The 121896-nt window shown below is 48.8% G+C and overlaps 2 protein-coding genes across 3 annotated transcripts; one reads left to right on the plus strand and one right to left on the minus strand.

Moving 5' to 3' along the window:
- Positions 1 to 70813: 70813 nt before the first annotated feature.
- On the plus strand, positions 70814 to 98938 carry MRPS18A (mitochondrial ribosomal protein S18A). Of its 2 annotated transcripts, XM_054023023.1 has the most exons (6): positions 70816 to 70956; positions 72148 to 72179; positions 75301 to 75405; positions 84380 to 84503; positions 87146 to 87212; positions 98198 to 98938. In XM_054023023.1, the coding sequence occupies exons 1-6, from the start codon at positions 70851 to 70853 to the stop codon at positions 98340 to 98342; spliced, it is 579 nt and encodes a 192-aa protein (XP_053878998.1). In that variant the 5' UTR covers positions 70816 to 70850; the 3' UTR covers positions 98343 to 98938. The 2 variants fall into 2 exon arrangements, with proteins under 2 accessions (XP_053878999.1, XP_053878998.1); XM_054023024.1 differs by lacking the exon at positions 87146 to 87212 and having other exon boundaries at positions 70814 to 70956.
- Positions 98939 to 100068: 1130 nt separating this feature from the next.
- RSPH9 (radial spoke head component 9) lies at positions 100069 to 121013 on the minus strand. The gene is made up of 5 exons (XM_054021442.1): positions 120755 to 121013; positions 119330 to 119492; positions 118283 to 118412; positions 117157 to 117303; positions 100069 to 100333 (listed from the first exon to the last, which is right to left on the minus strand). Exons 1-5 carry the CDS (start codon positions 120979 to 120981, stop codon positions 100173 to 100175), a joined length of 828 nt encoding a protein of 275 aa, XP_053877417.1. The 5' UTR covers positions 120982 to 121013; the 3' UTR covers positions 100069 to 100172.
- Between the last annotated feature and the right edge of the window lie 883 nt (positions 121014 to 121896).

The following is a 121896-nucleotide window of genomic DNA, read 5'->3' on the forward strand; positions in this document are numbered from 1 at the left end:
CAGCTGGTTCAGGTTCTCAAGCTTTTCTTCACAACCAAAAGGGCTAGCAACTTACTTTATTAAAAAATGAAAGCTGAGATTCTGATTTAATCTCATGACTCCAGGAGCCCAGGCCCTAAGCATGGGCCTGTAGTTCCTATATCTTTATCTGGTCTTGGTTGTGCACTGTTTTAAAGAGCTGCTGTGTTTTGCTCCCGAGGTAGTCGCATTTTGGTGCAGGGCAAATGTTTGTTTCCATTGCGTTGTACAATGTTGTAGGATGCATTTGGATGAAAAGCACTATACAAAGGCAGAATCATTGGTATAACATTAAGGTGACTCACCATATTTTCAAAATCAAAACCAGAATCATTTGTGATGACAAAAGACTTGTGATATTTTTTATTAGGTGTTAATGTCACTACCGGCAGCTTCCAACTCCACAGCAAGACATGAGTGTTTCTTGGAGCAGTGGATTTTTTTCCAGTAATGTTGTGTTCTAAATAGATTTAACATGAAACACTGAAAGCTAACACAGCTTTAATGGTGTCCTCCCACATCTGACTTGTCTCTTAGTCCAAATGCTGTTCATCACACTGAACAAACCTTCCAATGGGCTGTTAGTTCATGAGAGACACTGGACAAATGCCTCAGTGCAGCATTACATGCTGATTAAACATTCAGCAGTTATTTAAAAAGCAAACATTTTGACCAATGAAATGAAAAACTAGGACATTTCACATATACTGGTTCCTGGGACACTGGGACATCATATGAAAAGCTGGGACATATGGTCACTTTACACACAGACACACACTTATCAAGGGGGCATCTGCACTGAGTTCTCAGGTTACTTTATATCACATGAAGGGAGTACTCACCTGACCTGATCTTGATGTGATGCTATATCAAGAAATGTGCCTTACTTTTATATAGGTACAGGGATGTGTACAGGAGACAATGGTCACACACACCTGCTATCCCCAAGCCAGCAGATGCCTGGTTGATGAGGCCATAAGAGAAAGAGAGAGTATTAATGGTAACCCAGAAAAAGAAGGTGAAAACCATGACACAGAAGGACACCGTTGATTATTATTATTATATTCATGTTGCAATCGAACCTAGAGGCCCCCATCTCTGATCTCAGCCTCAGTCACTATTGTGCCAGGGACTGTACACACATATAATGAAAAGCTGGATCTGCCCAGAAGAGCTCGCAATCCAAGGACAGACAGGCACATAGAGGTCAAAGAAATGGAACCAATAAAGAGATTTTGATACCAGGCAACTAGGTTGAAATGAAAGAGAGAGAACCTGCAGTTCTGAGAGAGAGATGATGATTGATTATGACATTGAAAAAGCAAACCAGTGTAGGCCTTGATATCATCAATGGAAAACCTTAGAGTGGGGTGGGGGTCAGCGGGGAGGAGATGACTTTAGGAGAGAGAGAATCAATGACACCCTGGAAACAGGAGAGTCAATGACTTGCTTAATAGTAAGAGAGCAGACAAGCAGCTCTGGCCTTTACAGAGGACTGTATGTTAGATCCCCAAAGCCTGTGACCTGTGCAGGCAAGTTCCCTTTGGAGCACAACTAACTATTTCTGTAAGTTATTTTTAAGTATGTGTTTTCAAGCTGGAATATATTTAGACTAGTTAAATGAAAATGTGGTTTACAGCAAACTGCATCTTTGGAATTTCCCACGCTGGGGAGTCTACTGTGCCTGCTACATCCAAACACATTATGGCTTGGAGCATACATGACAGGGGGAAGGCATTATACACGCTCCTATACACTAAAAGATGGTAGCACAATACATCAATGGGCCGGGGTCCCTTCATTACTTGGATGGGTGAATTCAAAGGAAATCCCCTGTGGTGCAGAAAATGCTCTTCCTCTTTCTTCTGAGCCTGTGCTAAACTACTACTCCAGGTTGCGGCACAGGGGCACCGTGATGGTGAAGGTGCTGTGTAAAGCTGACAGTCTGTGCACTTGTGGGCCAATCTCATGGCACTTCTCACAAGAGTCAGGACGTTCATTCTGGTGTCCTGGCCTGATTCGAGTTTGATTTGAGTAGCTAATATAGAATCATAAAGGCTAGGGGTGAAAATGTCTTGTCAAGTAATCCAGTCCATCTCCTTGAAATGTAGTATTGTAGCATGAGCACATTCTGTCTCCCCAAATCCCTAAGGCAGTTTAAAATGGTTACAAGATTCTTTCTCCCTTCCTGTCTTAAATAATTGTTCAGTGCTGCTGTGCGATACTGACCAGCTGCCATGTCCCACCCCAGAAGTGGCTGCATTTCAGTGGCGGGTGAAGTTCTCCTAGCAGTGTTTTGGGATGAAAAAGAATTGCAATATGTTATTATTTTTGTTCTAGTTTATGATGCATGAACCTAGGAATGATGCTGTGCAGAATAATGACTAGCATTATTTATTGATTTCTCTTGCAAAGCTCTCACTTTCCCACTGGATTTTAGCCTGCCCTGTTGATTTACAGAAGGCTTTTTGAAGTCCCTCCACTACCGCCTGCACAGCTGGATTGATTTTTTTTATTATTATTATTTTTTGTGCAGTTCTCGGAAGAGCACATCCAACAGAATCCCTTTCCAAGGCTCTGAATTGCTTTTCCAGCTTTTACAGATATTCCAGCTGGAGCAGCACAACCGTGTGTGTTATAGTTTAGAAATATGACCTAGTTCCTTAATCCACACTATCCACTGCAGCTCTCGAAGGGTTTGGAGTCAGCGCAGAGCCTCTCTGGGTCACCTAAAACAGAGCTTTAAAGAGGTGCTTTTCTACTAGAGAAAATATTTTGGGCCATTATTAAATTAACCAATGTGAAAAAATAATAGAGCTTAAATGACAACAAACTTTGAACGCCCCCAGTTTCTCATGAGCACAAATGGGAACTATAGCCCCTGTGACCCAGTCTGTATCATCCATCTCAGCCTCCTGCAGGAGAAATCCAAAAACTGCTTGGGAGAACCATTTGGTAAATACTAATATAGAATTAAGTGCAATAGACCCTATGGCAGAGCAACATTCAGGTTGCTGTAATGAAATACAAAGGTGAAGGCCCTAAATGCAGTGTTAACTCCACTGCATTGCACACGCTCTATGTTTTAGTGCAATGTTTCTCAGTTGGTGACTCGTGACCCTTGGGAGGCCAGGGGAGGTTCACAAAAAAGCAGTCCAGATGCCGGGCATTGAAAATTTTATTACAAGCTAAAGCAAAGAAAATCTCGCTTGCCCCTTACCCTTCACGGTCCAGTGTTCTCTGTCAACCTCTCACAGCACACCCACAAATAAATTATACAGGTTTAGGATTGTTAGCATTAATACTTTTTTTTACTCTTACTTTTATGGTAATTGGGATGGAGTCATGAACATTTTTGACTTCAGATAAGGGGTTGTCAGCCTGAAAAGGGTGTGAGACACTGTTCTAGCACATAAATTTCACAGCACAAGCAGCAATGTTTTAAACTATATTTGTAGCCTCTGTTGGTGGTGATCTCTTTGTAGGGCTCTCAGATTCTATAGGAACAGGGATGGTATGAAAATCTAAATGGACAGATGAGTACAGGATTCATTCCTGGTCCAAATGAAGCCAATGGCAACACTTTTAATCATAAATAACCCCTGTCTTTTTAATCTGTCTTTATGTGAGAGCTTTTTCCAAGCTCATAAACATTCTCATTGCCAGTACAAAACCCCCTCCACTATCTTTTTGAGATAGTATGACCAGAACTGCACAGCAAATGTCAGATGAGGCCCCACCATTGCTTTATATAATGGCATTATGGGGTCGTCCATTTTAGTCTCCATCCCATTTCTTATGCATGCGAAGATTTTCTTTGCTTTTTAGACCGCAGCTGCACATTGAACAGAGGTTTCTATTGAGCTGTCCACATTGATGCCCAGGTCTTTTCCCTAAGTAATCACAGTTAATTTAGAACCTAGTAATGTATATGAATAGTTCAAATTGTTCCTTCCAATGTACATTCCCCTGCATTTGGTAACACTGAATTTCACCTGCCCATTCACCTAGCTTGGTTAGGTCCCACTGAAGTTCCTCACAGTCTTTATTGGGCTCGACTAACCTACATAATTTGGTGTCATCTGCATGTGTTGCCACCTCTCTGCTCAGTTTCTTCTCCCTTAAATATATTAAACTCCAATTGTAAGATGGAACCTCTGGGCATTTGAAAATTGCCCATTGATTCCTATGCTTGGTTGCAGTCTCCCTCTTGCAAACTATCCCTGTAATAGCCCATCTCCTTGCCTAACCCTCTTGATCAAGCCCAGCAAGAAGAGTGTTGATGGCATGACGAGGTCCAGGCTTCATTTAGCCAGGCTATAGAAATGTAGGCGGCTTGGCATGCTCAGTTTTTCTCCACCCCCTCCCTCAGTGACTTTTCTTTCCCAAGCTTCTTCTCCGGCCAGGGCTGTCACTCGCAGAAAAATGTGCTTGGGGTTGTTGGGGTTTTTTATATATACTGTACAATACAAATTTATTTTCATTTTCCCAGACCTCACAATCAGAAAAGGGATTTTCCAAAACAAAATCCATCCTCAGGCCAAGCCAGAGAGTGGAAAATTTCATCCCAAACAGTGACTGTTTCAGAGCATTCCTGTAAGGGACTGGGGTGTAGGCGGTCTTGCCTAGCGGTCGCAGCTGGGCTGAGGTCTGCCCACCAGGGATGGAATTTGCCAGGCCAGAGTTAGAGGAATCACAAGGCCAGGTTCCACAAACAAGTGTCAAGGCCAGAGTCAGGCTGGGTCAGAGACCGGAAAGCAGAGGCAGTACCAGGTTAGACTCGAGAGGCAATAATCTGGGTCAAAGTCAGGCTGGAGTCAGAGACTGGTGATCAGAGGCAGTTCCAGGTTAGGGTCAGGCCAGAGTCAGAGACCAGAAGACTAGGCAAAGTCCAGCATAGTAACAAGCCAAGGTCTGTATGGTTGCCCAGACAACTTCTTGGGAGCAACCCCTGGGATTAAGTAGGAGCACTGGGCCAGTCAGAGGACTGCAGGGTACTGTCAATCAGGGTCTTGTGGGTGGTACTTCCTGCAGCACTCATTCTCCACAGTGCTCCCCAGGTGTGCTTCTGCAGGGCCTTCTGATGGTACTATGGGACTATCAGCCACTCCAGGCTCTACAGACCATGGTTCTAGTCACTGGGTCCTTACAATTCCAAGCACATGAGAGCAGGGGAGAAGAATGAAAAATCAGTGGAGATAACAGGAACATACAGAGTTTAAACAGTAAGAAATAAATAAGAGTTTGAGGAAAGGATATAAAGCCTCTTGCTTAAGCCAACCTCTAACTATTGGGTCAGGAGGAAATTTTCCCTAGGATCAGGTGCTCCCAAGTTCTCTTCCCTACCTACTGCAGGGTTTTTTGCACTTTCCCCTGAAGCAGCTGTTGCTTGCCGTTGTCAGAAGCAGGATTTTAGGGTAGATGGCCCCTGGGCTGATCCAGTCTGGCAATCCCTATGTTCCTATGAAAACTGTCTGGTGGCTACAGTGGTCGTTCCCAGCACCCATGGCAACACAGAAGCATCTTTTTATTCTGTGTTTGTACATAGCACGTAGCACAATGGGGACAAGGCCCATGACCGGGACTCCTAAGGCCTATCTCAATGCAAATAATAATAAATAGTAAATATTTAGGCCAAAATTCTCCAGAGTGGTCCCTGATTTTGGTGGCCTCCAGTCTGGGGGGGTTGGGCACCCAAAAGTGGAGGCAGCCAAAATCTGGGATGCCCAGCAGTAGAAGCATATAGTCAGCAGCCACTTTTGACATTTTCAGCCCTAATGAGTTATCGTTCTAGCCCCCAGAATGAATCCCAGCAATGTTCATTCAACAAGACAACCCTGTTCTAGGTAAGTGACCTATTCAACCTGCCTCAACACCTGAATGCCTGAACCCACTCACTAACTCAGGGACACCCAGGCGCTTAGCAGCTCCCATGGGCGTGTGAAGAATGCAGCAGCCAGCAAGACGCGCACTGGGCCTCAAGATCCCCCACCCCACCACACTCCCAGAGACGCCCCCCACTTTGCAGGCCCTTGTCTTCCGTGACCTTTCGTACATCACATGCCTCCCATAGGGGCACTTTGCAGGAGAAGTGAAAAAGGGGGATGGGGCTGCATTCCCAATCCCCCTGCTGCACTATCACCCACAGATTAGGCTGTTCAGTGTACCAGGCCCCTCTTTGCTGGCTCTCTGGGAGTTCGGTGGCAGACGCCGGCTCAGTGTCACTCACGGCCACAGGGGGAGGGATGGGGGAACAACTCAGTACAAAAGAGGACTGTTCATTTCAAACCACTTTTTCAAACCCAGACAGAAAAGGGGACAGGGCACTGGATGGAGCAGGGCTGGGGCAGGACACAAAGCTTTTCACTTCTGAGTCATTGGGGCCAGTTTGATCAGAGTCACTGGGGAGGAGACCAGCTGACTCAAAGGGATTAAGAATACGTGACAGAGCTGTTCACCTGTCTGATTCCAGCTCTGGTCAACCTTGGGGCAAGTGGGTGCAGCCTCATTGATGGTTAGAGCTGCTGGATCAGGGCCTCTGGATTTGAAAGCTAATACAGCCATGCGCCCAGCTGGACGCCCATGGAGGGAGGCTGCTTTTGAAGCCAAACTCCCATAGGGGGGCGCACTTGTGGCCTGACTCCCCCAGCGCCATCCCCCCTTAACCTCCCCCCATCACCCTCTTTCAAAGGGCTCTTTCTTATTTTCTCCATCTCTAAAAGTCACTTCCATTCAAGGCAAATATTTCTCCCAGCCCCTGTGAGCTTCCCCCCTTTGGGGCCCTTTCTCGCCGCAAGCCAGGCAAACATTGCCTCAGGGACACTTTGAATTAGGACTGGGGGTGTGAATAGGTCCCACACATTCTCCCCAGCCTCCACTCTTTCCTATAGCAACCCCGTTGGGAGCGAGCGGGCCACACAGACCCTCTGTTGTGTGACAAACCCTGTCACCCCTCTCAATTCAGGATGGGGGAGGGTGGTCATTTCTTTGCTGTGTCTCAGGGCCTGGGCTGGTTGCGTAGGACAGGGGGCTGAGAGCACTGAGGAATGGGGCACAGTAACCTGAGGCATGGAGCTGGCTAGACAGAGCCCCCTGGAATGGAGCAAAGAGGGGACTCCGCTCACACACAGCTCCATCTGCTGCTGCTGCTTTCATCAAGTGACTCTGGTGCTGGACTGACAGCTCTGGAGACTGATGGGCCCTGTGTATCCTCAGGGCAGGTATAGTCCAGGCCTCAGGAGAACAAGCTTCCTCTATCCCCGTGCCATTCTCCCTACCACCATCCCCTGGTCTTGATGCTTAGGAGTAAGAGGAATTCAGTCCGCATTAACAATGGGCCCAGATTGGAACCATTTATCCAAGTCTCTCTTCCAGTTCTCTCCCCCCCCCCCCCCCCGCCCAGCATTATTAACATTCATTATCTGTGCTGTTATTTGTGCCTGAGCTATGATGGAGGCGCTCAGATACCTATGGGAATAGGGGCAATACAGAATGAAAGCCCCTTCCAGGAAGACCCATCAGAAGCTTTCCCTGCTCTTGGTTGCTTAGCTATTTGATCTCTCCCAGCACATGCACACAAATGCAAAAGCCACAGAACCCCAGACAAAAGGGTACAAAAGGAACCAGACCCTACATTGTCTAGCAGTTGAGATTTTAAACAAGGCACTTTCAGAAAAATTACAGTTAGTGTGAGAGCTAACTCGGGAACAGGCAGTGCAACTGACAGGGGAGAATTAAAGTCACCCGCCGGAACATAGTGTGGAAGCAGGGTACATGGAGAAACAAAGACAAAAATTGCATAGGGAGAAGGGAAGCAACATAAAAAATGCCCCTTAAGAAGACTGTGTTCCGTGGGCAGAAATGTGACAAAGGAGAACACGGGGCAGACGGCGCTTCCAGCCCATGGAAGCTTCTGCAGGAAGTCTTAGAAGAAAGTGACTCTTTCCGTGATCCTTCACCCAAGTTCCAGAGGGAGTCCCTGCCTCTTCTGGCCTCCCCAGCACACATTGTAGAATGGGAGCCATTCCAGCAATTGGGAGGGTTTGATCAGCATCTTCATGACATGCCCGGGCTCCCAATATTAACACAGCCATAAAATCTCCCTGCGGGGTCCAGATCCTTTACACCTGGTGCTTCTGCCAATAGGAAATTCTGTCCAGACTTTCTGGAGTACAAGGCTGCCACACCCTCTCTGGATGTAGATCTTGGCTGTTTCTGTAACCCAGCACTCAGCAGTGTGGTTTGAAACAGATTCTTTAGAAGGGTTTAAAGCATAATATGGAGCCACTCATTTTTGAATGCCTCCACTGATCCTGCAAGACTCCTCTCCAGCCCCTAGCCAGGGAGGAGTGCATGTGACTCCCCTTAGACTAACTGGATCGGTCACCAGGTCTGAGAAAGGAGCACCCTTCACCCCTCCCAGTGGACGCTGTACCACCTTTTCTCCTGGGCCCCACTCTGGGATTTGTTACCTTTTATGATGCACAGATCATACAGTGTTTAGCTCCAGATGGCAAGTGGGTAGTTTGAATTTTTACCTCTGACCTTATGCACGGTCACCTCCCTCCTTGCTTGTGTTGAGGTTCTCTCACGGGGTGGGACCTCCATGTTAAAAGTGCATGGCTGAGAGGACAGGGTGTTTGGCTGTTCCCTGCAAGAGGTGCTCCCTCCTAGCATCAGTAGCTTTCACTGGGACCTCGAGAACCCGAGGATCCAGGTGACTGTCCCGGATTTTAAACAGTGTGAGGTACAGCTGAAGGGGCTGGCACCAGAACCATGAAGAGCAATGTCAGTTAGTCACATCCCTGCATCCACAGGGCCTTTGGTGGCATTAGAGTGTCACAGGAGTAACTGGGGCCGGGATTCGTCTCTTTGCAGCTTTCTCCTGCTTGAGGTGTATGACCCTAAGTGACACGGCCAGTCAGGGCTGGATTAAGGCAACACCACAACATGCTCCCACCATTTGCACCGTAGCCCCAACTCCCCACCTAGAATGGCAGTGGCAGAGGGGCACCTTCTTTGCCCAAAGAGACCGGGGCAGCAGCAGCATGGGACCCCCTGTTCTCTCCAGGACTGGCAGCGGAAGCCCTCCATTCCCTCAAGAGCAATAGGGGTGGCAGCGGAGGTCTTCTTTCCCCCACCCCCTAGAGAGGCAGGGAAGCTGAGGGGGCCCTAAGTACTTACCACATAGATGGGTGGGCTGAGCCCATTGCACCATTCTTCTGCCACACACAGAGATCTCTGCTGGGGTGGTGTTGGCTGGGCTCCCCAGAGCAGTTGGTCTTGGAGTTAACACCCCATTAAGATGCATGGGATAGTTCATACCTCTTAGGAGTATTGATCTAGGCTCTGTGCAGACTCAGGCAGGTGTGACAGGATCAGCTATACTTGGTTCATGCTTTCAAGCTTTTCTATGGCACTTTTCCTGCTCCTGTGTAAGCTCTGTCTCCCACACTCACCAGCCTCCCCTATCAGCCAGCTGATTCATTGTTCTGAGGGAACACTGCTGCCATAGCAGGTCCTGGTCATGCACTGAGACACAACCTGTGAGGTAGTTAGGGCCAGTCTCATGGAGGGCTTTGAATATCGAAACCAAGACCTTGAACTGGACTCTGTATTCAATGGGGAAACAATTACAAGAATGGAGCACTGTGGGGATGTAGTCATGAAGACTCGTGTTGCTAAGCAGATGGTTTCCTACCAGCTGTAGTTTTTTCAGGGTCTGTGGCTTCCGTCCTAAATGTGAAGGGAAACCATCAATTTGAACTCTAGTCAGTTTCCAAAATGAGTATATTATGGTTATTTTATGTATAATTCTTTGTTACAGTGGCAATCACAGCACACTAAGCATTGTACAGACATACAGCAGGCAGGGTTCTTGCCCCAAAGACGCTATAATCTATAAAGACAAATAACAGATAAAGAATGGGAAATAGGGGTACACCAGGCCTGCAAAGTGATCAGGACAGCTGGAAGTCATTTCGAGTCTTACACATTACCCTGAGACCCCAAGTTAATCACATATATTTTTTAAAGGTTTTCTCTCCCCTGAAGGTGTATGAAAGACCCCCACAAACAACAGAGGAAAGTGACTACATGCAGAGTGCTGATAAATACACAGAGGGAACAAACTGGGAAAATAGTGTAAACGTTTTTCTCTAATCTCTGGAATTCTTGGGAGCATCTCAGATCAGTAGCAGGGGATGAGCTGTCAGACAGAAGGTTGAGGTTTAAGTGGTCTATGTCCCTTTAAGGAGTTCCCATCTCCTTTCTCATCTGGAGGAGAGGTTGTTGCTGCTCTACCATAATCCCTCAGGATGAGGCTGAGGTGTCGTTCCCCCAATGTGGTACCACATTGCCACCCGCAAGTGAAACCTTCAGATGTGAAGTTCAGTGTGAGGGATGGGGATGGGGAGAGAGGTAGATTGTCCTAACACTCATCAACTCACAAATGCCATGGGTTTCTTTACCCCACCCCAGGCTATCCAGAGAGTCTCTCTCTCTGCCCAGCTCAGATGGAGACCTTCTCAAGAGTCTGAGATTTATTGCCCTGGGCTGCCCAGCCAAAGACTTCCTGCCCCTTCTGGGAAGAGGCCATTAACACAAAGACAAGAAGAATCCAAGCCCCCATGCTGCCCGGCTGCCCGCAGCTTCTGGGCCAGGCTGAGTTTCAGTGGGGATGAGGGGGCAGACCTTCACAACATCAGTAGCCTCACCACACAGAGCCAGCTGCATTCCTTCCCTTTGACTCCAGGATAGAAAACCAGGCACTGCCTGGCAACTGGCTCTGTTATTTGGGGTTAGGCTGTTGGCCAAGATGGCTGACTCGGCATGCCTGTTCACTGCAGGCTGAGCTGTCTGTGTTCATAGCACATAGCATGCTGCTGACAGGTTCTCAGCCTCTGCCCCAGACCTCTCTCTCTGCTCTGCTTTCACCCAGGATCGAGACACCTGAGACGTACACAGCGCCTCAGAAGGCAACTGGGCACTCAGTGAACAATGGGAGCTCCCAATCCTTGCCACTGGGAGTGTGGTCTTGGCCCAATCTCTGCACCCACACAGAGCTCAGCTCATCACTGCTACCCATCATGCCTGCAGAATTCATCCTCCTTTCCTCGTCCTCAGCTAACTGATGTCCCAGTGCACTGCCTGATGAGGAGCCGGAGAGAGATGCTGGGAGGTGGAATGCACAGGGCCAAGAGGGGGAGGGAGGCAGAGTCAATGAGAACAGCCACAGCCCACTCTGAGGGACGCACGACTGTAAGTCAGGCCCAGGTGGGACAGCATTTGCTACTGGGGTCTGTGCTCAGGTCGGGTGAGGAGAGGGTTCCCCAGGCCTGTCCCTAGTGCAGTCTGCTCTAGCGTCAGACAGGGCAGAGAGGGGTGCAGCCTCAGTCTGATCATTCTCTTGGTGCGGGACCAGCTCTACCTACCCACCCTAGACATGCGCGGGTGGATGCCTCTAATGAGGATGATGCGGATACTGCAGGAGCTCAGTGCTCTCACTGGCTGCCTCCGTTGGCCTCACCTGTGCTATATTCCCTGCTGAATACTCCACCCCACTTCAACCGGGAGCTCCCAGCCCAGATTCCTCTTCCAAGAGCCTTCCAAAGCCCTCACTCACGGATCCTATAAGCCTTTGGTGCCCCTGGGACAATGGGGGCATGACGTATGTATGTAACACCCCCAGCCCTTACCTGTGCATCTGGTATCTCTCAGCAACTGCAGGCTTTGTGGTTAAGGGACTGGACTCCGGAGACCTGGGTTCAAACTCACTGTGCGCCTTGGGGCAAGTGCCTCAGTTCCCCCTCTGTGAAATAGGGATGATAAATAATGGCCCAACTCACAGGGGTGTTGTGAGGACAAGTCTCTTATGGTCTGTGTGGGGCTCAGACAGTATGGAGATGGGGGCCACAGAAATATCTAGAGCCACACATATAGTTTAATTACATTGAACACCAAGCAGGACACTGACAGGGGCACCGGGCTAACATGCCACTTCCCGTGCAGCCACATGTGCCACGTTGCAGCTTTGGACAGCCCTGTCTCTTCAAAGAGCCGTGGCCTGCTGTGGGCAGCCCCCTGTCATTTCGAAGACCTCCTGGCCCCAGTCTCATTAGCACTTGTGAAACACAAATTGCTTCTTCTCTTTCTACTTATCACCATCTCTGGGGACCCAAGAGTTTCCAGAAAAGGCATTTCCCTTCCGAAAGAGTAGAGGAGCCTTCTGGGGGGAGTCATGCCCATCTGCACCTGCATACTGGGGGTCCGTCCGTCCGTCCCACCTTATCTTCCGTCCTTGTCATGCCCCAGCTTTGGCAGCAGGACTTGTTTACAGAACATCTCCCTGCCAGAAAGAAGGAGGGCTAGGAAGGTGGCCTAGCTAACGAAGCTTCCATCTGAGCTGGCAGGGCAGTTGGAGTGTGAATGCTTGGCTCGATTAGAAGTGGTTTATTTCTGGTAACCGCTCCAGCAGATTCCAGTAACAATCATGAAACTCCTTTCCCCTAAGAGGACAGTGGGTTCCAAGGTCCATCAGGGTTATTCTTTCCCATTCAGTTTCTTTTATGGCTAACTGGCGAAGGAATGAAGTCACAGAGGGAACGTGATGGAGAGGCCAAGGCTGCCCAAGATCCCAGAGAGAGGACGCTGTCGAATTCTTACTAGATCCCAACGCTACACTATGACTGGCGGTGAGACAACCTCACATGCCTGGACAGTGTCCAAAAGTCTGGCATGTTGAGGGAATGAGAGGGGTTATGATGACAGGGAAACTGCTCTCCTGCCACCTCCTCAGGCCCCTGGGATCTGTCTTATTTGGGGGGAATCCCATAATGCAGCCCACAGCCCTGCTCAGAATAGGCCACTCTTCTCGCCTCACTCTGCTCGAGCCAGAAATGGGGCACTCACCATTGGAAGCAGCTGGCTCTGTCTCATATCTGCTCCTGACCCAGCGGTGGCCAGTGCCTGTAAAGCCTGGGAGGCTGCCCAAAGAAGGGCTTTCCCCTGGAAGCTGCATGAACAAAACCACGACACCCCAAAGCTTAGCCGCCACCACCGCTGTTGGGGAACCAGAGCCACGGGCTCTGCACTGTCAGAAGTGAAGCCAACACTGTATTGAGAGCAAGTGAGAAAAGCTAACACTGGCATTGGCCACCTAGCCACCAGTAACCTCCCTCCTGCCATACCAGATCAGATCATTGATTTAGCTAGCCTAGAACCCCGGCTTTCCACAAACCACAAACAATTGGTTCTTCTAGTATGGTATCCTGCCCCCGTTAGGAATAGACCATTACTTGGTCTAGTTGAGAACACACCCTCCAGCAGGGACCAGTTATTGTTGTTATTATTTGTATTCCCATACTGCTGACGAGCGCTAGTCATGGACCACGAACCTGCTGTGCTACGCACTGCACAAACATGGAACAAAAAGACGGTCCCTGCCCCAAAGAGCTGACAATCTATGTTGCCACATGTTTCAGAGGAAGTATAATCCCTCCTCCACACTCCGGTAACACTCCTAACTGTGCAATATAGAATGCGGAGGACATGTTTTCTTCCACGCCCCAGCTTCCAAGCTGTTTATCAGTATATACCTTGAAGCATGAGTCTAATAACTCTGGCAATTTTATCCTGGCCAATCTCACTGCAGATGCTGGATACAGCCGCTAAATATAACAGCTTTATAAAAATATAACTATTGAATCCTTGCTGAACCTTATTGTTTGGCAGAGTTCCACTGTTGCATGACAATTCCTTTTATCTGGTTACAACTTGTTGCCTTTTGATTTCATCCCACGCCCCATTCCCCCTGTATTGTGGGACGTGGTGAACTGTGCCTGACTGGTCCTCTCTAGACCACTAATTATTTTATACCCAAGCATGCTGTCTCCCCTTACCTCATCTCCACACTTCCCAGCCCCTATCTCCCCCATGTTCTTGGATTAAAGCCCTACATGCTTCTCGGTGTTTCCATTGCCTTTCTTGGGCTGTTTTCTATTTCTGCTCTGCCCTTTTGGGGCTGAAATGATCAAAACTGAACACAGGATTTCTAGAAGGATTATCCCTTCAGAAAACACATAGCTCCCTCCACATGAAAAGTACACGCAGGCACACACAAAGCAGTAGACGCCCCAATGAACAAACATGTACACTCAGGTACACCCAGGTGGCACATGTGAGTGCATGCATGCACACACACACACCTGCATGCACCAAACATTTCCGGCCTGCTAGTTTCAGAGGGCAATGCAGATTGTCTCCCCAAAGGCCTGTTCATCTTCCCTCTGCAGCGTCCCATTTATTCTCTCACAGACTCCACCCTTTGGCAGTGTCACAATGTGAAGCATCTGGACAGCACTTTGATGAAACCAGTTGCCCATACCCATCTTCCATGCCCCGCCATCTCCAGCCTGTCCTCCAATCCCAGAGGCAATGACAGGGGGCTTGATTCCTCTGTCTCAATGGAAAACTCACCTCTCGCTCGGATATGCTTTCTTTTATCCCTGCTAGCTAGTTTGTCTTGGCACAGGGCCAGATGTTAATGAGGAGAGAAGGAATCTCACTCCCTGCCTACTTGGAACTCACAAGGATCAGCTGATAGCAGATCCCCACCCTCCTCCATTAAAGCTGTGCTCTGGCCTTTCCTTGGGTTGGTCATTTTAATGACTGAACATGTCTGTGAAAGTCCTGCAAAGTTTCAGTCTCACAGATGGAGGGAGAGAAACATACAGCGTGGAGGGAAAGGAGGAGAGAGGCAGAGAAGACGGGGTGGGAGGGAGGTCTTATCCTCAGCACATTACTTGGAAGAGAGAGGGAGAATGAAAGCTGAAGGCAACTCAAAGCTGTGAGAGGAGAGAGTGTGAGGCGAAGAAGAAGAGAGGGTGGTTCTCCGGACTATAACAGGGACACACAAGTGACCCTGCTTTCCTTGTGTGGATTGGCTCCTCCCTTCCCATCAGGCTGTGATCTGATGGTCTCTACACATCCTCCCAGGCATGGGCATCAGAGATGCTCCCATCACCAGGGCTGGCTCCAGGCATCAGCGCAGCAAGCAGGTGCCTGGGGCGGCCAACGGAAAGGGGCGGCACATCCAGCTCTTCGGCGGCAATTCCACGGCGGGTCCCTCAGTCCCTCTCGGAGGGAAGGACCTGCCGCCGAATTATGAAGCGGTGGCAGTAGAGCTGCGGCTGACCACGGCTTTTTTTTTTTTTTTTTTTTTTTTCGCTTGGGCGGCAAAAACACTAGAGCTGGCCCTGCCCATCACCATCAGACACTTCCCTCTGGTGCATCCCAAGGGCAGACGCGGTGAGGAGGTGGTGGGAGCAGGGAAGCAGCAAGCAAGAGGCACAGCCCAGAGTGTGAACAGCCCAAATGGAAAGAGCAGAGAGGAAAAAGAAACGCTGGTGAAGGGGATGCTCTGAGCACCCTCTCCCACCCCCCACAGCCCCAACAAACCAGAAGCTCTCGGAAGCCTCAGATTCTGTAGTAAGGGCATCAGGGATGTTCATATGAGCCATTGGCCCAAGGCAACACTGAGGAGTGTTTCTCCAGCCTTGAACATGTGAATGAAGATTTGCTCTTCACAGACCTTCCCCGGCTCATAAACTCACACAGGATCCAAGGGCAATTACCAAACAGCCTCCCTGGCCTCGTCTCTGGAGGGCCCTGTGCTCTGACACACAGGGTGCGCTGGCGGCTGTGCCCACTACTGCCAGGTATCATCTCATCACCTCCCTGGCTCTGCATGGCGTCTCTGAATGGTGTGAAACAAAACAATCGTAGGCCACGGCCAAGTCCCAGCTCCCATACATGCTCTTCTGTTTGGATCACGGCGAGGCAGACGAGCTCTCCCTCAGCTTATTACAGACCAGGGATAGTTTTTCTTTCTCTGCCCTCTGTACTTTATTTAATCCCTGGCTCTGAGTCCATTGCAGAAATCTGCCCATGCCCCTCACCCCTCACCTGCAGCCCCCCTGCTATCCCAGCCTGGGTTCCCCACACAGCTCTGCCAGTGCCCCTCACCCCTGATCTGCAGCCCCCCCTACTATCCTAGCCCTGAGCTCCCCACACAGCTCTGACCATGCCCCTCACCCCGACCTGCAGCCCCCCTGCTATCCCAGCCCTGGGCTCCCCTCACACAGCTCTGCCAGTGCCCCTCACCCCTGACCTGCAGCCCCCCCTACTATCCTAGCCCTGAGCTCCCCACACAGCTCTGACCATGCCCCTCACCCCGACCTGCAGCCCCCCGGCTATCCCAGCCCTGGGCTCCCCTCACATAGCTCTGCCAGTGCCCCTCACCCCTGACCTGCAGCCCCCCTGCTATCCCAGCCCTGGGCTCCCCACACACAGCTCTGCCAGTGCCCCTCATCCTGACCTGCAGCCCCCCTGCTATCCCAGCCCTGGGCTCCCCACACACAGCTCTGCCAGTGCCCCTCATCCTGACCTGCAGCCCCCCTGCTATCCCAGCCCTGGGCTCCCCACACACAGCTCTGCCGATGCCCCTTATTCCTTTTCAGAATAGCTCTGTAGCTTTGCCAGTCCAACCCTAGCCCTCTCTGAACAATCCTAAAAAGTGTAGTGATTTTATGATGGAGACGAACATCTCCTGAGGTGAAATGCTGGTGTCCTGACCCTAACCCCCTCCTCAGAGATGTGGTGCTCAGTTCCCCTCTCTTCCTGTAGCTCTGAGCTGGCCTGGAATTCACTCTGAGTGGCGGACAGGAGGAAGTGGATTCCCAGGCCCCTCAGCCACAAGCCTTGGAAGCTAATCGGGGAACTTTATTAAAAAACAATCATGATGTTAAAAAAGGAGCCTTGGAACCTGTTCAAACTGTGAGTGCAATGGTCACAGGAGGCCCTTTCCGATGAAAATGAGAGCAAGCCTCCTCCAGTTCCAGAGACGCTTCAGGCAGAGATACCAGTTACCGTTAGTACAGAGATCCAGGTGCAGATCACTTCTGAACAAAGCCAGCCCCTGGTACCCCATCCATCACCCTGCTGGGAATGAAAAACTCTCCCCTTCTCTCCTTCCCAGGATCAGTTCCTGTCTGGATCGCAATGAATGAAGCATTTCATGTAAGCTGGCTGTGCCCTTTCCCAGAAGTTTTCGTCTCACCAGCTCAGAGGATTCCCCTGCTCTGCAGTTTTCTCCTTATCCCATGGGGCTTGCTCTGGGACGATCCAGGCTCAATAAAAAAAAGCCCCATGAAGTAAAATGCCCTTTCCCACACCATCACCAGGATAATATCAGAGAAGGAAAAGCCCCACGAGGTCCCGTCTAGTCCAGTCCCTGTTCTGGAAGTGAGGACAGGATTGTTCCCTACAGTCTATTCTCCCATACTTTATACAGTCCAATTTTCAACACCTCAGGTTATGTGGGTTCCAGCCCTTGCTTGGGTGATAGTCCCATAGCCTCATAGATCCCTCACCCATTAGGGAACATTTCCTGACGTCCAGGTTAAATGTTTTTTGTGTAATTTCACCTCACTTCCCTAGCTCCATCCCCTTAGTTCACCCATAGGCCGCCTCTGCACCCTTGGCAGACTAGTAGTCATGTCTCTGCCCTTAGTCATGGTTAAACCAGGCTTGTCCGAATTATTCCCACCCATCCGATCATTAGCCCCTTTGGTTGCCCTTTTCTCAACTCCCTGAAGTTTCTTGCCCTCTTTCTGGTGAAGAGGAGGCCAAATGGGAGTGCCATGTTGTAGGTGAGGATTCCTTAGGACTATCCTTCCCAGCTCGGACAGGAAGCCCCTGTCAGACCAGCCCCAGGTCACATTAGAAGGAGCTGGCCTCTCTTTCCATCTGATGCTTCATTCTTCACCCTTCCAGGGCCTATGGTTACTTCTCATTAAGGAGCTCCATTGTCTCAGCTAAGCAGGACACCTCGTTCCTCCTAGGTACCTGGACTACAGGTCCCCACCTGGCAGTAAGTAGCCCAGAGGGAACAGTGATTCAACATGCTCTGGTGTTTGCTCTGACAGTGCCTTGAGTTTCCATTCTGCAGACTAGATCTGCCATCCCCAGTCCAGATGCAACCTGCCCATCCTTTGCCTCAGGCATTCCACAGAAGAGGTGCCAAGTCCAACCCATCCCAAGTGCCTGGGAGATTCCCCCTCAGGAGATGACTTGGCCTAGCTTGCTCTTCCCCAGCGGAGTTTCCCATCCCTGCTGGGTTGGGATTCTGCTGCACAGCTGAGAAGTATCAAAACAGTGACATGAATTGAGGTGTGCAGGATGCGGGGCAGGAGCGGGAAGGCAGCTGCAGGGAGTGGAGTTATTGTAGTGTGTGTAACCCTGGGAAACTGATCTAAACATCTTGCAAAAGAGAAGCTCAGACAACCTCAGGGATGGCTGGAATTTCAGGGGCCTTTATGGCTCCCCACAACCTCTGGTGTCCCAGCGCTGTGAATGGGGCTGGAGTCCCATTGATGTCAGCGTGGCTTCCCCCTGGTTGGAGCGGGTGCATGCGGAACACTACTCGGCCTTATCTACCCTAGATTTGTTTGTGCCAGATTTCCCAGCATTGTTACTATGGGTGAGAGTGCTAGTGTAGGTAGACCACCAGCATTTTAGGCACCATGTTTTGTAAGCCTGCTCTGAGACGTTAAAAACAGGAACTCTGCCCCCTCTCACCAACCAAAGGTAGCAAAGGTGGGAACTTTGGAGTGGGGGTGGGAATCCCTTGTATAAAGACCTCCATAAAAATTAGAGCCTGACCAGGCCCAGTGCCAGGCTGCTTCTAAGGCTTATTCCAGTCCCTAGAAGAGAAGGGGGGAGGTTGTTCTTCACGGACCATTTTCAGTCCTTGACCTCCCTGCTGAAGCTGCCAGTTGGTGTCGTTCATAATGGAAACTTTTCCTTTTGTGTTTGGTTCGACTGGTTGGTTACCCCACCCCAGTGCACGCTGGGAGCTCGTTTGTGGTTCTCCTCTTCCCTGCCTCTCAGCTGAAGAGGACTGAGCTTGTCGACACCATGCTGGCCCAACCGGGGTGAGGCTGCTCTGTCTGCCACCTTCCTTCACTCTCTCTTCTCTCTCTCTCTCTTCCAGCTCGGCATGAACAGCCCCAGGGAGGGAGGAAGCTTAGACCTCCCAGAATTCCTGGCTAGTTGGTGACACCACAGACAGAGTCCAGAACAACTTGCTCTGCTTGTGAGAGCTCCAGGATTTTCTGAGGTCAGTCAGCGTGCATGCTGCAGGGCTGCTTTGTGTCACTCTCACACCCTCACACTGGCTCTGGGCCTACCATATCTGCCTCCATGACACTGCATTGTCCCTGGCTGCTCCAACCCACCCAGACCCTCTTGGCCTAGATTGCATTTTTCTCCCAATTGTCTCCAATTATTTCTGTCTGTCCCTTTCTCCATATAGCCATCTGTCTGTCTGTCTACCTGGGTTTTCACACTGCGCCCATCACCGGGGGATCTTAGCACTTTTGAAACAGTCCCATGCCCGCTGCAGCCTGTTTCATCATATCACCTGAGAGGATCAGGTCAATCAGTGGCTCCTCCCCAGGGAGGGAACAGGGTGGAGAACGGAAACCCCAGCACCCCAGTCCCACCTCCCTGACTGGTGATCCCAGCAGGAGGGCTCTGATTCGCTGGCAGACGCAGGTGATGATGATGCTGCCTTTGTGTTAGTCAACCTGGGCAGGCTGGTGGGCATCTGGGACTAGAAACCAAAGGGCATGTACTGGCTGGACACTCCTGCTCAGGGCTCTGAGCTGGGATGTGTCAGCCTGAGTCACATCCTAGACCAATAGAGCAGCGTCCTGTCTCTCTCGGAACAGATCAGCCACAAGGGCTGCTGAGTCAAAGGCAACATGCAAAGTGTACATGGTGTCACCTCTATGTGTGTGATAGAGAAAGGAAGGCAGATTATCCAGGGAAGAAGCACAACACCCCACCTCCTCCACTCCCTCCATTCACATCCCAGTCTCGGCGCTCTCCTGATTGATACACCTGAATCAAAACATCTGGCACACGCATAGTGCATCACATGGCCCGGATGTGACTGTATCAGCCCTCTCTTTCTTCTGTGCCTGTTTGTTCTTCCCCTGTCCAGGCATCACCCTGTACTGACATCACGTGGCTCAGCCCTTCCCCAGCTCAGATGTGACGGGAGACTGTGTAAACAAACTGCCAGCTCACGCTGCGCTGCTTGTTCTGGATGGTCCTCAGACAGCTTCTGCGGTTGAGCAGGGGGGCTCCCTCCCTGCCAGCACCAGGGAGGATGGAGTTAGCTTCACCCTCTTCTGCTTGGGGCACGGTAAAGGCAGGGGAAAGGGCTGTTCTGAAATAAATCTGGTAATGCTCTGTGTGCAGCTGACTCCAGCACAATGCTGACATCCCCCCTGCAAGGGACTGGGTTTGTCAAGAGAACACACACAGGCCACTGACCCTCAGTTCCAACCAGTTTACTGGCATGACAGGCTACCACGTGTTGCTCAGGTGACTCCATTCAGTCTCTGGGCCTGATTCTCCTCTTAGGCCTTATAATATGGAGATATACCTATCTCATAGAGCTAGAAGGGACCCTGAAAGGTCATCAAATCCAGCCCCCTACCTTCACTAGCAGGACCAAGAACTGATTTTGCCCCAGATGGCCCTCTCAAGGATTGAACTCACAACCCTGGGTTTAGCAGGCCAATGCTCAAACCACTGAGCTATCCCTCCCCCTGCCTTGTCTACACAGTGTGGCAAAGCATGCCAGAGGAGTATAGAAATCACACACGTGGTGCTCTGACTGCCCTGTCTAGACCCTGCTGGCACACTAAAAGGTACCTCATTTGCATTAACTTAGTCCTATTTCAAACATTAACAGAATGCAACACATTAGAGCACTTTACCAATCACACCCTTCTGATGCACTTTGCCAGCAACATGTGGACAAGCCCTTAGACACACTGGTGAAAATCAGGCGAGACTCCACAGAAGTCAATGGACTCACCCTGGAGCGAGTGGCGAATCAGGCCCTCTGTGGTAGGCTGAAGGGTTTAACAGGGGGCATGGGAGTTTTATACTGTGTGAGTCAGATCCCCAGCTGGGGTCACTCAGCGCCATTCCACTATAGTCAATGGGACAGATCCTCAGCGCGCGTAAATCAGAACAGCTCCCTCGGTGTCAGCATCTGCCTTCTATTTCAAACCCCCCCCAGGGGGCCTTTCTTTGCAAGGCTGCTCCTGCATCTCTTCCTTTTCTCCGTGGAGTACACACTGCCTGGAGGCCTTGTTCATCACGGGGAGACATCTCTTCCAGTCTCTTTTAATTTGTACTAATCCCCATGCCTTAATGCTACAAGCACAGCATGCCCATGTCATGATTTCTGTTATTCCCACGTCAGCTATTACCCAGCTGGACATGGGGGAGCTAAACGCTGCTCCTGTGGAGAAATGGACCCTACCGTCACACTCTTCATCAGGCCTCGAATGTTCATGTTAAGGGTAGGGTTGCTAACCCTCCAGGATTGTCCTGGAGTCTCCAGGAATTAAAGATCAACCTTTAATTAAAGATTATGTCATGAGACGAAATCTCCAGGAATATGTCCAACCAAAATAGGTGTAACCCTTCTGCCTCTCTGAGTTGGCAGCAACAAGGGCCGGGTTCAGTATCTAGGGGTTCCGTTTCAATAATGTAATGCAAAACCGGCTCGAGCCCCCACCCAGTCCAATCACCCCAAAGTCCAACAACCCAAAAGTCTCTGTCCCTGGTCAGTGCCACCCCAGAGTTCAAAAGTTTATCTGCAGAATTTTACCCCCCCAACCTGGGTGGAAATGGGGGGGGGGACACGGGGTGTTAAGGGGCACCTTACATGATCCGAGGCCGACTGCCCCGCCTCTCCGTGTAGTTCTGCTGCCTTTACCACAAATAGCTCCGCTCTACCAGCCGCACCGCTCCGCTCCAGCCGTTCCCGCAAACTGCTCTGCTCACTCGCTGTTCCGTGGACTGCTCCAACCGTCCCACAAACTGCTCGGCTCTGCCAGCCGCTCCACTCCACCAGCCGTCCCATGAACCGCTCCAGCTGCCCCCGCAAACTGCTCAGCTCTGCTCTGTTCCGCTCCACTCACTGTTCCGTGGGCTGCGCCAACCGTCCCGCAAACTGCTCCACTCTGCCAGCTGCTTAGCAATATATCTTCAGGCTCCCCCACTAGTTAACACAGCACTCAGTGATCTCAGCTCAGCAATTTTAGCTCTTTTAGCGATTTCAGCTTGTAGTAGGGGAGCCCCAGCTCAGCAACCTCTAGCTAGACTCCTAATGGATGCAAAATTAGCTCTGCTATTCAACAATGGAGAGAGGGGGTAGTGCAATTGGTGTTCCAGGCCCTCAAAAGGGGTCCATACTATCAGGTACATATACCTGTCCCCAACCTCTCTCAATTCACATAATCAGGGTAACACTTTATTTTTCCTGCCCCAATAACAGAGAAACTAGGGATCCCACACCAGCCAAACTAACCACTTCCGGTTGCTGTGGGCTCATGCCAGGCGGGTGGGTGTGCCTATGCAAACAAGATCAGCCTCTGAAGTTCTTTTCCACACTCGCCATAATTCACCACCAGATGTCAGGGTAGAGCTCATCCTGACTCTGCTTATATAGGCAACCCTAGTTAAGGGAGCAAAGAAATGACAAAGGCCATTCCTACCTCCGTTAGGTTAAATGTGAATTGGTTTTGGTTGTTTGGGGCTTTTCTGGAAAATCCTAATCTGGGTCTTTGGGGCTGTGACAGGGTAGTCTATCCCTGAAAGGTAGTGGTTCCTAATGGTCAGTCCATCTTTTCATGTGGCATGGCCCTTTAAGAGTTTAAAGGGTCTGATTATATAGGGCCCAGAGAGACACCGGGGGAGAGGAAGTGGTCCCCAGACTAAGTAGTGTTTGGGAGGAAATCTTGTTACTGTTTCTTTAAGCGCCTGGGGCCAGGAGCTGTGTAGAGAGGGCATGGCAAGGTTCCCCTCTCACCCAACCAATTGGGGATGAGCTGGGAGAAGGCGACCAGTATAAAGGCTGACTCCTCTCATAGCAAAGTAGATGGCAGGAGATACTAGCAGTGAGGAAAGGCTGGCCTGCTCAGAAGCCTCAATAAGGGAAGGGGTCAGTTGGGCAAAAAGGCCTCCAGGCTGGCTAATCCCCAGCTCTGTTCTAGAGAGGAGGGCTCCTGCGTAGGAAGGACTAGCCAATCTGTCTGACAGAATCCAGCTCCAGGGAGGAGAGCTGGCTAAGCAGAAAGTGTGGCAATAACTCCTGTAGCCCACCTCCAAGGAGAAAAGCTGGGGATCCTGCTAAGAAGGACTGAAAAGGGGGTAACCCTGACAAGGAGCTAGGAAGGGTTCCCAGATCAGAGTTTGTTTTCAGGCACAGGAAAGAAGAGTCTTCTGAAGGAAGGAGCCAGAGCCTGCTAGTGGAACTAGTCCAGACAGATATCCCTGGGTGTATCTGAGTGCGCTTCTGCCTGTGCCTATGGCTGTCACTAATAAATGAGGCCCCTGAAGGGGGGGGGAAGTGTGTCTTAATATTTTTTTTAAGCTCTGTCTGGGCTTGTCTATAACCTAGATGAATGGAAGTGAGGCAGGGCTCACCTGCAGCACCATGCCTGACTGGTCAGGGTGACCTTCACACCATCAGAGGGGCCTGTGAGAGTTGCTCCAGCCACTCTAGGAGAGACTAGAGAAAGGTTTATGTGGCAAACAGAGAGACTGAAGCCCTCTCCCTTCCAGCGTGGGGTCCCTCTGGGGCAAGTGGGGGAAGCTCAGGAGTCGGGACTCAGCAAGCATGGAGATTACATGCCCCTTTGCCTCAACTCCAGCGATGCTCAGGTCATAAAGGAGAGGCTAATCCTACAGGCATCAGCCTTAACCTGCAGGCAAAGCAGAGATTTGCAGTGGCCAGTAGGAGTCTGAGCAGAGCTGCCAGGCTTCCCCTTGCCCTTCCCACACACCCTGCTCTGTAAAGGGATGTGGTTTACCTTTCCCATGCACTAGGTGGGGATAGGTTTCAGAGTAGCAGCCGTGTTAGTCTGTATCGCAAAAAGAACAGGAATGCTTGTGGCACCTTGGAGACTACAGAGGCTGCCAGAGTAGCTCTAGGCACAAGAGGTCATGAGGGCTACCTCCCTTGGGCAGCGTGGTGGTCTGCTGAGCTCCTTCTGTGCTCTGGGAGATGATTATCAGGGGCATATGACTCAAGGATTAGCTCTCTGGTTACTGCTACCCAGCAGGGGCTCTCTAAGATTCCTGCCATCCCCCATCCACTACAAATCTCCTGCCTCATCTGGTGGGGCATGGCTTTCCAGACCCCCCAGCAAGTTTGTCAGGGATTCTGGGATAGAACAGGGGGTGGTGAGAACTTTATCAGATAGCCTGTGATATGGCTAATCTTAGGATCAGCAAGAGTTCAGTGTTAACATCTCCAGGAGGTAGATACAGAAGGTGTGTGGGGAGGAGCAGATAGGATGGGAACTACAGCAAGACCCCAAATTACTCACCCAACTACTAGGCAAGCACAGCTTCAGTGTGGCCATGTTTCTTAAAGCAGGTATCGTCCAGCAACTCGGGCACTAACCTGGGGTGTGAGACCCCCAATGTTCAACTCCTTTGTCTACCACAGACTTCCTGTGTGACCTTGGGAAAGGGCTTTGGTTTTTCTGTGCTTCAATTCCCTATCTGTAAAAAGGGGGTGATAGCACCGCCCGCCTCACAGGGAAGTTGCGACAATAGATACTTAGAAGAGTCTGAGGTGCTCAGATACCATAGCGATAGAGGCTACATAAGTACCTAAGAGAGAGAGAGAGAGGGATGCACTGGGAAGATGCAACTGGTTTGGGAGCTGATGAAGACTTATGGAGAAGAAGATCCTAAAACAGTTCCATTCAGATCGTAAGCAGGCAAGTCCTGGGATGTATCTGAACCTCTCTGGTCCCAAAATGTAGCTGGAAATTCTTGCAAGTACAAATGTTAGCCTGCTGTTTAGTTCTGTCGGGAAATCCCAGGGTGCGGCTCCACCTCTGGTCCAGCGCACACAAGTTTTACCCGAACTTGTTCAGGCCTTCCTGGGGTTCCTGTTGCGTTCGGACAAGTGAATCTGAGGGGGAGGCTCAGGACCTTTTATTTGTGATGTTTACACACACTCGCTCTTGCTTGCTTTGCTCAAGGGTCAGGGTCAGACTCTCCAAAACCAACCACACCCTGTTGGTCTCAGAGGAGCTACAGGGATCAAGTGGAGGTCCTGCCACTGTCTGGGCATTCACTGGGTGATATTGGCAGCAGCCTCCGGACAGTGGGTGTCAACTGCCCTTTGCAGGTCCCCCTCCCCCTTCCCTGTCACCAGAGAATCCTGAGGGATTTCCTCCAAGATGTCATTAATTAGAATCTGTAACATGTGACTCCACATCTGGACTGAGTTAAATGGCAAGAGCCTTGCCAGCTGTGCTCTGTTAGGTTTATTCATTTGTGAAAGGGCTGTGTAGAATAAGCTGTAAAATAAAAAGTTCCATTGATTGACATTTCCCTCTGGGACTTTCCCTGCCCCGCAGGCTACAACTGGGCAATCAGCACTGGTACTCACGACTGTATGATAATGCCAGGTAATGACGGTGGACGGCTGAGGATGCCGTGTAGGAAATTACTGGGCAGGAGTTAATGATCAACTTTCTTCCTACCAGAACACAGCAAACTGTGCTGGGACAGTGTGAGGGAAGTGAATTAATAAGACTATTTAGCAAGTGAGAACAGCAGCCCTGGAGACTGATGGCCTGGCCTCCATTATTTATCCTCAGAGGAAGTCCAGCAACACCAACAACTTCCTACGCAAGACCAATCACTGATGCTTCTCAACTCTGACCTGGAGGAACTCCCTCTGGGATTGAGGGGAGTTGAGTCTCCATGGCTCATTCCGTCCTCGGCCTGTGCTTAGAATGACAACACGGGGGTCAAACAGAGACATATGGGAACAACCTTCAGTCACACACAGCTAAATGATGGAGGCAGATGAGAGGCCTGGGGCACTGGAGAAATAAATCATTCCCTGATTCCCTCTCCTCCCTAGTCTGGGATCCCACCTGCTGCCACGCTGACCCATTTAATCTGGCACCCAATCCTGGTACTTCAGAGGAAGGTGTAAAACTCCCCACACACACACACTATTCCCACAAATAGGGTTACCATATTTCAGCAAGCAAAAAAGAGGACGGGAGGAGCCCCGCCCTAGCCCCGCCCCTGCCCCTCCCACTTCCCGCCCCCCCAGAACCCCCAACCCTCCCCCCGTTCCTTGTCCCCTGACTGCCCCCTCCTGGGACCCCTGCCCCTAACTGCCCCCCAGGACTCCACTCCCTATCTAAGCCTCCCTGCCTCTTGTCCCCTGACTGCCCCAACCCTTATCCACCCCCCCACCCCCAGACAGACCCCTGGGACTCCCACGCCCCATCCAACCACTCCCCACCCCCTGACAGCCCCCCCCGAACTCCCAACCCATCTAAACCCCTCTGCTCCCTGTCCCCTGACTGCTCCGATCCCTCTCCGCACTCCTGCCCCCTGACAGCCCCCCCCAGAACTCCCAACCCATCTAAACCTCTCTGCTCCCTGTCCCCTGACTGCTCCGATCCCTCTCCCCACTCCTGCCCCCTGACAGCCCCCCCCCGAACTCCCAACCCATCTAAACCTCTCTGCTCCCTGTCCCCTGACTGCTCCGATCCCTCTCCCCACTCCTGCCCCCTGACAGCCCCCCCCCCGAACTCCCAACCCATCTAAACCTCTCTGCTCCCTGTCCCCTGACTGCTCCGATCCCTCTCCCCACTCCTGCCCCCTGACAGCTCCCCCCCAGAACTCCCAGCTCCCCACCCCCCTGCTCCTTGTCCCCTGACTGCCCCTTCCTGGGACCCCTGCTCCTAACTGCCCTCCAGAACCCCACCCCCTACCTAAGGCTCCCTGTTCCTTGTCCCCTAACTGCCCCCTCCTAAGACCCCCCCAACTGCCCCCCAGGACCCTACCCCCTACCTGTACCCTGACTGCCCAAAACTTTCTCCACCCCCCCCAAAAGCCCCCCCCCCGTTTCTTGACTGTCCCCTCCAGAACCTTCCTGCCCCCAGTCCCCCTTACCCTGCTGCTCAGAACAGGGTGTTGGGCTCTGTGCGAGCCGAGCCAGACACGTGGCTGAGCTCCCCAGCACAACAAAACCCGGTCCCTGGCCCTGCACAACAAAACCCGGTCCCTGGCCCTGCACAGTGCTGCCGGACCGGGTTGCAGGAGAGGCCAACTCAGAATGCAGGGCGGCTCCGGCTCCTCTACAGCTGCTCAGGAGTCCAGCCCGGGACTTTCCTGCAGCCCTCCCAGCCGCTCACTCTGCCGGGGGAGGGGGAAATCCCGGACATTGTGAGTGCTTTACAAATTCCCCCCGACGCTATTTTTAGCGCGAAAAGGAGGACATGTCCGGGTAAATCCGGACGAATGGTAACCCTACCACAAAGCCCCCCTTATTGGGCAATGCTGTCCTAGACAGACAGACACACAATTCAGAAGGCTCCTGCTCGCCACACTAAACCCCTTTAGTTTCCACAGGGCATTTTGACTTCCCATCTGAAGCTATCTTCAGTTGCTGCCATAGCTTTGCATCTGGATCCAGCAGGGATTAAGGAGGCCCATGATCAGCCAGAGGATGATGGGAAAATGCATCAAGGGAGCTATTTCCCAGCCTCATGGAACTTTACTGGATGTGTCCACAGCTCCTGGACACAGTTGAGGACTCTCAGTCCCACACATTGAGCCAGCTGCTGCCCAGAACTGTAACCTGCAGCTTTTTAGGATTGGCAGGCTGGATCCCTGACAGTAGAGCTTAGCTAGGGCCCAGACTGATTGCTGTCAGCTGGGGAGAAAGATGCTTCTTTTAGGGTACCCAGAACCAGCCACTGTTGCTCCTCTCAGCCTCAGCAAGTGAGAGCTTCACTGACATACCAGCTTGCCTGCCTCGCCAGCAAACTCTACAGGGCTCTGCCAGGCCAAACCTTGCCTTGCAGGTAACAAACGGTGAACCTCTGCTCCTGAGTTCCCTAGTTCTCTCTCTGCAGTGTCCAGTCCCTCTTGCTGGACACTCTCGGCAGTTCTTACGTTTGCTGCCTCCAAAGAGACAGTATATGCATCAGCCTGTTCGGTTAGCTGAGAACTCACTGTCCAGTTCCATAGACAGCACTGGGAAGGTTTTGTAATAAAACAAGGCTCCGTTTATTAACAAAGAGCTGAGATTTAAGTGAGAATAGATAACAGAGACGGGTTTGGTTACAAGAAAACCCAAACAAAACACACTTTCTAATGACTAAAACTTAATGTTAGCAAACTACAATCTTTGTCGCAGCAGGTTTCTCACCTATAGGCCAGTGTCCAGCTACTCTTGCCTCCCAGGTCAAGAGGATCCATCCTTCATGGACTCAAAGGATGCTGCTCTCCTTTGTCCCTATCTGCTGGATGCCTCGAATGTCTCTGCCCCCTTTATATTAGCCCGAAGTTCATTGTCTCTGTTTCAAGAGCCAAGAAGGTGTCCTGGGGTGCGGACTCCATCCCTTGGTGTGACGTTAAGCAGTCATCTCCCCTTACTTGTTAGCTTGTTGGCTTTGTTTCCCTTATACATCCGTGTACTTGTCACCGTCCTCGGTGATCAGGCTGGTCAGACAGGTAAATAAATTTACCTTTGTCTAGGGCAGGCCTGGCTTCATGCCAGCAAACATTTATAACTCTTTGTACACACCCCGTACATACATCAAGCGATGATTATAGGTACCGTCTGCTACCAGTTTGCGCAGGATACTTTACACAACACCTTTGGGATACAGATTCTGACAGCACTGAGTTGGGGAAATGAGTGTGTCAGGCCTGATGTGACACTGAGAGGCTCCCAGGGTCACACCATCTCAGGCAGCACACGCAAATGGACAGAGGCTCACTGACGGATGCTACCAAATGTCAGCCAGAGTGACCAGGAGACCAGAGATTATACTGCTCGCCTGAGATCTCATACAGGCTGCTAGTGTCCTTCCCCGTACGCCAGCTCCAGAGTTTGTCACAGCACTCAGCTTTCCTGCTGTGTACATGACCTGCAGGGAATCAACTCAGAGAGAGTGGAATTGCTACCTAGCCAGGGCAATAACGTGATCCATGTGACAAGTGATCTCGCAGCAAGGCCCTGAAATGGGGATCACGTTCACGCTGACACGTGTTCAGCTAAAGCTCTTCGCCAAGGTTATTTTATTATTACTTTTCCATTTTGTTTAAAATCAGGGCTGAGCCGTTTGTAAACAGACATGCCACAGGCACAAGAAACATTGGCTTTCCCCGATAATCACTTGTTTGGCTTCTGTGCGCTGCTTGGGCCAAAGTACCCCTTCCCCCTCCCCTGCTTCCCTGTGGTTTGGTCCCTGCACTGGAGCGGAGGGAGGGGAGGGGAATCCATGTGAGGATCACGAAGATCAGCAGCTTAGATAGGACATTACATCCTTCTGTAGCTGGGAACTGAGCTCAGCCAGGTGTCCCCAGTCCCCAGGCCTGGGCAGCACAACGAAGCAGTAACCATGCCAGCCGTATGCTGGGGACTCTGGAGCCCAGGACATGCTGCGAATGAGATGAGTTCCTTCTATGTCCAATGCATTCCCTGGAGGTAGTTCCAGTGCTGGGCAGAATCCACATGGGGTGAGGCTAGCCTGCACCCTGGGTGATGGAGCAGAGACTGGAAGGAAATGGAGAGCTCAGGAACGAACCCTCAGCCTGTATCTCACACACACAGAGGACAACATCCACATCTACCATTAAAACCGGTTGCTTCCATTCCCTCCTCCCCTTTTGGCAGTCATCTGCAGTGTTTTGGAAAGTAAAGGGTGACAGATGCTGGCTGGCGCTAAGTGCAGTGTGTGTTGGTGCTGTGCAAGCTTCTCCCACCCATCCCACTCCATCAGTGACCTATAGTCAGGGGTGAAAGTAACTTAAAGGACTTACCAGTACACAGGGCAGCTGGGCTCCTGGGCAAGATTGGGAGGCATGGCTCTGGGGCCCCTGAAGGGGCGGGGCCTCAGGTGGAAGGGGCCAGACTCCCACAGCCAGACCTTTAGCACTGCCCGGCCTGTGCCGCCCAGGGCTCTGGTGGTGATTTAAAGGGCCAGGGGCTCCAGCCGCTGCCGGGAGCCCCGGGCCCTTTTAAATTGCCAGACCCCTGGGCAGCTGCCCCTTTTGCTCCTCCACCCCCCCCCCCCAGTTACTATCTTGGCAACAAGAAGCAAAGCTCCATGCGCTCCTTCGGATGGCAGCACTCCCTCAGCACCCCTCCAGGTCCCAGCTGAAGCCAGCAAACACCTCCGGAACCAGAAAATCAGGGACCATCTGAGAAGCTGAGCTAGGGTTGCCAGTTTTGGTTGGACGTATTCCTGGAGGTTCCATCACATGACATAATCTTTAATTAAAGAGTAATTCAATTTGAGCTGAGACTCCTTGCCATTCCTTCATGATTCAGGCAGTGGAGCCACTGCCTGGCAGGAAGAACAGGAGTACTTGTGGCACCTTAGAGACTAACAAATTTATTAGAGCATGAGCTTTCGTGGACTACAGCCCACTTCTTCGGATGCGTGGCACTGGGGCTTCCACCACTCCCTTTGGGGAGGCCTTTTTCCCAGCCACATAGGCCCCTCATTATTAGGAAGTTCTAGACTATGCTTGATCTCAACCAACATAGAGCGAGGACTCAAGGGATGTGATTCAAGTCAGTGCCTCACCCCAGCGGACAGAACGGGAGATGGAAAGGTCTTTCCAAGGAGCCAAAACTCCATAGCTTGTCTGATCTCTCTCTCTCTCTCTCTCTCTCTCTCCATGTGTTCCTTTCTGTCCATCTATCTCTCTGGGTTGGCACCCATCTGTCCTGATGGTTACACACTGAGTGCCCATGGCATGTCCAGCTCTTTCCCCACGGGACAAATGGTTGCTGCAATGTCCAGGACTGACATACAGGACAGATCATGTCTAGTGGTGCTTAGAGCTGACAGGCACTAACAGGCACTGTCTCACTACAGAGCCAGATTCCCCTTGCCCATTATTTCTAGGGCCCAGGAACGTGCCGAGCGACTGAACTCCAGCAGAATAATATGGGACAAGCAGCTCTTTGCTGGAAGCAACAGAAATTCCCTCCACTTCCAACAGACCCAGCCCAGACAAGCCCCAACCCCTTCCCCTTGCATACCTACAGAGGCCCCACCTGAGCCAGCCGAGGAGTGGAAATCTGATCAAAGGGTTTGGAGCAGCTCGCAGGGGAGCATAGCCAGGGTTACTCATTGCTGCCTGCTGTTGCCACACACCTTTGAGGCATGAATTTAACCCTGTCCCACTCTCCCGGGGATAATGAGTGCTGCAGGCAGGAAATAAACTCCCCTCAAGTGTAGACAGTCGGGGGGGCGGGGAGGCAATGGTTGGCGTCTGCAGGGGAGAAGTCGGGACGGGAGGACTCAGATTTTTCATTTGTGACCATTTCACTGGAGGGTAGATATTGACATGCTTGGATGAGGGGGATCCAGCTCAGCACCCTTGGCTAATAGGCTGGCGGGTTGGGCTGTGATTTAACAGTCTCAGGGGAAGGCATTAAGGATGGGGAATTAGATGAAGCGGGAGGGGTCCCTGAGCATCCTCTCTCCTTCCCTTCCCTCCCCTCTCCTCCCTCCCCTCCAAGGCTAGATATAGGCAATTTGGGACCCTAAGCACCCCAGGACACAGGGCCCCTCTCACCCCACACTCCCTCCCCATTTGGAGTAGAGGTGACAGCGGGGCTGCTTTCTCCCAGAAAGGCAGGGGCAAAAAAAAAAAAATGGAGATATCCCATCTCCTAGAACTGGAAGGGACCTTGAAAGGTCATTGAGTCCAGCCCCCTTCCTTCATTAGCAGGACCAAGTACTGATTTTGCCCCAATCCCTAAGTGGTTCCCTCAGGGGCTGAACTCACAACCTGGGTTTAACAGGCCAATGCTCAAACCACTGAGCTATCCCTCCCCCCATGAGTCACCCTCCTTCTGATTCAATCCCATGACTCCAGGAGTTAGAGCCATAGCCATAGGCTTCTCTGCCTATATCTTAATCCTTCCCTCCCTGGGGATTGCTTGCCATAGTCTCCCAATAATGGTATTATTATCATTACAGATCTGCCAACGCCCCCATTTGGTGTGGGACTAACCCAGATTTTGCACACCAGGGTCAGGGGCCCACAGCCGCGGGGACTGCAGCAGCCATAACCTGAAGATTATAGATTTGCAGGAAAAGGAGGTTCCTACAAAGCCAGCCTTCCTCTATTAAGGCTGTTGTGCTGAGAGACAGACTGGGGGTTGCTGTCTCCTCCCCCTGCCTCAGCGGCTGGTCTCCTCCCCTTGCAGCTGCAGTGCCTAGAATGAAGGCGGTGGGTTATTTCCCTCCCTCGGTCCCTCCAGAACCTGTGTGTGGCGGACAGAGTCAGTTGCAGGGGTAGAGGGAGCGGTGGAGCAGGGAAGAATCTAGACTGGTGTCATAGGGACCCAGCCCAGGGTAGAGAGAAAGTGGGGAAGATGCCTCCTGAAATTACCATGAGGGGTGGGAAGAAGCCTGCTGTCTTCTAAAGATGCCCGAGAGGTTGGGGTACAGACCTGCCATCTGTTCCTGGAGCACACCAGAGTGGGAGCAGGCCACTGGGCCCCCGCCTCCTCCAAACAGACAAATACAGGAGTAGAGCCCTGTTGGGAGAGGGCAAAGGTCCACCTGGACCTCCATTGGCTCAGAGCAGCACTCAGGTGCTTTACAAAACCCAGGAACTGGGGGGTCCCCTTCTCCCCCCCTCCCCCAGCTTATAATATTTTTACAGTATTGCAAAGAGGCTGAGCTATTGGGGGGGGCGTGGAGGGGATCAGCATCAAGGCCCTGATCATTTCAACTCGTTATTTAAAATAACCTACAATTCCCCTGGATGCTCCCATGTCCCTGCCTCCCATCCCAGGGGTTCCCAGGGCCCCCGCTTATTGGGAGACGTGCCCCATGGATTCATGTCCAACCATTGGCAGCCAGGCTGTTCATGTCTGCCAGGGTGCATGGTGCTGCACAGAGCAGAGAGGAGGAAGTCACAGCCTCTGCGCTCCCCCCCAGGACTCAACCTCTATGATTCAGACACAGAAGGCAGCAGGTGGGTGGCCAGACGGCTGCTTTACATGCGGAGTTGGACGGAGGTTTCCCAGACTCAACAGGACTCTGCAGTGGAACGTCTGTTCACATACCATTTGAAATCGCCTGGCTGTACGTTTCTGGACATTCCCTGACTCAGCTCAGCCTCACCAGCGAATGCAACGTCAGAGCTGCTACAGCAGCCAATAAGAAAGCAAGCCTGTGTCACAGCAGCTGGAGAAAACTTCAGAGTGATTGGCCAAGTCTGCCCATGGGACCACAAAACCATGAGCTCCATGGAAATCCTCTGGAAAAAAAAACCCATGTGGGATTAGTTCATGCAGCCCCTTCTGGGGCACTGTAGAATTCAAAAAGCAAACATTTCACACTCCTTAGAGCTGTAAAGGCAGCGTCAGCAACTCATTAATGTAAGCTCAGGTGTGTGGTCTAGAGGTGGGAGCAGGGGCATGAGCATCAGGACCCCAGGTTTAGTCCCAGTTCTGCATTTACTGAGCTTGGCTAAATCACATGGGGGTGGAAGCGTCATTACTAATTCCATCAGTCTGGGTCACTGTTTTCCAGAATCTCCTGGCATAAATCCCTGACTTCCTTCTCTGTGCTCTATGTGACCAGGGTGGGTGTCAGTCTGGGGCAAACTGAGTTTTGGCAATCCAAGGGCTTCAGCATGTCATTGTTTCACTCAACGCTCTCTCAGACTGTACAGGGCCATCTCTTTTTTTCTGGGACAGATAGGATCTTGCATACAGTATCTGTAGACCATTTTGTGTATCTAGATGTATCCCAGGAGCAAAGAGGTGGTTCTGCACCCTCTCCTCATTGCTGCTAATTGAAACCATAAAAAAAGTTGACAAACTGGAACATCCCATCGCTGTGGGAGAGCAAGGGAATACCACGCACACACATTCAGGTGGTAAACTGCAGCCAGCTCTGGGGTGGAACATGGCAGCACTTCAACACAAGAGCTCTCACCTCAACCTAGGAGGGTGGCTATAACCTATAGGGACTGTGGCGCTGACAGTGAAGCTTGTGGGGCTATAGGCAGGGCTTTTTCAGCAGCAGCCCCTCAACAGCTGAGCTTCCTTCCAGCAGAAATCCAGATGAGTGCAGATCTTGCCACCTGCTGAGTTAAAAGCCTCATTCCTGTGCAAAACTCTCCCAGAAAAATTTCCCTGAGAATGGCACAGCCACTCACCCCTGAAACAGGCTAATGACCGATGAGAGGGCATTAAATCATCCAGGTTTAGTCACAGCCCAGCCCCCACTCTCAATCACACACACCATCCAGTCTCTCCTGGCGCAGAGCGACTCTTTGCACTGAGGCCTTTGGGCTGTGAATGCCCCCATCACTCCCTGCCAGTTATGGGTAATTGCTCCTTGACCTCCAAACTCTTAGCCTGAGATTCCATGCTAGGAATCCAAAATTTCAACGCAGCAGGCTCCTGGCCCACCTTTGCTAAGCCACACCAGAGCTGAGAACGGAATTGGCGTCAGTGCACCACCTGCCCCAACTTTAGCCTATCTCTCCCTTCTCCTCACCTTCTTTCTCCTTCCCAATATCTAGTGCCCTCTTCCAGCCACCCCTCCCCTCGCCTGTCACAAAGGCAGACTGGGCCTGGAGGCATGGAGTGGGATCTGGTTCTTTGAAGTCCATGGCACATCATTCAGGTGAGACCTGAAACCACAGCAGCAGCCAGCACAAGGGGCCTGAGTCTCCCTTGCCCCTTGTGGAGTCACATCTGTGCAAAAGTGGATGGGAACCCCTCAGGCCCGTTACCCCTCCCCCACACACACTGTGATGTGGGGTCAGGATCTTGAGGAAGGTGGTCTGGGATAGGTGGGATGGTGCATTTATGTTGCCTGCCAAGCAGGAGGGGGTGGGAGCATCTGTAGCAGGTGACAGGCTGTTCTGAAGTGAAGCAGAACTCTGCCCTGAGTCATCCCCCCAGAGCTCCACACCTGTCTCCCACCTCACAGACAAGTAATGCCTTAAACAGCCCTCACCCCCAAGAGGGGAGTCAGGGGCATTATCCCCATTGCAGACGTGGGGACACAGAGGCACTGAGTGGAGAAGGAACTCATCCAAGGCCACAGAGTTAGGCTAAGAGGTCTATTCATTTTTACTCCTGTGCCCACCACCACCACCACAGTATCTGAGCCCCAAGAGACCCTGGCTTCTTGCCGTGGTCAGTTCACACTGCACAGTTATCCACCTTCATCTGAAAGCTTCTTTCCTAGGGCCCCTCTTCACCCTCCAACTGCTGCACACAGCTTCCTACAGCTCCCAGGATAATTAATCAGCCTACGGGGAGTAGAGCTGGTGGGGCTGGGACAGGGGTGTGAGTGACAGTCAGGTCAGGAGGAGGGTGGGGAGAAACACAAGAGAGGTCACGTGATGGGGCTGGGTGAAGATGGGGGTTTAGAACTGGTTGAAGACTGAGGGCTGGGGCTTTGCCTTGCACTGATCCTGAGCGCACAAAGCCAGGAGCAGGGTTAACATGGTCCATCTCAGCCAGAGCACTGCATAGCACCACACTGCCTAAGGATACAGAAAGCAGCCCACTTGCACCCAAGGATTTGAATGGCTGCCATCCTGGCTGGGCTGGTAAGTAAACAGGGCCTGGCAGCTGGGGCCTTTAATAGGACTGGCTGGGAACCCGGCATAAAGCCCAGCTGGACCATGGCTCCGGCTGCAGCTGCCAGACGCTCGGGTGTGGGGGAGGAGGAGACAGGGAAGAATGTACTGTGAGCTGGGCTCAGTCATGGCCAGAGAGGTTCCCAGCCAGCAGCTTGCGAGACAGCCTTCAGCTCCCATAGGGTTGAGGAGTCAGTGAAGGACTCATCCCTGCATCAGGAAGCTCAGGCAGCTTCCCCCTGAGGTCTTGGGCCAGCCACACAGCCCCGGCTAAAGGCAACTGGAATTGGTCAGGGAGAGGAGAAGATGGCACCATCTAGAATACATCCTCATGACCCCCTGAAAGTTCTCCAGGGCCCCAGCAATCCGCTCCTTCCGAGTTCTGCATCACAGCTTCTCCTTATGTCTGAAGGGGAGTGGATGGGATCCCCGTGGACACGCCACTGACGCTTGTTCACCAGGCAGAGGGTTCGCCTCTGCAGCACTCCCTGCCCCTTGCCACAACAGGCAAGAGGCCAGCCCCTGTGCGAAAGAAATGTCAAACGCTCCCACTCTGATATGGCAGTGGGCCAAAGCTTCGCCATTCTGTGAACTGCACAACAGAACTTAAAAGCCACAGACACAGCAGATTTCTTATCTGTGCTGTGGACTCTCTCTGGACCCTTTCTCAATCCTACCAGAAAAGGAAGGGGAATGCAGCACATGGACACAGCTGGGCACAGCTGCCAGCACTGGCAGTATCCAGACCTTGGGGAGGGAAGAAAGAATCACCACTCTTTCTAAACTCACCATATAGATTTCCCCTCGCCAACTCTTAGTATCTGATTCTCCCATACACATCACTGGGGCAGGAGCTGGATGGTCTCCTACTCTGGCAGTCCAGTGCCTTTAGACACGCTCTTTGTTTCTGTTTGTCTCCACCCCATGACTAGGGGTGTTTGTTTAGTGCAACAGAAAGAGGAAGACAGAGGCAGGGCCTTGCTGGCTGCCTATGGTTGGCAGCCCAATCACACTGTGGCGTGGCTGTGTGGAATGAGCATTGCTCAGAGTAGAGCAAAGACCGAGGTCGGAGCGGCAGTGACGTATCCCTCTAACGATGCTTCACCGACAGAGATTCTGGAACCCCAAAAGTCTGTAGGAATGAGGCTCAGCGAAGAACTCATAGTAGTACGACCTGCAGTGAAGCAAGTGGGAGCAGGCCCCATAGGTGGAGGACATGGGAGTGAGCTTCAAATATGGAGCCCATGGGACTGCTCCTGACTGTGGAGCCTATAGGAATGGATCTCACATGCAGAGCCCATGTGACTGGACTGCTTATGTGAAGCCTTTGGGAGCAAACACCATAGGCAGAATTTGTGGGACTAAGCCTCACTAAGGGTCCTATAGGAATAGGCCAGATATATGGAACCCCTGACAGCAAGCCTCACAGATGAAGCCCAAGGGAGCAGCATCATGACAGACTGTCAGCTCTTTGGGGCAGTGTCTGGAAGGTGCCTCGCACAATGGGATCCCAGTCCATGGCTGGGGCTCCTACGCACTACCGAAATACAAATACTAATCAGGATCATTAGTGACGGCAGAGCACACAAGAATGGGCCCTGAGCAGGGCCAGGTGAAACGCAAGGTTGATAGCGACGGGGGGAACTGACGACTACTGTAGTGACATCATTCTTGCAAGCGCCACCTCTGTCATGATGCTCCACGCACAGAAAGATGCCTCTAGTGACACTATGGGGGCTCAGTGGGGGCTCCCAGCAGCCTTGTCTGCAGGTCTAAGAGCAGCCTGACAAAAAAAAAGTAAGGTGTCTCCCCCCCCCCCCCCACCCCCAGCAAAGTTTAAAAAAAATGCAGTGTCTGCTTGTGATGGTTGCTGGGCTAGTTGCCCCACAGGCCTCTTCCTGGTCTCTGAGTGCACCCCTCAGGTGTCAGGCCTTCTGCCTTTACCTCTCCTAACGTAGAATCACGCAATTCTCCTACTCTTCAATTGGCCCTGGGGGCGACAGTACCCTGTGCCTCAACTGTGCTTGCCCAGCAGGTACGACTGGGTTCCTCCCTTCAGGAGTCTGTGACCAGTGGTGAATATAGAGACCAGACAGCTTTCTTAAAACCAAAGTATTGTTTAATCTTAACAGTAGGAACAAAGCATAAGAGTCTCTACATGCATGTCTCTTACCTATAGCCCTACCACCCTGTGATGGCAACCCAATGAGTCGCAGCTGCCAGCTTCAACAACTCCCAACAGTAACTACCTCTTAGATGGAGAGTCACTTTTGACCCAGCCAGAGTTCTTTGTTCTCTCAGATCCCTAGCTTTCTGGCCCTGCTGTCCTAAGCCAGTTTGGTGGGCTCAGGGGTAGGTCAAGCCAGTCTATTGGAGGCCAGCAGCTCTGCCATTGTACTGTGACAACCCTCGAGTATCTGCTGAGGGACATCTGATCTCGAGTGGTTGTTTCACCTTCCTGCTTGTTTCCCAAAAAGTGAGCCCTGTTGATTTAATCCAATAGAGTCATTCAGTGAACACTCCATGAGCGAGGTCACATACAGCATTCATAAATAACTTCAGAACAACCCCACATCCTTCACACTGCTGGAAGGGGCTGATTATTTTCCACTATCCTGTGAGTCAGTGGTGAGTAAGGCATGTGGCCTTCCTTTGGTGACTACATGTCTGTGCATACGCATGTCCGTGGAGTGATTAGACAGAGGGTCAGGCTGTAAACTCAGCGCTCTTTGTCTTCCCCAGTTCACCAGCTCAGCCTCATCGCAACCAGGAACTCAGCACCCATGAGGCAGAGTCTGGGCTCACTGGACTCAAGTGTAGGATAGGCTCTGGCTTGGGGAAATGACTGGAGGAACTCTGATATCAGTTAGACCTCTAATTACCTGGTGTCCTATAGATGGAACTAATAACGGAAGAGTGATTAGATGGGGGGAAAGAATTTTGGGTGGCACTATTGAAGCTCCGTGCCCACACTGTGCTGCTCAGAACTCCAGATCACAGAACGCCCAGCAACAACCCCAGGAGACCTGGCCATTCCCAGCTACGTGAACCCCAAGTCATTCTCACCTGGCCATCTGTAACCCCAAGCAATCTTCCGGAGACTTTGGTATTAGTGTTTCTGGAAATCCAAAGCAACCAGTAAGAGCCATGGGCATCCTCAGTTACTGATCCCCAGGAGTCTTGTGTTGGATCTCCAGGAAGACAGTGCCAGCAAAACAGCGTAGGAATGACGTGGCAATAGCCACAAAGAGCTATTGTCCTTCATTCTTCAGAACCTCTCTTCCCTTTACCTTTCCATGCCATCCTTCTCCTCTATCTCCCCTCACCAAGAAACCCTCCTGTCTGACACCCCCCGCCGCATGCTATTGGGAAGTAGGATACAGACAAGGCTGTTAACCACACAGTTGGATGATATCACTTGTTTGTTGCCCAGAAAATCTTTGATACATTTCCTAAGAACTGTCTGTGGGGTAAGCTGCAGTCTGGCATCGCTTTCCACACAGTGGAGCTTGGACACAGAGAGGTGGATCTTCCAGGATCTGCCAGGTCTCAGCACCTGGCCCTCTGCAGATAAATTCTATTGGTGAGACTGGGCATTGCTCTGCTGTGAGCTGGAGTGTAGGGAGCTGGGGGGGTTGTAAGGGGAATCTCCCCAAAAGAAGAAATACGTCTAAAAGGCCACAGCTTGCGGATGAACTGCTGAAGATGGAGACCTCCCAGCTTTAACTGTACGTGTATGTTCCACCCCACCTCAGTGATGATGCTATTCCAGATCTCTTGGAATGCCCAGTGAGCAGAACTTTAGAAGACACTGACATGGCTAACCTGGGAGATTCCAGCTGTGCACTTCCCAGTGGGGCCATTTCCAGTTGCAGACTCCCTGCAGGGGACGCTGTTGTCTGGGACCAAAGAATGGCAGGCAGCGAATCCCGTGATTGCTGCCTTCTCCCCAGAGGAAGACAAGACAGGCATTGTCTGCAGCTCAGGGAAAGTCAGATCCACAAAAAAATCTCTCTCTCCTCTCCCCCACCTTTTCTAATGCTCCTTCCCGAGTGACACAGTATGTTGGGGAAGCTTGGGTGGGAGGGCGGTCTGGGCCATAGCCCTGTTGGCAGAAAGAATGTGCTGCCTGCTCCAGATTGAGGCTGAGGGCCCTTGGGAGGGGCTGCCGCTACCCATATGGACCCTATTCTGGGAATAACTAGAGCCCTACAGTCTCCAGGGCCATCAAGCCAGGAGCGGAGTGAGGGTTTTTGCCGCCCTAGGCAGCAGCACTCCTCCACAGTAATCAACGGCAGCTCCTCCTCTGAAGCTGCGTTCTCGGAGGCGGGGGTCCTTCCGCTCCGGATCTTCGGGGCACTTCGGCGGCGGGTCCCGCAGCGAGTGAAGGACCCGCCGCCGAATTTCCTCCAAAGACCCGGAGCGGAAGAAGCCCCGCGCCGGCAAAATGCCGCCCCCCACATCCTGCCACCCTAGGCGACTGCCTAGGGTCGCCTAGTGGAAGCGCCGACCCTGCATCAAGCCAACACCTTTTGCCAGCACTGAATACACCCGAGGAAACAGAAAGCAAAAACAAACCCCACCCCTCATTCCCAGGAAATGGGGGTGAGTTTTTGCAGGCTGCTTTCAAAGAAGAGAGATCTGTTCCAGCCAGCCAGCTCTTCATGATCCTCTCCCTGTCCTTCCTCCTTACTCATAGCCAAGGAGACAGTCCTCAGAGCCAGCTGTCTCCCTGCACCAGCCACCTGGCTAGATGCAGAACATTAACAAGGACAAGCACGAATTAGGGCTGGTCTACACATAGTCTGTATCCCTTTAACTATAGATGTTTGGAAGCCCATATAGCTAAATCAGTGTGTCCCCCCACACACACCTCATAGATGGAGTTATAGGGGTACTTGTATTGGTACAGCAGCTCCTTTACATGTATCATTTGATAGTGCAATAGGTGCAAACACTGTGCGTAGACCAGGCCTTACTCATGTTTGTCTCTACGGCTGTAGTTACACATCTGCTCCTTTGTCACAGTGCCAGAAGCAGGGCCTCTTCCCCTTCACACACGCACACACTTGGGCCTTCCCACCCTCCCTGCTTTGCTATGCTGTGCAGCCTGAATTCTGTGGAAAGAGCGAACTTGAAGTTTCCCTTCTATTCATCTGGAGACTCCCTGAAACCTCTGGTTCCTGGCCACGTCTGGTACGGACTCGTTTTTCTTTGCTCCATCATCTGGACTTTTCGATTCACTTTCTCTTTTCATTTTTTCTCTCACTCCTTGTTTAGCTTGGCACTCAGCCTCTGAAAAATCCACTTTCTGATTCACCTACCACAGCCCCTGACCAATACTGAGGATGAAGTGAGAACCGTTTACTCAGGCAGGCAATGAGGTCGTTTCTTCCACTTCTATCCTTAATGGGAAATGATCTCAAAGGGGAAAGAATGGGTTCAAAATTGTCTCAGGCTAAGAATGGACTGAGTTCAGTCAGGTCAAGTCCAGGCTTCTCCTTGATGATTGCATCTTCACATCACAATATCTCTCTTTCCAAGAGTCCTGATCCCCCAGTCCTCTGCTCTAACTACCGGGCTACACTCCCTGCCAGCGGTGGGAATAGAACTGGAGTCCTGACTCCCAGTCCTCTGTTCTAGCCACTAAACCCCATTCAGAACAAGGAGTGCAGATGCTCAGTTGCCTGCTTTAACCACTAGACCACATTCCCCTCCCAGAGCTGGAAACAGAACACAGGAGTCTTGCTCTAGCCATTAGGCAACACTACTTGGAAATGCAAGAACTCTTGCTCTCACTTATTGAAACAAAAGGGAGCTGTGGAGGTTGCTGAGGGAGCCAGTATGATACAGAGCTGGCCTCATGTAAACACATTGCCCTGTAGCGAATGGGACACAGGGGCTTCCCAGGCCATGTGCCCGACCAGCTCAGCATTGGGCTGGCTTTGTACATGGTACCCTCTCAATGGAAGGATGGAGGAGCAGTGCTGAAAAAGGGCTTTGAGGTAAACTGGATCTAAGTGAGATCTGCTCCAATGCCTTTGACCTCCAGTACTTTGTCCCCTATTATTGATATTCTCCAGTGTCCCTCTGTCATTAGTCTGCTCCAGCACCCTGGTTTCTGTATGCCCTTGTACAGCCTGGACTGTGCAGGCATCTGCTCTTTGGGCTTCGGTCCCATCACAGCTGGTTCTCAACTGCCCTCTACAAACCCAGCCCTAAAACACCCCTCCTATACCTATCTTGGGGGAGGGATAGCTCAGTGGTTTGAGCATTGGGCTGCTAAACCCAGGGTTGTGAGTTCAATCCTTGAGGGGGCCACTTAGGGATCAGGGCAAAATCAGTACTTGGTCCTGCTAGTGAAGGCAGGGGGCTGGACTTGATGACCTTTCAAGGTCCCGTCTAGGAGATGGGATATCTCCATATCTGCTTAAATAGAGCTCCTCAGCATGCTATCAGAGCATGTCCCAAACAACAGCAACACTCTCTCTCCCCTTTCGCTATCTGCAGGAACAGCTGGAGAGGATGAAGGCTTTGTCCTTGTGTACCTGTGCATATGTGTGATGAGCTTACTAAGTCAGATAAGCTCAGTGAAGGCCATGGTCTCTCATCTCTTATGGGAGGGAGTTCCATTTTCTAGAGCCAAAGCTGTCTCCTGCACCCAAGAGACTATTGAGTGACAGCTTCATCTTTCCAATGTGGAATGTAGCTGTTACGGTCACAGAGGGAGAGATGGTCCTCAGGTAGCTAGGGCCAGTCTCAAGGAAGGATTTGAACATCAGGACAGAGACCCCACCTGGGCCACTGTATTCGGGAAAGGAGCCAACAGGGAGCAGAGCACGAGGATGACGTGTTCTCAGTGACCTGTGTTGCTCAGCATACAGACAAATGCAATTTGCATCACTTGATGATTTCTCAATTTCTTTGGCATCATTCCCAGCTATAATGAGTTGTAATAATCCAGCCTGGAGGTCATGATTGCATGGATCACTGTTGCCAGGTCTGCATCTAACAGGACAGGGCCATGGGGTGATCCTTGATAAGTCAGCTCCAGACAGGTCTGGAAACGTCATCACTGATTTCATCTGTGTGCGTGTCACTGCTCTCCAAAATCACGCAGAGCAATTCCCTGACATCATCCTCTCTGCCGGTCTTGGCAGAGGCCTGGAACAGCTGGTAGGCCGGGGACAGTCTGAGTTTAGAAAACACAAGGGTTTCCATATGTTGTTTGTTCACAGGACTCCATCGCCGCCGAGCAAAAGCCTCAAACTGCACCAATTTGCTCACCGGCGTAATAGCTGTTCTTGCTGCCCCATGTGCTCCATGGTCGTGTAACAAGTTCTGCAGCAGGGCACCCTAGTTCTTGCAGCGCCCTGGAACAACCAACTGGAAATTCATTGGCAGCTTCAGCTCTGTGAAAAGGTGGTGATTTTTACTGAAAGAAATGTGAAAATGAACAATACCATCACTCCCATGTCCCCATGCTGTTCTTCAGTTGGATATTAGATTCCATGTGTTTCTGCTGCCTTAAAACTTTCAATGTGCTGCAGGATGTTGGCTTGAAAATACATCATTGCTTCAGCAAAGGGACCAGGGAGGTAAGGAAGCTGGAGGTTTGGGCAGCTGATAGGGAATATTAGTGGGGAAGGAGACTGGCACCTGGGGAGGCTGGTTGGGATTGTGGCAGGAGCACAGAAGCAGGATAATGCTGCTAAAATGGCCAGCAGTGAAACAATTAATGGTGACGTTTAAATGATCCTAAGTATGTTCTGGCAGCTCTGAGCCACAGGACCCATGGCTGACAGTGACCTGTGTGGAGCCCATGGGGCTCAGAACAAGGCTTTTCAGCAGCAAAACCTCGGCTTCGCCCAACAGAAAGCCAGATGAGCCCAGATTTTACCATCTCTGGAGTGAAACACAAACCCACCTCTATGCAAAAGCCTTCCACAGAAACAGCCCAAAAGAAAGGATCTGCACCTCAGCCCTGCAGAGACAGGAATACACTGATGCTAGAACTAGCCTCAAAAGCATCTAAACTTAGCTCACTCTAATGGCAGAGAGGGAATGCCCTCCATGAGAAAAACTATGGATGTATGGACATTTTGTATGTGCCTATGTACGACAGAGAGGGATGGGTTTGAAGTGATAGATAGGTTAATTAGGTAGAACAGTTTGGAAACAGAAGTGAAGCAGAATCCTGTTGTTCAATTGAAACTGCAGGGAGTGGCACCATGGAAGCGTTGAAGGTGGAATTTGGCCAGAACGCTGCAGATAATAGGTCAACTCCAGTGAAAAATTCCCCAAGATCTTTAATAACAAGTGATCAGGCCCATGGATTTCTCTCTCATGTAAAAGATTATGTCTCCTTGCCCCTGCTAACCTCTCATGTAAAAGATGATGTCTCCTTGCCCCTGCTTACCCGAGCACCGTTTGGTGGCATTGGGTTCAGTTAGGACGGGAAAGTGTCAGTTACTGAACCATCAATATCACTCCCTGCAAAACACCTTAGTTCACCTTCACCAATTCTTGCAACATCTTGCTTTTCCCTTGGACGTCTTCCAGCCATGTAATGACCAAGTCCAGCCATGCTTATTTTATAGGATTTGATGGGATCAAGTATGCTCCCTATGCTTATTTACTGCTCACTCACTTGCACGTATCCTGCAGGGGAAACCCTTAATGCCCATCCTCAGTGACACACTTACCCCAAAGAGACTCAGCCAGTGCTGGGGAATTTCCTGCCTAGGGCAGAAACCTGAGAGGTCTGCACACCACCAGCTACACCAGAAGTGGCCAAACCTTGCTCACTTGGGGGCTGGCTGCCGACAAGGGGCTGCTGTGAAAGCTCACTGAGAGCCTGTGGACTACCCCAAGGCTGCATGAGACGGAGTGGATTGCAGCCATCCACATTCCGCACTGCGCAATTGAGTAGCTTCCACGGACTGTACTAAACAGATGAACAGCCCCAGGCCTCATCACAGAACTACCGGGGTGGGGAGGGGATAATTCCTCACTGGATTGTGGTCACTTTATGTTGGCTCCACCAACTAAAGTAGCCACAAAGCAGGCCCAGGTCCTCCTGATGAATTACCCTGGCACAGGGCAGGTGCAGAGACAACTACTCTAGTTCTGTCCCCACCAGCTGGGGATGCGTCAGGGCATGCAGGGGCTGGGCAGGAGGAGGCATGGCTGGAGCTTCTCTACGTCCCAATGGTTCCCTGCTGCCACAGTGCTCATAGGGATTACGGCATTAGGGGACAAAAGTTAAGGCAGCCCTTAGGCTTTTCTAACCTGCTCCATGAGCCAGTCTGGTGCCCACCAGCCCCAGCACATCAGAGATGTCCTCCCCTCTTTGTTCTGGCTGTGCACCAGTGCAGAGATGCATCCCCCCTACACACACATACGATCCTTGGGCCATGTTTAAACCTGCCTCTAGCATCTTCAGGGTGCTCTGTGCTGCATTACCTACAGTGCTTTGGGCTTGCCACTTTGCCCAGAACTAATGTCGCTGTGCTGCATTGACAGACCTTATTGCTAAATCCCCCGACTGATGAGGGATGAGCGATGGGTCTGGATGAAATAAGAACCCTTGTCCTATCACAAGGTGAAAACCCAAGATCTGAAGGTTTGAAACAATGGTTTACGGGCCCCGGCAAAGAGCTGCCAGGCCCCAGGGGAGGGTTGCTGGGTCTCAATGCATAAGGCCAGAGGGAAGGGCAATAGGCCGTCTGGCTGAGTCTCTCTAGAGGAGCCTTGCTGCTGAGAAAGGAGGTGCCTACATCAAAAGGACATAGGAGAGCTGTTACAGAAAGGGAGAGAGCCAGGCCTCAGAAGGAACAATTTTTGAATTCTCATCTGAGCCAAGCCATCTCTGGAAAGCACTGGGAACAATTTCTCCCTCGGGCCGCTGAGTCTGCTGCTTGCACTTCCTCGACCACCTCCCGTCACTCACCTCCAAACAAGCACATGAAGTGCTGAGCAGTTCTGTATCATTCGGGCAATTCTGTTGGACCTGTTCCTTCTGTCTCCGCACACGGAACAATGCCTGGATCTCATGACATTATGTCCCTCTCCTCCATGGAGCACTGCTTTCCAGCCCCTAGATAGCCCATGTTAGTAGCGCCCGGGCAGTATCAGTCAATGGGCTCATGCTTGAATCCCTCTCCGCTGCACCTTTCTGCTCCTGCTGGGCATGGCCAGACAAGGTTGCATTTGGGGAGTTAATATTACCTACTGTTCGGGCAGAGGTTTAAAACTTGCTCTGTGTGTGTGTCACACACCCAGCCCTGGGACCAACCTGCACCCCTCAGGCAACTGAGAAACAAGACTGAATGAATCAAAGAAGACCCACTCTACAGGGGCTTTTGTTAGGAAGAAGCACGTGGAAGAGTTGGTCCACAAGCCACATCCTGGTGTTTCACCCCTTGCAGTCTAAACACTCCTCATCAGGAGGCTGACTGCAGTGCTGCTTGCATTCCGAACCGCACTCTGTCATAATACAGTGAGCACAGTCCTGCCTCTCGACCAGCAACAGCAGCACAATTGGCCACAAGCCGAATAATCCCCTGGGACTATTGAACTGGTGGGTGGATACATCAGTGGCAAGGTAAAACCGTAACCCCTGATTCTCTGTTGCCCTGCCCCTTGTAGGGTGATGTCCACCAGGGCAAAGTGGGTATGGAAGAGGTGACTGCTCTGATCTGGGAGAATTTTACCCCCACTTCACACTGGCGCAGCTGGCTCCACAAAGTGTTGGCCAATGGAGAATCAAAGCCTTAGTATTGCCGCCTCAGTGGAGCAGCTTTGTTGTGTTTGCCATTCAGTGAGACACTCCGCTGCTCTGGGAGCTCCCAGCTGGCACTTGGCAAAGCAGTGTTCAAAGGCAGGAAGGAACTCCTCATCCTCCACCTTCCAGCTCAGTTCTCAGGAGCTGGGGATTTCCAGCCCGTCTCCTGCTGCTGCTCTAGCATCTATGCTAGCAAGAGTGTATGATTAAGTGTCTGATGGCTATGATTAAGCAGAGAGTGGAACTAGACACTCTCACATCCTAACCTGTGCACTTGGCCCTGAGCTACAGGGCTGGCTGTGTCGCCGCCCCCTAGCCTAATTGCCATTCCCCTCCATGGCCATCTGGCTCTTCTGACTTACAGAGGCAGAAGGAAAGCAGAAGACAGTAGAGCAAGGATTCAAGGGAGGAAGTTCTCCCCAGTCTGCACTTCTCAGCCAGCTCGGATCCAATTCTAAACACTCTTCCGGCAAAGTGCCTCTTGGCTCCTGGAAACTCTCCCCTTGGGAGCTGTTCCTCATCAGTGCTTTCCTCCCCTCTTCATTACATTGCTTCATCTTGCTCCCTGGCTCATGGTTTATAAGCCTGGTTTTAATGACCCCTGAGGCTGCCAGCTCTGCCCATATCTTCCAAGCGCCCGCAGTGGGGAAAGGAATGTTTCCCCTGCAACCAGGGCTTGGCAGCAGCTCAGTGGCTGGAATCAGGCCCTCTGGGTGGGAAGCAGCAACCAGATTCCAGGCATTCAAATACCATGGAGGTGTTCAGCTACCACAGCATTGGGTCGGGTTGCTAACAGTCCCTTATTAAGAGGGACAGCCATTATTTTTTCATCTCTGTACAGCAAGATCGGGAGTGGTGGAGTGCTGCAAAAAGCAGCAAGAAATACCCCCAGCAAATGTAGGTGAGTACAGCTTCTTATTAATAATAATGATGATGATATAATGATGGGAGGAGAGCAGGGGTGGGGGTGCTAAGAAAACAGTCCCTTATTTTTGAAATACAATGTTGGGAACCCTAGGGTGGTCGGCACAGTAGGTGAACAAAGAGGAAGGATGGATGTTTTAGCTCTCTCCCTCCCCTTTTCTTCCCCTGTAGGATTTTAACCCAAGGAAGGCAGCTTAGGGGATCATTTCCAGCTATCCTCCCACAAGAGCTGTGGCATACTCTATGTGAGGTGAGGGTGTATGCTATCATGTGGGACCATCAACAGCATGAACGCCCCTTCCCTTCCCATTCCCATTGCTTCCTGCTTTCCCGTCTTTCAGCTGAGAATGCCAAGTGTGCAGGGCTGGAGCAAGGCAGCGATGGGAACTGGGATGACAGAAGAACCTGAAAATAACATTGCTTAAAACACTCAACCCCCAGAACCTGAAAAACTCATGGAAACTATGTTCCGCTTCCTGTTGGGGTGCATAAGAACCTAGGGCCAGAGAGAGCTCCAGTCTTGCTTCCTTGGCTATTTGTCTGTCCTGTCCATGTCCTAGGAACCTGTCTGTCCTTCCTGTGAAAGCCCTGATGATGTCCTTGCTAAGGCTCCCTTGCCTCCTCCACACTGTCACAGGGGCTTTAGGGAAGATTTAGGATAGCAGAGCTGATAGATCCAGCTGAATTCCTATCTCACACCAGCATGAAACTGGACCCCAGTGTCAGGTCTTTGCCTTCCCTCTGAGGCTCCTGACTTTAGTGGGACAGTCACTGCTGTGAGTGCCTCACAACTCACACCCCTTCCAGGTAAGCTTCAGTGGATCTGACATGGCCAAACCCCATACCCGTAAGGCAGGGATTCAGCGCATGGCTGTGGGAGCTGATCTGGATTCCTGGTTAACCAAAGCCGCAGAGCTCTTCTGTTAGAGGAAGCACTGAATTAACTCTGCGGAGGAGGCTGCCCTCTCAGTCCCTAGCAAGATGTGGTGAGACGGAAGCTGCGGTCCCACGCAGGCTAAGGCTCCTCCGGTGCCTCCACCCTTCCAGGGGTCCTGCTCCATTACCGTCTGCTCACGTCCTCAGCTCCGAGTCCCCATCATCACCTGCAGCTGAGCAAATCAGTGAGTCATCAAAGCCACCTGTCTTTCTGTTTGGGGGTCACACCCATGAACAGATCCTGGAGTCCCCTTCCCCCACTCTAGTTTATGCCCTGCTTGAAATGCTTTGTGGCTGATTGTCCTCTATGAGGAGCCCACCTGCAGTTTGGATATTGTCACAGGTGTCATTTCTGCGCCCCATTGGAGGATTAGCAAAACTAACCAATACACACCATGAATTACGAGTGTCAGACATCACAGGCAAACTTCCATCTGGACGTTCAGTTCAATGGGACTTTATGGGCATGATAAACTACAGCAAGTGCTTCCAAAGTGTAAAAAGAGAGAGCCTCACAGGTGTCTGTCAGAGGAGGGGTATGCCCCACCCAGGCTAGAATTACATGTGGTTGTTGGGGTTGAGTTCATGTGTCCACTCCTGAGCTGGTGGCCGGTTCCTCTGAAGTGCATGGCCTGTCAGGGAATATTCAGGCTTCCTAGTTTTTACTTTTGATCCTTTGATCCTATTTGGATGCAAATGTCCCTAGAGATTAGGAACAAATGAAGGAGACAGAGGCAGGATAATTTCTGGAGAGAGCAGTTTGCTCTACATTTCCCCAGGATGAACCCGGAGCGTTAGGTCCCTTCTGAGCCACTGGACCCATTGTGTTCAGGGGCCAAGCTGCCAGGAAAGGGTTGTTAACTCAAAGCATACCTCACATCATGTGAGTGACTCTGTTAGCTGCTTCTGGGGGGCTTTGTGGAGGGGGAGAAGGTTTATGTAAGTGTCAATCATTACTATGTTTCACTATTTGTAGTACAGTAACACCTAGCGGTTCCAACCAAGATCGGGGCCCCTTTGTGGTAGGTGCTGTACAAACACATACTGAGAGGCTAGCCCCTGCCCCACAAAACTGGCAGTCTTAGGGGACGAAGGCAAAGAACTGAGTTGCTGAAGGTCACACAGTGGATCAGTGGCAGAGTTGGAAACAGAATCGATGTCTCCTGAGTCTCACTCAAGTGCCCTAGCATCTACACCCCACTGTCACTTAAATAGGTGTTCCCCAGAAAGGAGTTGGGAAAGAAACTAGCTGATTCAGGCAATGAACTGTTTGGCCAAGAATCTCATTAAAGCACAATAAATCCACAAACTCATAGGGCAAGGTCTACACTTAAATGCTGCAGCTGTGCTGCTGTAGCGCTTCAGTGAAGACACCACCTACACCAACAGGTGGACTTCTCCCATCGGCATGGGTACTCCACTTCCCCAAGATGTGGTAGTTAAGTTGACTGAAGAAGTCTCCCATTGACTTACTGCTATGTACACTGGGGGTTAGGTCAGTTTAACTGCGTCGCTTAGGGGTGTGGATTTTTCACACCCCTGAGCAACATAGTTATACAAACTTAATTTCCTAGTGGAGACCTGGCCTTAGGAAGGAGACAAATAAGAAGGGATATGATAAAGGCAGTGTGGGGTCTCTCACAGACCAATAGTCCCAGGACCCCCGCAGACCCAGTGCAGCTAATATAACAAGTGTGCCTTTCCCCCGGACACCTAGAGATCAGGCAAGACTCCGCATAGCAGAGGTTCCCCCTCATGTGCTGTAGCTCAGCATGGCCAACCTGCAATAACAGCACCTGGGGAATGGGTGCACAGTCTAATGTCATCTTATCTAAACGGTCTTAGCTAGGGGGTTCTAATGTGCCCCTCATCACAGGATGGAGGCTCTAAAGCTGCCATGGCTGCAAAGATGCGCAGGCTATGTGAGGAGTGGTGCTTTCCAGCCCTTTTCCTAGTCAGCATTACCTCCAACTGGAATGTTGCTGGGTAGCAGAGATGCACTCAGGGCTCTCACCAGTCCCTGCATCCCAAGCCCTCTGCCTTTTCTCGCTCCCTGGTTCTGCTGGATCTGGAAGAAGAGCCGTGGCAAGAACTCTGGCAGTAAAACTCCAGTCCTTTGGCCACCAGCCAGCTCCTGTGGTTATATTGTCACACACGCGGATAGTAACAGACCTGGCTCCTAGAAGACATGGGCCTTACACCAATACCAGAGGCACAACCCACTGGCACTAAATGATGTTACGGGGCACTGCAGGCATGTGGGCAAAAGGACTCTGGCCCACTCAGCACACACACAGGGATAGCAGCTCTCACCTGCACTGCTCTATGAATGATACTGCACCCTGTCAGGGTCAGGAGCTCCAGCAGCGCTTGGTTTAGACTGGTGACTATAGACAGTCGTGTGTTTGTGTGCGCGGGGGTCTGCATGTCCGTTGGGTGTGTGTGGGCCAGCAAAGAAGAGGGACGTGTGTGTTTTATGATGGTGGGTGGGAGTGGACAGGGGAGAGTGTGAAAGAGCTTTCAGCGTCTGGGTGTGTTTTCATGTTCTCCTTGGGTGTGTGAGTGCGAGAGAAATTGTGTGAGAGTTTCCATGTTGTGTCTAATAGGCTCTTTGTTTAACCAGCGCAGAAGGAAGAAGAAATCATCTGCATATAATGAATCCATTTACTGGATGGAGTTCCCAGGAGAGGGGCAGGAGAGCAGGATTTATGGAAAGCACCAGGCTGCTGCTGCCAGGAGGGGGACACCAATCTGGTTTTGATTTTCACTCATAGTGGAGGCGGCCACACAAACCAAGGCCTCATAAATGTCCCGCTGAGGAGAGTGGCCCATTGATGTGGGGCTGTCAAGCTCTATCCTGGCCATTAATACTGAGCAGCCCCACGTCTCTGACTAATTCCAGCCCTGCTGTACTGGCTTCCAGGGACGTGTTTCCCCAAGTAGTAGCTATTCAACGGGGCCTCATCTCCCAGCGGCTCTGAGAAGCTTTAAGGTGAGTGGGAGGGGAGAATGGAGAAGTGAGCAGAGCTCTCCCACCAGGAGACAGGGACCAAGCTGCAGTAGGTTGGGAACAGAAGCCCTTTAACTGAAGAGCCAAGTGCTGTCTATGGAGCATGAGCAGTGGGCAGTGAATGATGGGATTGTAGTTTTGCTTGGTGCACACATCTGCCTGACAGATCTTGCTTCATCTGGGCCACAAAGCCATGGGTGAATCACGGGACAGCAGAGTAACAGCAAATATGGACCCTAGTTACAGTGCCTTGATATGCTGAAGCAGTGAACCCCACTTCCTACCCCAGCATTTTGCGCATGGATTTTAAGTACATTTAAGTCTAATGGATTCTTCTGGGACTCAGTATCCGGTGAGCCCCGTTCCAAAACAGTTGCCACGTGGAGCTAGTTGAATGCTTTCTCTTTTAAAGCTCCATGTGGGAGAGACTTTATGGCCAGGCCCATCCCTCTACACTTCAGCCTTTGGGGTGGGAAGCTCTTTCAAAGGGTACATCTCCACAGCCTGCAGCAGCCCACGGCAGTGAGTCTCAGAGCCTGGGTCTACAGACTCCGGCTCACACTATGGTGCTAAAAATAGCTGTGTAGACGGTCGGGCTCGAACTGGAGCGTAGGCTCTGAGGCCCACCCCCTCGCCCTTCTAAGGCTTCAGAGCCCAAGCTCCAGCCTGAGCCCAAATGTCTGCACAGCAACTCTGAGTGCCGTAGGGCATTGGTATCCCCCTGTGAGCTCAAGTCTGTAGACCCAGGCTCTGAGCCTCGCTGTCATGGGCTGCTGCTTGCTGTGGAGACAAACCCCAAATCTCCTCTAAAAGGAGCAGCACCTCTTGTTGGAGGCATGCAAGCCTATTCAAGAACCTTCTGGCGCAGCAGCACCTACTGCCATGTTCTGCATCATGAGGAATGGGCCATAGTGTCCTCCCCACTGGCATCAAGGACAAACCACCCCTGTGGCATATGCCCTGTCCCCAGATTTCATATATTCTTGGCCTTTGGGCTTTCAGTATAGCCCTTTGTTCTTTCCAGCAATTCAAGAAGTGGTGCAGGGCTCCTTGGAGATGCCAGGGTAGCACAATGCTACTGGCTTTATTGCTGGCAGGGTCAGGGCCCTGCTGCCCTCTTCACTCTGGTTGCAAAAGAAGTCACTAGAGAGCTGTGTAGAGGTTGCTTGGAAGTGAACAAAGGTGGCATCTGGGAACGGACTGTTTCTCTGCTGCAGCCCAAAAAGCGGAATCCTGCTAAGCAAAAAAGACTTGAGTGGATGAAAGAGCTCGGAGTGAACCAATGACTTCCCCTCACTGCCCTACCAGTAAACCCTCCTCTTACCCTGTTAGCACTTTGCCCCCCCCTCCTGTACTCCGGAGCCAATGAAAAGTTGCAGGCTGTCAGGCAAATGGTGTCTCTCCCATAACAAACCATACGTAGCTGGGGGGGAGCAGAGAGAGAGAAAGAGAGAGAGAGAGAGAGTGTGTGTGCGCGCGCGCTACTTTAAAGCAGCCCCAAACAGGCTGAATTTTCATTCTCCCAGCCACAGGGAAGGAGAGAGAGGGAGGCACTTATATTTATCCACCAACACTGATGGGGTAGATCCCCTAGTTGCAGGTCTCAGACAGGTGGCCAGAAACTCAGTCAGGAAGTGACTCTCCAATCTGTGGGAGGGAAAATTAAGGAATCCAGAAGGGGGCTGGTCAAATTCCACCTGACCTGATCCCACAGCATCTTCCTTCTGATGGGGATGAGGTCCCTTTACATTATATCCAAGAGAATTGCACTGTTTGAAGCTCAAAAATACAGCTATTTTTACAGAGTCTCCAATGTATATAAGCTCTGCTTGGCACAGAGGAAGGCTGAGGGCATCTGGGAGCCAGTTTCAACTCCCTGATCCTATGGGCTGGTTTATGCCAGTCCGGGCTCATGCCACTGATGTATGATCTTTATAGAATCTTGCACCAGTGGAGTAACAAAGCAGAACTCTGCCATGTTCTCATCTTGCCTCTGAGATGTCCCTAGACCAGGGTGATGGGGGCAGCCTGTGCAGGAGACATTTATGCCAGCTTTATGCCAGCAGATCCCTTCCACCAGGAGAAATCCCTAGTGGCCACTTGCAGTCAGATTCCAGATAGTTTGCACTGACTGAGTGATACAAATTGGTCAGAGTGGAAACAGGACTCTGAACAACTGTCTTCTCTGAACAGGCCATGTCTTCTATTCTCCCAATCCCAGATATTTTTCCATCCATTCCCATGTATGGCCTAGGTTCTACCATATTTACAGAATAGACTGGATTGTGTGACATGCAGTCCATGCTGGTATATAGCATGCAATTTCCACTGGATTGGGACATGCAATCAGTGCTGGTTTATAGCACCACAGTTTGCGCTATGAATGGGATTTCAGTATAAGGGGAACATGAGTGCATCACATAGAGAGACCAGCTGAAGGGTTCTAACAGAGTCCACTGGAATTTCCGCTAGGACCAGGAACAAGGTCTGCTTCTTCTGGAGCCCTAATTTGATGGCATCAAAGTGCCAGAGAACCAAGAACGGGAACAACTGGTCAAGACGGTTTCCCTGTCCGAGCTGGATGAGGAGCAAAGAGTAAACAAACAGACTCAATACTCTACAGTTGTTGAGATTTTAAACTTTCTTCCATGTGCATGAGCTCACGTGTTATTAGTAACAGAGGGAAGGATATTTAAAACAACACAAATGTTATGGTGAGTGGCTAATTTAATTACTCACTTCAGCTCTCCCGCCACCCACCTCCATTCCCCTCTTCTAAAGTACTAGTACCAAATCTACTCAGAAGAGTAGTACAATGGATTGAAGGCCGGGAATGTTGAAGAAAGTTGGGTTGCACTATATTGGATCTACCTATCATCTAGATTCTTCTATGCCCCCCATCACTGTGGTATCTGAGCACCTCCCAATTTTAAATGTATTTATCCTCACAACATCCCCTGTGAAGTGGAGCCATGGTGTTATCCCCATTTTACAGATCAGCACTGAGTCCCAGACCCTCAAAGGTATTCAGGCGCCTAACTTTCATGGAAATCAGTAGACATCAGATGCCTCAATATCTTTGATGACCAGAAAGACTAATTGTCTTGTTCAAGGTCACTCAGGAAGCCTGTGGCAGAGCAGAGAACTGAACCAGGGTTTCCTGAGCCCCAAGCTAGTGTCCTAACCCCTGGGAGCATGATGCTGTATCAGATAAACAGCCTGGAAGTGTCCTGAGAAACTTTACACAATCATCAGGAGGTTAACAAGCCTAACAGAGAAGGAGCAAAGTAGCCAGGGAGAATGTGTGAGCTGTATTCACAGACTTGCACACAACTATACACAACATGACATGCTCACACACATTATTGCATGGCTGCATATATGATATACTCGCAAACCCCACATTATGTTTGTGGGTGCTATGACACACAGGCACATGCAAACATTATTAATTTATTATTTATTATTATATCTATTAGTGTTACCAAAGGATCCCAAATATCAGCTAATACCATCATCTCCTCGCCAAATAGCCCTTCTCTAATCAATCCCATGCTAGTAATTAAATCTACCTGCCTCCTTCACATCCCCCACTGGCTGTTTTCAGGACACAAACTCTTCCTGTTATGAGATGTAATTCCGTCTCCCCTGAAGTCTGGGGTTTCCAGTGTCTGTAATCAGGGAACCCATGTGCAATCCATTTAACGTCCAGGTGATGGCTGGCAGGCTGAGCCCTATTGGATTCTGTGGTTTGGCTGCAGCCTGTAGATTCCTGTCCTTCCTGTGCTCCAATTGTGAGCAACTTTATGGCCAGACCCATCCCTCTACAAACCATCCTGGAAAGGACCAGAAGGTGGAGAGGAGAAGGACTGTCTCCGAGCATTAGGACCAGGAAGCAGAGTTTCCTGGAGCAACTGTGGTGATCACGTGAACCCACCATCCAAGCTGTGGAGCTGAACGCACAAAGGATTCAGACAGAGCCTATGAGCAGAGAAAGGCCCAGCCTGGCCTTAGGTTCAGCGGCATGAACTCTGGCACTTATTATGGAAAAGCTGTCGGCTCCAGTGTTGGCCCTTTAGAAAAGGTCTTGCTAGGATGGTGTAATTTGTGAACAACTCTCAGAGGATATCAGCCCAGTATGGTGTGTCCAGGGCAAAGCAAATTCTCCTGCATGGCTCCTACCAGTTCAGTGAGGAAGTAACTTTCCTCCAAGACCAGCTCAGCATGGATTATACCAGCTTAGTGTAGTTCCGACCGTCTTGGCCAGGGGCAGGTGACTTAAAATTAAGTCCAGCTCCGTAAAGCTCCTACCATATTAGATCTGATTTGCACTGGCTCCTGTTAGTCCTAAGAGGCTCCCATTGGTTTGGCTGATAGGCTGAGCTCTGGGAAAGGAACATACGTCTCCTCTCCCCTGCAAACTAAAGCAAACCATGAGTGGGAGGTCCAAGGGACATCACCAGTAGGAAAGTTCTCCCAGGTGGCATTCCTCAGGATGACACAGAGTGGGACAAAAGGGAGAGGATGTTACAGTTAAAGCTCTGAAGAAGTTCCCCCTGCCCACAGAGGTATCCATCAAGCCATGAGCTGGTCAAGAATGGTGCTTTGACACCCACAACTATTTGCTTGTGCCAGAACGTCATGGCATTCACAGATGTGTTGGGAGTGGGGGGTGAGTGGGATTGCAGTGGTACATACACCTTGTGTTGGGCAGGACTGGATTTCCCCCAAAGGGAACACAAAAGGGGCAGCAACAAAGCCAGTGTGAATATGTGTACAAATATTTGCAGTAATGCCCCTCCCCCCGCCCCCAGCACAAACATCAGCCACCTGGCTTGGGCTACCAGGTGACTGACCTTCCAGGCCCCCTGGACATAGGCTTCCACAGCTTCTCAACCACTCCCCTCCCCACTCCCCCCGAAAATTCGCTGTCCCTTGACTGCACTGAGCCCATCTATCAGTGCCCCTTGGTGCTGGAGACGCTTGCAGAGAGAGAGAGAGCACCTTCCTCACCAAGAGAAGTTTTTCATCGCTTAACGGCTCAATAACACGCTCCCAGAAAGGGACACTCAAGAGTGCCCTGTATCCTGGAGACAAGCCCAGTCCTGCAGCACCTCTTTCAAACTTAGCAGGCACTCTCCCTAACCCCTTTATTCCCTTGACAGAACTGGGAACCAAAAGGATTGCTTTGATTAGATCGTCTGACTTGCATCCAGGGCCCCCACCTCACAAACCCTGCCACACTGCCTCCAAGCACAGACCAGTCTCCTCACATTAACTGACTGTGTGGGCTGCTTTGCCTCAGGACCAAGGAGCCTGCTGCATTCTCTTCCAGCTGTGTCGTCGTCAGCGTCATGCTGACTGATTCAAGCAGTGAAGAGAGAGATTGTTTTTCTAACCTGTCCTCCTTTAAGTAAACTTTCCCAAGTATTCCTCTCCACTGTCGTCAGGATCATCTGCTGCTCACAGATTTCGGATCCTGAAAGGAAAACTTCAGAAAAGATTTTCAAATCCTTGCATCTAAAAAAGAAAGAAAAAAATCAACTCAACACTAGCCTGCAGCATCCCCTGCTATTTCAAGTCCTGGGCTCCACACTCCCTACACAACTCTACAGACATCCCTCACTTGGACTTACAGCCCCCCTGTTATCCCAGTCCTGTCCCCGCCCCCACAGCTCTGCCCATGCCCCTCACCCCTGACCTGCAGCCCCCCTGCTATCCCAGCCCTGGGCTCCCCACACACAGCTCTGCCCATGCCTCTCACCCCTAACCTGCAGCCCCCCTGCTATCCCAGTCCTGGGCTCCCCACACACAGCTCTGCCAGTGCCCCGACCCCTGATCTGCAGCCCCTCTGCTAACCCAGCCCTGGACTCCCCACACACAGCTCTGCCAGGGCCACTCACCCCTGACCTGCAGCCCCTCCATGCTGTTCTAATCATAAGCCCAAATTCAGCTCTGCTAATGCACCTCAGTCCTGATTTATGACATTCCCTGCTATTGCAGTCCTGGGTCCCTCACCACAAGCGTTCCAATGCACCTTAGTCCTGACTTGCATCACCTCCTATTCCATGTTAGGTCTTCCGTAGACATAACTATCAGTTGTGGAACATAGGAATTGCCACACTGGTTCAGACCTGAAGTTCCTCTAGCCCAGTGTCCTATCTCTGACACTAGCCAGCACCAGGAAGAAAATGTAAGAACCCAGCAATTAGGCAGATATGGGATAATCTACCCAACACACTACATCTCACGCTAATCTCTAATAGAGATAGGGTTTAAACCCTAACGCATGAAGTTTAACATCCCTTCCAACATTTTTATTAGCATTAACTATTATAACTCTAAATATTGGTCACCCATATAAATGTCCAATCCCTTTTTGAATCTTGCTAAATTCTCGATCTCAACAAATTCCTGTGCCAATGAGTTCCACAAACTAATCACACATTTCCTTTTATCAGCTCTGAATTTGTCACTTTTTAACATCATTGAATGTCCCCTTGTTCTTGTGTTATGAAGCAAGGAGAACAGGCGCTTCCAATTTCCCTTCTCTAGACCATTCATTGTCTCCTCGTCACTTTTCAAAGACAAACAATCCCAGTTTTTTCAATCTCTCATCATATGAGAGTTTTTCCATGATCATTTCATGGTCCTTCTCTAATTGTGCAGTATCTTTTTTGAGACAGATGACCAGAACTTCACACACTATTCCAGAAGAGACTGCACCATTGATTTATATGATGGCATTATATTACTTTCTGTTTTATTCTCCATCCCATTCCTCATGCCTTCAAACATCTTGTTTGCATTTTTGACCATGGCTGCGTCATATTGAGCAAAGGTTTTTCTTGAGATGTCTGCAGTAATGCTCTGGTCCCTTTCATGCATTTAAACAGTTAATTTAGGACTTTGTAAGATGTATAAGTAGTTTAAGTTTATCCCTCCAGTGGGCACCGCTTTACATTCACCAACATTGAACATTATTTGCCCATTCACCTAGCTTGGTTAGATCCCTCTGAGCTTCCTCAAAAGACCTTCCTGGTCCTGACTAACCTAAATTTGGTTAGTTTCAGCATGCTGGTATTAAAAGCTCCTGCACTGCAAGTGAAAAAAAGTGCCATTACATAATGCCAAACACCACCATTTGTTTTGTGTTTGTAAATCATTTTTTGCTGAACTGCATGCTGTTGAATTCACAGCCCTAGAAAATGAAGGCCTTTCTGGACACAAAAGGAACAGCACTGGCTTCCCCAGGGCGTGTCAGAGGCCCCATCTCTAGGTACTCTAGGGAGCTGAAGCTTTGTGACGAGTTCAATCCATGCCTTCTCTGATGAAACTGTCAAGGAGAATGATGACAGCCAATTGCTAGGTTGTTTGGGTGATGCTAGGAATTCAACCAACCCCCCCAAATCATTTCACATATGAGCTGCCAAACAGCCATAGATGGGAACGCTTTATTGTGCAATGGGTTTGTCATGAGGCTGAATATCCACTTAAGAATAAACCACAACCATCAACCTCCTCTCCTCAGTAAAACACCTTCCAGCTGAGACTTTCCACGACATTCCCTCCCCACAGCATGGTTTCCAATTCCAGAACAGGGTTGTGGGTCCACTGAGCTCAGGAGCTACTGCGCAGTGGTGTAGGGGCTGAGGTCCCAGCCAGGTGTGGACCGAGTGTGAAGAGCAGAAGGTTAACATGCCCCATTCATCACTGGACAGCACATCTGTAAAAAAGGAAATAAATATGAACTCAAGTAAAAATTTAGTGCTGACTTGTGCTTGTGATTCTTCAAAAGAGTCGTATTCCCTCTCCACTGCATCTCCTCTTCTCTGTCCCAGAGACACAGAGTTCAAGTACTGCTCGGAATATCATTCTGCTTTTTCTTCCAGTCACAAAGAGATTTAAAGTTTTGTTGTGTTGCCAGACTCATAAAAAGAGGCCGTCACAATCTGGCCAAATTTAAAAGAACTGTGTGTTTTAGGAAAACCCAATTAAATTCTCTGGTCCTAAGTATCTCGCTTTCATCTCTACCGAGTATCAGCTTTCTCCTTTCCTACCAGCCTCATCCTCCTTTCTGATTCACTCAGTAAGATTATAGCCCAGAGCTCCCTAGGGTAGAGTACCTGACTTGCGGTGTATACCTGCAGAGCACTATGCACAACAGTGTCTCTATATAAATAATAATGATAGTGTAGTCCTATCTTGATGGCTCATGCACAAGGCAGTATCCTGAAACTCTTGTAAACTGCCCCCCCACACACACACACACACACGCACATACACACTTCATCCTACTGTCACCAATGAGGCTTTGGCAGTCATGCCTAGTGGTCATAACAGGGGTGGTCAGAGGCCAGGAACAACGCCAAAGGTCAGAGCTGGAGTCAGGAACCAGGAGTCAGAGCTGGGGTCAGGAGTCCGAGAGCAAGCCAAGAGGCAGGTCTATCACTATGACTGGCAGCAGAGTCCACTTCATTGCACTGACACTTCTTGGAATTGTTTGTGGGCTTACATAGGGCACCTGAACCAATCAGAGGCCACAAGGGAAGCTGTCAGTCCAACCTTCCAAGATGGTACTTCTTGTGGTGTTTATTTGCACAGGGTGTATGTGATAACACATATGCACTATTGTGGCTGCTGGATAGTGGCATGGAGGCCATGGCCAGCAACGTAGGTTATAGAACCTCACAGCTATTCCCAGGGAGAGGTGAGAGACAGGACAGTGGGAGAGAGGACTAAGCTGAAATGCAATGCACTCTAATGATCCTGGCCAGTGGACTGGCCCCTCAAAGGCCATAAGACTGCTCTAAATTGTGTCAAAGGCCAGTGTAGTCCCCAGTATCAGTAGAGAAGTGTCATACAGCCACCCATGATCCCGCCTCCCCAGGTGTGCCAAATGCAGCCCAATCCTTTTCTTGTGACTCTCCCACAGAGAATGAATCCACCTGCCTGGGATACACACCTAAAAGCCTTAAGAAATAAAATGGCATGTAGTGTTTTCACCTGACTGGCAAGGAGGCTCAGAGGTGCCACATTTCACCACAGCTTCCACACCTACCACAGGTCCTTAGGTAATGAAAGAATAAGCCCCCTTCTGGGTATTCTCTCAGGGAATGTTCAATGGAAAATTGGAATGCAAGAGACTGAGAAGCAGAAAGCACATATGATAATCAGGGATGGCGTACACTGATCTGAGTAGCCTAACAACCTGAATTCCAATCCAACCAACCTGAATCTTTGCCCAAAATGCCAGTCCAACCACTCATCCTTTCCAAGATTAAAAAAAAATATATTTTTTTTCCAACTTTCACAGTTGTTTGAGATTCCATCTATTACCAGAAATTTACCAAAACACAGAACAGCCTTTCTCACAGATCATTCTGAATTGAACAGTACAGGGAATTACCAAAAAGCTGGAAAGAAATCCTGTTCTCTCAGGATCTGCAAATTAACTTCTAGGTACAGATAAACATAGTCTGTCCATTCCAGACTTATCTCGGGACTCAGCTTGGTGCGTGACAGCATCAAGCCCAGGTGGCACCGATAGTGTCACGGTCTTACACTTCTAACCATCAGGAAAACACAGGAGCAAAAAGGAGCTTCCTCCTGGTAGTTATAACTTCCATGAGGTGATTGATCCTAAGTGTGCACTGCTCTGAGAAACAGCGTCGGGGCTTCGATGGCTGAACTCTCCAGAAGTGAAGGGCTTTGGGACACAGTTGGTATATTTGTTATATGGTACCAGCATAATGTTTCAATGTGGCTAAAAAGAAGTGAAGAGCATGCAAAGGGTTAGTGTGTTTGGTGGGGGAGGGCGCAGGGAAGCCAATTGGGGGCCCAAGAGAGTGGCTGCCCCCCCCCCAAACTCCAGCAGCCTTTAGGTATATGTATGGTGTCTTTTCAAGCATATTTTTCAATTGAAAAATGGCCAATGACTCACTGCTCCTCCTGTTTCCCCTTAGTTACAAAACCTGGCTCTGGTACTGGGGCAAGACCTAGGGAAAAGGCAAGACTAGCTGAGAACAGACTCCATTTAAGTTGCATACAGACCTCACACAAAGTACAGAGAATTGGTCAGTAGATTGAAGCCATCTGGCTGGAACAGCCATCGGAGGAAAACCTTGCAGGAGGTTTCTCCACCACACTTCATGATGCTCCAGTATCAGAGCGTGATATGGGTTTCCTCCATTCCAAAGAAGTGCAACTAAATGGAGGGAGAATAGGACACTCTCTGGAGTTTGTCTTTCAGATGTCCTCACAATGTATGAGTCCAGCTGGCACTCACTCTTGCAAAGGATTTCAGTCCTGACTCTATGCCTAGTTATGCAGATCCTGCTGCACTTGGAGTCTGGGAGTCTGAGTCCTGGCACTGGGCTGCAGATTCTGTGCTGTGCTCAGAGAATGGAGTGTAAACCTTGGCACTAGTGCAATGTGTGGTGTATTGCTGCTCAGAGGGAGATGGACCTTTTTGCACTCAGAGCCTGGGGCTGTGGATCCCCTCACGCTCAGAGGATGGGAATATAAAGCCTAGAGATCTCCAAATTAAATACTCAATGAAGCAGTTTCTGCAGTGGTAAAGGAGTCCACCAAAAGGAAGGTTAGGGGACCATTGGTAGGGCCCTGCCAAATTCACGGTCCATTTTGGTCATAGGATTTTAAAAATCATAAATTTCATGATTTCAGATAGTTAAATCTGAAATTTCACAGTGTTTTAACTGTAGAGGTCCTGGCCCAAAAGGGTGTTGGGGGGGGGGGGTTACAAGGTTATTGTAGGGGTGTCGTGATATTGCCACCCTTACTTCTGCACTGCTGCTGACAGCAGTGCTGCCTTCAGAGCTGGGCGGACGAAAAGCAGCGAATGCTGGCTGGGAGCCCAGCTCTGAAGGCAGTGCCGCCGCCAGCAGCACAGAATTAAGGGTGGCAATACCACGACGTCCCTACAATAACCTTGTAATTCCTCCACAACAGCCTTTTGGGTCAGGACCTCTACAGTTACAACACCGTGAAATTTCAGATTTAAATCCTATTAAAATCCTATAACCAAAACACCAGCAGCAGTGCAGAAGTAAGGATGGCACGGTATGGTATTGCCACCTTTACTTCTGCACTACTGCTGGCAGGGCGCTGCCTTCAGAGCTGGGTGCCTGGCCAGCAGCTGCCACTCTCCAACCACCCAACTCTGAAGGCAACAGCACAGAAGTAAGGATGGCACAGTGTGGTATTGCCACCCTTACTTCTGCACTACTGCTGGCAGGGCGCTGCCTTCAGAGCTGGGTGCCTGGCCAGCAGCTGCCGCTCTCCGACCACTCAACTCTGAAGGCAGTGCAAAAGTAAGGTTTGCAATACCATGACCCCCCTACAACAACCTTGTGACTCCGCCGCAACTCCCTTTTGGGTCAGAACACCCAGTTTGAGAAACGCTGGTCTCCCCCATTAAATCTGTATAGTATAGGGTAAAAGTACACAAGACCAGCTTTAATGGAGGAGACCAGATTTAATGGTCTGTGATGAGTTTTTCATGGCCATGAATTTGGTTGGGCCCTAATCATTGGCTTTGCTCACATTACCCTGAGATATTTTATATTTTAGTCATAACAGGAGAGAAGAAGAAGCAGCATCTACAGTTTATCCACTCCAGCCAATAGCATAAGAGCATTAAGGGAGACTACTGGTGTTAGACCTCCCAGACTCTCCACAGTAAAAGACACCCATTAGACTCTATCCATCCCGAAAAAGGAATTCATTGATGTATGAGTACAGGTGGAGGACTGAGGGATTCCTGCTTATTTCCCGAGCTCATCCCAACTATTCACCCCCATTGCTGAGGTACAGCTAGACATTTGTCACATCCCAGCCTCACTTTAGTTCAGAACTTCCCTGAAATAGTCATCAGCAAGTGCACTTTATCAATGCATTTTTAGGGAGTCACAGACAGGTCATGGTGAAAAAGGCAAGGGACACAGAAATGTCTTAAATCACAAGGTCACATATCACAGGCATCGTTTTATATCCCAAGTAATCTTTATGTTTGTATTTCATTGCAAATGAATGATGCTTATGCTCTGATAACAGTGACCAAAGCTGAACATACTACAGTACAGCAACTGCTGTTCTAGAGGTGGCCTTTATTAACAACTTTCTTCATTGTTTGTTTGTTAAAATTCCTTCTTCACCTAGGTTGGGGAAGGGAGAAAATTCATCAACTCTGGTGATATTAAAGATCCTGCTGGGAGTTCCTTAGTTGGTTGCCATAGTGTTGTTGCTGAGTTTCTGTTCTCTATGATCCTCCCATGCAGCCAGGGGCTTGTCTAGAAAGGGACATCCAGGAAAATTAATATGAATTAACTAAAGATATGAATTTGAAGATTAGCTAAAATGCATTAAACCTGTGTGTGAAAACCATCATTCAGAAATAAAGTGCCCTTAATTCTATTTATCTTCATTCACCTCCAAAGTGAATTAAACTAAACCAAAGTAAAGCCACTTTAATTCTGAATAATAGTGACCACACATTGATTTAATATGGTTTAACTAATCTACTTTAAAAGTTAATTTGGATTACTTTTCCTGAGTGTCCCTTTGTAGACAAGCCATAGATTTTACCTTGGCAGAACAAGATTCTCAGTGTAAGTGGTTCAACTGTAACTGTCACATTCACTTGCCCATATGCAAAATGTCAAAAGCCATGATGTATACAGAGCAATTTAAAAAAAATCCACCTGAGAAATATTTATCTGAGGCATTTCAGCTGGTGACAGCAGTGCCACAGATAGCAAGGTTATGGACAGTAGCAACTGGAATATATAGTAGGAAAAAAACCTATGAGGCTCAAGTCCTATTGCAAAAAGAAGTTGGATTGATTTCCCCTCTGGATTTTACTTGTTTACACTTTGCCTGAAATCTTGGAAGGAAATGTAATTAAATTATTACTTTGTTGTTTTAGTTTGAAAAATAACCATATCTCCTGGGAAAAACAGGAAACTTTGGAAGTATAAACAAGTTGTTTTCAAGTGAGTGGTTCAGTTTCTTATCACAGTGCCGCCTTCTACTCCCTTTCCCCTACTCTCTCCCTCCTTGTCTTTCTCCCTTCCTTCACCTTTTCTTTCCCCCATAACGTCCTTATTTCTGTCTCAGAAACCTTCTCCTCAGCTCCATTTCATGAAAGGCAAGTTACTTGCCAGTTGTGCACAAATCTGGACATTTAGGGAGGTTGTCAGTTTATGGAGTAGACCAGCCTCACCTACTAAGACGCATCCTGCTAACTGTACCTGAGGTGAGATGAGGTATGAGTGATGAGGTATAGGTGAGATGAGCTTCTCAGTAACCCATGGGTCCTAACAGATCAGGGTTACTGTACAATGCTCAGAAGGGCTTCTGAACTCCGGCTCTGGATGATTGGGCTATTTGGTGAGCTGCACTTCTGATGAACAGTAAATAACTGATAGTTACTAAGGGCCAGAGCCACAAAGGTATTTGGGTTTCTAACTTGCATTGATTTCAATGGAAGTTAGACCCAGATCCACAAAGGAATTTAGGGTCCTGAGTGACATTAGCTCATCCCCTTCTATGGATGTCCTAAAGACAGGAAATAAAACAGTGCATAATGTCCATTGCTATTTTTTTACTCTTTCCCAGGACTCCTTGCAGTGGTTGGATTGACACTGATCTGAAGCATGTAAGTGCCTTAAAAATAAATTTAAAAGATAAACACAATGCACTTTCTGTAAATGTAGATACTGATTTCTAATCATAGACAGTAGCTGGTTTGATATTCTCTGTGGCTGCTATTACTTCCTCGGAAACCTATTCACCCTGACCACACTCTCTGCGACGGCTGAACGCCATGAGATACGAACCTCCGAATAATGTAGTGGTACCTATCCCTCCAGCCATACTCATTCAAAGTACAATATAGAACAGGGAAGACGCACCAGAAAAGCTACTTTTTGTCCCTGGGGAGCTGACATCTGCTAATACTGTCTTGAGGTGGAAAATGTAAGATAAGGTATACAAACCCCATGATGAGGTATTCTAACCCCACACTGGCCAGGAAAGGGTTAACAAGCTGCTATGGGTCAATTAGTCCCACATTGCTATATCTTCAACAGGTCTCAGGCTTGGAGAGAGAGGTTAAAAGGGGAGAGCCCGACTCAGCTGGGTGGGAGAGCAGACTTCACTCTGAGAGAATAAAGTCTAGCTGAGGCCACAAAATGACTAGAGATTGCTGTCTGCCACAGCCTCCCTGAGGGAAGGTAAGCCTGACATGGGACTAGTTTTTTGATTTCCTATAGTGACTTGCTTGTTTTTCTGAGTGAAACCGTTTCACGTAGTGTCCTGCCTGAAGGGGGTGACAACCAAATAAAAACCTGTTGTCTTGTGTACCTGGCTGTGGACTAACAGTGGTTTGTTGTGAGCCCAGAAGCAATCTTATCACAGTCACTCTTTAGGGACCATGGTATTAGTAGTCATAAGAAACTTGTATTTTGTTAACATATCACTTCAATGGAAACTGAATTTCCTACTTTTAAAACCCGGAAAATCAGCTGTCAAACTTAATCACATTTCTTCTGCCCTTCAGCATCCCACACTGCAGTATCAAATTATTAGTCATGATAAACATTCTTGACAGCAGCAACACAAGATGGGTGAGTTAATACTTTTTATTGGACCAACTTTTGTTGGTCTGAGAGACAGAGCTCTTCTTCGGGTTCTGACCTCTCTAACAGCATGGGACCAACACAGCTACAATTCTTGTAATTCTTGACAGTAGTATTTTGCAACCAATTTGTTGCTGAGTTCTGAAGGTTTCCTGACTTTCGCAGGAGCTTTCTGGATACAACTCTGAATACTGACCTGCAGTGACCTCTTATGGAAAATAACAGAAAATGTCCCATAGGGAACAAACCTGTGCTGACTAGGGTTGTGTGTGGGAAACTAGATGGTCTTATAAGATTTTCTATATTAACTTCTATGATTCTTTGATCAGGGTTAGTTGGAAGTGCTTCAACCTTCCTAGGAATAGGTCCTGCCATTTACATGGAGGTATTGCTGCAGGGGAGACACATGCCATCCATTAGCACTGGCAGTCCAGGGGACCAGAACAGCTTCTCCATTACTGGAAACACAAAGCAGTAATATAGTACAATCAACACAAAAAATACAATAAATACCTCAGATGAGAACAAAGAATGGAACAGAAGCCAATAAAAAAGGGAACACAAAGCCTCACATAATATTTTACTTCTGCAAAATATAATATTTTCACCACGAAGTAGAATACGAAGAGGAACACCCTTTCCTTGAGAAAGTGTGATGAAATCTTTAATGATTACAAACAGTCAGGAACTTGGTTTTATGTCTCATACAAAAAATGTCACCTCTCTGCCTCGCCTTACCCAACCAAACACAATAGTATAATGGTTCAGTTTTAAGAAAGAAAGAGGGGCATCCCCTACTGAATTACCAGCATCACTTGCAACATCCTAGATTTTCCTTGGAGGTCTCTCATCCAAGTACTAATCAGACCTGACTCTACTTAGTGCTGACAAGGTCACAGCCCAAGACTATATGGCTGTTGGCTTTAAGAGAAGTCTGTTGGGAGAACTTCTTTCATTTCTCCTTTTGTGACACACAGACAATATCCAACATTATTTCTCTTTTCCCCTGAGTACCAGGGCTTGATGAGAGAAACAAATATGGTAACTGCTCCAAATTCAAAATTAATTGTGAGAAATCAGAAATATGTCAAATTTCCAAACTCAGAGAGATAGGATGGGCTTCTACCCAAATTGGCAGGCACTTTGTTTGTATCCTTGCGACTGTATGATCTACACTGTTAACAGTTATTGTCAAAAATGCTCTCTGATGATATAAAGTAAGCGAAAGAAAACAGTCAGACTGCCCAAAGACTTCTCTTTGTTATGAGGACAGAAAATCTTCTTTCCTGCATTAAATTATGTGACAGTTAAATTTCTCTAGAAAGATGGAGTTGGGTGGAAGGTCAAGGAGAACAAATTAAGTACTGTATCTGCACCACCATATTAGTCTCATTCTGTAGGACTTCTCCATAGTGCTGCACTAACATCCTTACCCCAGGTCAAAAGATACTGTGAAGCTCTTGAAAAGCCTTATTTGCCTCGTCTTCATTATTTGTGGACCAATTTTGTACCTCCAACTGTTGGTCTCCATCCCATTTGAAACACAGTCTGCCTTCTCTGCCCCCTGTGGCAAGCCAGTTAGGAGAAGGAAAGTTGAATATATTGGATTTAATTGAGAATTTATTCAATAACCAATCAGATTCCTGCAGCTAAGCTCCTTAATAAAGCTCACCTTATAAAGGAAAAAGTAAGAAAACCCCCATAAAAATGTAACATCACTGTGTCCAATACTGCTGAAAATATCCCTGGACTGGAAATCAGTAAATGTCTCTTATAGCTGTTGGTATAAGCTTAGAGAAGTTAAAGACCATCCTAATTCTAGAGATGGCCATATTACATAACAAAGCAAGAGGGAACAATTTAAAAGCCTTATGCTAATTAACAAGGGCTCTAAGAATCATATTAAAAAGGGAGGATGCATAAGGGGAATACTTGGAAGAGGCCTCCCAGGGTAGAGGTATATTGTTCTTCTCATGTCCTTCCAACACAACCATAGCTTTTTTTCCCCAGTGCTGGGCACACATGCCCCATCTGTAGCACTGGCAAGATATTCCACGGTGCATAGTTCCTCCAGGATCTGGCAGACCAACAGATGTTCCATGGTTTGTGTTTCACTGCAGCCACGTATGTCTGAACTGTTGGAATAGCCTCACTTCCGCATATTGACTATTGACCCACCAGCTCTTGTTTGGAAGTAATTTAAACATCTCCAGGTTGACTAATCCTTCTCTACACCCATGGGAAGGCATTCAGCAATGTCAATGTGCATTTTGACATCCTTGTGAAGTATTTCAAGCTGTCTGTGCCATATTTCCAGTCATGCAGCCATCATGGATTTTTTTTTAAGCGGTTCCGTTAAGCTTTTCCATGGTTTCAGATGGTTAACTGCTGTGGTGTGGCCATAGAGCATGTGTCTGGTATACTGAGGTATACTGGGAAAGTTTATCAGAGGTAGGGAAAGTAGTGTGGAGGGAGTCTTCTGCGGCTAGTGCTCTCTCTGGTCCATTTTGTATATAACACAAGAGACCTGGATGCAATCACTATCTTAGTTTCTTATTCTCTGGGAAGATCCTTCAGGACTTGTACACAATACCACTTATGTCGGTATAACTTATGTCACTCAGGCGTATGAATGAGTCACCTCCCTGAGCGATGGAAGTTACACCAGCCGAAGCACCGGTGTCAGTGGGAGAGCTCTCTCCTGTTGGCATAGGGCACTTCTAGTGTAGATTAGCCCTTAGCTAGTGTTCTGCATCACCATGGAAGAGCCTTGCATTCAGTTCCTGGTCTGCTCTCCTGTTCCACAAGCCAACGGGATGATTATTAGTGTTCTGGTACCACCAAACACCCTAATCAAGATTAGTGCCCTGTTGTGCTAGGCACTGTATAAAATAATATAAGATATGGTTCCCCTGCCCCAAAAAGGTTATAATCCAATTTAAGATAAGGTGCAACAAGTAAGTGTAACAAATAGGGGTGGGGAGGCAGTAATAAGAACACAGAGTTGCAGTTTAGCTAGAAACATCAACAGGGTATCCTGCATGTGCTCATGGACTCCTGACCCTCAATTCAACCGAATGGCTGGATTTTTAAGTAGTGTTTGCTCATTCCTTCAGTTTTAAGAGGACACTGCTCCCAATGAATTTTCATGCTGCTAAAACAGCCATAAGAAAGCCAGTTAAGTCTGTGGGAAAGCCTGTAAGTGAACTTATTGCTCCCCATGAATTTTCATGCTGCTAAAACAGCCATAAGAAAGCCAGTTAAGTCTGTGGGAAAGCCTGTAAGTGAACTTATTGCTCCCCAAGAGAAGATGTAGTACCCCTTAGCCATCAATCCTTAAGAAAACTACTCCGGAAGAGAATCACAGATACTGAAAATGAAAGGTGTTGATCAGCCTAGTATCTAAGGTAGTAAGGGCCTCAGAATTGTTTATCATAAAGTCCCATGATCCATGTTATATCTCCTATATCATCAGTAAGAATATGATTTGGTCATGGAGGTCACGGATTCCGTGAGTTTAACAGATGGCTGCAACTTCTTCGACTCCAGCTTCAGCCCTCCTGAAGCAGGACTTGGACTTTGGCCCCCACATGACCACATCCTGATTTTTTACATTTTTACCATGACTGTTCCATGGATTTTTCCTAATAAAACATGACAAAATCCAGAAGAAAGCAACAAAAATGACAAAAGTCTAGAAAACAAACTATAAGGAAAGACTGGAAAAATTGGGTTTGTTTAGTCTTGAGAGAAGGGGGGGGGGACATAACAGTTTTCAAGTATATAAAAAGTCATTACAAAGAGATGGGTGACAAATTAAGTAATGGGCATAAATTGCAGCAAGGGAGGTTTTCGGTGGACATTAGGAAAAACTTCTTAACTGCCAGTGTAGCTAAGCATTGGAATAAATTTCCTAGGGAGGTTGTGGCATCTCTATCATTGCAGGTTTTTAAGAACAGTTAGACAAACACCTGTCAGGGATTTTCTAGGTTTACTTAATCCTGCCCAGAGTATAGGAGACTGGACTAGATGACCTACTGAGGTCCCTGCCAGACCTACATTTCTATGTCTCTATGCCTTGGGGCTGATGAAGAAATGCAGAGATAGGTATAAGAAAAGGCTCTATTTATTATTAGATTATCATAGTTACCTAGGGAGCCGCAATCAAGCATCAGGGCTCAACTGTGCTAAGAGGGGGTCCAAGAGGGGCAGTCTAAAGAGGAGGTCCAAGCCCCAGAGAACCTCACCATTGATCTAACTGCAGCCTGGCCTCCCTCTGGCAGCCGAGGGCTCCACCTCCGAGGTATACAAACCAGGCCAGGGAGGCTGATCCTGAGCCCCAGGCGGTCCCCGACTGCTACTTCCAAGGGCGGGGCCCGGGCACAAGCAGGCTGGGGCAGCCCTGGCGCAGAGCTGGGCGGTTGTAAGGCGTTGGAGACCCAGCTCCTCCCTCCAGCTGCCCCGCGGCCTCTGCTGGCCCCGGCGAGGGCTGCCAGGGCTGATGGTGCTGCGGCCCCCGCGGCCGGGATGCGCCCCTGGCTCCAAGCTTCCCAAACGAGAGCAGCGGCTCTGAGCCCGTCGTCCCTCCCGTGGAGGCTGGGGACAGTCCCCGCGCCTGGGCCTCGCTCCAAGATGGCGGCGTCGCAGGCTGCTGCCCGGCCTCTTCCCGCCTGCCGGCCCGAGCGCCCCGGAAGCGGAAGTAGCGCGGCGGGGGGGGTCAGGGCCGATTCCCAAGATGGCGGCCCCCGGCTTGCTGCGCGGTGGCTGGAACCGGCTGGTTTCTGGTCTCCTGGGGCTGGGGGGCGGCTGGGCCCGGCCTCCGGCCCGCGCGCTCCGACAGGGTGAGTCTTGGGGGCGGGCGCTGCGCCCCTGTCGGAAGACGCGAGCCGGGGGGAGCCAGCGCTCCGCGGCCGGCCCTGGTCAGAGCGAGCGGGGCGGGTCTCGCGGCGGGTGGCGGGCGGGGAAGGGCCGCAGGCTCCTGGCTGTCAGGGTAAAATCTACCCCTGCTGCTGGCACCGCGGCTGGGCCCGGAACCAGGAGGCGCCCATCAGCCACATCGCTGGCTGGCCCGGGGCTGTGATTGGCACTTGTGGGGTGCTGTTCCCCTCCGAACTGCGTGGCAAAGGTCGGCTTGTGAGCGAGCAGCGAGGGGTGGGACTAGCGATAGGGATTCAAGAGACCTGATCTCAGGTGCTTGTTTAGACATACGCTTCCTATGTGGCTTTGGACAAGTCACATTATCTGCCTTGGTTCCCCAGATGTGTAATAGGGATAATGCTTCCCTTCCTCAAAAGGGTGGGGTGCAGATACACTCCATTAATGATTGTCCACCACTGAGTTACTGCAATGATAATGGACATATAAGTAATCTAAAACAAATAGAAATAATCGTGTTGTTGTTAAAGTTGCAATAATTAAGGTTCAGGTTTAATTTCCCATTGCTGTGACTGGGAGAATCTATGAAACTTCCAGAATCCCAGTTCTGCTCTTTTAGTTTCACAGATTCAAAGCAGGGTGTTTGTTCTCTACCTGAAGATTGTCACAACCAGAAGGGCAAGAAAGTTTCTTTCCTCTCTGCACAGGCTTTAACCATGGAGGAACTAAAAACACTGGAGGCAGCCTAAATGCTTGACATTTAAGATTGCTTTTACTTAAGAGGGTCTCTTGACTTCCTTGATCAGAATTAGCCAGAGATGATAGAAAAATCATAAAACTTTTGAACACACCACAGATCTACTCAAAACAATAACAATTAAGCGATGAGGTCCCCAGTTTGAAAAGCCTGCCCTTTGCTCTGCCTATTGGTCTCCTATGGTTACTCTGCCTGCAACTGCCCACCAGTAAAGCATTACCTTTGACAGTCTTCATACCTCGTGTTTGCTTTGTTGGGGAGTCGCTCTCTTCTCTTGCATCCCTGACTTCTGTCCACCACGTATTTTGTTTGTACATAATTTCAGTTTATTGATTAAAAGAAAGTCACTAGTTCCAGTTTGAATATGTCTGACCTTGTTTTCCATCTTTTATTTCTGCAGTTGTGGAAGTTACTGAAGGAAGTACAACTGTTGTAAGTTATTTCTTTTTTCCAAGTCACAATACACACTACTTCTAAAGCCACGTTTTTGTTTGTTTGGGTTTTTTTTTGTTTTTTGGTATGGGGAGAAATACATTTTCTTTAGCAACTTCAGGGATGAAGTTGTTGGGAGGTTTTTTTTGGTCACATTGGCTTATTTTGTCTGGAGGTGGGACATACAGTACATGTTTTCTTTCTGCTTACTGCAGTTCACTCTTAGTAAATGTTCTGTGGCTTGAATGCAATGCAAATGTAACTGTGTGTTATGAATTCAGGCAACCCAGGTGCATAGTTGGGTTGTTAAACTTCTGGGTCTTCCTCTCTCGCATGGATGAAAGCAGCATGAGATCCTAAGCTCTGATGGTCAGAATCAAATGTAGCTGCAAAAGTTCCCATGTTATGATCCAGCAATGCGATTGCTAACATTGAAAGTCCTGGCTGCAGGGGGGGCGCGGTTGGTAGATGGAAGGGGGTTGGAATCCTTCATATTCAATGCTTTTGAAAATGAGGGACAGATGGTATGGACTAAAGTCTACATCACAACTCAGCACCTGTAGTCCCCTCAGCAAGGGGAGCACTCTTGGCTTCTGGTTCCCCAGCCTCTTCTCTTGAGTGGAGGCATTCATCTCTCTCCCTTCTGACTGGGGTATTTCTAAGATGAGCAGTTTAAACTCTGATATCCCCAACAGAATACACTTTTTTTTTTTTTTTTTTTTGCATTCTCTTCAAAGAAGGTTAACTCTGTAATTACCACAGTTTAATATACTACACAGCTCTTTCTAAGCAAGCACATTTCATTCTTAAGGTAAAAGCAACACAGCAAAAACATTAAAAACCATAGAAGAACCTACATGCATATTATTAAGCTTATCAGAAATCCTCCTACTCCAAAATGGACTCTGGCAGGTGAGCAGTCCTTCAGACCCCACACAGGGGTTTTCCTTTGCTTTCAAGTTCATAACACCCTTTTCTCAGAACAAGAACACAGGCTTATGGGGTCTTAGCTGACCAAAGTCCTTCCAGAACTTCCCTAAGCATTGGGACCCTCAGTGGACTTGAGATCCTGTCCATTGTCTAGATCAGGAAGAAGGCAAACACCAAAAAGGAGAGTGATTTGTTATATTACCAGCAGGTATAAGTAGGAGTACCTGGATGAAATCAAAAGTGGCCTACAATCGTCCTTTCTTTGCTTGCTAGTGATGTGTAGACAAGATTTGGCAAGACAGCACTTACCAAAAAGTGTATTCCCTAAAAAGTTTGGGTTTTTTTTTCTGGTTATTTTTACATTAGATATCATTTATTGACAGAAATCTGAGCACCTTACTGAGTCAGAGTGTTTATATTTATTTTAGATGTGTTTCATTATATAACATAAAAGGAATCTCAGTGTCCTTGATATGAAATTGATTGTATTTTTAACATATTTGTACCAACAAGAGTAAAACCAATCAGCAGCTATGGGAATTGGGGGATGGATGACAGTCTCTCTCTTTCCTACCCTGAAGTCCATGTGCACCAGCATGCCTTTCTGCAAAAATCTGGAGAAAAAGATGAACTAGCACTATGCCCAGAAGGTCAAAGGATTGATGCTATTTCAGCCCAAATGGAGAAATGAATTCTAACGTTGGGAGAACGCCCCTACTGAAAGCGTCTCCATTCAAAAACAAGGGACTTTCATGTAAGTGGATTACGGAAATTTGCATAGTCTTCAACTTCCAAGCTCCATCCAGAGCACTTCTCAATAAACTAGACTTGAGGAAACAAAAGTGTAAATCGCAGTAGCAAGATCCTTATTTGAAAGAAATGGTCACAAACTCCTGGCCAGATGTAGATGGTGGGGGGGAAAGAAATGCTTATAATTTCTGCTACATAATCTCTTAACAGCAACTGGAGATCCATCAGTATCCACAGAGAGGAAACTCTCAACAAATGGTGGGCACGCAGCATCAATTAAGGGGCAGACATAGTCCTCCTCATATCTTCTGATTGCTCCACCCATCCTGCCAACATAACTTCAGTCTCTTCTGGATTCCGCCTCAGACAGCTAGCCTTTATTGTATTCTGATCTTTATCAAACATTGAGAAAGGTATTTACCGTGTATGGATGAGTGTGCTGGGTCTCATCAGCACGCGAAAACATAAACTCATATGTCTCTTCATTAGCCCTTCTACAGGCCCAGTACGCACAATGAACACATGGTGTGACGACACAGAAACCTACATCAGAGTAATCGGGTGAAGAGGAGCCAAAAAATACATTCTGAAATTTCTCCCAAGAGATGAGACTGAAGCCACTGTAGGGCATGTGGCTCTTTTTCTAGGGTTCACAGACAAGTCAACAACTCCCCGTGGTCAACAGCATCAAAGGCAGCTGATAGATGTAATAAATCGACATGGATGCTAGATCTTGATCTATTACCAGGATGGAATAATTTATCAAAGGAGCCAGTGCAGTGTTTAATGTCACCAGGTCTACAGCCAGACCGACAAAGAACAGAATACTAGATGCTGGCCTATGTTTGGCTAGATTGTTAATATCAAGCTGTACAACAGCTTCCTTAATAAAAGTTGTATGTTCTGAGAGATTCTGCCCCCAGTGGTTTAACAGTACTTCACCGGGCAAGGAGGGCATGGGTCCAAAACACAGGCTGTGGCATGAAATATTCCCAACAGCTAGTACCTCACTGGGTGACATCAGCCCAAACTCAAACAGAGAACACCAAGGATTTGTCCCCATCACTACTACCTTGCACTCACAGAAGCAGACAGCTCAGTCTGAATTCTCTAGATTTTTACCTACAAAGTAATATGAAACGTCTGCAAAATAGGAGGGATTTGAATTAATTGAGCTCTCCACTACTCAACACAAATCCAGTGATCAAGACTTACCAGGCCCTAATGACTCTTTGGACTTGTGCCAGCTCCTATGTACATCTGAAATGCTTGTTCTGTATGTACCTGACTAAACAGCTTAGTACAGGGACTCTCTTATGTTTATACAGTACTGAGTAAGCTGTTGGAACTTGAGCGATAAGCCTACATACCCAGAATGTATATGTAGGCCTGAACTATGGGCTCTTCATCTGATCAATGTATCCTCTGACTTGTTTCCCAGATTGAGGGAAAAATTATAGAAGATGTCAAAACCCCAACTCCTCCTAACCCTTCTGGTCAGTGTCCCATTTGTCGCTGGAACCTGAAGCACAAATACAATTATGAGGTAAGTGTGGTGACAGTTAGCTAGTTGAATGTTATTCTCAAAGCTGTACTCATGCTGCTACTAAACTGCACAGCCTGCCATTCTTTTAGCTTCCTGGGCAGAATAAAGACTCACCGCTCCATCTCCCCCTCCTTAAGGTTTAGTGAAAATCCCCTTGTGCAAGAGCAGTTCCTACAAAGCCACGACTGGCCTAGATGTACAGCATCTAAGCACAGCTGGCTAGTCTTGTGCCAACTACTGTCCTATTACCAATGTGTCCTCTAAATTTTCCTTGTACTGAGCAGTTTACAAACTCCCCAGAGCCTCACGTGGTGGAGCCTGCATACATGGGGGAACAGAGTGGAGGCAGAGACTGGGAGCAGCTGGACCCTGTGCATTGGGTCGCAACGCCATTCGAATTTGGCAGGCTGCTCCTCCATGTCAGCAGGGAAGGGGCTCAACCATTACACCACCCAGCTCTGGTAACTGTTTCCCTATTGGCAGAGGTGTGACCTGACCTGTGGGCCGGGGGGAAAGGCGGGGGGAGAAGCGGGCGCAAGGCTGGCCACAATCAGAAAAGCTCCAAGTTCCCACAGCCAATGTGAAGCCAGTAAGCAGAGACAGGTGGCATGGGGCATTGCCCTCCATGAGTGACAGAGCGGTGTTGTGCCAGTTCTTGGTGTGTCCTGGCGCATGGGCTCCAGAGCCCAGTCACAGGCTGCATTCCATTCCCACTGGCACAGCCTCTAGCTCCGTGGCACACCACTCAGCTCTGGTTACTTCTTGCCCATTGGTGGAGGTGTGCCCTGCCTGCTGCCTGGGTGCCTTGCCCAGAACCTTATTGGCTCTCAGCTCTTAAACAGTCAGCCAATGGGAGGCAGTAACTGGAGCTGGATGGTGGGGAGGCAGAGTCAAAGTTGTAAGTAGCCTGGTTTGTGATGTGTGATACTTGGAAGATTGCTGTGTGACCGTGCATGTGCACAGTTTAGGGAACATTGCCTACCATACAGCCCTCCTTTGGATCCTTCATATCTGGTCTGGAGTAGTTTGCGTGCAGCAGGAAGGAAGAGATAGACATGTTAGAACTTTGGAAACATGTGCATCCCTTGCTACCCATCATATGATCTGGAATGGATTTATCTTTCTAATGAGCCCCAGTATCCAACATTGAATCAGTCCTCCAGCTGGACTCTAGGTAGTAAACCCGCTGCTAGTCGGCTTGTTCAAGCCTATTCTTGATTCCAGGTAGCTCAGAAAGCTTGAGTCATTGTTCCCAAAGAGGAATTAGATGTAATGTCTCCAAACACTGCAAGCTCCTCATTGCTATCAGTTATCTTTATAACTGGATGGTGGAGAATGTGAAGGGACAGGGGAAGGTGTTTAGAAACATTACAGATGCTCAATGACTGTTTTACACAAAGTTGTGCCTGGATATGGAAGTGTCCGCGAAAAGAGCCTTTCTGTGTTTGAAACTCCTTTCCTATCAGTAAAAGGAAATGGATTTCCAGCAAGTATTTTGGGGGAAAATCTAGTGTGAGAGGGTTAGAGAGGAATTTTTAAAATACACTGGGGGAAGGCAGTAGAGAATCCTATAATAAAGGCCCAAAAGTGCCTTTGAAAACCCATAATATGGGAAATAAGCTAGGAGAACGTAGTATTACTAGGGGCTTTTTAAAAACTGCATTTAAAAAATAAAGCCAACCCCCCCTCTCCCCCCCCCACCAACCAAACAAAACAATCTATACTAGAAATAGAAAGGAAGGGAACCAGACAAGAATGCACAGTTACAAGATAAGGCAACCAAAAATGCAGAATAAGTTAATGCCAGTGGGATTAGGGGGATATAGATACAAATACATCTGGAGGAAAATAAATACTTGTGAGAAAGTAAGCCCACTAATGATGAGGGGCTTGAAAGCCAGAATAATTCTAAAATGGCTGAGCTACTCTCATGTATCCATAACAAGAAAAATAAGGAAAAGAAGTTTGAATAATTGGATAGTGATGACAATCCTGTGAATAAGCTATTGCAAAAAAGCAGGTAAGGAAATTCTTAGAGACATTGACTTATACACACACCAGCAGGTCAAGATCACATGCAACCCTCCAGGGTCTTGAGGGAATTAGCTAACAAACCAACTGCTCCATTAGCAGTTATTTTTGAGAAGGCATAAAAAACTGGGGAGGTACCAAAAGGATTTGAAAATAGTGAATGAGATCAGCATGTGAGAAAGGGAAGTATGGTCTTGGCAATTGCCCTTTGGGAAATCTAACCTCTATTCCTAGTTATATAACAAACAAAAGGGGAGAACCACACTGAGCACTCACCGGATAATGGAACTTAGGAACAACAAGTAGTGTTGAGGAGTTATGAAGAATCATGCTGAACAAAAACTTATTCCACACAGGTGACACAGTAAGTGGGAGATTTAAACTTCAATAAAATATTCGATAGTGTCTAGTGAAATATTGTAGAAATTAAATTGGCTAGGATGGGAGCATTATCAATGGATTTAACACACTATGAGCAGAGTGCAATAAGAAATGATTGCGGGAAGTGTCCAATGGTTGGTCTGGTCTTTGTAATTATCTAGAAGAATCAGGAAATAGAATGATAAATTTGCAGATGATACTAAATTGGGAGGAGTTGCAAACACGGAGGATAGAAAAATACTATCCATCCTGGGGGATCAGATTTTTTCATAAAAACATAAGAGCGGCCATACTGGGTCAGACCAAAGGTCCATTTAGCCCAGTGTCCTGTCTTCCGACAGTGGCCAATGCCAGGTGCCCCAGAGGGAATGAACAGAACAGGTAATCATCAAGTCATCCATCCCCTGTCATCCATTCCCAGCTTCTGGTAAATAGAGGCTAGGGACACCATCCCTGCCCATCCTGGCTAATAGCCATGGATAGACCTATCCTCCATGAACTTGTCTACTTCATAGTGCTGCCCACACTTTAATGTGAAGATTGTCTTGAAGGAACACTTCTCCAGTTCATTATTGCAGACTATATAACTACAGCAATTGCCTACACAGAAAAGTAAGGTTAGGAAAGAATGTAATGTGGTTTTAATTTTTTTATGTGACGCTGAGCAACTGGAAACGAGACAGCACCAACTAGCTTTCATCAGATCACCAGCAAATGTTTCATGGATCAAAGTTTAAGAGCCTAGAGAAATTAAAAATCAATAGACTTCTAATGTGCTCAACACTGTAGTCTGTGGGTATTGCAAAGAGAGCCAGGAAATAACAAAGATTCAGCCTATCAAATGCAGCAAATAAAATGGGGTTTTAGCGTTTAAGACCAGAAGAGACCACAAGGATTATCTGGTTTCATCTCCTGTATAGCACAGGCCACCAGTACCCCCAGCACCCGCACTCTAACCCAAGTCTGGGTAGGTAGTAATCCAAAACACTTTGATCACCAAGGGAGGGGGACAAACATATGTATTGTCAGCAAAGGGTAGAACAAGGAGCAGTGAGACCTCATTACGCAGAGGGAAATTCAAGATGAATATTAGGAATCACTTTCTAGTGCTCTCTGTGGTAGGAGGTTCTGCCACTTGTGGGGATAAAAAGGGCTACTTGGAAGCACAGAGGTAGTTGTAGATAAGTCTGTTGTGCTGTTTTTGGCTTTAGAGCCCGAGAGTACAGTTCTAATATCAGAGTTCGCTGTAGGTCCCATCACTGGATGAAAGGTATGATCCTCTTTTAAGATTAGGGCTGTAATTCAGCTAGGCTGGTCAATGTGCTTGCAGTTGGGCTAGGCAATTTGCCCTATACTAGCATTCAGTTTGGTCCTTAGATACTGATCTTCTGGAGGGAGGTGAAAACTGAACACCAGGGGAGCTCACCTTGTTTTAAGAAGCGTGGCTGGAATCTCAGGAGCCATTGTGTGAAAGTTTGCATTCTTGGTCTCAGGAAGCAGGCTGGGAATGTAGGCCATCACGTTAGTTGTTTTGGCCTTTGAATGTGAGTCTTGGGTTATATAACCAGTTCTCTTGCTGCAAATCAAAGGAGAGGCTGGAGAAAGAGATAAGGGGGATGGTGTGGATTGGTAAATCAGAGCAGTAGCGGATCATGACAAATCCACAGCTGGAGGCGTGCCTTGCTCCAGTGGGACTGACTGGAGTTGTGAAGAGTAACTTGAGTTCTATTGTAAATAGTCTCTGTTTCAGTATGTCTCTTATATGTCTAGACTTTGTATCAGTCATGGTTTTTCAAATTTTGAAGTGTTTGGATGGAATAAATGCTTCTTTTGCCCCCAGAAAAATCTCAGTTATGCTTCCGAGCCACAGCAGTAGTGAATGCTTGAGAAATAAAGAATTTGAATTTTTTAACAGTAAGGGTAGTTAGCCATTGGAATGATTTACCAAGGGTTCTGGTGGATTTTCCATCACTGGGAATTTTGAAATCAATACTAGATGTTTGGGTTTTTTTTAAAGAGAGATTCTAGTTCAAACAGGAATTATTTCAGGGAAGTCTTGTGGCTTCTGTTACTTGAAGTCTTTCTCTGTAACTTGAAGTCTTTAAATCAGTGGTCTCCAAACTTTTTTGATCATGCACCCCTATGAGTAAAAAATTTTTGAGCATGCACCCCCTGCCGCGCTGGCTCTACCATTTTTGCCGCTCGGACAAAGAAAAAAAAAAAGCGCTCCTCCTGCCACACACCCCCAAGGATCCTCTTGTGCACCCCACTTTGGAGACCACTGCTTTAAATCATGATTTGAGGATGTCAGTAATTCAGCCAGAGGTTAGGGGTCTATTATAGGAGTGGGTGGGTGAGGTTCTGTGGCCTGCAATGTGCAGGAGGTCAGACTAGATGATCATGACGGTCCCTTCTGGCCTTACAGTTTAGGAATCTATGAGATACCACTCAGCTGTAAACCAAAGGAAAACATGTGAGCCCCATCGCTGGGGGCACACACAATTGGACTGGATAAAGCACTATAATACAAGGAAGTCTTGCATTAGCCCCTGGGGGTGGGGGGTGGAAGATGATCTCAGGACTACTACTTCTCTAACATCTCTGATAGTGGAGCCTGAGGCAGTGGTAAAATAAGTGATTTTAGTTTTGGTGTCAGATAAACAGATTCTTAATCAACCAAAAATGGCACTGCGGGCTGCGGCAGGTCAAGCTTCCGTCAGGCCTCCTTACCAATGTTCCTCAACCCTGCCATGGAGGGGGACAGCCTCCCTTGGTCATTCAGTCCTTGGATTCTACTGAGGTTCCCAGCAATTGGGCCAGTTAGTACCAATTACGATAGTGGTTTATGTGATGGGTAGAGCCCTGAAATTTGCGGATATCCGCAGACCAGTTTTGTGGATCAGATACAGATTTTGTTTCTAAAGCCCTGCAGATCTGTGGATATCCACTTTATATCCATGAACCATTTTTTTGTGGACCAGATGCAGATACAAATTTTGTGTTCGCGCAGGGCTCTAGAGATGCAGAGGCTTGTCCACTAGGAAATTGACTGACACCCTAGTTCATTTCACCTAGATCACCTAATAGCCATTAGTAACTGAAATTGGTTTTCATCTCTATCAACCTTAGGCTAGATTAGAACCTGCAACCTAGAAGTCTCAGCCCCCAAATATACCTGATATATAATGCCTGGAGAATGGTGTAAAGCTCCCAGGAGTAATGAAAGAAAGAAAGAAAACTGATTCTTATGTATCTCAAAGTAACAACTGACAGATATGTCTGGTACAAACCCATACTTGTTTTGTTGTACAAACAGAACTGTTCTCAGAGTGAATGGAGATTTTGATGAAATGTGCATAACTAGCAATCAGTCTTACTTCTCAAGGGGGTTGCAGATATTGGGTCTGTGCTGCATTTCAGCAGGCCACCCATTCAAGGGAATGCACTATTCAGACTTGGTTTTATATATTTTATCCAGTTTATCCATCCTTTGTAGAGAAGGGTAAACTTGTTTTTCCTTTTCCCCTTCTCCGCTTTGAACACCATTAGTCTGAGCAGGCAGTAAATATGTCGTACTTTGGCAGCACACGGGGAGACAGAACTGCAGCCTTTGCCTATTAGCCCCAGATTAATTCAGTCCAAATTGTTTTCATCAGATGCTACAGATTACAGGGGTGGGAATCTGGGTCCAACCTCTCCCGGGAGCTGTCCAGTGATTAAAGCAAATCTGTGGTTACAGTCTTGGCTGCCCACTAGCACAGAAAGTTAATTTCATGGAATATGACGGCAACATGTAACCTTGCCAGACTTCTTTTCTTCTTTAACCTCTTTACGTTTTTGTTCACCTTTCCTCCCCATCCTCCCAAAGTTGGCTGTCTCTATCTGCCCTCTCCTAGGGGTGGGATGCATCTTGGTACGGATTCTGGGAGAAGCACCTAGCATGTTACCCTTAGGACCCTTCCGAAGTCGTCGTAAGATTCTCGCCAATGTGCAGCACTTCAAGCCAAATGACCTTGAGCATAATTTGTAAGGCAGAAATGGGTGGGACATAGATGATTTCAATAAAGAAATAACCGTCACGGGAGAAAAGCTGATTGGTGCTGACAGCATTGAGCCGGGTTAACATTGGGGCATGGGCTCTCCTGATTGGCAGGACAATAGATAAAGAGAATCCATCTCCCCCTCCCCTTTTTTCTTTCTTTGCATGGAAACATTTGATATCAACCCTGTGACACTACAGGGTGTGGCGGTAATGTGAGAAAGCCCTTGGACCAAACACACCCTAGGTGCAGGGGTGTCCCACGCTTAGAACATGCCACGTAAAGGGCTGTGGCCTACTTACTGTTTTCATTGCTGCAAATCCTCTCTCCTGCCCCTCCTCCCCCCCCCCCCCCCCCCATACACACAAAGGAACAATAAAACAGGCCACTTAAAGCAGTTAGGAAAGTTTTCACACCCTGGGCATTTGGAGCTGAACCCTTCTTCTCCCTTAGAGAAGCGAGCTCTTTTAGTATTGGGTGGTGGAGCTAAGTCATTGGCAACATGAAAGAGCTGGGGAAAGGAATGTGGCGTCTCATCCTGGGTCAGTCGATCAAATCCAGCTCCCATCAGCAGTGGCCAAAAGTCATTGCCTTTGACAGATTTCAGTCCAATTTCCACCAATCCAGCTGACAGTAATTAGCCCTCTTGTTGTGGCCTCAGTGCCAAGGCCAGAGATTGGCTGGGGCATGGACACTGGGCATTCCTTTTGTCCTTAGATGGTCTCTCTGGGTTAGCACCAAGGCTCGCTGATAGGGATGTTGTCCCTGTTGTCTGGATAAATCATCACTCCACAGAGTTATTGGTCAGGTCCCTTATATCAGCATTAAGTTGCCTAAATATTTAATTTTAAAAGGGGCTGAAAAAGAGGGTTAGAATGGAGCCAGAGAACAGGAACTGTAGATGAGGAGGAGTCAGTGGCAGGCACCTTGGATACTCTGGCACAAGTGCCCTTATGTAGTAGAGAATGTGTGACTGAATAAAGCTCTAGACTCAGTTTCTGTTGAGGTCAGCAGGGCTTGTGAGAGTTTCTAGCATGAGCAATAGCTCCCAGAACCAGTGCTACAGTCCGTTTAGTTCAGAATCAAGTCTATCCAATACCGTAATGATGGGGGCGGTATATAAACCTTGATAGCTAGATATCCTGGCTTTTGCATTGGCTCAGCCCATAGCAGAGGTCTAGTTTGCCTGCACCGGCAGGTACGGGGGGTGTGTATTGTGCTCTTCCATCTGGCCCTGATTTCTCTCAGGCTGGGCATGGGGAATGCCTGCTGACAGGTCTCTCCCAGGCTGCGAGCCGCATGCGCTTGCTCCTTCCACCCAAAATATGGAAATGTTTACAGCGGCAACAGAGCAATGAACTCCCAACTAACTTGGTGAGTCTGGCAGTGGGAAACTTCCAGCAGATTGGGAAAAACAAGCCCAGCATTTCCAGTGGACCCATGGGATAACACATGATATCAGCATGTGAAAGGGGTGTGTCTGCATTGGTCTGAGCGGTGTGCTGGCATTTGTTGTGCTGCGTGTGGAAATGGAAAACATATCTCTGAATGCTGGGCTGTGCCCTTTGCACAGCTAATGGACCCCAGTGCAGCAGCTGCCGCTGCTGTGTCTAAAGTTCCCTCATCCCTGTTATGTGGTGTTACCAGATCCTGGAGATACACCACTTAAATTGTGTTTTATAAATAATGCTTTGCACTTCTGTAGCTTTTAATCTGAAAGGTCAACAGCAGTGAAGTCTGCAAAGATCTCTGAACCCTGGCTGAACACACAACCTGCTCTCTGGTAACAAGGCTTCCCTTCCTTGTCACTGCTCTAACAGTCCCTCTTAATGTGCACGCAGCCAAAGGGTTGAAAGTTTGTTCTATTAGGGCTTCCCCAGTTACAGTACAGTTCTCTTATGAAGCACTTACTCCTGACAAGATTTACTAGATTTTGAACTAATCCCCCTTTGCTCCCCCCGAAAGGGACATGACAGAAGCTCCACCTTGGGAAATTGGATAAAGAATTGAGGAATAGACAGTAGAGGAAAATCCTGCGCTCAGTTTACAGGGGAAGACCCAGATGTGGCCTAACGTGTGAGCGCTGACATCTGTGTACACAGCCCCTGATGAGCTAAAAATCAGCTCTCCACTCAATCAAAAACATTGTGTAAAATGATATCTTCCTGCATGTTTTGTAAAACTGTATCTTTGTATATCTGGATGTTCGACAGATTATATTCGGTACATAGTCTGAAAATGGCAGCAAATGGTAAGATGGCAAAAATGGATGATGACACAATGATTTACATGAATTAATCTATAAAAGGCTCTGAACTTCAGAGGACCTAACAAAGCTAAGCCAATAGGCTACACAATGGCAGGTGAAATTCGTTGCTGACAAAATCCCAGGTAATATACACTAGAAGGAATAATTTTGAACTACTCATACGTAGCACTGGGGCAGTGTCAGTACCTAAGAATTGTAGCCATTGGTGCAGCTCTGGCACTGATCATTCTACCTTCTTTCCTTGCTTCCCTAGGATGTCTTATTGCTGAGTCAGTTCATCCGTTCTGATGGAGGGATGCTGCCCCGTAGGATCACAGGTCTTTGTCTGGAGGAGCATAAGAAGGTTGCAGTGTGTGTACAAATGGCTCACCGAGCAGGTAACGAGTCCTGTCTGGGAACAAGCCCCAGACCCCTTTATTTAGTAATAACCACTTTTGGGGAGGGAACATACCTTCCTCCCTCCCCACCACCACAGCCACCAGAGATACTAAGCTGCCAGTAGGCTCGTATTGTTTTGGGACTCCTTACTACCAAGTGCCCAAAGCCCTTTGGTAAATCCTGGCCATCATTCAACCAACCTCCGAAAGGGTGATGAAACACTACCCAGTGGCCCTAAAGAATTTTGAGCCTTCTTCCTTCCACCTAAACTATGAGTCATTAGTAGTCATGGCAGTATAAGAAAAATCCAAGTCAGTGAAAGGAACTCCTGATGACAAAGAGCCCAAAACATTGGCTCTAGCCAGGCAAAAAGCCTGTTGGTTTCACTGCAACTACATATGGCAAATTACCAGGCATAATTTGCCAAATACAATTTCCTGACTTGGAAGAGGGTGATCCATTTTTGCCTAAATTGTTTCAAGACACTAAGAAGGAGCTGAAGGAAATTAATCAGGAAGGCTAGACGATTGCCAGGAGAGCTCTGCAGGTGGCAGCCACACAGGCCTTGGACATACCCTCAAGGTTGATGGCTACGTTTGTGATCAGGAGACTAACCTCATGGCTATTATCCTGGAGGGTACCAAGAGAGGTGTAGGATACCATTCAAGATCTCCCATTCGAGGAAATGGAGCTCTTCAGTTCGAGGATTAGGCGCTACCTCCCTAAAGGAATCAGATCACCCTAAGGTCCCAGAAGATTTACACACCATTCACTGGTAGGAATTCCTACAAATATCAGCCCAACAAAGGCAGTGGGCTCACCTTTACTCCCAGAGCAGACAACTGGACTTCCAACAATAGAAAAGTTCACAGTACCAGCGGAGGTGCCCTTCATCTGCCTCCTCCATCACCTACTCCTCCTCATCAGTCCGATAGCAAATTTGATGGGAATGTCATGGGCCACATCAGAATCAATCAGGTGCTGGCAACTACCTTCAGGACTCGGCTTCAGGACCCAGCTTGCCCCACTTGGTTGGTCTTGGTCTGATATCACCTTGGACAAATGGGTGTTGGGAACCATGTCCATGATTATCCCACTCACTTTCCCATCCCTCTTCAGGGACCCATCTCACGAGAGCCTATTACAGAAAGAAGTGGCCTTGTTGCTTTATCTAGGAGCCATAGAAGAAGTTCCACAGGAGTACAGGGGTAGAGGCTTCTACTTGCAGTGCATCTTTATCCCAAAGAGGGAAGGGATGGCTGATCTTTGTCCTAGACCTGAAGAGACTGAACAAATACATATGCTGTCTCAGATTCAGGATGGTAACGCTTGCCTCCATCACTGGCTGCTGTACCTTTCCCACTGAATATCAAGGCTTACTTCAAGGCTTACTCCACCAGAGCTTACATGACTTGTTTTGCCTGCTTCAGACATGTGCCAATGTCAGAGATCTCATGTAGAATAACCCACTGACCTTTGTCAAGCACTGTGCCTTGGACTTAGCTGCTAGGTCAGATGCCAAGTTCAGGAGAGCAGCACTCCAATTGCTGCAGGTGGAATTCCATGGAGGCAGTGTTGCCTAATGGATACAGTAACAAAGTAGGATTCAGGAAGCCTGGGTTCTGTTCCCACTGGCATGCTGGGTGACCTTGGGCAAGTTGTCACCTTTCTGTGCTTCAGTTCCCCCTTCTGTAAACGGGGAAAAGCCCTTTTGTAAAGCACTGTGAAATCTACTGATGAAATGCTATACGTATATATATTTTATTCCGACCATCCATAGGAGATACTTCTTGCCTGCAGTGGGCTCCACATTGACACGTTCTTGAAAAGAGAGTGGTTATTTACCCTACAGTAATAATGGTGGTTCTTTGAGATGATGTAGCCAGCGTGGGTCCCACAACTGCCTCTCCAAGCCTGCTCTTAGGAGTCCTCAGCTACCGTGGGCTTTGAATGCCAAGGGAACTGAACATGTAGTCAGTGGGATCCAGTAAGTAACTGTTCTTTCATGTCTCAGTGATCTCTGAGATGGAACAAAGCAACAATTTATGCATAGCAGCACACCACAAGTGTTCAGGATAGGAAGTGAATGTAATGTTTGGCATATAGTCCCACTCATCTGAGGATTTCAAATTAATTTATGAAGCTGGGGAAGTGACTTGCCCAAGGTCACACAGCAAGGTGTCAGTCAGGAATGGATCCCAGGTCCCCTGAGTGTTTCCTTGCTCTAGCCATTATGCCTGCTCTCCCATACTATATCCAAATTAAAATGCAGAGAGAATTCAAAGAGGCAGATTGTAATCCTTGAGCTGGAATTTGGCTAGATGTCAGTGCCCTCACTCTGATAAACAGCACCATGGGATATTTAGTGACCACAAGTGGTCAACTCTTCTGTTTTATGTTTCATCTCAAATACAGCACCTCCAGCAGCACCCTGCCTGCATTAGGGTATTGGTTCAATACTGACTCAGCAGGAAGAATGCCCCTTCCATTATAGCCCCTTGGGTTCTCTCTAGCGATCTCCTATCCAAATACTGACCAGTCTGCTTAGCTTATGAGTTGTAATGGGATCTCAGAGTGGTATAACTGTAGCTATTAGCAAGGGAACAGTGCAAAATCTCACATCTTTCCTTTCCCATGTCAGGTTTGCTGCCAAACCACAGGCCGCTGCTTCCTGAAGGGCATGTTTCCAAGAAACCCAAGCTCAACAGGTGAATAGTTTTCTCTTGCCTTTAAGGGGACTGGAGGTGGGAGGGCATTTCTGCCTCCAAACAAGCCTAAGGTAGTGAAGTCAGCCTGGATTCAGGGCCTATAATGAGTGAGACTCCCTCACTATGCTCTGGCCTGCCAGTACTTCAAGGCGCTCCACAACTAACCATACCTGATCCAAACCATCCACACAGAGTTAAGAAACTGCTGTACACATTAGATACGTTCTCCTTCCCTCAAACCCACCGGCTTCCCCATAATTGGCAATAGTCCAGGGAGGATACTGCAGTGAGGATTGCTGGTACAAATCCCTCAGCTAGATAGGATGCAGAGAAGCCCATTGTGGGCAATAGCAGTGGGTGGCGGATGGCAGGCAGAAGGAGCTTGTTACAGGCATGCTGCACTCTTTGCCCTTTCCCTGTTTTCCCCTTTTGCCTGTAGTTTGTCATTCACCCTCAGCTTGCCCTTCCTGTGTAACAAGCTCCCTTCCCCCCCCCCCACCGCAACCCCCCTCCTGCTGCCCAGCCCCCTGGCCTTTGATGAGAGAACTGAAAACCCACTGTGCCTCACTCACTGTTGGGAGGTGCTAATCCCCTGTTTATGACCTCACACTCTGTTTCCATGGAGATGTCAAAGCGGTTTATGAACTTTCATTAGAGAGTTGTGGGGTTACCAGAGGCCATGGGCCTGTTGTTGGGAGAGTTTAGACTCCAAATCTCAGAGTGGCTTGAGACTCCTGGGATTTGGGCCTGGCTTTCTAGCTGAGACTTGGTGGGCAGCTCTTTGGGGTTTGCCAGGCCACTAGGGGTGTGTCTATACTGCAGTTAAAAAACCCCAGCTGGCTCATGACAGCTGACTTGGGCTAAGGGGCTGTTTCATTGCGGTGTAGACATTCAGGCTTGGGCTGGAGCCTGGGCGCTAAGACCCTGCAAGGTGGGAGGGTCCCAGAGCTCGGGCTGCAGCCCAAGCCCATATGTCTACACCGCAATTAAACAGCCTCGCAGCCCAAGCCCCACGAGCCTGAGTCAGCTGGCACGGGCCAGCTGCGGGTGTCTAATTGCAGTGTAGACATACCCACGCTGTGCTGTCAGCAGGGATCAGATTGTGTGCAGACAGTCAGGGTCTCCACAGTGGTAGACTGTATAGGATATGGCCCCAGGCTCCTCAGATATTGGGCTCTGAAATACCTCACATTTCCATATCTTAAACCCCTTTGGGATTATTTATTAATTGTGTATATCCAGCACATCTGGGGTGAAGTGCAGCGATTGTTTATCACACACAGCAACTCTGCCCAGCTGGTTAGGACAGGAAATGGAGAATCCCAGATCCCACTGCAGGGACCAAGGCTCCAGGGCTAGCACCCTGACTTCTACTAATTATGCTGTGGGCTCTTCAGATGGGTCCCTCCGTGTACATCTGGCAGCACAGCACCCCTGAGAACCAAGCTTGGGACTTGGTATCTGAGTGCTCCCTACTGGATCACTGTTGCCTCGCTTTGCAGTGGGAGGAGAAAGGTATCAGAGCTGGGGCTGGGATTGAGTTAGGGAAGGGAAGGCAGGGAGAGCTGGGGCAGGCAGGGGACAGAGCTGGGTCACAGCAGACTGGGAGTTGAGAGGGAGCTGGCAGTTTGTGAAGGAGGCAGGCTTGGGGTTGAGAGATCAGGCTGGGGATTGGAGAAGATGAGGATGAAGCTGAGGGAGGCAGGCTAGGAGCTGGGGGACTGCAATGAGGGCATTTCAGGAATGCTGCTTAGATATTGTCTCCTCTAACTGCTGGAGGTAAAAAGCTGTGCATTTTTGGAGCCTTGCCATGTCTCGACTGCTGCAGCACTGTGAGAGCTTTGGCCACATGCCTACCCCCACCTGTGCCTCCCACATCACTCTCTGGAACAGCAGCCAGCGCTGCACAGGGCAAAAGACTTTAACCGCTTCCTTCCTCCTGCCCAAATGGCCACCTTCCTTTCCCTTCCCTTCATGGTACACAGCAGTGTCAAAAGATGGGCTTGTGGTTAAGACACTGGCTTGGAATGTGGGAGAACTGGGTTCAGTTCCAGGCTCAACCATGGGCTCCCTGCCTGACTTTGGACAACTCATTTAATTTCTCTGCCTTGATTTCCCCCCGTCTGTGAAGTTCCTCAAATATCCACAAGTATGTGGGTGGTGCTCAGCTCCTGTGGCAATGGGGGACCTAAGATCCCGTCCATAGAGAGTTAGGTGGCTGGGACCTTTGAGCAAACTCAACCACCTCCATTCAGTGCAGTGAGAGTTGAGGAGCCTTTACCAGTTTCCCCACAAAGCCTTTGAGGTGTAACATTAGGACCCCTCAGGTCATCTGACTTGTCACTTTGCTGCCTTTGAGCCTATTGGATTTCAAAGTGCCAGCTGGGGAGGGGTCAGTTGTGCTTTGAGAGGGGCCTGAGACTGGGTGGAGGGGGTCTCTGCAGTGAGAGGCAGAGCAGAAGGGTCTCGCCTCTCCCAGCAGACACTGTCTCACACAGCTCAATGGTGTATTTATCAGTTCCCCAAGAGCAGTAGCCCCCACTCCCATCTTCCCCTGAGGGGACTGCTGTGTTGAGTGCTCTGGTCCTTGCTAGCACAGCCTCCTGGCCTCTCCAGGTGCCTCCCTACTTGAATGAGATCCTGTAGTTCCCTTTGGCATTGCTGCTATAGCCTTGGAGACATCCGTGGGGATTCGCTGAGGGGTGTCCTTGCAAAAAGTTTCTACAGAGACCCCGACAGGAGCTGCAGTGACACCAAACAACTTTTCTGTCCATTTATTAAAGCCCTGCAGTTCTTCTTCCAAGGTGAGGGAAACAAGTGAATGAGTTCCAGGGATCTTAAAACCAGCCTAGGTAGCCACTAAACTCAACCAGCTCTTCCTGTAGTGCTGGCTGTGCCTCTCTCCCTCTCCTCTCACACCCCCCTTCCCCCACTAGTGTGTGAACGGTGTTAAAAACAACATTCTCCCTGCCTGTCGCTGCTGCAGCATATTGACTCTGCTATTGAAATGCTATCAGCTGGGCCTGGCTGGCCTCTTAGCACTACATAGGACAGCCAGGATTATTCTGCAGTGACCTCTGTCTGGCTAAATGGGCATCACTTGATGGGCTCTGTAGAGTGTCTTTCTGGTCTTTAGCTGAAGGAAGATGACAGGTGGGTGGGACCTGGAAGACATGAGGAAGTAAAGCCAAGAGGAAGGGAGGTGAGGAGTGATGCGGTGCCTAACTTCTGGTACCAGGGCTGCAGACTTTGGGAGAAGAGCAGCTTGCTCACATGCCTAGCAATGTCAAGCTCTCCCTAATTCTCATCCCCTTCCCACCACATGGTTGCCCTATTGCAGGTCGTTTCCCCTCATCACCTTGCCCCTGAACCACACATCTCTGTCTCAGGAACTTGCATTGGCCTCTCCTTTTCACAATGTAGTTCCTTCTCTGGATCTCCTGAACAGGAGGCAGGATGATAGGGATGCAGAGCTTTGTGGTTCTGTGAGGAGTAAAGTCTCCTCTCCATGTGGTGGTTAGAGCAGGGATCGGCAACCTTTGGCACGCGGCCCATCAGGGAAATCCGCTGGCGGTCCGGGACGGTTTATTTACCTGCAGCGTCCGCAGGTTCGGCCGATCGCAGCTCCCACTGGCCGCGGTTCGCCGTTCCAGGCCAATGGGGGCTGCGGGAAACGGCGCAGGCTGAGGGATGTGCTAGCTGCTGCTTCCACAGCCCCCATTGGCCTGGAACAGTGAACCGCGGCCAGTGGTAGCTGCGATCGGCCGAACCTGCGGATGCTGCAGGTAAACAAACCGTCCCGGCCCGCCAGCCGATTTCCCTGACGGGCCACATGCCAAAGGTTGCCAATCCCTGGGTTAGAGGTTTGCCCCAAGCTGAGGGACAGTGTGTCTCTGTTAGTATCTTATCTGCAATTATATGTGCTCACCCCCCTCTGCTCCTGAAATTCCTTTCCTCGCTCCCCTGTGTGGAAAGATAAGCAGCCCATTCAGCCACCTCTTGTCCTGTCTGGCTCTTTGCCGTAGCTGTAGAAATGTCCCACTGCAGGGGTGGCCAGCCTGTGGCTCTGGAAGTTAATATGCGGCTCCTTGTATAGGCACTGACTCCGGGGCTGGAGCTACAGGCGCCAACTTTCCAATGTGCTGGGGGGTTCTTAGTGCTCAACCCCTGGCTCTGCCACTGGCCCTTCTCCCACTCCAACCCTTCCCCCCGCCCCTTCCCTGAGCCTGCTGTGCCCTCGCTCCTCCCTCTCCCCCCAGAGCCTCCTGCACGCCACAAAACAGCTGATCAGGAGGTGTGGGGAGGGAGGAGGGAGCTGATGCGGGGCTGCTGACATATTACTGTGGCTCTTTGGCAATGTACATTGGTCAATTCTGTCTCCTTCTCAGGCTCAGGTTGGCCACCCCTGTCCCACTGTCTCTTTTTGAGAGAGCTGGGAAGAGATTGTCTAGCTCTGGACATGGCCACCAGAGAGCTCCATAAGAGGGTGTCAGGGAGGATGACCTGGGCTCGTGTGTGAGGCGGGGAAATGTTACCTTGAGCTGGATGCGAAGGTGTTTGGTGCTTTGAACTACTTCTCAAACAGCCAGTGTGGGTCATCTTGAGGCTTAGACTGAATAAGTGCTCTCATTGGCTACTGGAGTGACAGGCTCAGGACTGCTGCCTGAGATGAGAAGGTTGGTGTTAGATTCCCATCCACCCTCCCTATGGTCAGAAGAGATTTACTATTCGTAGTAGACCTACCCCTGGCAGGTCACTAAGTCAAAAACCAGGCAACCTTGCTGATCAGCGTAACAGTGGTTTCATTCCATCCCCATGGACCTTTCTGCTCCCCAAGTAGGAGTCACAGCCCAGCATCTTTGCTAAAGGTTGGACTGAATCTCTAAATCCTGTTTCCAAGAGTTGAACTTGAGCTTCAGTGTGCGACTGGCAGGAATCAGGCAAATGGCTTCATTCGAGGGAAGCAGAGGAGGTTTAACGCATGGCTCCTTCCAGAGTTCCATCAGTGCTGCTCAGAGCAGCATCAGCTGGAGGGAGTCTCTGCAGACCAGGCCAATGCAAGACCCCCTTGTTTCTCCCTCCCTCTCCTGAAGTGAGCTACTACATTGAGGCCCTGGCCAAGTGGCTCCATAGAGCCTCTCAAAGGGCTGTTCATCAAAGGACTTTCCCATGAAAAGCCAGCTGCACAAATGGTCCCAACAGATAGTCTTTGTTCTCAAGGCATCTACAGCTCCTTCCTTCCTTAGTTGCTGAGATGGAGTGGAAGACCAGCTCTTGGGACGGGCTGAAAGGTTCCTGAGGCAACGAGCAAAGGACAGCTTATTGGGCAGTTGTCAGACTTTGGCTTCTCACAGACTAACTTTGGGGACTGCACAGCAGCAGCCCCTGAACTTTTCCTCTGCTACACTTAAGGTAATCTCAAAAAGGATGTTATGTCTCCCAACATGCTGTGCCCAAATTCCACTTGCCCTGTCAGTTGAAGTGACCCTGTTTCATAGCACAGGGTCCGCCTTATGATCTCATCTGGGTGATCACTCTGATGGTGCTTGCCGAGTGCCACTGTAAGGAATTCAGTCAAGCAAGATGACCTCTGTTGTAGGGTAACGGGAGTTGCTGCCCAGCTGCTGGCCTCTTGGCCGAGTGAGTATAACTTGTGTGTTTAGTACCCAGCCTGCCCTGTCCCCTTTGTCCCTCCATAAAATGTTTCACAAGTATGCTCCCTGCAAGTACATGGTGCCATGTCTCTCACATCTGTTGTTCTTCAGAGAAACAAAAACCCTGTTTCCTCTTGACTGTGAAGTGGTCCCATTATGTTACCTGATGTGTGAACCTCTCCTCACTGGTCCCTTCCCTGAAGTGTGATAAGAGTCCCTCCCTGATCTGAGCTCTTCTTTCCATCAGGTCACTTGCAGCATCCCCTTTACCCACTCAAGGTGCTCCCAGTAATGTGCTGGTGATGGCACTAACTGTTCCCATTCTTGCTGCCCACATTTTGTGTGTGGCAGGGCAAGCACTGAGGATTGGATCATTGGGAAATGGTGACCCGCACACCCTAGTTTGTTTTCAGTTACACACGCTACCCTGCATAAGAAGGAGTCTGCATTCAGGATTGGGAGAGCCCTCTGTGCTTTAACACTAAGGAGGCATTTGATAAGTAGTAGAAGCAGGTCTAGTGCAAGAGTGTGAGATACTTACTCAAGCTGTGATAGCTTGTGGTTAGCAGCTGAGCCAGAGAGAGGAGATCCGGGTCTAAGCAGCACTCTGTGGCCGTGATCTCCCTGTTGTCAGGATACTGCCCAGGTGAGAGACTTCTCGCTGTATTTCTCATATCCTCTTTGCTTCCTGTTTGGTAGCTTCTTGACAGTCGTAGCTTGTTAATGCCAGCCGTTAGCTGCTTTACCAGCTGGGGGCCCATTGTAGCAATACTATTGTCAGGTATCCACGTTTTGGTGGCCAGAGTGTAACGGTGTGTTAGCTGTTGTGCCCTTTGCCCCGCCTCATCACACATTGGAGTGATGCCTCTGCCCATAGTATCACGTTTGTAGAAACTGGAGGTAGAAAAGCCTTCGACTCCATCTCCTGGCAATGCAGAATTGTTCCCTACAGGGCACTTTCTAGTGCTTTGCCCAGTTTAGGGCTTCTGCCGCCGCCTTGAGATGATTCCACAGGCTAAGGAGATGATCCCTCACTGTCAGGGATTGTTCCCTGATCTTCAGCCTGCATTTTTCTTTTCTTTTCTTAATTTCATCACATTATACCTAGTTATGCCTCTGTTATACCCTCTGTTATGCTTTCACCTGGCATGTGCTAAGCAGTTACGTGCCGCAACAACATTTTTCAATGGCCAGCTCAAGAGAGTGGGATTTTGTAAGGCTTTTCCAGTACCATGTGCAACTGCAGTCTGCATTCAGAAATTCCAGAGCCATATGTGTGCAGGCCACACACACCAGAACAGTCTGGGAAGATGTCATGAGCAGCTGCAGATCAAACCTCCCTCCTTGCTTTCAAGATTAGAAATCTCACTAATTTGGCAGCTTCCTTTCCAGTATATAAGTGGTTAGAGGCCAAGTGTGGGAGATCGCTGTTCTGAGCTCAATGGCCATCCCACGGGCAGAGTCTGGAGTCACTTTTATATCGAATCTGCACTGGCTGCTCATTTGGTCGGGGACCTAAATATTGGTTAAAGCAAAACTCCATGAAATCATCCCTTCCATAAACTAGTATGGGGGTTACAGTTGTGACTGTAGGTCGTAGCTTCTCAGGGCCTGCTCTCTGCCAGTGGGAGGAGCTGTGGATTATGGGGTAGAAGCGCTGGATTTGGAGAGCTCACAACTACTCCATTTCCACCTTCCAGCCAGAAGGAGGCATTATACGGCTTGGAGTCAGAGTATTGGGTGCAGATAGCTCCCATCTTATTCTTCCCTGGTCTTAGTCCTTCTTTGTCTCTTGGAGAAAGGAGAAGTTGCCCTGTGTTAGGTAAGAAGGAGATTACTTAGTAGCAACTGGCTGCTAAGCTCCTAGAAGGAAGTGTTCGCTGGGATTAGTGTCTCTCTTGCAGACACCCCTTTCCACTCTCTGGGAGCTGACTCCAGCTTCTTATTGTTATCAACACTTAACTTATGTGGCATGTGGCTTCTCACCTGCATTGAAAGCCTGTAGCCTTGTTCCCTATGTTCTGTGTAGACTATGAGTTCAACAACAAAAGAACCAGAGCAGCCTCAGGTGAGTGGAAGCTAAGAGGCATCCTGGGGAGGAGACGAGGCAAGGAGGAGGCAGCCCAGCCAGCACTTTGATAGAGTGTTTCCTGCACAGGCTCAAGCCTTCTGCTCTTAATCCAAACAAGAGCCAGATTGAAAAAGTTCAGTCAGGGTTCAGAAGTTCAGCCTTGAGCTGCACCGGGATGGCTCCTGCTTGAGCTGCAGGCAGGGCCACAGCTGCCCCATATGCAAGTCATTTCCCTCACCCTAGCCCACTCCTTAGTGTTAAGCAGCAGTGTCTGGATAACAGAATTTTAGGCTCGTCCCTCTCACAGAGCAAACCCTGGAACCCGACTTCCATGCACCATTGCAATTTGGGATGACCCAAGGTGCTCCAAAGACCACAGGTTACCAACTGCAGCTGTTTTCGTACTTCTCATTCTTGCCAGACACCCAGCAGGGTTGAAAATAGCTTTGCATGCTGCCCGCTCCCATCACACAGTGTTACATAGTGGTGATTGTGACGTGGGGCTACCCACACACATCTCTCCCAAACCTCTTTCCCCAGGACTGGTAGCCGTGGCCCCCTTTGGCACCCGTGTGGCTAAAAGTTTGTGACTACTCTGAGAATGCAGAATGCTTTGTCCATCCACACTCCAAGTCACGTCAGGCTCTAAGCTCTGCCCTGGCAGCACTGACGCGGTTAAGAAAATGCGACCGTGTGAAGTGTAGGAGAAAGCAAAGACCCCTCTACAATGGACCCTAGTGCTTGGATACAATGGTAATGGGAAATAAGGAAACTTGAATGGAATGGGATGCACAAATTATCAAACCAAGCACTCTGCTCAGAATTAGCCTGAAAACTCCAGGTGCTGGACAGGTTCCATGGCCTTTCCCCTCTGTGTTCCTTCCTGATAGAAAATGAGTGCATTATAGCATCAAAGAGTGGGAACAAGGGGTTAGGCAGAGAGTAGGAAAGGTGCTTTGCGGCGAAGTGCCTGCTCACGGGCCTCAGGGTGATGCTTGCTTTTTCCCATTGTGGGATCATGAAAGTAAAAGGCAGCAAGCAAAATAGGTCAAAATTGAGTATTGGACAAAGCGAGTATTGGACAAAGCAAGCATTAGAAACAGTAAAAGCAAACTGTGCTCCAGGAAGGGAGAGCGTCCAAATGTCTGTTTCAGCTAACAATGAAAAGCCCCAGCCTGCTGTCCCCAAAGGAAGCCAAAGGGCTGGAGCAGAGGGCTGGATTAGACTTGCTCAAAGGAGAAATAACAAAAGCTCTAAAATCAGGCCATTACTAAATCCTTTTTCCTATGCCGATTTGGGATGTGCGCTTCCAGCGCCCACATGGAAACAGAGGGATTTCTTAAAGCCACCGGCTGTCTAAACGTGCACACAGCATTGATGTATATCTCCAACATTAACTATGCTTCCCTCTTCTAGTGAGATCATTTGTTATCACGGGAGCTCTTTCCTGTAAGTGGATGGTCACGTGATCAAAACTGCACTTGGCACATTATGATGCATTGAAACAATTTTGGATTTTCCTCCTCTTTCCCTGTAACTTAAGTTCCACTCCATCAGAGCTCACTGTAGGTGGATGGCTGCAGTTCAGATGAAATGTAAAAATAAGGACCTGTCCCTTTGTGCTCATTAAAGATCCCGTAGAACTTCTCCCAAAAGAAATAGCATTAACCCCAGTTTCTGGCCAAATTCCAAATTGGTAATTGCTTTTGGTCGCTCTAAATCCTGCCTGCATTTTCAATTTAATATAGGAGTCTCCTTCACTTCCTGTCCTAAAGGCTCCACTAATGCACCAGTATAAGATTAACCATAGAAAGGGACTAATCCAGTATATGCAAATGAGAACAAGTGAGTTGATTCTATGATGTGCAACTCTCCCTTCCATTCTCACCCCCTTCTTGTTGTCTTCTCTGTACATGCTCATGTCTGCTCTAGTTGTAAGCTCCTCGACAGAAAGCCTAAATCTCTTTATTTGCCTGTAAAGCAGCTGAGAGGCAACTTTGTTTCAGTAGCAGAGATCTTTAGACACAATTTGTTTGTAAAGTTCTTTGGGATCCTTGAGGAAGAAAAGTGCTGGCAAAATGTGTGCTGTTTTCATATAGTCCATGACCACCCAGCACTGTGAGATTTATTTTACAGTTCCCATGCATGTAGTAAATGCCTTGTTATACATATAAATTGCACATGGCCTCTGCCCAAAGCACTTAACATATAAATTCACACATGATGCAAATAAGAGGCAACAAAATCTTTTTTGGGGGGAGAAGAGAAACAGATTGGGGTCACACTAAGATCACATGATTACTCAGCAGAGAGAGGCAAACAACATTGTAGGGCAAAAAGCTTACCAGTCTGTTCCAAATTTTAATTTGTCCAAGAATGGTTTACATCAGAGTTTTGCTTCAAATCTTGCCTGACAAAACTTATTTCTTCAAGGACTTTTATTCCCTCCCTACCAGTAGCGAAAGATTTGAAAGGCAACAAAACTCCAGGCCTCCCAGACATGGAATTAGATCCCTGCTAGCTGACACTGGGCATGAAATTCCATCTTGCATACAAGATGTAAAGTTCAAATTGTAAAAACCCAGTTTAGTCCATTAAATCGCTAGGAGTTGCTCTTGTGATATATTTGCAGTTGTAATTCCACTCCCAACACTTTTTGCATTGCAAGTTCTGGTTTCCTGCACCAGCAAGTTGGAACACAGTTATACAAGCACATCACAACACAAGTGTGTGTGTGTGTGTGTGTGTGTGTCTATATGTGTATAAATTAATTGGCCAGAATCCCAGGAGAAATAGCTGCCTACCTAATGAAAATAGACTGACACCTTTGGAGACTTTCAACTGAGTTGGGCCTGCCTTATTCAGGCTGGCTGTGGAGTTTGTGTCTTCCCAATGAGATGGAACAGGGGGGATGAATTTAGAGTTGGTTTTTGATACAGTAAAGGAACTGGATGCTCAAACTTAGCCAAACAGGATCAGATGGACAACTTGCCAGGAGCCTGCACCTAATTTACACAGAATGGAGCTCATAGCAGTTGCCATTGTCTTCCATACAGAGGTACAGCCTACGAGTCCCAGGGTGCAGTGCTCCCTTTCAGTGATCCTTCTTGATCCAATGGGGATCCAATGGGGAACTTTGCTTACTGGGCTCTCTGGTGTTCATAGTCCTTGCCTCTGTATTAAAAAGGAGGCAGTGGCCAAAGCCTTTTCTCAGTTATCAGTCTCAAATTTGAGGTGCTTTTCTGCTTCTGTTTTTACAGGTATCTTACCCGCTGGTCAGTCAGATCTGCTAAGCCCATCTGGAAGAGAGGCCCTAAGTGGTGCCGAGTCCCCTTTCGTGTTGGACACCCCTTGCTGATGAATAACATCAACTATAGGCAGAGGCCTGTTTATTTAAATCACTGAGGCACAGAGGAACTTGCATAGCCAGTGGATCACAGCTCTTCAGGCTACTCTGCCCTTGTTCTGAGTTTCTCAGCTCCAGCAACACTCTGATTCCAAGCATCTCTCCTTTTAGCATTCTGCTTTGTCTCAAGTGAGCAAGCAACCATCTGCTCCTCTGGGGACATGCAGGATTCGACATCACTGCCTTCCTGTGCAGGTAGAACAAGGGCTGACATTTGACTATCATTTAAAAGCAGGAAAGGATCGGATCATTGCTTCATGACGACCCAAGAGGGTTTTTGCAGCAGGAAGCTTTAGAAGGAGAATACCTCTCAGATCTGATCTGTCAATGGCCCAAGCCCTAGAACCTTTGACTCTGAAGAAAAGTTCTCTGCTCCCTACTACCTCATCAGGAGTGAGGGAAATTGTGTTAATCAGTGCTGAAGTGGAATATTTTTGTAGTCTGTAATGACCTTAGTTTGAGGCAGAAAACACATGACAGTGGCAGGCAGGCATTTGGCATGATGATTGTGTCTCAGTATGTGCCTGTTAGGATTACTTACTGGGTCCCTGTAACTCCTGTGCCTGACAAATACAAAACACATTGACACCCTTAATGACTTGGTCTGTTTTCTTCTCCTTCCATGTAAACTTGCTGAGAGTTGTCAAACTTGTCAAGGTTGCAGTTGCTGCATAGAACTGTATGTGGTTGGGGCTTGTACATCATTGTCTGTCCTGTAGCTCTGTTCCTGTACAGTTCATACAACACAGCTGATTTTCACCTTAGTGAGCAGTCATACTTCCAAAATGCTAGGTATGGGCCTGATGCAAAAGAGAGATTAAATTTACTGGTGTTCATTGCTGCTATACCTCTGAGGCCACAGGCTGTGTAGCCCTTTTTTATTATCTTCTGTTGTGCTGGTGAGTCCTGTGTTAGCTTAGGCAGGACTGTCTGTTCCCATCTACCAGCATGGCCAAGAGAAGCGGGGGAGATTCGATGGCCTGTGTTGTGTAGCAGGTCAGACTAGATGACCATAATGATCCTTTTGGCCTTGAGTCTGTGAAAAGGAAGCTCTAGATTCAGGCAAGGTGGAGTGCAAGATGCCTGGATCCTTGACTTTAGGGAAAATGTAAATGTTGACTCGAAGTGTGTTTGAATCCTTAGGAAGCCAGGAGCTCTATCGGCCTATTCTGTCTCTTTCCACTCTCTTTGAACGATCACTACTTACATTGCGTCTAGAACAAACACACTTCCATGGCATCTTTTCTATGGCAGATAACCCAAATCACCTATCAATGTGATGGTGAGAGAACAGTGACTGGGTGAGACAAGAGCAGTGGTACGCCATGTGGCACCCTGAATGTTCGAACCTGAGAGCACAGTATTTTCCAGCACAGCAGACTGACTCTTGTAGAGTTGGGTCTTTCACTTCTGTCAGCAGTGAGCAGGCGGGACCTCTACTTTTGGCAAAACAGGCCCCCTTCTCTCCCCACCACCCACACTGAGCACAAGGTGGAGTGTGGAGCCCTGAGTGTAGGCAAGACCTAGAATGCAGCAGCTTTTCCTTCTGATATTAAGCAGAAGCCTTATTTTCTATCACCCTTCACTCACGCTGCCTAGGAATAAGATCTGGAACACGATGCCTGAGCGCACAGAGGGGGGCCTAGGTTTAAGAATACACACAGTGAGGCATTAGGGAAATCCTCAAGACTCTTTCTGGGGCACAGAAAACTGCTGACAGGTGCAGAGGTTTCACACGGGTTTATTGGAACAAACATAACTGCAAATCCCCAAGTATAAAATCTAAATGTGACACACCTTCCCTTGAATCCTCAGCTTGGGTGGACAATTCACAGCATGAAGGGCAGGTCTATGTTCTTCTCACCTGTGCCAAGGTAGATATAGCCAAATTGTTTAGTCATGGGGATGTGGTAGAATGTCAGTCCTGGCCACAGCAAGCTCCTCAGAACCACCAGGCTGCCTCCCCTCTCCAGCTGGATGCTCCAGGATCCTACATAACAACAATGTGGCTGATGAGAGTCAGCACAAATGCGAGACACCCTTCCTGCAGTGACGTGCTTAGATCAAGGTGCGATCCCAATGGGTTGCTGCCTGGCTAGAACAGGGAGGTGAATTAAATGGTACACAAGGCTGAGCTAGCACAGTGGGGACTCTGCTACCTTATGGATGTTGGGGATATCAAAGGATCTGCCATACCAGAAGGACAAAGAACTCTGAACTCTTCCACACCACTCACCGTAGCACCCCAGGCTGCCTTTCTATTTCCAGGCACTCCCCTCTAGTTTCACTCAGCATTTTCCCACAGCTAAGGTGTGATGAGAGGTACCGGTATGTGGTCTGAGCCTAGGAGTCAGCAGATTCTATTATTGGCTATATCTGCTAAGAGGCAGCAGCTATTCTAATGGGGGGCTCTGTAGCCTGCTTGGTCTGTGTACCCACTGACCAAAAAAAAATAATTAGGAATGCAGAGTTAAGATTGCATGCTGGTATTTTGTGTCCTTCTAGAATGTAAAGTTCTGAAAACCAGGAAATACAGAGGTAAGGTACACAGCTATGCAGCTTTAAACCCATATCACGCACCTCTATGTCAGCCCTCCCAATACCTACCTCCGCCCCCTGACCTGAGCACCTCAACCTCTCTTCCCTCCCCTCCCACTCATTCCCATTTTCCCCTTCTGTTTCTGCAGCCTCCCCTCCCATCTGCCCACAAGCATTCGCCCGTGTCATTTATTTTCTTTTCAAAAATAATTTGAATGTCTTCTGAGTTTTCTGCTGTATGCAGATTACATTTCCCCAAACTAAAAAAAAAAAAAAACCTCTGACAGAGGCAGATCGTAGCAACGTCTATTTTTTTTTCATTCTCAGATTTCTGGCAAGTGTCAGATTTGAAATTTACAGTGCCTCAGTGTTGCTCAAGTTTGATGTCCCCTTGAGTCACACAGGTCTGATGAGCTATGGCGGGCTAGAAACTGTCTTGGGCTGTCTGTCTTCAAAGTGTAATCTGTTTGGCAAACTCTCTTTCAAATATTGTTTTCAGTTGTGTTCCTGCAAAGGGCTTAGTGGGCGCCTTGCACTCGTCAGGGTAAACGATGAGTGACTGACACCATTTTGGCCATGATTACAGGCATGGTTTGATCCTGTGGCTGCACCAAAAAAAGCTGGTAGAATCTGTCAACTTTAAAAACTTTTTTTTTTTCCAGTGGGCTATTTTCTTGAGAACCTCTTACACACTGACCCCAAATTTGGATAACTGACTCTACCCCTCGTCTCCATGAAGCACGTCAGATTTCAAGGCAATCCAGTTAAGTCAACCTTTAAACAGAAAGCAGTTCTCAACCTTATCTAAAGCAGCACTGGCATTCTGCTATTATTATATGGCACCTGAGCTAGCTATATAGCTGATCTCAGGAGGCTAACTTGGAGTGGAGTACTAAGCCCTGGAGCAACTTGCTCTGCTCATCTCAATCCTTGGATCCAACTCGCTACCAGCCTTGGGATCAGTAATCCCCAACTGGTCAAGAGCTAGAGTCTCTTCCCAAAATGCTGCATGAAGACAGAGAAAAGCTTTCCAGCTCCAAGATGGAAGATTTGCCCTGTTGTAGATCCTGAGGGAGAGGAAAGAAAAGAAAAGTGAAAGGCAGGGACACTTTTCAGAGCTGCCTCCAAGCTCTGAGTGATTTATGGAAAAGGTTAATTTTCCTGAGCCTTTCTTGGCTCCACCTTTAGAGTGGGGATTAGTTTCAGTATTAATTGTGCTTTGGCTTTGCTGAGAAGGTTAGGAGCCAATGTGAAAATGCATTTTCTCCTGGAAGTGACAAGGTTAGGAGCCAGTGTGAAAAGGCAGTTTCTCCTGGAAGTGAGAAGCTCTGAGCCACTATTTGTTTTATACTTGACAGGACATTCTGGGAACAAGCCACCAGAGAGGAGCTGGCAGGAGTGTTAACTAGGATTCAGTGCTAGGGACTCCAGGAATTGCCTGGAGAAGAAAATACGGGTTGCAACACCAAATCTGCAATGGCTAGAGAGGTAAAATGCATGGGGAGAAAGGCTACTGGTAAATCTCTCCAATCCAAACATGAAACAGCTATAGGGCAACAGGCCCAAATCAGAAAGACAGCAGCTGGAACTGTCAGGCTCCCACTGACCCATAGTTCAGCTAGACTGAGAGTCTATCAGTAATTGCTGCTTCCAGAACAAGCAAAAAGCCCCAGACTGTACCTAATGGGTGGCTCGGTTCACTTCTTTCTGCTAGATCCCTGAGGGCTGTGATGGGCAGCTGCTCCTCCTTCCTGAGATCCTTCACACCTGGAAAGTCTTACAGGACTCTGTCTTGTCATTTCATGTCTGTGTGGCCACTGGAGGAATTGAGATGCTGTTCTCTTCCATCTCACCACTGTGCAGCTGATCCCAACTTTGCCTACATCTTGACAAATGCAGACAAGGCCATGCCCTTAATGATTCAGTCCCTGTGAAATGAAGCTCAGGACAAAAAGTAGATGACTCGAGGTCAAGCCTAACGAGACAGCTGTTGGCTGGTAGGAGGATGCATTTGGTGGAACTATGGCCTCACCATCTACTAAGATTCTCTCTTCACCCATGGTCAAAGCGGTGAACAGGCTTACCATTGTTATGTATTTTAGATGCCAAAATAGACGTGGCCAGAAATGCTTTCTTTCATCTTCTGATGGCCAGACAGCTGTAGCCATTGCGCTCTTATACAGCCCAAGCTAGTGCATTATGCATCTGTCTCCTCCTGACTGGATTTCTGCAATGCTCTCTACTTGGGACTGATGCTAAAGGCCATTCAGTAACTGAGACTGGTCAATAGTGTGGCTGTCTGCCTTTTAAGGAGAGGACATCAAAACAGAGCTCTGTGCTCTACACTACCTGCTAATCAAACTTCAGATCATATTGACGTCTTGGTCCTTAGCTTTAAGTGGATTTGGGGCTCAGCTATCTTAGTCCTTTCCATAGTCCACTGTGTGAGATGCACTCAGAAAAGGATGCTTCCGGTGAGAGAGAGAGCAGGTTTGAACTCATAAAGCACTGGGTTGGAGTGTTCTCTGTGGAGGATTTGTAACTATGGAGCTCTCATTCACCAGAGCGCAGGCTGAGCTCAGATCTCACCATCTTGATACAACAATGCAAAACCCACCTTTTCATGCAGGAGTTTTCCAAATAAGCGTGTCATAGATCACCCTAAGCCTGCTCTTTTGGAAGTCAATCACCAGCATCTGAGCATGATAAGAGAGCAGTCGAATAGGAAGAATATCCCTTTCTTTCCCCTTTGAGAGAAGGTATTACAACAGCTCCCGAGAATTAAGAAAATTAAATGCTTCATTCACAACATGCTGGGGTCTTTCCTAGCTGTGAACAGGCCCTCCACTGAGGTCACATCTGGGAGGAAGGCTGGTCTTGTGTTAAAGCATAAGATGAAGAAAGAGGTAGGCCTCATGGGTTCTATTCCTGCCACTGACACAGCACAAGCCTGTGTGAGTTATTCCACTCAGTACTTCATTCATTTTCCTCTGTAAAACAGAGCTAATGCCTACCTCGTGGGAAGATCGTGAAGTTTAATTCATTAGTCTGATAAGTGCTTTGAGGTTCTCAGATGGAAGGTACTAAGGAAATACAAAAATCATTTGCACTGCAGGGGAAATGTAAGTAGAATTCATAGCTGGTAGGTAAGAAGTGGCTTTTACTAACATTAAGTACTACTGCTTGTAAGCCACAGTTCTGTGTCAGATGTCGTCTGTGCTGTAGCTAAATCTCACACACACCTGGAGTTGACCCCACAGTTTGGCAGTAACTGGGCAGTGGTTCCACAAGAAGCAGGGGCCTGGAGAATCACTGAGCTTGTGGCAGAAGCTTCCCACAATAATGCTGCTCAGTTTAAGTTTCTGTTCTTTAACAGGGAAAAAAAAAAGAATTTACATTTTAAGTTGCACCCGCCAAAGGTAAATAAGCCAAGCGCTGTCTGTGCTGAAACTATTGCCTGCCTGTCGCAGCTCCAGAAGGGAAGGGAGGGCGCTGCTGTGTGGGAGGAAAGAGCATGGGAAAAATATCCTCTGGATGAAAATCTGGAGCTTCCTATTCCCTCTTTGGAGCAGGCTGCAGCCTCCACCCCTCCAACCACAGGCAGGAATGTTGAGGAGTTCCTTACATCTTTCCAAATAATAAAATGTTTTGAAGCTCAATCAACCAGTGTTAAACCACGGCCTCTTTTATGGCCCTTTAAGAGCTGCCAGGATACCTGGGCTGCATTTCAAAAGTCAACCTCCCTCTCTCTCAGCTTCTTTCTTTCCACTCACAGATAGAAATCCCTGTCTCATCCTCCATGTCTGTCTCAGCTCTGGGCTGAACCTTGTTCACAGAGCAACGGGGTGTGCGAGGGTAACCGTAGAGGGAGAGGCTTTTTAAACAATGCTGTTTGCAGAAGAGCTTCCCCCAGTGTATGGGCTTTCCACTTTCAAGCTAACCTCCACTAGCACTGCTGCTCATTTGGGGGTGATGCTGAGAAAAGGCAGCTTTATAAGAAACGCAATTCTGATACAGAGGCTTCATGTCCTAAAAGGTCCCCACAGGCTAATAGAAGTGACAGCACCAACTCCTCTTAACAGGAGGAAAGATCCCGTGGCTAGAGAGGCAACAGCATAGCTGCATTCACCTCTAACATCATACATAAGAAGATCTTACACCACTGCAATTCTGCCACTACTGGGGGGAAAACAGCACATGGTCAACAGCACAAATGTTAATATCTATACACATGACAACATGGCCAGATTCCCTTTCTAAAGCAACAGCATATCCTTCATAGCCACAAGCATTTAGCTCTGATAGTGCTTCGCCCACACCTACATCACCCTTAGCTTCCACTTCTACCAGTGACAAAAAACCTACACGGGGGAGAGTTTTACACTCCTAATTCACTGTCGCTAACTGCAGCGGAGTGGGCCCTAAGGAAAGGAAAGGGCTCCCCGCTCTAGCTCTTGGTGGAATTCTATGCCCACCAGCATTCTCACATGGCACTCTAGCTGGAGAGCAAATCTTTCCTACTCCCTGTGGGGCTCAGCCTCATCATGCCACTCACCGGCTGCAAGCTCTCTCCCACTTGCCCAACATGCCACCTGCATCCCACATGTTCAGCCACAGTCAAACATTTAAAACTCCCTGTTTAAATTTCTTAATAAAAACTAAACTAAAACACAGCCTGGCCAGAGGTTCAATGCTATGAAAAAACTCACCAGAGCCAGAAAAGTAGAGCCTACAAAGAGTAGAATGTTGCCAAAAACAGTTATTGCATGTTCCTAACGCCTGCAACATCATTGTTACCTAAATACAATTACACCCAAAAGTCCTAGGGGGAAAGTTTTCATTTCATGGCCTTCCCTCTACATTTTTCTCTCCTATCATGAACTATTTTTCATTACAAAAGATAAAGCATTTCAGTTAAAAACAAGGTATCTGCTTTCTTATGGCAAGGAGGAGCCCCTGCTTCCCAGTTTCACATTGCTTAGGTGCCTGTGAGATTCACACCCAGCCCAGCTAGGCCTACTGGTCTAACACCATCTGATCTTCAGGAAGGGGCTAAAATTCCCCCACTAGCTGCATTTCTGCCAAAGAGAAGGATGCAGACTTTGCTCAGGAACAGGGATCTGGAATGGAGCCTTGCACTGGGAAACAGCAACAAAGTACAGAATTAAAGCCGAGAAGGTGGGATGGTTACAATGCCAGTCTCTTCCTAGCTGCTGTGATTTTGATGACTACAACCCCAGTCACTTCATCGTGGGCCCTGTGGGTTTAGAAATCTCTTCGAGTTGCAAAGCACCCTCCTCCTCCTCCTCCTCAAGTGCAGGTTTCCGTTGGATTCCGTCACACTCCATATTTCTTGCTCAGCTGGTCGCTGTGGAAACGTTTTTGGAGCGTGCCAGAAGTCACGTAGCATCTACCTGGGGAGCCCCTGCATTAATCCGTCACCTACGTGGATTCCTGCGATCCCATTGGTTACAGGCAAGAAAAAGAAGGAGTCTCTCGCCCCTCCTTGCTCTGAATGAAAGACGCTTCCTCTAAATCTTGCTGCTGGTTTTCAGGCTCAATTCAGCTTCTTTTAAGCTTTTGTTACCGAACAAATGTGACGTTTTTGAAAGAAAGATTAACAGTTTGATGAAAGGGCGCAATGGGCAGCTTTGTTCCAGCCTTAGGAGCCTTATTCCCCTCAGAGTTTTTGGTCACCGTCCCTTTCTTAACCAATGGAGAATATTTGTCTGACTCTCAGAGGAGATTATGGCTGCCTTGTAAGTCTCTACCTCACATGATCAAAAAGTGTTGGCCACTTTTAGGATGCAGTTATGACAAGTAGGGGCTGGATTTGGGGTAAATGTTGGAAATTATCCTACAGTAAAGGACTGTGCCTTGGCTTCTGTGCTAGCACATACCAGCACAAACTGTGATTCAGACTCAGTCCACTCACTGTATATCCCATTCACAGCTCAGTGGAATAACCTGTAGGATGGGAAGAGTTACACAGAGGCAGTCACTCACACAGCTCCCAACTCATCCAGTGAGCAGGACTAGGAGAAGAGCTCAGGAGTTTATCTCCCCGCCCTCCCCAACGCACACACCCAGACTATTCCGTCCCCTTCCTAGTAGGAAGAGGTCATGGGTCAGAATCTGGGAGTTTTCATTCTAACAAGCTCAGCATTAACTGTAGTGGCAATTTCCCTGTAGGTTTGCCAGTTTCCCAAGGAATTGTGTCACAAAGTGATTGTCCCTAAATTTCTCCACTCTCCATGCAGCCATATATCCCGTAAGCCCTCAAAGCCCCAACCCACATGATGATTGTATAGAGGCGTTTCCAGGGTATGAAGGGACAGGTCAGTGTCATGTTGACTCCCCTTCTTCCACAAGTTCTACAGCCAACGAAGCAGGATTTCTGTTCCTTCCATCCCTTGTGCATCATGCCACAGAGGGGGACGATATAGCCCATTGCTTTCAAATTATTTTTGCACAATAAATCTTCATCTATTCTTCCGTAATCTGTGGCATTAACAGTCACCTAGGATGGGGACTGTGGGGAGGGGACAACAGTGGGTATCAAACTAATGAACAATAATTCTATAGGTGAGGGATGGGAAGAGAGAACTTAACGGTGCACGAGCAGTCTGCAGGGCATGCAGCACAGCTCTGCTACCCTGAGCAACCATTAAAACAATAGCTAGGAGACGATATAAATGCAGTTGACGTCAGTGCCAACCTGGGAGAAGGCACAGTTTGCCACATCTCACCTGAAGCCGCATCAGATGCGGATTGTTCCTAGCAAAAGCTGTCTTAGTTAAGCTTTCTCTAACTTCCAGTAACTCTGTTACTGCCCTAGGGCTTCACCTTCATGTAATTCCCCAGAATAAGGTTTATTCCACTACTGATTTATGTGGCGATAAGCCAGAACACATGGTTCTATCTAAGAGGCTATTCCTGCATTTCCTGTCAGATCAACAAAAAAGGCATTAGCAAAAGTGGAATGAACAAGAGACCAGGAACCAAAATGGAGACTGAGTGGGATTTTTTTTTTTTTTTTGGAGGAAGAAAGAACTTTAAATACAATCCCTGGAAAGCTGCTGCAAAGACTCTGTGTCTCTGGCATCATCATCGCCTTGTAGCAATCAGGAGGGCGAGAGCCTCCACCTCAGCCCAGAGGTTGATGGACAACCCTCCTCCAGTATAAACTCAGCCAAGGCCTTTGGCTAAACAAGCCCCCTGAAGTGATATAGAGTTGGGACCCAAAGATAGTAAATGCACTGCTTTATGCATAGAAACCAAGCCCAAGGAAAACAGACATCAATTCCAGAAATCAGAGCAGACTGTGGACAGCAAGTCCAAAACTGTAATACTAGCTGCCTCTGGAGTTCCCCTGCTGCGCTGCCACATGAGGGATTCCAGTCCAGGCCAGAACTCCTCAGCTGGCAGTGCCCAGCTCCAGGAGGAGGGAACATCTTGTGTCACTCTTGAGCAGCTCCCTTGGGAGTGGCACTGACAAGTTCTGAAGCGACTCCAGAGTCCTTTCCACTTGGCAAGAAGGATGGCTAGGGCTGATGTGGAGCCTTTGAAGAAGAAAATTATGGAAGAACTGAACATACGCATGCTCTCACTCACATGTGCATAATTACACACTAGTGCAAAAGCCCAACAGACCTTCTTGGAAGTTGTCTAATCTGTAGGGGGACAGATAAATCTCTTCTCTGATATGTCAATATATCACACGCAGTCTGGTCTCTCTGTCCTCACCTTCTACACAAATAGTCTGAAGTTCTCTTCAATACTAGACTTGCTCATTTTACTTTTCAATGGTTTCCTTTTATAACGTACTCAGCACTGATACTGATGCCATACTGTCCCCTGCTGTAAGATGCTAGGTGTAGCAGTTTACCCCAGGGATGGTTGATTTTTGTTAAACAGAGGAACCAGGTACAGCCAAAACTAGTGCCTTGGTCAAGTCCTGTAATCCACCGCCCTGGCTGTTTGTGTCTGATTCCCAGCTCTGGAGGCTCCCAAAACTTCTGGGCACACTCGTCAGCTGTACTGACCAGTGTTGGTGTGTTATTGCTTGTTTACCAAAATTAGGGTGACCAGATGTCCTGATTTTATAGGGACAGTCCCAATTTTGGGGGCTTTTTCTTATATAGGCATCTATTACCCCCCACTCCTGTCCCGATTTTTTACACTTGCTATCTGGTCACCCTAACCAGAATAGCCTTCTAACTAGCAAGTAACCTCATGGGCTGCAGGACCTCAGGCTGTCAGACACACCGTCTCCAAAGATCACCCTTCCATTCTGGGAATGAGGATGGCTATGGGCCACATTGGAGAACTTGGGCCATACTTTGGCCACCCCTGCTTTAAAGCATCCTTTTCTTTCTAGCACTGCCCCCTCATTCATTATGGGCCTTTTAGTTTGGATTTCAGTGAAACAGCTTGAAAAGCCTTGTCCCTGTGTGGCTCTTGGCAGGCTGAAAAGTAAAGTGCTCTCACTCAGCTTTCACAGGGCTAGGGTGGTGCTGCTTATTGTTAAGCAATGAAAGGGGTGGGCTCAGGTCACATCTGTGAAACGTTAGCAGAGAGGGGAGGCTGGGTGAAAGTAGGTGGCCAGCACAGCATAGCACTTTGCTGGATTTTGCAAGGCCACTGGGGAGATAGGCAGCCATTTGTCTTAGAGCCCCGATAACAGGCTGTCTTGCACTCTGCGGGCTAACTGGGGGCCGTAAATGCCTCAGCAGACACAGACTCTTTGAATGGTTGGAGATGGAGGCTGATAGGGGATTAATCACCCCAGGGGGCCTTTGAAAGGGAGTTAATTAGCTGTGTTAATGCCTGGAGATAAAGCAGGTTCATGTCTCTTGGCTCTGTCACTCCAAGCACCTGGGGCTTTCCAGGCCGCCATGAAAGTACTACCCAAACGGTGTTGTGAGCCTGGCTGAAGCAAACGCACAGAGAGGCTCTATCTCCCGCTCAAGAATGCAGTTCCTCCGTGTGCAAAGGCCCATTAAGCACTGGCTTGCAATGTGCAGATAAAGTGTGTGCAAGCCAAGTTCAGAGGCAATTATGTCCCTGATTTCACCAGGCTATTGTCAGGAGAGCTTAAGGATAGGCTAACGCACAAGCGTGGGGCCAAGTGGTGGTCACAAATCACTTCATATGCAGTGCTGCATCAGGAATACTATGGGGCAGCAACACTTCCTTGTGAAGCGGTGGTGCCTGGGGACGAGGGGCTGCCAGCTCCCCCCACACTTACTTTGGAAAGGAGCTGGAACAGTTTCTGTTTATCTGGATTCCGTTAAGTAATCTCCTTCTCCCCATCCCCCGGGGTGAATCTTGAAATAGAAAGAGGCCAAGGAGCCCCATCTTGGCCCATCCTGCCTATATAAAGCCAGCAGGGAGCCTCCCCAAAAACCTCTCTCTAATATATAGTCTGCAGTTAAATCATAGGGAGTCTTATCTCAGTTCATCCCCCCATGTGCTGAGACAGCAGTGGCTAGGCCCGATGGGTGCTTCCCACACCCCACATTCAATGCCCAGGATCCATCTCTGGCCACCTCTTCCCCATGGGGTTGGCAGTGGCAGCTTTGTGCCCTGCTCCTGCTGGCAGTTGCTGCCTTGCTGTGCCGTGTGTGCTGCAGTAACTCATTGGCACGTACACAAAGCACAGCAAAGAGCCAGCAGTTGGACGAAGCATGGCATACAGCCCCTGCCACGCTGATCGCTTGGGCAGGAGGAGGTGATCAAAGACAACCTGAGCCCAAGATGTTTGGGTTGTTTTCAGACAAGACCTGACCCAAACCCAACTTGTAGTTGGATCATGTTGGGTTCAGGTCAGGTTGCAAAGGAACTGTATCTCAACTGGGTCCCCTTTCACTCTCACCAAGAGTCTAGTCAAGTGTCACTGCTTCTTTTCCCTACACTCCTCCATCTTTAGCAGACTGCATTTTGTGCAAGGAAAGCCAGACTACACCATCTCTACAAGTCTTTCACTTCCTGTTGCTGAACTCCCTCATTTGCCCCACTGGTTTTTGTCACAGCCTTTTTTGATGTCCATTATCTTCACATCTGTGCTCTAGTTGATTCAGTGATCTGTAGCAAATTCTTAGTGTCAACTTACTCCCTTGGGATTGAGCCATAAAATAACTGTATTCCCCATCCCCAGGAGGAAGTGAAACAGGAGATCATAAGCCTTCTTTGCACATCAGATACTCATGCCCCTTCCTGTTCTCTCCAATCACTTGTGTGCACAGTCTCTGTCCATAAATAGTTAGCCCCCATTAATTTTCATTTCCCACTCACGCCCATGAAGTTGAAATCTGCTTACACATTTCTCCTTTCCTTGTTGTGACTATTAGTTCATATCTGTACAGTATTAGGTCAACTGAAAGTTCAATAGATATGTTAAGAATTATTATCATTCTCTTTCCAAACTTCTTTCCTTTGCCTCCTGCTATGTGAAAATCTGTTTCAGCACTAGTTCCTGAAATGCTCTTACCCAGGATACCCAAACTTTGCCCAACGTTGACATCTTGCCAGAATGTCAGAGGCTTCACCTAACATGCATAACATTGAGCAGATTGTCCACTTAAACTGGACCAGACAACCTTATCCTTTAATACAGAGATATGGTAGCAAAAGTTACAGGTCCCAGCAGCCTAGCCATTTGGATCTAAATGGAGGATTGCATGATCAGATACTATGGTGGCTGGAGCCGTCCCTTGGGTTTGGCAAATCAGGGTGACCACTCCGGGCCCTGCACTTTGGGGGGTCCTGAGGGTGGGGCGGTGAGGCAGGAGGTGGGTGGGCGAGCGGGGAGAGGAGACAAATGGGGAGGCGAGCGGCAGGCAGGCGAGGAGGAGCCTGCCTACCAGAACCTCCCTCTCTCCCCAGCACCTCCTGCCTGCCAGTGGGCCCTGCAGATCAGCGCCTCCCCCTCCCTCCCAGCGCCTACCGTGTCAGGAGGCACTGGGGGGAGGAGCGAGAGCACAGTGCACTCGGGGGAGGGAGCAGAACTGGGAGGGGAAGAGGTGGGTAGGGGGCGGAGTGGGGGTGGGAAGAAGCAGGGTGAGGCCTTGGGGGAAGGGGTGAAATGGGGGCAGGGCCTGGGCCAGGCAAATTAGAAACTTAGCGCCTATGTCTCAAGCCCCGCACCCCCCTAGGGACGGCCATGATGACGGCTATCAGTATCATCAAACATCACATGTTCAGAAATCATGAAAGAGGCCTCCAAAATTCAAGAGGTTTGTTTAAATATCATGAGACTGTATTTTGGGGCTTTTTATTTGCCTTCTGTTTTTTGAGACTGTAGGGTTCACATTTTCATACTTTCCTCTATGATCATTAAGGCCAGAAACTTACTTTTTTTAAAAAGCAAGATGAGATTCTCACATAATCACTGGCCTCTAACAGGTAGGGCTTTGAGAAAAGCATCAAATATCAGGAGACTCACAATACAATCATGAGAATTAGCATCACTGGCTGAGCTATAGAAATATATATATAACTAGATAGCTAGATACTACAGCATGCTGGGACCTGTAGTCTCCTTAGGTATCACCTTTATACTAAAGATAAGGGCAGCAAGGGACCCCTTTGTAGAACTCTGCTTGCTGCACCAGCCCCCCCGCCCTGCAGTTGGTTCCCTGTTCTTATCACTGTGAGTTTCATTAATCTGGTGTTAACTGCTTTTCCTTCCACCTTCAAGACTTAATACAGAAACCTCACTCTGCCTCCAACTTTCCAGTCTCCTCTGTCTGTCTAGCTTCTTTCCCACTACAGCGATTCTCAAACATTTTATGAATGGAATCCATTTGGAAGCCATCATAAATTCTCAGCATCCAATGAAAAATAAAACTGCTCCAATTACACTTGTTACTTGCCTGCTTTTAGACATGGAAACTCATACTTTAATCCCCTGGTCTAGTTCCTTTGTCTTTAAGCAGCTCCTGCAGCTTTTAGGGTCAATGCAGGCTGGGGGTACTCTCATACAGCTCCCACTCAGTTAATCCACTTTTCAACGTACCTGACTGAGGCAGAGCAGGAAGCCAAGTACCACACTCTGATCAGATGGCTTCAGGTGGAATAAAGAAGGCCAAGCTGAAGCACCAGAAAATAGACTAGTGGTATAAGAGCTGCATGAGCATCTGCCAGAGAAACAAAGAGGAACCAAACAGGGAAACCTGACTAATTAGCTAACACAGGTTTTGTTCCATCTTGGGAGGGGAAAGGTATGGTTTGCAATAAAGTGGAGGGTAGGCAGAGCAAGGATGAAGTTTGATTTAGTTTCAAATCAAGGGAAAGAAGGTAACCTTAGCACCAATCACAATTTTTAATGGAACAAAAATACCTTTTGGGGCTACCCACCTCTGAGCTTTGACAATCTCTGCTCAAGAGAGGCCCTGTCCTGGAAAGGCAGGGATGCTTCAGGTTGAGAGGGTCGGCTGAGCAGTGTGGAAGGAGTCCGGGATAGGAATGGCCATAGTTGCTGTGGGTCAGGACTGAGGTGCATTGGCAGAGCTGAGTGGGGAAGGAGAACCCAAGACTGGAACAGCAGGGGGGCTGCAGCCAAGATTAAAGGACATTGGTAGATTTGTGCAAAGGAAACTTGCACAGCATCTACCACACTATGCCTGGCTCTGCCCTGTGCTGTCTGTCCCCTCATTTTCATAATCACCCATTCCAAGTTTTGGACAGAGGGGAAAAACTCTGCAAACTGCATATTCATCCAGGGCATGAGCTGGTCTTTTTAACTTGCAAAGCTCCTATTTGGGACTGGGCTGTATGCCTTGCTGACCCTGTGAGCAACGTTTGCCTTGTTCCCATATCCTGATGGACTCATCCAATCAGAATCATCTCTATAGTCCAAGCTGTGGTAGGGGGAATTTGGCTGGATTTATGCAGGCAACATATGATGGATTTGTGCAGGAATCACACAAAATCCTACAATGGCCAACTCTTCTGATAGGAAGTGCACAGCTGCACCTGGGCTGGAGTTGCCTTTGAGAATCACCTCCACTAAAGGCATTTAAAATTTGCAGCAACAACCTTCCCAGAAGAGACAGCAACAACTTACATTTACAGTAATCTCAGGAAGCTACAGTTAATTAAATGTGTTATTTGCCTCTCCCCTCTTTGACCCCTACATTCTAGCCCAGGGCTGGCTAAAATGCAGCCTGTGGTCAAATGTAGCTACCGTAGCTCTACAAAGCAGCCACCTTCATGTCTAACACAGAGGTGTGACCAACAAATGGCCTAGTCCTTTAGAACTAGAAGGGCAGTTGCATGGTGGGACCTGAAATTCTTCAGGCTGCCCTTGCATATTACAGATGAAGACAGCTGCAATCTGTTATGCAAATTAGCCCTCAGGCTCTCAGCCAACTGCCAGTGCCCTTGCTGCCTCTGTTCTAGTGGAAGCATGGAAGGCTCTAAGGATGCACAGCCGCCTGCATTGGCTCTATAGTTTCAGTTCTAACATGAGTAAAGAATTTTATTCAGCTTTGCCTTGGGCCTGTTTGCAGTTATACTATATTGGCCTTCACAGAACAACTACAGGCCTGACCCCTGGATACATTTTCAAGCAGTGCCCCTGATTTAAGCTCTCTCTACTTCAGTCAGTTCCTGGTTCGATCTCTATCCTCACAAACTCTGCTGTTGAAAGAGATGATGAGCTGAATTGCATGTGAGCTTCTTTGTTCCCTCTGCAGAGGGTGTTCTCTCCTGGACTGGTGGCAACAACACAGATCAGTGAAGCAATAGGCAAGTCATGAAGATTGGGTTCTCACAACCTGGAATGACAGACTCCGGAGTGCTGGTGAAAGGTACCAGCTTCATTGACAGTATTGAGCTTTAAGGCCTGTGTTCACTGAACAGGGTCAGCAACAGCAGTGCAAGAGAGGTGTGATATAATGGTGTGAACACTGTACTGGTAATCTGAATTATAATCCCCACATTAACATTAAGGAACTCCAAATGGTGGACTAGGGAGGAAGTAGTATATTATGGTAGAAAGGGCTCTGTTCATATAAACCATTACTTTAAAATCTAACTGTTTCACCATCAGGTTACAAACTTGTACCCTGGGATTCAGAAAGAGCTGGAATATGAACCCCAGAAGAGAAGAGTCTATAAGAGAAACCCAGACAGAACCTGAACTACAGCACAGTATTGCTGCTACAACATTAGGATAAGATTAACACCTTTCTTCAGAGACATCTAGGAGCCAAGCTTTGGAAACATGAAGCCATACAGCTCAGTGAAGAATGGATGTAGGAGAGAACTAGGTAGGAGAAATAAATACGTAAGTAAAAACCTACGATAAATGGGCAAATATAGCAGTGCAGCCAACGCCAGGCCATTTAAAATGTCTTGAATCTCAGCATTAGGATGTACACTCTCTAGAGCATCAGAAGAAGAGATTACTGTCTCTAGTGGGAAAGACACACGGTGAGCAGGGATTGCAGCCCTCGAGCATTGTTCAGGATGGTGATCCACAATATTCCTGATCTTTAATAAGAAGGTTCAACACATGGACACTACAGATCCCTACATGCACTGTTCCTTTTGATTTGAGAGGATAGGCTTGTCAACTCAATGGAGACCTGCATGCAGAGACATCGGGCTTGTCTACCTGGCACTGGCAAAGCGCACTAAAGGGGTCTGATTTGTAGGCTGCTCTAATGTGTTTCACTCTAACTGCCCCATGTAGACCCAGCTGGTGCACTCTGAAAGGTACCTAGTGTGCGTTGATGTAGTTCTGTTTCAAACAGGAGTACATTAATGGAAACTAGATACCTTTTAGAACCAGCAGGGTCAACACAAGGCAGTCAGAGTGCAGCACATTAGTGCACTTTACAGATCTCACCCCTCTGGTGTGCTTTGCCGGGCCATGTAGACAAGCCCTTGCAGTCTCTTCAGGCTACACCTCTGGACCATGGCACAAGTAGCAGCACTCCCAATAAAGTTGAATAACAATTTACTCCTGTTTACACTCACTCAGAACTTCCTGAAACTTTCAGAATTTGAGCTGAAATGACCTCATTCTCTGCTCAAAGGTTACTTTTTGACAGAGAAAGTTTGAGCAAAAGATATATGTATTTGGGCAAAGTCTGGGAAACTATTTACATCCTTGGCCAGCCATGGAGGAAGGCTTACACAGATAGCTACTCCAGAAGGGAGATAAAATAGCAAACCAAAATCCAGACTTTTGGGGCAACAAGAGCTTTTGACATCAGGACAAAGGAAAATCCCACACTGGAATCCTTGCCCCCAGCCAGAAGCATTTAGCAAGCCAGCAAAACACAGACAGAAATAAAGAGTGAGAAACTGGAAGCAGTTAATGTTTTATAAGGATTACAGTGCATGTTTGTAGATCTAGGTGAACTTCCAAACCTAATATAGCAACACGGAATGTATCTGCAGAGCATGTGGGATTTATAAAGACTTACTCTCCTTCTAAGCTACGAACTAGATCCTGGCCAGAGTTTCAGAGACAGAAGATTTTCACAAATCCAACCTGCTGGCATCTTTTTAGAGAGAGATTCTGCCAAAGGAGTCTTCTGGGGGACATTAAAGAAAAAAAAAATAAAGAGTGTCCACCAGACTGATGGGATCTGAACTACACCTACACTGTAATATATACATACATGTACTCCCTCTTTCTCCTTGCAGTTTGTTTTATCCTGCCAATGTAACAGATTATTATACACTGCAGCATTTCTATTGCAGTTTATCAAAGGAAAGTTTGAACCCAGCCTCTCAAAGATATGAGTTTAGAGTTAATGAGAGCCCATTTAGATAAGGAGAGCAATATAGGGTGGGATGGGAGGTGTGAAATACTTCAAACCCCATAAACTACCCTCTATCACTAGCACTGTTATCTGCCCCAGCAGGGCACCAGCTGCTACAGACCCCTTCCTAATCAGGAGAGAATGCAGAGCTCTAGCAGAGGAGAGTGCTGACATAGGGGTCAGGAGAAGTTACCTATTGTAAGGATGTGACAATCCTACTGCAGTTTATATTTATCAGGAGAATCTTGGCACTGTAAATGTTGAAGATTTCTTAAGCGAGGGTCCAAGCACAATATTCCTGTGTGCTGGACGGAGCTCCTTTGAAGATCAGTGTGGCTCAACAGAGACCATTATTACAGACAAAGGGCTCCTTCTGAGCATGTCAGCTCCACAGAACTCCTGGGCCTAGTCTACTTCGGATCTGGAAGGCCACCAGGAGGCTATCCTTTTCCTTCCATCCTTTGACTCTAATCTCTTAAGAAAGTCTGTTTACCTTTTGGGATATCATGCTCCAGAGAGTCCAGGAAGTCAATGGATGGGTCCAGGTCAGCCTTTTGCAGGAGTGTTCTGTTCTTCAGGTTAACAGGCTCAGTGAAGTGGAAATAGGAATTTAACTTTTTTGCTTCAGTCAGAGACAGACCTGTAGTATGAACAGTTGGAGACCATTAGCACCATGCCTGATCAAACACTCATTAGATCAAGATCTCTCTGCTTAGTCATAGTCCAGAGTGTACGGCAGAACCACAGCCTCTCTCCAGTTTTGTTCCATGGGCTCCACAGAAAGATCAGAGACCTGCTGGAAATGGATGATCTCACAGTGTTGGGGGAGATTTTGCAGGCAATGCAAATTGAAGTCCCAGATTAGCAATGGGTGCTGAACGAGACAAATCTCTCTGTGAGCCCTGCAATCAGAGGGAGAATTTCTCTAGCACTACAACTACCAAATGCTGCTAGAAACTCCATGGACCATAGCATAAAGGCAGGGATTCCCAAACTTGGTTCGCGGCTTTTTCAGGGTAAGCCCCTGGCAGACCGTGAGACACTTTGTTTACCTGAGCATCCGCAGGTACGGCGGCTTACCGCTCCCAGTGGCCGTGGTACGCCGTTCCCGGCCAATGGGAGCTGCGAGAAGCAGTGGTCCAGCCTGTGCCGCTTCCCACAGCTCCCATTGGCCAGGAATAGCAAACCACAGCCACTGGGAACTGCGAGCGGCCGTACCTACAGACACTCAGGTAAACAAAGCATCTCGCGGCCCACCAAGGGCTTACCCTGAACAAGCCGCGAACCAAGTTTGGGAACCCCTGCATATAGGAAACTCTATGCTCAGTAACTTTAGAGACTCAGAGCCAAATCAAATCCATTGGTGATTTGGAGTCCTTCTCCTCCCATCTCTCAGAATTATGCACTCTGTATTAGTGATTCTGTTAGCAGTTCCGTAAACTGAACCAAAATGGAAGCAGCATTAGTGGATTCCCTATTCTCTGTTCACCAAGCCAAGGGAGAGGAACAAGCCAGGAACCAGAATACCAGCTAGAAGGAGAAAGTAAACCTTTCTTACTGCTTTTGTATTCAAAGTACAGACATGCACCTGAATCCTGATATAGATTATGTGGATTTACCTTCAAAATTCCTGTTTTCATGGACAGGGCCGAGCGGGGTCTTCACAAATGCACCCCGTGGGATGATACCCACTGCCTTATCTATCTGATCTATCGTAGCTACAAGACGGATTTCCTCCTTGATCATGGGCTTTAAAGAAAAATAAGCAAATATTAAATCGCAGCTTTCACTGTTTCTTTTACTGGAAATAAACTCAGGGTGCCTGTAGGAACCACAATACAGTCATCATCTTGAGTTTGATGGGATTATGAGAATGATCACACTTCACATATTCTTAGTGAAACAATATAACAGAGAACATTGTTAAGAATAGACATTTCAAACCCATTGGGGAAGTAGCTATTATTCCCACCCTCTGGATTAACCCAGGCATAACTGAGATCCGAATTTGGCCATTTGATTATAAGCAATAGCAATTCCGTGTTCAGTTTCTGTCAGGCACAGCTATGAGACAAGATGCAAATGTTAAATAAAACTATATAAAAATATCTGAAATGAATCCAACTAATTCATATAAATAGGGAGGAGAAGTGAGGATGTTTCCAAAACATTTATAACTCCAAGGTTAGCTGAAGTGGTCAATGAAAGTTGCTGCTGTTCCATAGCGACAGAAATCAGGGAAATGCATGTTCACCCCAGTATGAACAGAGATTTCCTTAAAGGAGATGTGAGCTATGTTGAACTCATGTTGAGACTGAAATACTACTATCCCTCTTCCTCTAAGGCAACAGTACCCAATATTTTGGGGCACCAGTCAGCGCCGCCTGCTTCTCTACAACTCCTCCCATTCAGTGGTGCCCACTCAAACATGCATTGGTTATGAATGATAGGATCCTCGCAAGTGTAATACTTTGTACTGGAGCAGCCTGAGCTCCCTTGATGATTAAAGCATTCACAGCTGGTTGGAAAGGGTAGCAGACTGGGAACCAGTATAGGTTTATTACCAGGAAGAAGTATCAATTCTAGTTTGTTCAGTTCAGGCTGGGAACAATTGTATTAGGGGACAGCTTAGAAGACTGGTCTAGAAAATGGCCTGTTGTACTTACCCCACCTTCCTCCTCATATATTCTCTCATTCTCTTCCCCCTTCTTCTCAATGGGATCATACTCATAAGATGGATCCCCCTGGAAACGGCCCTTTAGCCCTGCAGTCTGTGTGATCATTTCCTCAGTAGCTGGTGGCAGAAGACTCCACTCCACACAGTTCAAGCTGTCAGCCAGACAAACACAACAAAGGGCAAAGCTTATTGAAACACAGGGACCCTCCTTTTCAGATGTAATGCAGCCCATTGGGAGCCTTGCAAGAACCATTGGTGAAACAGGTGACATGCAGAGAGACAATGGTGTGCACTGATGGAAACTGATTGCCTTCTTAAAGCATCACCACCTGGTGCTCGAAAAGAGGAGCCACTTGCGGGGTTCAGAAAGGCAGGATAGAAGCTGCTGTTCAATACTATATTACTATATAGCCAGCATCACACAGACATTTTAAAGGAAGGACATTTTTAAAGGTCTTGTGGTTAAAGAACTAGAAGGTCTGGTTCTATTCCGAGCTCTGCCACATACTTCCCTGTGTGAACGTAGGGTATGTCTACACTGCAGTAAAAGACCCACAGCCCGAGCCCTGTGAGTCTAAGTGAACTGACCCAGGTCAGCTGCGGCTGTGCCATGGGTCTTTCATCACAGTGTAGACGTACTCTTCGGCAAGCTTCCACACTTTTCTGTTTCTCAGTTCCTTCTCTGTAAAATCCCCTTCCCATAGGGAAATTGTGCAGAGAAATCCATGAAGGGTTTGTAGGGTGCTCAGATGTTATGGTGATGAGCACCATAAAACACCATAATAAAGTCTTGTCACAGTAAGAGGCAAAGACAGGAACCAGCTCTTCCCCGCCCGCAGCCCCTCTCAGCTGCAGAAGTAACTCTTAAGCCCACTCTGCCCCACAATCTGTTGCTGTGTCCTGTATGGACAAATCTTGGAATGAAGGTGCCCCATCCAGGGACTATATGGATAGTTCCTGGACAGTCTGCCCTCCCCCCCACACACACACACACACACCTGTATGGACAGATCCTGAGCCCAGCATCCCATGTCCCCATCACCTGTATGGATAGTTCCTGAGCCCAGCGTCCCTCCCCTCATATGGACAGCTCCTGAGTCCAACCTGCCCCCTGCACACACACACACACACACACACCTGTATGGACAGCTCCTGCCCCCCCCCACACACACACACCTGTGTGGACAGCTCCTGCCCCCCCCACACACACACACACACCTGTGTGGACAGCTCCTGCCCCCCCCCCCCCCCACACACACACCTGTGTGGACAGCTCCTGCCCCCCCCCCCCACACACACACCTGTGTGGACAGCTCCTGCCCCCCCACACACACACACACACCTGTGTGGACAGCTCCTGCCCCCCCCCCACACACACACACCTGTGTGGACAGCTCCTGCCCCCCACCCACACCTGTAGAGGCGGCTCCTGGGCCCGGCGCGGTCTGACCCCAGCCCCTCGGCGATGTAATAGGGCCCACGGATGCCCTGGATGCGGCCCCAGAACCGGACCCGCTCGAAGCGATAGTCCCGGCGCAGCAGCAGCAGCGAGGCTCGCAGCGCCGCCCGCTTCTCCGAGCTCAGCCCCCCGCCGCCCCCGGCCACCAGGTCCAGCGCGTAGGGCAGCGACTCGGCGTCCATGGCGGGGCTCCCGGGCGGGGGGATGGCACCGGCTGCGGCTGTGCAGGAAGCCGCGTCTCGTTACCTGGCAACCGCCTCCACGGAGACGCGACGCTCGGAGGGTGCAGGGTCGAGCCGTTGCTGCGGATCGGAGGTCAGAGGTCACGGGCGGGGGAAAATCTGTATTGCCCTTGTTAACCCTTTACTTCGGGGGGGGTCACAATTTTTGGTCAAAACTGAAAATTAATCAAATTCAGGCCCGTGGAAATAGTGCAGAGGCAGATGGTGGCACCCTGGTAACAGCAAGACCCATGATGCCATGGCAACTACAACACCCATGGGACTAAAGGACACCTGGGAAATGGCAACACCCCAAAGATCGCAGCCCCAGTTTCTCCCCACAATAGCTGACCTGAAGAAACACATACAGGACATAATGTGGCTTCCCTCCTTCACCTCGGCCGGGTGCAGCCACCCCAGAGCCTGTCCCACCCAGTCCTGACACCTCATCGCCCCGGCCTTCCCACTTGGAGAGAGAGCGTGGCAGTGGGAACGGGCATTGCCACATAGGGAATTGCGCTGGGGACGGCCTCTGTCGCACACAGCAGGGTCGTCATCCTGGCACAAGGGACAAAATGGCCAATCTGCTTAATAGCACTGACAAGCATGACTGGCCTGGGGATTCGCAGGTCCCCAGGCAAGGGCAGGAGTCCAAGACCCCAAAGGATGGCAGGGTGCTGGGGATCACTCAGAGAGCCCAAGTGGCTCAATGTGTATTTGGGTAGCTATCTCAAGGGCTCCCAAGCACTGGCTATACTAGCACCCTCTTGTCTTGTGTGGGGTGAATCCTTGATTCCACTGGCAGGTCTGGAATTCCCAATGCAGCCTCAACCCCCTCCCCCATTAGTAGGCAGGGAGTGAACACTATCAGGGGAT

Source organism: Malaclemys terrapin, chromosome 3, assembly GCF_027887155.1.
Source record: "Malaclemys terrapin pileata isolate rMalTer1 chromosome 3, rMalTer1.hap1, whole genome shotgun sequence".
NCBI classification, from domain to species: Eukaryota; Metazoa; Chordata; order Testudines; family Emydidae; genus Malaclemys; species Malaclemys terrapin.

Excerpts from the sequence above, each read along its gene's own strand:
- RSPH9 (XM_054021442.1), bottom strand. The coding sequence starts at position 120,981 with ATGGACGCCGAGTCGCTGCCCTACGCGCTGGACCTGGTGGCCGGGGGC. Across the intron at positions 118,413-119,329 it reads TATATGAGGAGGAAGGTGGG|CCCATGATCAAGGAGGAAAT; the intron begins GTAAGTACAACA and ends TTTTCTTTAAAG. Across the intron at positions 117,304-118,282 it reads TGAAAACAGGAATTTTGAAG|GTCTGTCTCTGACTGAAGCA; the intron begins GTAAATCCACAT and ends TTCATACTACAG.
- MRPS18A (XM_054023023.1), top strand. The coding sequence starts at position 70,851 with ATGGCGGCCCCCGGCTTGCTGCGCGGTGGCTGGAACCGGCTGGTTTCT. Across the intron at positions 70,957-72,147 it reads GGCCCGCGCGCTCCGACAGG|TTGTGGAAGTTACTGAAGGA; the intron begins GTGAGTCTTGGG and ends TTATTTCTGCAG. Across the intron at positions 87,213-98,197 it reads AAGAAACCCAAGCTCAACAG|GTATCTTACCCGCTGGTCAG; the intron begins GTGAATAGTTTT and ends CTGTTTTTACAG.